Here is a 140,827-nt window from a genome sequence, read left to right as displayed (position 1 = left end):
ATATCATCTGTGCAATAAAATTATTGTAAGATACACACACACATACACATACACACACACATACACACATATAATTATTAGGTTGGGGGACTGTGAGGAAGCTATAACTGACAGTTCTGAGAGTTAATCTGTATTGATAAAATGAGGAATTCTGTTCAAAGAATGAGTCCTGGATAAACAGAACTCGCATTTCCTGTTCTATATGTCGGCTTTGGCTTCCATCATGGCAGGGTGAGTAGGCAAACAAAGTATTTGAAATGCTGACAATCTTTAGGGTGAGGAGGCATGGTAAAGAAGCAATCTTGTACATTTCTTGTAACAGTCTATAATCCTGATATTCCTAAATAAAAAGATATTGGGGTGATTTAAAGGCTGGTGGGGGGCTTTATATGCCCAATATTTAAGTTTTTCCTCCACCAGACAGGTAGCAATTACAATTCTCTCAGCATTTAAAGGTCACTGCTTAACCCAGATAGGAGCATCAGATTTACAAGTAACAGAGTCAACAGTGGACAGTGGCCCCTAGGATAAATTTTGATACCTTAGGCTATGTCTGTCATGTATGATTTCTGGAATAAAGGGCCCAATTATGCCTTGAGCTTGTTTACTCACGTTTCTTTAAGTTTAAAACCCATATAAGAGACAAAGGAGTAATAATCATCTTAAGTACTTGGTAAATCTTTTCCTGAAATATAAGAAACAATCGTGCTTATGTCTAGCAAGCCGATATTTTTCCCCTGTATTTTAAGTATTTAGTTGGTTTGGAATCCTGAATCCAGAAGGCCATATCATTGGAATTCACACCAGTAGCTCCCTTAGGCTCTGCCCTGCATGAATCTGAATTGTTTTTGTAGAGGGTTGTACAATAATCTTAATTTCTTTAGTAAAGTCAGGATCAACCTTTACTGGGACAATTTTTATACCTTGTACAGCAGAGGAGCTACAGCCAATATTAGCCCCAGTGTCCCTTCTGGGGAGGTCCAGACTCGTATATTAAGACATAAAAGTCCATTCCTAAAGCTTATATATCTCAGACCTCAATAAAAACTTTATCCACAGATCTAACTTAAGTATACCTCTTCAGTATCTCTAGGTTATTACTGAGATTCATATATCATTAATAGCATATCTAGATGTTTATGTGTTACAATGATCTATCCTAATAACTGGCAATTCATATATCATGTTATTTTTTTTAACTTTCTTAAACATTCTCTATATCTAAACCTTTATATCCCTATAAAAACTTTATATCCAAAAGCATCTATGTATTAAACTTGTCAGGAGAAATAAGTGATTGATTATTAGAAATAGCCAATGTAAAGTGAATTTCTTTTAATAAAGGAATGGTAAAGGGTCATTTTGAAATCTGTTAGGTGAGCTATCTTTTACTTGAAATTGGATAGTAAGGCAAATTGTCTTTAAATCTGGTAAATGGAAATATAATCTAAATTACCTCAAAGCATAGTTTGGACAAAACCCTGGCAATGAGGGGTATGGCAGTTTTGTCCAAAGCGTAAACTTTTTAAATGCTAGGGGGCTAAGTAATGAATTGATTATATGAAATTTAGCATACATAGTATGTATATAAGTATAATTTTGTATACATTAGAGGATTTGATCATTTATGATGATCAAGTTTTAATTTGTATCCTGAAAATTATCTCTAATAGCTTATAGCTTAAGTACAACTTATCCTTAACAGTTTACAGTTTAGGTCGGCCAATCAATCAATAAGTTTTATTTCTTAATTATCTTTAATTAAAGTAAACTTATTCTTAACAATTTATAAGTTAGTTGCCCTTATAAGCTTAGAACTTTGGTTTTATACCTGTCAGTTTAGCCTTAAAAATATTAAGTTTGTACTGAATTTTTTTTTTTAATATAGAAACAGGAACTCTTATTCAAAAATATAGTATATGAGGAGAGTAACAATTTAATAAATCCTTTAAGGTGTATCATGAAATGAGATAAGCACAGTAAATTTACAGGCCAAAACTAAAACAAAGGAGGAGGAATTTTTTATTTTTTTATTTTTTATTTTTGTAGCAGTTGCAGCCTGTTTGTCCAGTCTGTATCAAGCCGGATAGCCACGCCACCGGGAATGGCAAGGTGAGGAGAAGGGTGGAGCCCAAGTGAGCTGAGATGCAGATAGCAGATAGTTAGGTTCAGAGAGAAGAAGGCAGATGTTTAGGATTCCGACCCCCAAACATCTTCAGGGGTCTGATGAATCCATACAGGTCGTAGTAGGGCGTCCCCTAACCAGGACCTGTTTTTTTGAAATGGGTTAACTGAAGTTCTTGTACTTGGCCAAGATTTTTGTAAATTACCAAGAACTTAATAGTCAACCCAGAAAAAGGAAAGAGAGAGAAAGAGACACTTTTTTAGGAGAGCTGGGAGTTGCCATTGGTTTTTAAATCGGCACTGGCTGTGAGGCTTGCACAGTTATTTAAATGAAGGCTGCTGGATCAAGCTTGTAGTTAACAATTAGAAGTTTACAGCTCAAGTTCGCCTTTGGATTTCAATTAATTTTAGCAAGAAAGGCTGTTTGTAGCAGGACGCTGCTACTACTATGGAGAACATAGTGAACTTTATTAGCTCTGGTTTATGCTCTCAGGAGGTCTGGTAGTGTGAGAATATTGTGTTACCTCCTTGTAAGACCCTGAATAAAGTAATGGCAGGTTTCTCCTTAAAAGGGAGGGGTTAAAATCTCTGACGCTTATCATACTCTGATGGTAAATTAATTTAATAAGGTTGGCAGCTTTTAGGGGTCTCCTAAATCTTTCCATACATTTTTTAGGAGGCCTTATGGGATTAAGATAGTCTGTTGTTTCCTTATTTAAGCTTATAAACTGACTGGAGCGGACTGAAGTGCCTTTTGTCTTAAGCCTGTGTCCTGTAACTTCTATCAGAAGCTGTTTCTCTTCAGACTCATTCTGACTATTTGCGGGGGGGGGGGGGGTCATAGCTACTCACCGCTCCAACAGGGGGGGCCGGTGTCCCCGGGATCTGCAGCATCCTTCGGTGAGGGCTGGTTATAGGTGATACTTCGGAGGTCTCCAAAATCGTACCTCCCGGAGAGTTGAACCTCTAACTGGGCAGCTCTCTGTGAAGCGATACCTCTATCCCTGGATATGCTTCAGTACCTACTTCTATCAGTCCCCTGAGTACCTAAACAGTTAAGTCTGTTCGTGGCGCCAGGTAACGAGGACTATGGGGGTCCAGCCCCTCGATAGTCCCCTCCCAGGGTCCGCAGAAGGCTCTATCAACCAGCAGAGAATCTTTAGGGTCGGTAAATCAGTCTACGCACTCAGAGTTCTTTGATCCATTTGCTTTAATTCCTCTGGCATAACATCCTTTATACACAGCTTCAGTTCTGTTCTCATGTCTAGCTCCTTTCTTGCCTGATTTCTCTCTATATTTATCTACTGTCCCCTTCTATGTTCTATCTTAATTCCTTCATATAGTTCTGCCCCTTCTAGGTTCTCATCTATCTAGTTCTTTCCCCTATCAGCTCCTCTCCTGTCTCCTCCTCTCTCATCTGGCTCTTCCTCATCTTGTTCTTCCCCATCTGGCTCTTCCTCATCTTCCATCTTGTTCCTCTAGTCCTCTCTTTTAGCTCTTCAATCTAGTTCTTCCCCATCTCAGCTTGTTCCTCTCAAGTTCTTACCCATCTCGTTCTTCCATTCTCTTCTCTCTTCTCCCCTCCTGTCCTCTGCTTTACAGTTATATATCTCCCCAAAATCACGATCCTCCCCTCCACCCAGGACACTCAGCCTGAACTTCCTCAGGCAGTGATTGTCCGCTATCAAGATCAAATGGAGGGTTGATAAGAATTACAAAGAGGGGCACTAGTTGTTAATTACCATTTGTGACCCAAAGGGGAAGTGACTAATGAATTAACTAAATGCTAAATATGGGTAACATCTAAGAAGAGGGATCTTACGTGCACAACTATAACCTTAAATGTGTTTGGTAAAGGATGTTAAAAATCTATAAGTTGCTAGGTCAATGGGAGAAAATAAAACTGTCTTATTTTTTCCTGTGGCTCCTATCTGTTCAAGCTGTCTGCCGTTTACTGCAGGGTGGGGGAAAGTGTGCTCAGTCTCTAGGCAACCTGTGTACAGCTAGATGCCTCTGGTGATACAGGGAGGTTTGAACTGGGAGTTCTGGCTGAGCATAGCTGTTAGCACAGAAGTTTATCTAAATATTCCTAGAAGTGGTTAGGTAAGTAGTTAGAGGTCTATAAAGTTAGTAAGGCTGTAAGAAAGAAGGGCCTAAGCTAAATTGTGTAAAACTATTACTTAGTGTCCACCTGGCCTAGGCGGCGTCCTCTTGTGAATTTACTGTAAGTCAGGAGACTTGTACGTGGGCTGCTATCACTTGTTAGTCTTTGGAAGTTGGGCGCCCCCCTGGGTGGTGTTTCCTGTAGTCCTTGAAAGTGGCTAAGGGAGATAACTGGTTCCAGAGAAAGCCTTTCCTGAGGCTGTTCTCCAAATACCTGGAATGTGTATGTCCAGAGAGTGATCAGTCTACACTGTTAGTCCTTCTTAGGGGAAAGTCAATTGGGAAAACTATGAAGGCACACATGATTTTCATAACAGAATACAGCTGATATATAACAAGCCAAGTAACACCAAAAACTCCTTGGGATTTGGCTTCCTCTGGAGGAATTCCCTGATCCCTCCAGGTAGTGACTTTGCCATAACCAGCTGAGTTCTTATGATATATTTCTGCCGCCCGCAAGATATATCACCTCAATTGCTTTTGGTAAAAGAATTTAATCACAGCAACAGAGAAAATTTTTAGAACAAAAATAGCTACCCTTAAAAAGAGGCTGTTGCTGTAAGAATCTGAGAAAAATGTATTTTGGAGATATGCAGTAGATATACAGGACTTTGAACATCAAAAGCCATTGTAAACTCTACACAGATCTTTTTTTTAAATTTATTTATTTTATTTTATTTTACAATACCATTCAGTTCTTCATATCAGCCACGGATTCCCTTGTTCTCCCCACTGCCGCCCTCCTCCCCTTCCCCCCAGGCCATCCCCCCTCCATTCCCAACTCCTCCAGGGCAAAGCCTCCTCTGAGGACTGAGATCGACCTGGCAGACTCAGTTCAGGCAGGTCCAGTCCCCTCCTCCCAGGCCGAGCCAAGTGACCCTGCATAAGCCCCAGGTTTCAAACAGCCAACTCATGCAATGAGCACAGGACCTAGTCCCACTGCCTGGATGCCTCCCAAACAGATCAAGCCAATCAACTGTCTCACCTATTCAGAGGGCCTGATCCAGTTGGGGGCGGCTCAGCCATTGGTTCATAGTTCATGTGTTTCCATTCGTTTGGCTATTTGTCCCTGTATACACAGATCTAAATGGGCCATTCCAAGAAGATCTGGAAAATGAGTGTTGAGAGTAATTTACACAGTGGAGGTCATGGTCATGAGAATACAGTGGGAAATAAACTCCACACAAAAACCATGCTGGAGGTCATATCCTTTGAATGAGAATGGCCCTCATATGTTTAGACATTAGAATGCTTGCTCCTCATTTAGTGGATTGATTGAGAAACATTAAGGGATATGGAATAGGTGGAGGAAGTGTGTCATTGGGAATGGACTCTTGTTTGCTGCCCACTGCCTTCAGATCAGGATGTAAACTCTTAGATCCATGCTTTCCTACTGCCATCTTTCCTACAGTGATGATAATGGACTTGAAAGAATAAAACGAGAAAGGTGAAGTGGGTACTTTTGATGGGTCCTGCCACAGTGTGCCTGCCACTAAGCACACACACCACAAGCAACAAAGTTGGTGCAAGGGGTTTATTGAGGAGGATGAGAGTGAATGTGTGCAGGGCCATGTCAGAGTGGGGACATGAGAGAGGCAGACAGACAGACAAGAGGAAGAAAGAAGAGGAAGAAAAGAAGCATGAGAGGCAAGAGAAACAAGAGACAAAACAGGTGAGAGGAGGCAAAGAGGAAAGAGAATGAGCTGTGCCTGGTGGGCACTTTTTAGGGGTGCATGTATCACATCCTGATGGTGGAAAGGCCCTGGCAGTAGGTGATGACGTAGCTTATCTACTTTGACAGCGGAAGCAGGCTGCTGCTGCAGTGGACACTAACAGGACTAATCCTCTGAGAAGTGTAAGCAACCTCTCAGTTAAAAGCCTCCTGTTTTAAGTGTTGATTTGACAATGTTCCCCTCACAGCAGTAAACCAGTAACTTAGCCAGGCCACTTGTATATTATCCTGGCAAAGAAATCTGTCTGTATTCTGCCCAAGTACCGAGAAACTGAGGCAGAATTAAAAAGTAATGACTTCTTTGACAAAACACTGAGTCGGTGATACAGTTAGTACTTATGATTCATGCAGGTCTATAGTGAAAAAGAGCAACAAGTAAGGCAAAAAGAAATGAAACCTGAAGTTTGGAGAGAAAAACAAGTCATTTTAGAAGGAAAGAGAAAAGGAGGACAACCCCTTTTGTTTCTGGGCCCATTCAGTAGGATATGGCATTGCAGGAGAAATGCCTGCTAACATTTGTTCAGAGAGACACACAAACAGATCAACAGTGTTGAGTATACATCAGAGAAACAGTATCAGCAATTACTAACTTGATGAAAGGGCAGACAAGCTGGATATGGTGGCTCATGCCTTTTAATGAGAACTCAGCTTTAGTTGACAGTCACATACTAAAACAGAGCCAGTAATTTTCAAGGTTAATGACATTAAAGAGAAGACACCTGTCCTTCACTGTAAGCATAGGAAAGGTGTCCTAAGAATAAGACTCACTCAGCTAAGTCTTCAAGTTATGGAAGCAAAAGGGAAGCCAATTTGTAGGTACAAAAATCACCTTCCTACAACACATGTTGTTGCTCTGTCCCAAGTTGGACAATTCCATTCATAGCCAGATCCCCATATGGTTGTATCATCTGAATGATACTTTTTCTATTAAAAAGAAAGAAGCAAATTTAAATGTCATGGATTCCTCCTGTATGGTCTCAGTTCTACACTGATGCAGACATCTATGTTTGAGAGTGAGAACCCCATCGAGGAGATCCTGAGAATGCATTGCATGAAGCTGTGAGGATGAAGCCTGGGTTGCATTTTGAGACACAAGATGTTGAGATGCCAAATTGTGAGGTATTTTTCATGGAGAGCTATATATCACAAGCAGAACAAGCCAAAGGGAGAGATAGATGTGTGAGAAGTTGCAGGCATGGAGCTTTTTAAGCCTTTTGAAACTGAAGCTCTAGGTGTCTGAAACAGAGCTGCAGGAATTGGTGTTAGCCCTGCTGGGTTAGAGTTTTTCTTTGGTTGAAATCTTCCTCACTGTGTCTGCTGCCCTCACCAGTGGAAGGGAATGTATATTGTGTGCTGTTGTGTGTTGGGAAGACAGAGTTGGTTTGTTGATCATGTGAGACACTGCAATCATGAGAGCACTGCACTACCCTAACTAATGATACTATTCATAATAACCTAACTAAAGTGCCATTTCAAAGAATGGGGGGAAAAAATGAACATTTAACCTCCAGATGTCTTAATTCTACAGAGACAGTGCCTGATGATGGATGGGCTCATCTTAACAGGGAGCTGGGTTAACATTGAACAGAAGGTCACCGTGTGGTCTGCTGCCAATTTGACTTGTGTGTTTGAAGATACCAGTGATTGTTAGAGCCTTTTGTACATGGATCACTTTAATAGTATCCTAATTCATATGAGTTTTTTTTTTCATATAATTGAAGAAAACTGGAAGATCTCAGAGCTTTACCACACTGATCCCTTTTATAACATTTTCCTTTGTGGTGAGTCACACTACATTTGCAAAACGAACCAGAACAAATAGAAGAATTTACAATCTTTTTGTATTTAAAGGTCTTTTCTGTAGGGTGAGTTTGTTGATGTGTTTCCAATGAGATTTGAAAAGCAATTATTTATAAACTTATATCACATTCAGAAAGGTTATTCAAAGTTGGGACTACTACATGTCTTCTAATTGTTCTTGGTAAGAGAGAGATACATTGCTTCTTTCCATATCATTTATGCAATCATAGCATGTTTCCACAGTGATTTATAGTATACCATTACAGAAAGATTAACAAAAGTTTCCATATTGCATTCCTAAACTGTATTTTTGTTCCTCATAGAGATGTGGTATAGATATTCTGGTTTTTCCTCAACAACCTTCTTAATTCTCATAAATTGTCTCTATCACAAAATTCTGGTTACTCACCACAAGTTACACTAGATTTACAAGGCAGTATTTGGTCATTAGAAGATTTTGAACATATACTTAACTCCCAATGCACATGTATGCCTTTTCCGATACCTGAGTGGTATGGAACTAAACATATTAACAGTTTTATAGTTTAGTTCTCATGAGGCTATGATTAAAATGGTGATATCTGTTAAGGCATTATTTGATTGTCTTATTTCTGAGAGGAATGCCTTGCAAACAGAGATCTGTAAATGTAACCAACCATCTTATTAAATAAGAAACACAGAACCAATGCAAAGAAGAAAGCCAAGAGATCATAGCTAAGAACCTTACCCTGCAGCTAGCCTCTTCAGCCAAGAGACCTCTCCGAAAGAGACCTACTTCCTGTCTGTTTGTCTTTATATAGACTTTCTGTTCTGCCTTCTCATTGGTTGTAAAACCAACCACATGACTGCCTCTTCACTGTCTGTTGTACAGCCCTCCAGGTCTTCTATGGTATTATTAAAGGCGTGTGTCTCCAATACTGGCTGTATCCTTGAACACACAGAGATCTACCTAGCTCTGCCTACCAAGTGCTGGGATTAAAGGCATGCACCACCAACGCCCAGCTTTTGCTGTGGCTCTAATAGCTCTGACCCCCAGGCAACTTTATTTATTAACATACAAATAAAATCACATTTCAGTACAAATAAAATACCGCCATATTGATCATCTACTTAATATTGAGATACACAGTGATGTGAGAATTCAGGTAATCATCAATACACTGAAAGCTGTGCTCATTTACACTGTTGCTTTTCCATAAAATTTCCAGGGCAAATTAAAATTTTTTACATGGAATTCAAGGCCAGCCAGGTCTACCAAGCAAGTTCCAGGACAACCAGGACTTTTACACAGAGAAACCCTGTCTTGAAAAACCAATTAAAAAATTCTTCTTTGGGATATTTGTATTATCTTTCATCATAAAAATTATCTTCCATGTCTTCTAGATAAATGTTCTTTAATATTGTGGTCTTCCCATTTGTACCCTAATACCAGAAAATGTCTGATTTATTATTGGAAACTATGCAAAATTTAAATTTCTTTATCCGGTTTTGTGGTGATATTTTATTTGTGCTCTAACAAATAAAGCTTGCCTGAAGAGCAGAGGAAAAAGCCAGCCATTATATTAAACATAGAGACCAGGCAGTAGTAGCACATACCTTTAATCCTAGCATTCAGGAGGCAGATCTTCATCCAGATCTCTGTGAGTTCAAGGCCATACTGAAACAGAGCCAGGTATGGTGGCACACATCTTTAAACCCAGCCCTAGTTAACCTACAAGTCTGGAGGTCTATACAGACAGACAGAATGTAATAGAGCTGGGCAGAAAGAGGAAGTGATGTGGCTGGGTGGAGAGAGGAAGTGAGATGGCAGGGCACAGAAATGTATACAGGTGTGAGTATATAGGAAGTAGCTCACTCTTGGGCTGAGGATTTCCTAGCAGTAAGAACATGGCTGGCTTCTTTCTGTTTCTCTGATTTTTCAGCTTTCACTCCAATATCTGGCTCTAGGTGTTTTTTGTTTTTTGTTTTGTTTGTTTGTTTTTTTACTAATAAGATTATTTAGCAATTCATGTTACACAGTTTACCTAAAAATCATGCCTGACTCATTCACCACATTCTTCCCTTTTATTGACTGAAATTACAGAAGAGCATGAAAAACCAAGACACTGTTGTCCCCTTATTTTAAATGTTGAAGGAAAATCCACAGTCTTACCTGTAGGGATGAGGTTTGGGTAGGTCTCCAGCATAACATCTCTGTGGAGACTCTACTAAGAAGGATCCAGTAAAGCCCACTCCTCCCGAGCGAAGTTGATAAGCACATCATCATAGGTGATAATATAACCACCAAGTCAGTTTAGAAGGAAATTGAAAAGGAGGTTCTCATGTGTCATTTCTTGGCCATTTGAATAGAACTTCCCTTTCCAAGAGAAATGACTATTAACACACATAGAGAGAGACAAGCAAACAAGTCAACATACTAAGTACATGTCAGAAAAACTATGAACAATACTAACTACAAAGAAAAATGAGCAAGCTTTGTGTATTGTCTAATACCTTTTTTTTTTTTTTTTTGGTTTTTCGAGACAGGGTTCTCTGTGTAGCTTTGCGCCTTTCCTGGAACTCACTTGGTAGCCCAGGCTGGCCTCGAACTCACAGAGATTTGCCTGCCTCTGCCTCCCGAGTGCTGGGATTAAAGGCGTGCGCCACCATTGCCCGGCTGTCTAATACCTTTAATCCTAGCACTCAGTAAGCAAAGGTAGGTGTTGGAGTCCAGCCTGGTCTATGAAGTGAGTCAGGATAGCCAGACTTACATATTTGGACCCTGTGCCCCCCTCAAAAAGATAACCAGCTAAAGAAACAAAAAAACAGGGTCTCACTGAAGTTCTGACAAAGAGATATACATTCATTCCATTTCTGTATTCAGCTCCCAGAAGCCTGAAGTGTCACAGTTTAAACTACAATTAATAAGATCTCACTAAAAGGAATGCATGTTAAATGCATTAGACATGCACAAATGAAAATATAATCATTGTTAGTAGATTAAAAAAACAGGGCATGAGAGATGACTCAGTAGTTAAGAACACCTGCTGATATTGTAGAGGAAACAGATTCACTTGCCAGAATTACATAGCTCACAACTGTCCATAACTTCAAGTTCAGGGGTTCTGAGACCCTCATCTGACTACTAGGAGAACCAGGCTCACATGTGGTACATATCCATGCATGCAGGCAAAATGCTCATATTTATTTAAAAAATTCAAAGTATATGCAACAAGTAGAAAGAATGTCACCCACAATCTAATGACACAGGATCCTCAGGCATTATTAATGTCATGAATATATGCCATCCAAAGAGAAAAAAAATAATATCCTCTGCCAAACTTTAAAAGTCAAGATATTGTTGAAGCTTGGCACAACAGCACATGCTTGGCATGTACAAAAACCTACATTCCAGGTCCACCATCCAATAACATAAAAATAAAAAACCTGGGTGTGTTGGCACAAACATTTTTTTTAAGTAAGAGAAACAACCAGCCACAGAGTAAGAAACAAAGAATGGTGGTGTACAGGAATAGAAAAGGGAAATGAGAGGCAAAAGGTAGTGGGATCATTTAAGTTAAGGAAAAATTAAAGAAACAAGCCAGGATAAGGTCAGGAGTTTATAATTAAGAGTAAGCCTCCATGTGTGATTTATTTGGGAGCTGGGTGGACACCCTGTTGGTTAAGTGGTGCGCAGCTCCTGGCTGGCCGCCGCCTGTGGTGGCCTTGCCAGTGGAGCAGAGTGCTGATAGGAAGAATCACAGCCATGGTTACCTTTTTAGAGCTTTATTGGGAGAGAAGAGAGAGAGAGAGAGAGAGAGAGAGAGAGAGAGAGAGAGAGAGAGAGAGAGAGAGAGAGAGAGAGAGACGGAAGGAGGAGAGAGTGGAAAGAAAGGAGAGGGACACACAGAGGGCCTCCTCCTTCTCTTACTACTTCTTTTTTCTCAAATTCTCCTTCTATTGACACTCTCTGCTTTCCAGCCCCACCTATGCTTTCTCCTGCCTTGCTCTTTATTAGACCATAAGGTGTTTTAGATAGGCACAGTAACACAGCTTTAAACAAATGCAGCAAAAACAAAAGTAGCACACCTTAAAATAATATTCTAATACATTTTCCCCTTTTTGTCTAAATAAAAGGAAGTGTTTTAACTTTAACATAGTAAAACTATTCACAAAACAGTTATCAAGTAAGAATTAATTTATAATATTTAGTCCATTTACATCTTGCAAATTCAGAGAAAGCACTCCACCATTCATCCATCTTAGTGACTCCAAAGTTTTCTACATAATTTACTTCCTATCTTAAATAAGGAAAACTGCAACTATAACTAGTCTTCAACTCCATCAAAGACCCCATAAGGATATAATATTATTTGAAGAAATAAAAAGTACATTGTAAACAACTTCAAAAAACTCTATAAATGACAGAGATATCTGACTGCTTGGACAATTACTCAAAGTTCCTCTGCAATGTTGCAGCATCCATATACAGCCTACAGGCCTAATATCTGACAAACTGTTCTGTGAAATAGGAACCCTGAAGGACCATCCTGCATTGTTTTGGCAAAGTTGATGAACTTTCCTGTGGTAGGTCATGCATATCCAGTCTGGACAGCACATTGTCAGCAGTCAAAGGCAAGAACAGTTTCTTTGCCCAGTGGCTAACCTTGCCATAATGAAAGCAAACTCTATGAGTTTCTTCAATGCCCATTTATTTCTGAATTAAATTGGCATTGCCAGGAGCAGAAGGGTCTTATTGTCATGAAAAGCCTTAATACTTAACAAAATACTTTAAATGCCATATTCAGTAGGTCTTTGAAAGATTTGAAGACCATCTATCTATCTAAAATATACCAATTTAACCTGGAAAACATATCTAATGTTACTACAAGTTTAATTATTATGCATTAACTACTAACCTCATTTCTTATTTATACCTTGCATTTTTAAATGAACTGCATATTCACAATACCTAAAACAAGAGTAGAAATATACATACAATATGTTGTAACAAAAATAACCTTAAATTTTATCAATATATAAAAATCCCCCAAACAAGAACAAATTACATACAGTGTAATGGGATTAACTTTAAATTTATATCAATATATCAAATCCATGCCAATGTAAAATATTTGAGATTAATAGTTGTCTTATTATCCTAATTTTTATTTTCCCCTAAACTATAACAAATATCCATAACCCACCAAATAACGAACAACTATTCATACTCCCTAACTCTTGGGAATGTGGGCATAGATTTTTCCATACTGCTTCCTGCTGTCTGTGGATGAAGTATGTTTAGGGTCCCAGAGAGAAAATTTGAGATAATGGCCAAGTCTTGGGAAGACCAGCAAAAATCTTTGCTGATAGATATCACCTGTCAAGATTCAGGAGGTCTCCCTTGATCAAACCTGATCCATATTAACACTGAAGGAATCCACAGCCCCTCATCTCCTGTGGGAATAAAACTACAAAGCATTTTTGATTTCCATTTGACAAATACATTTTTGACTTCGTTTTTACAGTTAAGGAATTCCTAATGTATCCTGATTGGTTCAAGTTTTTAGTCCTGTTCACAACCCCACATCTCTCAGGAGCTACTGTTTGCTTGTCAGCATTCAGAAATTCAAAATCAACACAACACTGCATGGAGTCCAGACTCACTGTGTATTGTCTATTTCCATCCCTGTGTATTTCCATCTCACGTGGCTTATTCTTTTTTATATTACTTTATTTCTCTCTCTCTCTCTCTCTCTCTCTCTCTCTCTCTCTCTGGGGGGGGGTTCAAGACAGAGTTTCTCTGTGTATGTAGCTTTGCACCTTTCCTGGAACTCACTCTGTAGCCCAGGCTGGCCTTGAACTCACAAAGATCTGCCTGCCTCTGCCTCCTGGGTGCTGGGATTAAAGGCGTGTGCCACCACCACACAGCTATTTCTCTCTTTAAAGACATTATTTTTTGACTATTTTTTTCTATGACTATATGCTTTTCTTAAGCCTATACACATTGTTAAATACACTGTAACCTATTTATAGGTTTTTCCATCTGCATCTATATTATTGCATATCTTTTAGCCTTTTTGACCATGTGAGCAAACCTATTAGCTGCTAAGCAGCATGGACTTCTGACTGCAGTTTTGTCAGCTGGCTCTGCCCACTTCTTAGGCATGAAAGCCAGGCCCAAAGTTTAGAGCCCATTCAGAGGTTCATGACCAAGAACTCCATTAAACATTCCTAGAGCTCTAAAATACCTATACTTGCACAGCGGCAGGTGTTTTTTACTTAGTTTTTTGTTTCTGCTTAAATGTACTAAGTGCTCAAGGCCTCACTCTCCCACAGAAACTATTGAAGGTGACATATCTGCTCTTTTTTCCCCCAAAGCTTTCTTAGTCCCTATGGAAATAAGGCCCACGTTGGAATGCCAAAATATTGTTGGTTTGCCAAAAAAATCGTTGGGTTTCTCTTTTGGGGGGCCCACTATCCAGCTCCCAAATAAATCACACATGGAGGCTTATTCTTTTTTTTTTCATTTTTCTTTAATAAGAAATTTTCTACTCACTCTACATACCACCCAAAGATTCCACCTCCTCCCTCCTCCCACCCCCCAGCCCTCTCTCCCAAGCCACTCTACATCCCCACATCCCCCAAATCAAGGTCTCCCATGGGGAGTCAGCAGAGCCAGGCACACTGAGGCTAGGCAGGTCCAAGCCCCTTCCCACTGCACCAAGGCGTTGTAAGGTGTCATACCACAGGCACCGGATTCCCAAAAGCCTGCCCAGGCACCAGGGACAGATCGCAATCACACTGCCTGGGTGCCCCCCAAACAGTTCGAGCCAAACAACTGTCTTCTGTATCTAGATGGCCTAGTCCAGTCCCATGGGGACTCCACAGCCATTAGTCTACAGTTCATGGGCTTCCACCAGTGTGGGCCGGTCATCTCTGCACATCTTCCCATCATGATCTTGATATCCCCTACCTGCAGAATACCTCCTCTCTCTCATCGATTGGATTCCCGGAGCTCAGCCTGGTGCCTGGCTGTGGATCTCTGCATCTGGGAGGCTTATTCTTAATTATAAATGCCCCAGCCTTAGCTTGGCTTAGTTTCTTGCCAATTTTTCTTATCTTTAAATTATCCCATATGTTTTTTGCCTCTGGGTTTTTGCTTTTCTTACTTCTGGCTTGATGTGTAGCTGGATGGCTGGGCCCTGGAGTCCTCTTCCTTCTCTGGCTAATTCTTTTTCCCCCTCAGATTTCTCCTTTTCTTTCTACTCCCTGCCTGACAGCCCCACCTATCCTCTTTCTTGCCTTGCTATTGGCTATTCAGCTCTTTACTAGACCATCAGGTGTTTTAGACAGGCACAGTAACACAGCTTTACAGACTTAAACAAATGCAACATAAACAAAAGTAACACACCTTAAAATAATATTCTACTATGCTAAACAATGGACGAAGTACACTTAATTCCAGATTCCAAAGGGACCAATGGACCCAGGATACACCTCTCAGACCACAGACCCAGCCAATCCTTCAATCCCTTAACAATCACATCACTGCCTCCCACTCCCCCTATGAGAGTTCTCAACAGTGTCCAGCCAGGCAGCTTCATGGACCTCCTACTGTGAACTTGCTCAGGAGTGACCAACTCCTAAAATGAACCTGCCTTTTACTTTTTAATTTGGCTCAAGTAGATTTCTTGCAGCAGTAGGCAGATAAGCCATTCAATTGGTGTGGAAGACTACAGGTGAAGTTACCCCATGCTAGGCAGGCTGGGTTCCAGGGCCAATCCTCCTCTCCTTTGTTCATCTCTGGCTTTCTACCTGATCAGATCTACTGGTAAGCTGTCCTTTCTGGCTAGCTGCAGGCTTCTGGTGCCTATTTGGTGTTTTTATGACAAGATTGCAGCTGTACCAGAAAAAGCCCACATTGAAACAAAGGCAGTCTTGTTCAGAAGGGTCTTGGTGCCTTGAGCAATGCCTCCTCCATAAGTCTTCTCCGCCTATTAATCTGACCTCAGGGTACCACAGATGATGCTCTGAGCTAACCTTGGTTTTATACTGTAGCTTTCAAGAATGGGGTAGCTTTGGGAGATGCATGACTCCAATTTAAAACCCAATCCTCAGTCACTCCCAGGGTATCTGCTGTGATATTTGTCCAAATTGGGACTTTCCCAGGCCATATGCTGAAGCCACTGGTTTCTCTTGTTTCTGTGATGTGGCTACAGTATACCTTGGATGAGTCCAAGAGGCCACTATTGTGCCCAAAGTCCAGATCCCCAAAAGATCACCAAGAGACTGAATCTGACACAAAAACAAAGTCTTTAATATGAGTTAATTCAGGCCTCTGTCCAACTGCTGCAGCAGCAGAGCTGGAGAGACCTCAAGCCCCATGGTGCAAGGGTTTTTACAGTGGCTGGATGGTGGGGGGAGGGAGCGCCTTGGGGAATTCCAAGACTGCCCATTTACAGACCTGGGATTGGCTCAAGACCTGGTTAGGGGTACCTGGACTGTGCTGATTGGCTCTCTTAGGTCTAGAGAATTGCAACATTGTAGCTTCAGCACTTGGAGTTGTCTATCTGCTTCTGACTGCCCCTCCACAATGGGTGAGGTATTCCTGGCTCCTGGTAGGCCCTTCCCTGTGGGGTGAGTTGTTCTGATTGGCCCTTTCTATGGGGTTGGTGTTATATAGGGCAAAAGGTTAGAGGCAGGCAGTCACTGCCTCTGATTGGGCCTTGTGTGGGGTGAAGAGTTCATGACTCTCTCTGTAACTAGGGCAAAAGGTCAGAGGCCATCAGGAGGTCAGGAGTTTGGCCTTCCTGCTCAGGCCTTTCTGCTATGCCTGCAATTCTGCTGAGACCTAGGTCTCTCACCACCAGATGGCACCCTTGACTTGAACATCCTTCATGATTTAGAACTTTTTTTTGCAAATTTTCTATTTTGTACTTGCAAGTGAGCTATGCTCCCTTAGGTACATGGATTCTGGTATTTACATCCTGGTCCCTTCCTCTGAAGCCAGTGCTCCATGGCTTAGGTTCTGCTGGCCAGGGTCAAGGAGCCTCAGTTGTGCTTTCATTTGGAGGGACTGACCCTGAGCCTCAGCCCTAACTGAGCCTTCTGAATCTCCTTGGCCTCTGCCAGTCCTGTCCCCTTCTCTGGCTTTTCTCTTACTTTGTCCACTCAACACACCCTGTCCCCACTGGCAGCCCTAAACCCCTTTATTCACCACTTCCAGCTTCTACACAGAAACCCAAGGCCTCACCTACTCCCTGCCCCTGACTCCTTCTCTTCTTCCATCACCAATATCTCTACCCTCTGACCAAAACCTCACTATGTGCCAGCCTTCACACCAGCACCTAGACTCTTCTCTTCCTGGTCACTCACAGTAGTCCACATCTCCAGGGGCCTCCCACACAGGATCCCAACAGAACCGTGCTCACCTCCCTCCCTTCCAGGCGGTGGTTAGAGTCAAAGGTGTCTTCTGGATTCATTTTCCCTTCTCCCTCCAGTATCTTGCTAACATGGAACAATGGTTGGGCTCTTTCTCCACTATTCCCTGTGCCTACATAGCAGAGTTCCATCACCTACTCACATCTATGACTTAACCTAGCATGATCTCTGAGTTATTCTCTCCCCACTCTTACACTTGAGAAGCCTGAGAGAGTCCAGGCAATGGCCAGAGAGTATGCAGAGTGGAGCCATTTGACAGATCCTACCCTGGCTGGGACTACCAGCAGGGACAGGAGGTCCACCTGAGGAGGGATGTTATGATTTGTTGCCTCCTGAAAGGCATGGAGACAATTTCTAAGAAGTTAGTAAACTTTGATAGACTCTCCAAGGTTACCCAGCAAATGCATGAGAACCCAGAAGTTTTTCTTTACAGATTACCAAGAGGCCATGACTCTGTACACCTAACTTGATCCAACCTCACAAACAGGAGCTGCACTACTGGCCTCTCATTATATTTCCCAATCAGCTCCAGACATATGAATCAAACTCAAAAATTTGAGTACAGTCCCAAAACCATACTTAGGAACTGGTGAAGGTGGCCTTCAAAGTCTTTAATGCCTGAGACACAGTGACCAGTCTTCCCCACAGGTTCTGGAGTGATAGAACCTTACCCACCTTACCCAAGCCCCAGTTGTGACCCTAAGGCCAACAACATCCCTGCAAATGGGTCAGGGGAGATTTCCCAGACTATCCCTAGGGCAAAGTCAGTTCCACTGGGAGCCTGCTTCTGATATGGAAAGGAAGACCACTGGTCCATGCCCACTAATGAAGCCATGCCATCTCAGCCTGTGACCTGGCCACTGGAAATCAGAGTGTTCCAATGGGAGCTTGATCCCTGTGCCATGCCACAGAGGCCCAGCCTCACCATCGGGGGCATTTCAAACTCAGGCCATTGAGCTTCTCAGTTTGGCAGAAGACTGATGGCACCCAACTTCAGAGACCCCCTTTACCCTATTCAAGCCTAAGGTGATGCTCCAATTAACAGGTAAGTCCACCATCTCCCTATTGGGCAGAGGGGCTACCTTTCCAGACCTCACCTGCACTATGGCTCTACAGTCCCTTCACTAGTCTCAAATACAGCGGTTCAGATACAGTTCATATTAGATTTTAAAATACCAAAACTGTAACTCAGTACAGTGGATATCATTTTGTCATGATGTTAGTATTATATAATGAATTTTTATAAAGTGTTTCAACATGATAATTGACACAAATAACATGTTTACCAATGAACTGTGATGTTGATCAAGTAAAAAAAATAATAGCTGGATATTCACACAGTAACAATCACAAAGAAAACATGCTTACCACAATTTCCTTTTTTTTTTTTTTTTTTTGTAAACTCTTCCCAAATTGATGTTTTCATTAGATGAAGAAATATCAGTGAGGTTACACTAGAATTATTGGTGCAAATGGGGACAGAAGGATTTAAAACCTGTACATTTAAAACCTTGAAGGAAGTTAAGAGATTCACAGCTCTGGTCTTTGGGTGAATTCTTTGGCTTCAGGTTTAATAGTCCTAGCACATGTGGGGAGGGGAGCTGCTGTGGGATATCTTTGTGTATGCTGTGAATATGTGTTGCTCCCATTGGCTAATAAATAAAGGTGACTTGGCCTGTGGCAAGAAAACTTACAGCCAGGCAAGAAATCCAAGCAGAGATACAGAGAAAGGGAGGGTGGAGTTGAAATGCCAGCCTGCTGCCAAAGGAGCAACAAGATGCCAGCAGACTGGTAATGCCACCGCCACGTGGCAACATATAGATTAATAGGAATGGGTTAATTTAAGATGAAAGAGCTAGCTAGCCAGAAGCCTGAACCACACTGAAGCCATGCAGTTTGCAACTAATATAAGCCTCTGAGTGATTATTTTATAAGTAGCTGAGGGACCGCGGGTGGGAGATATTCATCCTAACCGCAGGGCCGGGGAGGACCAGAGATATTTCCATCTACAGGCAGCTCCTGGATGGCCTTGTTGATATCAAGATAATTTATGTAGTCACTTGGTCTCACTGACAGGAAGGTAGAATTTTGAAAGTCACTCATTCTGATGGTATATCAGTTCTCATTTCCTATGTAGAAAAAATACTAAATATAGATTAATGATAAGAGTGATGAGTGATCAAATAGACCTTTCAGTGAGCATAAGAACACATTAAAATGAGTTGCATGTTTCATCTGGCTCCTGGAGTCCTCAGAGAGGAATCTTTAGTAAAGCAGGTATCTAAGTACAGGCTTTAAATTTCAGAGGATAAAATTTGAACATGTTGCCTAGTTACAAATCATGTAGAGATGTGCAAGAGCCTTATAGTTCTAGACTAATGATTTCAGCCATGTGCCTTCCATATGTCAAAGAGTTATGAACAAAGAAAATATATTAATTTCTTGTTGACTATTATCATTTCAATAATTTAACAACATACGTTAAAATGGCTGTGATCAGTATTTTCTCCAACAAGATTTCTGACAGACTTACAGAGATAGCTCATTTCCCATTGTAAGTTCTGAAGCCAGGCTTCTCAAGTGGAGTGGAGTGGTTTTCTTTACGCTTTTCTTCCACTGTTTTCCACAAGACAACTATCAGGGAAAAGTCACAGGATACTAGAAACACAGAAGCCCCTGCAAAGCCACATTAACAAGACAGAAGACCATGCACTCTCTTGTCTCCATTTACATGCATAATACTTGGTTTATTGTTTCGTGCTTTTAGTCACTTCCTATACAAAGAATTTTCAAAGATCCTGTACTGTCAAAATGGCTTTCCTTTTTTACAGGAAGTCTCCTTTCCTCGTTTCTCATTAATCACTGATGAAACTGGGAAGCTCTTGCTTTTCTCTTCCTTGTAGAACAGATGCTATGCATTTGGGACAAAAACTACAGCACCGATGTAGGGTTTTTCCTACAGAAATGATTGGGGTCCAGGAAGCTCAGAAACATCTACAGATGATACAGAAACATCTACAAGGGCACCAGGATAACATTTAATGAAAACATAAGAACTCAAGTGTATTTGCATTGAGAAAGGAGCCTGTGCTCTTTGGTGTTATGTCAGCCTAATAGAACCCAGAATCATTTGGGAAGAAAAATTCTCAATTGAAAAAATGCCTTATTATTGTCTGATCTGAAGGTAAATCTGTGGTTCAATTTCTAAATAGTGATTATCTTTGACCTGCATGGCTTGGGTCCTGGGAATTTCTCTAGGAGTTGTGAGGGAATGAAGAAAATACTAACCCAGAGATATACATACAGTATAGCTAGGGAATTTTCTAACCCTCCACAACTCAGACCCTCAGCATATTTATTAGGTACACCACAAGTGTAGGGGTTAGCTCATCTCCCAGGAGGTCTCTGAAGATGACCACTTTCAAGCTGTAAACACCCAGGAGGAGGAAGCTGCAGCTGATTGTCTTGCATACCCTGGTCAATAAACACTCAGACAAAGACTCCCAACGAAAGCTGTGCTATTTCTCTGGAGCCTGGTCCATGTAAGGAGACAGATTTGCTGATTATCCCATGTGTCCAAGTCTTTGAAATCTTCAACATGGTCATGGCTTTGTCATAAAACACATTCATCCCAGAATCCTCTAATTCACTAATTCAGGGAATCCTCTGTGCCCTACAGTAATTAACGTGGGAGGCCCCATCCAATGTCGATGGTACCTCTTCTACACTGATGGTCCTTGACACTATAAGAAAGAAGATGGAGCAAAGTAATGTAGACCAAGACAAGTAAACAACAATTCTGCATGGCTTCTGCATCAGCTCCTGCCTCCAGGTCCCCAGCATGTTTGAGTTCTTGCTCTGACTTTCTCAGAAGTGCACTCTTCTTCTCCATTCTTCTCCAAGTACATTTGGTCATGGTGTTTTTATCACAGCCATATAGAACCTAACCGAAACAGAGCCACCATGATTGACAGATTATAAGGAAATCTCAAGCTAGACATGGTGCACAAAGCTGTTCTGAGTCTTGATGTCAAGATAAAAATTTTATAAAATTAATACACATATTAAAATAAAATAAATATAGTTCTAGTTTCTGTCTGCTCTTTCCATGTGTATGTCGTGGGTACTATTTCTATTTTTAGACTGACCAGATATTGTTGCATGCAGAGATCTTAAGGTGTGCAGTTATCCACAGCCAGATGGAGAATAAGTGTTTGCAGGGTCCATAACTACAATTGGTATATCTATAAGGCAATTTCTATATCTAAAGTTAGTCACCTTTCTGGGAGAGTAAGAAGAAAGCTTGTAAAAGCCAGAGAACCCACACCTTTTCTAGGAGGTCCTGTCTTCAGTATATGAGAGGAAGGCTGCACCTGAAATTTCAACAATATAATTGCCCCAATGAGACTTAAAAATTACAGCACCAATTGAACTGCCACTATGGATGGGTAAATCTCACAAAACTCCACACTTAGATGAAGAGCTAAAGACAGTCAATGGCTACTCAGAGGGAGAATCAGTCTCCCCCAGGGATAAGATAATTAATGGTTTGTTTTATCCTGTCCCAATTGTTCATCTTTAAACACACATTTTTAAATGTGTTTTTTTCTCCCTGCCCTTCACACACACACACACACACACACACACACACACACACACACACACACCAACCCTCCCCCCCCCCAAAAAAAAACCCAACCAAACACAAAAACAAGATTAATTTTTAGAGGTCATGAAATTAAAGAGGAGTGAAGAGGATGTGGGAAGGGATGAAGAGGCCAGATGAAGGGATGGGAATTATGTAAATACAATATTCATGTATGAAATTCTCAAATAGATGTAAATTCAAGAAGATTTTATCATATACTTGGATGAGGGTCAAGACTCACTAACTAGTATAAATATTTTTTAAATGTGTGAAAGAATATTTCATATGATATTTACATTTGAGGGTATTAAAGCTTAAGAGAAACAATGAAAACTTTAACAGTTTTGGGTTACATTTTTTTAACTCAATCAATGCCTCCTTAGGTTTCTCAGATGCTTACTCAGGAGTGGGCATGGCACTTCTTCCTGCCTAGAAGAAAACCACAGTTGATAATCTTCCTCAGCATTCTGGAAAACAGAAGAACCAAAAGTCATAATGTACCTTCCCCAGTACACACTTTAAGTACACATTTTCTTTCCTCTTCCACATCTCTAAAACTGGAAAGTCTGAGGCAGGCAAAAGTAATTCTGTTCTGTGTAAGAGGAGGCTGCCGTTAAAATTAACAGTGGTGAGTTCAGTGGTCCCTGTTCTCTGTGAGAATCTTCAGATTCCTGCCTTTTCATTTCTGGTAGAACAGATTTGTCAATGCAAACTGTATTCTTTTTACTACATTTTTGTGACACTGGGAATAAGAAATCACTCCATGCCATTTACAAGCAAGAAATTGTCCCTGTCACCCATGTCCCTAGAGGCCTTGGAGAAAATTGAGCTTTGCTATAATGTGTTCCTGTGCAGACAACTTATTACCCCAGTGCCACGTGCCCACCATGTCTATGATGACTGAGCAAAGCTAAATTTAAAAGCCTTGGAACATCAGCAACCTGAGTAAAGGAGATGAAAACTAGGGAGTCCTTGTGGGGGAACTAGAACATGAAATCAGCATTTCACCTTCATTCTGAGAATCCCTGTCCTCCAAAGAGAAAGGACAAGTTCTAACTTTTGTAATAACCCAGAAGAAAAAACACAAGATACAAAACATATTTACACTGGGATCCATTTAAAACAACCAAATATAAGTTATGTAGTAGCTATTGAATTGTGTCAGAGCCCCACATGAGGTACCAAAGGAAATGCATTAAGTAGAGTTATGGCTTATTAATAATTTGTTTACTTTTGATTCCTGATAAAAATAATTACCTTTATATGCAGAGTGAAGTCCCATTCATGATATTATGATAGTAAATGACTGTACTCCTACACATACATGTATACACACACACTAAAATTAAAATGAATGGCCTATATTTAAGGTCATTTTCAAAATGTGTTTCCCTCTTTACCAGTAATTTCAGGCATCATCTATTAGATCCTTGATACAGGTATTCAGAGGACACAGCTCTAGTGATATAGTCTAGATGAAATTGTATATCAAACCTATCATTCTGTAATTATTAATTTGAAACCTTGTTATTAAGAAATAAATCAGTATCAAAAATGTCTACATGACAAAGAAGATATAGAAAAAGTGGCACCAAAGATATCTAATGTAAAATTGTATTGACAACTTTACACCATGTTCATTGTGTGTATACATATATTTACAAACAATTCATACAATTCATGTATACATGCATTTCATATCTCTCTCTCTCTCTCTCTCTCTCTCTCTCTCTCTCTCTCTCTCTCACACACACACACACACACACACACACAGGGTTTATTGTGCTCTAGCAGTACAAATGCACTTCACATGCTGCTCATTGATTCAACATAAAGGTTGGAGAAGCCATCCTAAAAAGAGAAGAAACTGAAAACATTGGTGCTAAAATCAGGAACAAGACAAGTCCATTAATATCACTTCTCAATGTAATTCTTGCGATTTCAGCTAGAGCAATAAAACAAGGGAAGGAGATGAAACAGAAACAAATGATAAAGGAAGAGGTCAACATATATTTCCATATGAAAAGTTTCTATATATAAAAACATAGCATGCAAAAACAAAACACCTCCTAGAGCAGATAAATATTCAGAAAAAGTAGCAGGATACAAAATTAAAACACAACTATCAGCATTCTTCTTCCATGCAAATGACAAAAAAATAAATCAAGAAGACAATTCTATTCTCAGTAGTCTAATAAAATAAAACAACAACAAAAACCCTTGAAATTGATTTGATCAAAGAAATAACCGGTTTGTGCAATGAAAACATTAACACATTGAAAAAAGTAATTGAAGATACCAGCATATGAAAAGACCTCCCATGCTCATAGATTGGCAAGATTAATGTGAAAATGGCCAACAAAAAATTTAAAAGTAATTAATTATTTTTGAGTTTCATATGGAAATACAAATGACTGAAGATATCCAGAACAAAAGTAAATATTAATCATCATTAAAACAACTACATGCTGGGGGTATTATTACAAAAGATCTCAAGTTATGCTGCAGTGCAATAATAAATACAAAAACTGATCTGGGAGAAAAACAGTCACCCACAGAATAGAATTAATGTCTTCATACAAATCCATATTGCTACAGCCACCTGATTTTTGACAAAGAAGGCAACCATTCACATTGAAGAAGATACAGCATCTTCAATAAATAGTGCAGTACAAACTTAATCACTACATGTAGAAAAATGAAATTTGATCATTGTCTCTTGAACTACACAAAACTCTCTGGTATCCTGGATCTTATATAGGAGGAAATTAGAAATACATGCAAACTCATTAGCACAGGAAAATACTTTCTGAACAGAAAGCCAGTAGTGCAGACATAAAAACCAACAAGTAATAATTGGATTCTCATGAAACTAAGAAGTTTCTGTACAGCAAAAAGATACCATCATTTGACCAAAGATACAGCCTACAGAATGGGAAAATATCTTTTCCAGTTCTTATACAGTGAGTGTCTAGAATACATAAAGAACTTTTTAAAAAAGATCAAAAAAGTAAATGACCTATATAAAAATAATCCTCAAAACATGTTATACAAAAAAAACTACTTTTTAAAATTTTAACATCATTTGCCACCTGAACAATAAAAATTAATTGTATTTTAAGTTTTCATCCTGCCCTAATCAAGATGGATAAGATAAAAACTCAAATGATGACAAATGCTGATGAAAATGTTGGAAAGGTGGAACACTTATTCACTCCTCGTGGGAATGCAAATCTGTACAACCACTATGGAAATTGGTGTGCCAGTTGCTCAAAAAGAAAGAAATAAACCTACCACATGGTTCAACTATACTATTCTTTGATAAACACATGGACTCTCAACCTACTTTACAGATACCCCTGATCATTAATGGTCATCTGTGCTCTCCTCTTCATAGAAAAAACATCTATATGTTCATCAAATGATGAATTGATGAGGAAGGGTGTGTATATATTCTCAGCAGAATATTACACAACCATGGGGAATAAAAATTTGATCTTCACAGATAAATGCAATGAGTAGGAAACAAGCACTTATACATTTTAAACTTTGTTAAGATATGAATGGTCATATAGAGTACTAACTAATTATAGAAAAAAAGGCTTCAATTAGCTGCATATATATGTCTTTGTGTTCGAGTCTCTTATCAGTTTTCTGCAGGAAATCACGGCCAGGCCTAACATCAACTGAAGTCTCCGGAAAGAAGATGGGGCCCCACAACAACAACAACAACAATTCCACGTGGACAATAATAATATCATTGAACTGACAAACATCATCTATAGATCAGCTTTGAACTACAAGGTGCTCAGAGCAATTTTGAGATGACTAGCTGAGATGATCCAGTCTCAAAGACTACTTGAATAAGGACTTGAGATAAACCCTGAACTTTGGCTTTATACATAGACTGGATAATAATGAAGGATATAGTTATCTTTCCTAGAATTTGACAATTAACCTAAAAATTGTTCTTTCAGGATAAAGATAACTTCGCCCATACCCAGCAGGAAGCAATTTTAAGAATATGACACCCACATTGCCAAAGAAGTGGTGTGGGGCGGGTGGTTTTTTGGTTCTTTTAATGGGGTTTGGGTCTGGGATAATTTTCATTATTTAGGGGGGTAGGTTACAAGTTGTCAAGGGTTAGGAAAAAGGCTAAGCAAAGGAGATTAGATTTAAGGTTCTTGTTTTAAAAAAAAGAAAGAAAGAAAGAAAGAAAGAAAGAAAGAAAGAAAGAAAGAAAGAAAGAAAGAAAGAAAGAAAGAAAGAAAAGAAAAGAAAAAGACAATTACTAGTTTTAAATACTTTACATTATTACCAACTATTAGGATATAAAGAAATGAAAGTTAGTAGTTAGACATTACAATAGAAATTGTAGTCATATTAGATATGTTTTAAAAATTGAGCAGATGTATTTTAGACAGGTCATCTTCAAACCCTTCAGAGATCTACAGAATATGGCATTTAAAATGTTTTAATAACTTAGAAATTTTTCTTTTTTGAGACATGTCGGCTCCTGGCAGTACCAATCTACTTCAGAGAAAATATGGGCATTGAAGAAACTGCATATGGAGTTAATTTTCATTGTGGCAAAAGTTAGCCACTGGACAACAAAGTATCCTCGTATCAACAGGACAAAATGGACAGACAGAACACGAAACAAAGGACTACCGATTCCTGCCAAAACAAGTGTGGTTATGGCTTTATCAGACGGCATCTTCTGAGGCCAGGACAATATGGCACCATCCCTGAAGTGGCCTTCACAATCTGGAAAAGGTACAGTGCCCTTTTCTTTGAAGGCAGCTGAACAGGCAATGGGCCAATGGCTTCTGTTGTGCAATGGAACAGCAACTGAAAGCTCACGCCTTTAATAGAGGGATGTGGAGAAGGGGATGCTTAGATGAAGCCATATATACACAGCCAAGAAGAATGGACAGCTGAATTCAAAAACCATCAACAATTTCCAGAATTTAAAATCCTGAATCATGACATGACACTAGTGGAATTCAGGTGTTTCTGGTACATGGACTGCTCTCACCCAATGTGAGGTTGAACTGTTGACCTTGTGTACAACCTACTTCACAAATGAGTCTGTCAGATACGATAAGCCTATAGGCTGAAGATGATGCCCCAACACTGCAGAGAAACCTCAGGTGACTGTCCAGGCAGCTGGCTGTTTCTGTCAACTCACAAAATTTTTGGAAGTTGCTTTTGTGCACTTCCTGTTTTTATTTTTGTTAGCTAATATTATTTCCTTCTTAGGTCTCTGAGGGAGTTGAAGATTAGTTAGTTATAGTTGAAGATTAATTAGGATAGAAAGTGAATTAGATACATTTTGAACTTACTAAAATAGGATAGATAAGGGAATTATTTTCTCTGATTTGTCAAATACAAATGGACTAGACATCGTTTAGGTATTTGTTACTTGTATATATTGTACATAGTTATTGTACTTTTGTATATAGTTTTTCTTTTGTTAGTTATAATCTTTTGCCTTTTTTCTTTTTATTAAAATAGAAAAGGGGAAATATGGTGATATTTTATTTGTACTGAAATGTGATTTTAATTTTATGTTAATAAATAAAGTTGCCCTGGGGTCAGAGCTATTAGAGCCATAGCAAGAGCGTGGTGGTTAGAAGAGCTAGGTAGATTTCTGTGTGTTCAGGGATACAGCCAGTATTGGAGACATACGCCTTTAAGACCTGGAGGGCGGTACTTACAGGCAGTGATGAGGCAGTCATGTGGTTGGGTTTACAACCAATGAGAAGGCAGAACAGAAAGAATATTTAAACATGGACAAACAGGAAGTAGCTCTCTCTCGGGGAAGCTAGGAGCACTGCAGGAGGTAAGATTTTATCTCTGAGCTCTGACCTCTCGGCTTTCTCTTTTACATTGGCTCTGTGTTTCTTATTTTAATAATACGATTGGTTACATCTACAGAAGGGTGTGTATATATTCTCAGCAGAATATTACACAACCATGGGGAATAAAAATTTGATCTTCACAGATAAATGCAATGAGTAGGAAACAAGCACTTTAAGGTAACCCAGACTCAGACAGACAAAACCCACACATTTTCTCTTCTCTGTGAATGTTAAGACTCTTTACACCAGGTAGTGGTGGCACATACCTTTAATTTCAGCACTTGGGAGGCAGAGGCAGGCATATCTATGTGAGTTTAAGGTTAGCCAGGTCTACAGATCTAGTCCCAGGACAGTCAGGGCTACACAAAGACATTCTTTCTCAAAAACCAAAATAATAAACAAAGACTCTTCAGATATGTGTGTTTAATTAGAATGACCACTAGAGATCAATAAATTACTAATTGGTAATATGGAGGCATGGTCTAGGGAAGAGATATAGAATATGCTAGTACATTGGGTTATGGGGGAACAATGTATGCAGCAGGAAGGGTTAAGTGGGTGGGAAGCTGAAGGTAAGGCAGACAAGGAAGTATGGGAAAGGACAAATAACACTAAAGTCTATCCAAAAAAGTCACGAAAAGCCACTTGTGCAGAACATTCATGCATACTAGGTCTTGAATGATTGTTTAAAAGGACATAATTGAGTCCTATAGTAGTTGGATTGCAGAAGCCCCTCTCCATCCCTTTCATTTCAGTCTGGATAGACTACACTTAGTCCTGCTGGAGCCTGCATTCAGGAGCTGTTCCCTCCACATAACCTCCATGCCCTGAGGATTTCACCTTTGGTACTGGTATAAAAGTAGACATGTTGACTGATGGACTTAGAGTTAATATCCAGGCATAAGTCAACACACCTACATTCTCATGATTTTTCCAAAAAAAAAAAAAAAAGCCAAAAACACACAATGAAAAAAAAAAAAAAGAGATAACCTTCAGCAAATGGTACTAGGCCAACCAAACAGAATCATATACATCATCCTGCCAAAAACTAAACTCCAAAATGAGAGCACATTCCCTGGGTCTGATAGAAGAAATGTGAATATTACACTGAATTATAGGACAAAAGTAATTCTCAGTAGCATCCAGCTATGAACTCTGCAATCTAAAACTGTGACTTTCCTGGAAGTTATACTGGTGAAATAGGGTATATATGATGGAGTTTTTGATTGATTTTAATGCTTACTCCAGGAAATGGTACCCATAAATGACACTGATAAAGTAACCAGGATCTGAGAGTAGATAAATCATAGGCCTTTAGGAAAACTGACTACTAGTATTCTGTTACAAGAACATAAAATGACTCCTAATGACATATTGCTATACCTTACATAAACACATCAGTCAACCTTCATCAGAAATGCTTCTTCTTTCAGTTTATTGTAAGAAGAAAGAGATACCCAACTGGAAAATGTGCAGAAAGTGAGACACTTTGGAGCACTTAGTTCTAAATGGATGTCTTCATCAAACCCCTCCCCACTTCATGGCTCAGGGATTTATAGAGATTAGGAGTCAGAAAGAGGTGACAGATGATTCAGAAACAGTGTCTTCCATACATAACAGGGATGATGAACACACAGATAGTGACAGCAGGTTGAAGCAAGATGGTGTTTCAGCACTGAGAATGGGAAATAGACGGAAACTTCCATCCATTACCACAAAGCTGTCTACTATTACACCAGTTGCCAAAGGGAAGAACAGTTTCCTCCAATGGAATGTTACCAGGTGTATCAACCACACGCCAGGGCAGGCCCCATTCCAGGGAGTAATTGGCCACCACAGAACAAAATCAACAGAAATGTTGTGGACTTCTTGTTTTATTTTACTTTGTTTTGGCATTTTGCCTTAATGGCCTTTTTTTAAAAATTTTTGTTCATGTAGTGAAGTGTGTATCTGTTTCAAGTGGAGAGATTGTTGCTTGGTTTTTTATTTGTTTGTTTATTTATTTGTAAGAGAGAAGGGGAGAGAAAAAATCTAAAGCTGGGTATGTAGGGAGAATCTGGAAGAAACAGGGGGGGGGGAAACATGATCAAATGTTATGAAAAATGATATGATGTTGCATTGATAGAGAAGGGGATGGATCTGGGAAGAGTTGGGGAGGTAAATTTTCAATCATATGCTAAAATACTTGAAATTCTCAAAGATATAAAGACAAAAAAGGCCAACAGACTAGGATATTGCTTAGCAGAAAATGTCATTCTTTCATAACGAATGAAAGAAGTAAAATATGGACAGTTACAAGATATCTTTAAAGCAAAGTACACCACTCTTTTTTTGTGCTGAGCAACTGTAATATAAAAAGTAAGAGCATTAAAGTAAACAAAATATTAATTGTTAGATTTTAAGAGTAATTATCATGATGAAAATATTAGTGTCTAGTAGTAACAAAAAGATATAAAAGATATGGGTAAAGATATAAAAAAAATCTCCTCATATTAAGGCTTCTGTCAGAACCTCTCCTTTACTGATGGCCTTACAGTGGTGGCAAGAAACAGTATGATCCAAGCTGTCTAATTTCAAGCATGTAAAGGCAACATCTTTAAGCTTCAGTTTCCCCATAGTTAAAGGGGTAACTGTTTCAAACCAGTCTCACTGGTTAAGTATATTTTCAAATACAAAAATACATTATTTGCATTAAATTAAATCATACTTCAAGAATTTAAAATATGGATGGAACACTTGACTGAGAAATAATATATTTTAGAGAAATACCAGATACATTATTTTACTGCTTTGGTGTATTGCAGAAAAAAACTATTTTGTTAAATAGTTTATGGAATATTCATTCTTTACATATTAATTCTCTATTAAGATCAATTTACATGCTCTATTCCTGACCACCTATAGACAACTTCATTATGAAGTTTATACTGATAGTAAAAGTGTTTTGAGGATAAACTTGTCCCTATCTTTCTTAAAAGTGAGTTAAGCCGGGCGGTGGTGGCGCACGCCTTTAACCCCAGCACTCGGGAGGCAGAGGCAGGCGGATCTTTGTGAGTTCGAGGCCAGCCTGGGCTACCAAGTGAGTTCCAGGAAAGGCGCAAAGCTACACAGAGAAACCCTGTCTCGAAAAAACAAAACAAAAAAAAAAAGTGAGTTAAATTACATATAGCCTATAATTAATTGATCAAGAGTGACAATATTTGTTCATTCACAAGAGTGGCCACTAACATGATTATGCCAAGAACATTTTCCTTATCGTAAATGATACCTAAACCAGATCACAACTCTCATACTTTTTCTCCTACAGTCTACTCCAGATTTCTTTTAGACATTCAATAGCTGAATACTTAGTTTCTTTCCTCTTTTTGGAAGTTGTGAACCATGTTGTGAGTTAATTTTATTCACAGGATTTTGTGTGGTTGTGGAATATCATTTTCATGGGTCTACAGACTAGAGCTGTTAAATCAAATGGAAATTCTGTTTAACTTTCTATGGAACCACCAGGTTTCTTTTTTCCCAAAGTCTATCCAAATTTTTGTTTGTATTACTTGCTGTGGATATCGCTCTATATAAATAAAACACTGATGGCCAGTGACCAGGCAGGAAGTATAGACGGGACAAAGAGAGAGGAGAATTGGGGAAACAGGAAGAATGAGGGAGAGACACTGCAGCCACTGCCAGGACAAGCAGCATGAAAAGACGCCTGTAAGCCACCAGCCATGTGGCAAGGTAGAGATTAATAGAAATGGGTTAATTTAAGATATAAGAACAGTTAGCAAGAAGCCTGCCACGGCCATATAATTTATAAGTAATATAAGCATCTGAGTGATTATTTTATACAGGGATTGTGGGACTGCGGGGCTTGGTGGAACCTGGAGAGACGCTCTCCAGCAACAATTACTAGCTGTCCCCCCACTTCACATCAGAGTTTTAGTGTAGATCTTTTTCATCTGATGTGTAGCCCATACCTACAACTCTCGAAATGCACACGCGCATGGATACTACTTGTAATTACACCAAGTTATGTAAATAAAATAATATCAAATATGAAATAAACTAGGTGATAGGCATGATTACAAATATCTAGTATTCAGCCATTTGTCTACACAACACAATCTAGCTTATAGAAAGATAATGTCCACAATTTGAGAAAATACCATTCAGTTCTACATAATAGCCACAGATTCCCTTGTTCTCTCCCTTCCTGCCCCCTCCCCTTTTCCCCAGCCCACCCACCCCCATTCCCAACTCCTCCAGGGCAAAGCCTCCCTCGAGGACTGAGATCAACCTGGTAGACTCAGTCCAGGCAGGTCCAGTCCCCTCCTCCCAGACTGAGCCAAGCGTCTCTGCATAAGCCCCAGGTTTCAAACGGCTAACTCATGCAATGAGCACAGGACCTGGTACCACTGCCTAGATGCCTCCCATACAGATCAAGCCAATCAACTGTCTCACCCATTCAGAGGGCCTGATCCAGTTGGGGGCCCCTCAGCCTTTGGTTCATAGTTCATGTGTTTCCATTCATTTGGCTATTTGTCCCTGTGGTTTATCCAACTTTGGTTTCAACAATTCTAAAATTCTTGGGACTCTCTCTCAAATATCCAAATATGTTCGATGTAAACTGCTCATATTAGTAGGCAAAATGGAAAAAGAATCAGGACTAGAAAATACTGGATGATTCTGGTAGGGAAAAGAGATACACAGAGAATGGTACAGACATGAATGTCTTGCTAAAAAGCTCTGTAAATAGTTTCTTCAAGCCAGCAACTGAAGCAGCACTTCATAAGGTTCTGAAACACAGAGGTATGCATGCTAACTGACTGAACTCTGATGAGGGCTGAGGTCTGAGCAGAGGAGTCAGGGTGAGTAAAGGGGGGCATGGAGTGCACAGGATGAAATGCTCTTGTGGAAACTAGTGCACGTGCTGCTGTGTGGTTGTTCAGAGCAGCAGGTTAGGCCACAAGATACCTTTGAGTACAACAGGTTTTCTAGAGAGCTTCCCAGTACACAGAGATAATCCATATTTTCATGCTGACCTGAGAATGTGATCCTGAAAAATCACATATGCCCCACAAGTCTTCTAATTCTGATAGTGTAATGACACCAGTCTTCCAAGTTGTCTATAGATACTAAGACTGAAAACCTGCTACACGGACACTCAAGAATAACATATTTTAATGTGTAATTATCTTTTTATAATAACAAAACAATGTTGATCTGGGAGTATAAATGAAACTTTTAAAAACTATAACTTGCCTACTCTATAATATAAAAAATCAGGTAGTTTCAATATACAGATAACATCAGATTGTTGTTAGAATAAGAAGGTGCCAAGGAGGACAAATTCCCGTTCATTTGATTTCTTTCCACAGTACATTAAGACTCTTCTCACCTCTGACACAAGGAGGTTGAGATCCTGACTGACAAATCTAGAATACATATGTATCTTAGGATGGACTCCAGTACTATCAACTATTGATGTTTTAGGGTAGATACTAGGCAAGCAAGTGGCAAAACATCAGGTTAGCGAGAGACCCGGCAGTGTATTTGTAACCAGATATAACTGATTTCTACCCTTAAAAGGTTCTAGTAAAAAGAATTTCTGTCTACATTTTCCATTAGTGCTGGACAATATGAAGTTGACTGTGTACTTCCACAGCCAACTCATGTCAGCACAAGACTAAGCTATGGGTCTTACAGAAAGGAAGCCAAAAAATTCTTCATGGGCCATCCCAGGAGAATGGATTTCCTGGCCCAACTGGGGCCTATAAAGTTGGTGACCAGACACTCACCGTCCACATAGCAATCAGAGGATGATGTATTTTATCTTAAAGGTTATCCTATACCTAAAATGAGAGTTACAGATCTATTCGTTTGCTTTTTAATCAACAAAGCAGAGGGGCTAATAGAAAAACCTAATTTTTCCTGCCCCAGAGAAAGCAGGACTCACCCATCTCTATCTCCACTGATGCAGCTTAGCTAATGAACAAATGCACCTTAACAAAGCATAGGCAGAAGGAAGCTTACCTAGGGGCAGTCCTGAATATACCTTTTCCATATTTGCAAACATCTCTGGTCTGTATATTCAGAATGTTGAATGCTAAGTACAGATTATACTGTGTATTTGATACAGTGCTTTGAAATTTTACTCTTCAAAAAATTACTCTTATAAAGATAGGAAAACCTCATTTTTTTAAAAAAAAAACTTTTTTCAATAAAATATGTTCTTAAAAAACTGCCGTACGTAAATTGTGTAAAAACCAAGGGCTTATATTCTATACTTAAGTACTTAATGGGCACTTGCCACTTATGAAGAACCTTTGAAAATATTTAGTCTTCAATTAACATTACCTGGTCTCTGTTTACCCCACTTTATAGATCAGGCAGTGTCATAATGGCTAATATCCCAAAATAGCAAAGAGAGGGTTGGCACTGGGCAGTCTAATAGCCAAGCACAGATCAGAACTGTGGGGCCTCTCTGGCTCATCATCTGTGTCCTAAAGCTTCTGTTTGGGAGCACCACTCAGGAAAGTAACTCTCATTTATGTAGCCTTGTCTCCCTTTTCTTCCTGGGACCACCAGCATTTCAAATGACATTGCATGCTTACATTAGAAGTGAGGTGATAAATTATATAAATGTGTTGCCGATAAAGCTACAGCTACCTTGGAAATACATAAAATGTACAATAATATGGCTTTATACTCAAACATTTTCTCATAGGATGCCTAATGTGTTTCTTTCTCTTAATAACCAGATCTACCTGGCTATGACAATAACTATCTAAAGTGGTGGGATTAATGACATGAGCCACCAATTATAGATGACTTGGTAAATTCTTGATTGGTTTTCTACAGGGGCAAAACACAGAATAAGACCTCAACAAATTGTTGAATGAATAAAGAATAAAAATATATGTTAGTACAGAAGGGTAAAAATCCATTTGATTTGTTCTACCTTAAGAACTAGAGATAATACAATCTTTGATAATCAGTGTAATATGAAGTAAATACATTCTGACTATTAGTTACAACCAAGGAGTCTCTGTACAAATGGGGATGGTACTTCTTACTGCTACAGCCTCTCCTAATTCCACTGGTCCATGGGACATCACCTATTGAATATTTATCTCCCAGCGATGACTTTCTCATTGACACTTTCCACTGCAGTAGAGAGGCTTTTCTTAGTACAGGCCAAACACTAAGAGAACAGATAGTCAATAGTCAACAAAATACAAAAGTTGAGGAGTTACATGAAATTAACCATTTCTTGTAGCAGGGCTCCACTGAATAACAGTTTTAAAAGATACTTTATGGATAAGGACATTTAGGAAGTTGTACTAAGAACTGACTCAAGAATCAGAATTTGAAGAATAATATAGCGTGGAGGAAAAAGAATCAGCAAACATATTGAGAGAAGAGAAATGTCCATATTACAAGTAGTGTACAATAGCTGTGTCAAAAACTACAGCAAGGCCAAGTTACAGCATTTCTGTAACTCTTCAGAAATGGCCAATGGAGTAGCAACATATAAGTCATTGAGAATACTAAGCCAAAGAGAAACAATATCTGAAGAATGATAGGAATACTAGTGTAAAAGACCATAAAATGCAATATTTTCATCAAAGATTCCAAATCCCTGATTCCTCCAAATGATATATGTCAGGTGGGACAGATACCATGCAGATGTCACTGACATCATGATCCTGAAGCCCATCAGCTCCATTCTCATCCCCTAAGATACTATAAGCTATATTGACCTACCCAGCTAGAAGTCAGTCAACTGCCACTCTAGGGAGAGTCAGATTTGAAGAACAATAGGGATTCAACCAGCATTTGTTGTCTAAAGTGGAATGGAATGCATTGGAAGAAATACAGCTTTCTCTGAGGAAACCATGGTTCTCAGGTGACCATCCTCTGCAATAATCAAATTCAAACTCTGAATGAGCCAAGAACCAGACCCTTCTGAGTCTCCAAGGAAGAATGCAGGCCTATTACATTCTTTTTTTTTTAAGAGCTGAGGACTGAACCCAGGGCCTTGCACTTTCTAGGCAAGCGTTCTACCACTGAGCTAAATCCCCAACCAATTTTTTTTTAATTTTATAAATAATTTAATTTTACACATCAGCCACAGATTCCCCTGTCCTTCCTCACCCCCTCCCCACAATCCAACCCCCATTCCTACCTCCTCCAGGGCAAGTACTCCCCTGGGGATTCAGCTCAGCCTGGTAGATTCAGTACAGGCAGGTCCAGTCCCCTCCTCCCTTCACCTGGGCTGAGCAGAGTGTCTCTGCATAGGGCCCAGGCTCCAAACAACCAGCTCATGCACTAAGGATGGGTCCCGGTCCCACTGCCTGGGGGCCTCCCAAACAGTTCAAGCTAATCGACTGTCTCACTTATCTAGAGGGTCTGATCCAATTGGGAGCTCCTCAGCTATTGGTTCATAGTTCATGTGTTTCTATTAGTTTGGCTATTTGTCCCTGTGCTTTTTCCAATCATGGTCTCAACATCTCTCTCTCACACAACCCCTTCTTTCTCTCACCAATTGGACTCCCAGAGCTCCATCTGGGGCCTGGCTGTGGACCTCTGCATCTGCTTCCATCAGTCATTGGATGAGAGTTCTATCATGACAGTTAGGGTGTCCAGCCATCCAATCACCAGAGTAGGTCAGTTTGGGCTTTCTCTTGACCATTGCCAGTTGTCTATTGCACAGGTATCTTTGTGGATTTCTGGGGACCTCTCTAGCACTTTGCTTCTTCCTATTCCCATGGGGTCTTCATTTATCATGGTATCTCTTTCCTTGTTTTCCCTCTCTGTTCTTGATCCAGCTGGGATCTCCCACTCCCCTAGGCTCTCTTTCCCTCAACCCTTGCCCTTCATTACCCCTGCTCACGACCAGTTTGCTCATGTAGATCTCATCCATTTCTCTGTCAATGGACGATCCCTGTGTCTTTCTTAGGGTCCTCTTTACTAGGTAGCCTCCCTGGAGTTGTGAATAGCAGTCTAGTCATCCTTTGCTTTATATCTAGTATCCACCAATGAGTGAGTACATACCATGTTTGTCTTTCCGAGTCTTAGTTACCTCACTCAGGATGATTTTTTTCTAGATCCATCCATTTGCCTGTAAACCTCATGATGTCATTGTTTTTCTTTTTTCTTTTTTGGTGATGCATGCCTTTTTTATTTACTTATTTTTTGAATGCTGAATGCCGTTTATTGAAGGAGGGAGGAGGTCTTAAATACAGGCTTACAGCACAATGGGAGAACCCCAGAGGGCAGAAGTTCACTACCCATGTTTTACAATCTTGCATCTAAGCTGTTAACGCCCAATATGCAGGATACACAGACAAGGAACTTTCCTTAAGCATTCAGGAGGGTGGAACCCAGCAGTGAATTAGCATAGGGAGGACATCAAGGTCAAGATCAGCAAACAAGGCAACAGTTACCCAAAACAGGGGCCATGGCCCTACAGGTCCCCCCTTTTACTAAAAAAAATGAGCTTATGACTTAGGTTGTGTGGGATGTCAGCAGATCACCTTACCAATCATAGAGACACCTGCTCAGGCCACACAGGTGCTCTGTCTTAGGTTGGTGAGCACCCCCCAGGCATTTCCCATCTCGGAATACTCATTATCATACAGGCTCAATTGTGTATGAGCTGCAGAGTTAACTGCTGCCAAAGATCTCAAAGTGGTGCTGGGCTGGCAATCTGTGTGTTCCACACAGAAAAGACCAACAGAAGTCCTAACCCACCCATAGCCAGGAGGCTAAAGGCAACTGAGCCATTCTCTTCCTTAACCAACCTTACTGAAAATTGGGGTCCTTGTAAGATGGTATCCCAAAAGCAAATGGAACTTCAGTTTATAAATTTATAGCTTTCAAAGCCAATTGAAATGTATATAACTATTGAATTAAATTTATCATGCCCAATAGAATGAAAGATTAACTAACTGTAGTAGCTACTTTTGCTCCCAGGGTCTCCACTGTGCTAGCTGTAGTAACCAATTATGAAATGGCAATCCCAGAAACAGTAGCAGTGGTGGCTGCCACTGCTATAACAGCAACAATAATGATTTCCACAGTGGTTGTACAAGTTTGCATTCCCACCAACAGTGGAGGAGTGTTCCCTTTGCTCCATATCCTCTCCAACATTGACTGTCATTAGTTTTTTTGATCAAAGCCATTCTGACAGGCGTAAGGTGGTATATCAGAGTCATTTTGATTTGCATTTCTCTGATGATTAAGGATGCTGAGCATTTCTGCAAATGTCTTTCAGCCATTTGTGATTCTTCTGCTGAGAATTCTCTGTTAAGCTCTGTAGCCCATTTTTTAATTGGATTGTTCAGTATTTTGATGTCTAGTTTCTTGAGTTCTTTATATACTGTCGAGATCAATTCTCTGTCAGATGTGGGGTTGGTGAAGATCTTTTCCCATTCTGTAGGCTGTCTTTTTGTCTTATTGACCATGTCTTTTGCCCTACAAAAGCTTCTCAGTTTCAAGTGGTCCCATTTACTAATTGTTGTGGTCAGTGTCTATGCTGTTGGTGTTATATTTAGGAAGTGATATCCGGTGTCAATGCGTTCAAGAGTACTTCCTACTTTCTCTTCTATTAAGTTTAGTGTAACTGGATTCATGTTGAGGTCTTTGAACCACGTGGACTTGAGTTTTGTGCATGGTGACAGATATGGATCTATTTGTAATCTTTTATATATTGACATCCAGCTATGCCAGCAGCATTGTTGAAGATACTTTCTTTTTTCCATTGTATAGTTTTGGCTTCTTTGTCAAAAATCATGTGTTCATATGTGTGTGGATTAATGTCAGGGTCTTCAATTTGATTCCATTGGTCCATATGTCCATATGTTTTTATAACAGTGCCAAGCTGTTTTTATTACTATAGCTCTATAGTAGAGCTTGACGTCAGGGATGGTGATGCCTCCAGAGGTTGCTTTATCATACAGGATTCTTTTAGCTATCCTGAGTCTTTTGTTTTTCCATATAAAGTTGAGTATTTTTCTTTCCAAGTCTGTGAAGAATTGTGTTGGTATTTTGATGGGGATTGCATTGAATCTGTAGATTGCTTTTGGTAAGATTGCCATTTTTACTATGTTAATCCTACCTATCCATAAGCATGAGAAATCCTTCCATTTTCTGATATCTTCTTCAATTTCTTTAGAAATTTAAAGTTCTTATCAAAAAGGTCCTTCACTTGTTAGTTAGTGTTATCCCAAGGTATTTTATATCATTTGTGGCTATTGTATTTCTCTGTTAAGTTTCAATTTGGCAGATCCGTCCAGTGGTGAGAGTGGGGTGTTGAAGTCTCCCACTATTAATGTGTGGGATTTTATATGTGATTTAAGCTTTAGTAATATTTCTTTTACATATGTGGGTGCCCTTGTGTTTGGGGTGTAAATGTTCAGTATTGAAACTTCATCTTGGTGGCTCTTTCCTGTGATTAGTATGTAATGCCTTTCTTGATCTCTTTTGATTGATTTTAGTTTGAAGTCTATTTTGCTGGATATTAGGATGGCTACACCTGCTTGCTTCTTAAGACCATTTGATTAGAAAGACTTTTCCCAGCCTTTTATTCTTAGGTAGTATCTATCTTTGAATTTGAGGTGTGTTTCTTGTATGCAGCAGAAAGATGGGTCCTGCTTTCATATCCATTCTGTTAGTCTGTGTCTTTTTATAGGTGAATTAAGTCCATTGATATTAAGGGATATTAATGACCAGTGATTGTTCATTCCTGTTATCTTTTCGTGGTAGTGTGTAGTGGGTAGCCATCCCAGCTTGGTTCTGGAAGTTCCAACCCCCATTGAGACTCTGGCAACTGTCACGCCTACGAGGCGGGGCGAGGGGAGGCGCCTGGGGACCGGAGAGTTGGATGGGCCAGCGCTCGCTCTGGGCGCTCTCTCGGTGCCGGAACGCTGACTGGTGCAGATTGACTGTGCAGAGCTCCGGAGAACACCGCTAGACTGCATTACACCTTCCCCAGACCCTGCGACCTACCCAATACTTAATTTGTGAGTTACGCCATTTAATAAATATCCTTTTAACTACGTGGAGTGGCCAAAATAATTTCTCCAATAGTAGTGTGTGTGTACTTCTCTTCTTTGGGGTTTACTGCTGTGGTGTTATCTATTGCCTGTGTTTTTTAGGGTATATCTGACTTCCTTAGGTGTAATTTTCCTTCTAGTGCTTTCTGTAGGGCTGAGTTTGTGGATAAGTATTGTTTAAATCTTGTTTGATCTTGGAATGTCTTGTTCACTGCGTCTATGATGATTAAAAGTTTTGCTGGGTATATTAGTTTAGGCTGGCATCCATGGTCTCTTAGCATCTGCATTACATCTGTCTGGGTCCTTCTGGCTTTCAAAGTCTCCATTGAGAAACCGGGTGTTATTCTGATGGGTTTGCCTTTATAAGTCACTTGGCCTTTTTCCTTTGCTGCTCTTAATATTCTTTCTTTATTCTTTATGTTTAGTTGTTTAATTATTATGTGGTGAGGGGACTTTTTGGGGGGTCTAGTCTGTTTGGTGTTCTATAGGCTTCTTGTATCTTCAAAGGCATTTCCTTCTTTAAGTTGGGAAAGTTTTCTTCTATGATGTTGTTGAATATATTTTCTGTGCCTTTGAGTTGGTATTCTTCTCCTTCCTCTATCCCTATTATTCTTAGGTTTGGTCTTCTCATGGTGTCCCAGATTTCTTGTACATTTTGTGTTATAATTTTTTTTGGAATTGGTATTTTCTTTGACTGACGAATCCATTTCCTCTATTGTATCCTCTACACCAGAGATCCTCTCTTCTATTTCTTGTATTCGGTTGATTATGTTTGCATCCATGTTTCCTGTTTGTTTACTCAGATTTTCTATTTCCAGCATTCCCTCTAAGTCTTCTTCATTGTTTCCATTTCCCTTTTTCATGTCTTGAACTGTTTCCCTCACCTGTTTCATTGCATTTTCATGGTTTTCTTTAAGGTATTTATTGTTTTTTCCACTTTTTTATTTGTCTTTTCCTTTAGTTCTTTATAGATTTCTTCCCATTTTTTTTGTTTGACTTTTTCTCATTTTCTTTATTGATTTCATCCACTTTTGTGTTTATCTTTTCCTCAATTTCATTTTATTTTTTCTTGAAAGGCCTCTAGTATCTTTGTGATGCTATTCTTAAGGATGCTTTCTTCTGCGTCTTCCACCTTGTGATGTTCAGGTCCTGCTGTTGGAGGACTAGGTTCTGGTGATGCTGTATTGCTGTTTATGTTGTTGTATGTACTTCTGCTTTGATGTCTGCCCATCTCCTCGTCTAATAGGTATAAGAGGTGCCTGTTTCTGAGCGAGTTGCTGTTGTTCCACTCTGTTTGTTGTGTCTGTGTCTGAGGGGGCCCTTCTGGGTCTAATCTTAGCTCTTGGTTTGATTGGAGCAGGCAGCATCCGTGTCTCAGAGAGCTGCTCTTGGGTCAACCCAAGCTAGTTGATTATGTGACTCACAGATTTGTTCTTGGTCTTATCAGGGCTCTTGGTCCAGTCAGCTGACAGATTCAGCATTTCAGGAAGCCTCTCTTGGTCCAATGAGAGGTGGTAGATTTTACTTCTCAGAAAGCCACTCTTGGTCTAATCAGGGCTGGCAGATTCCCTGTCTCCTGAGTTTACTCTTGTTCCAATTACAGCTCTTTGTCCAATGAGAGCACTCTCTTTCTCTGGGCCAGATGGAAGCTCTGGGCTGGATAGGAGCTGGGGGCTAGTCTTCAAGTCGCAGGAAGTGGCAGATGGGTATGGAGGCATGGTATATAGATTGCAGGATCAACTGGTGGGTCTTGGAGAAGGGGAACCTTTCTATGGGAGCCCTGCCTGCTGGCCGGCAACTGGGGCCAAGTTGGACAGGTCTTCCCTGGAAGGGCTGGGGCCCAGGGATGGGACCTAGGGGCAGGCCTCCCTAGGTATGGACCCAGTTACTCACCTCTGAGCCAGATGGGAGCTCTGCAGCCCTATCATATTCTTGATCAACCTGTTCCACCCTGAGTATAGGAACTCTGAAGTCCACCTGCCCTTACTGCCTACGGAATTGAAGCTTATCAGTGTGGTTTTCAGTGATTAAGATTTTAACAGTTGCTACACATGTATTTTATAGCACTTGGAGGGGGAGCTATTGCTGCTGCATCAAATGCCAAAAATGTGGAACAAGCAGAAAACAGATTTTTGAAAAAGTTGAAGACTTTTAAAGAACAAAGTTTGTCTTAATTTGAGCAAATTGGTACCCACATGCAGAATTTTGTAGAATAAAGCTCAGCCATTGAGCACTGTGAAGAGATTATTGGATCATTAAATTGAAGCATTATTTCCTTAGAGTGTGTAAGAATCATCATAAGTTCATATGGGCGGCAGTAATAATTGTAAAGATACTGTGTATAATCAATCTTAGGAACACATAATTAAGGCTCGTGGAAGAGATTCTACATATTTTGTATCTTTGGTAACTGATATATCCATATTAGAATTGTGCCTCTGACTATGCAGAACACATAGTTTTAAAATTATGAAATTACATATTTAGTGAAAACAATAGTATTCTGTACATAACATTCTTATATTAAAAGTCATTGTAAGTAGTTCTAAGAGGCAAGTTCATACCACTAATTGTCTACACAAAAACATGGAGATATCTAATAATACTAACTTAATAACTCTACTAAAAGCTTAGAACAAAAGGAAAAAATCACATGCAAAGAGGGGATGTACAAATATAAACTCAAGGCAGAAATCAAGAAAATAGAAAAACAGCATTAAAGAATAAATTAAATGAAGAGTTAATTCTTTGAGAAAATCAAATAAGATTACCCAACTCCTGTAGGTGTAAAGTTTCTGTCCCACCAGCAACTCACAAATTATTGACATGGAGACTTATATTAATTATAAATGCTCAGCCAGTAGCTCATGCTTATTACTAATGAACTCTTACACATAATGAACCCATAATTCTTATCTATATTTAGCCATGTGGCTTGGTACCTTTCTTCAGTACAGCATTCTCATTTTGCTTCTTCTGCATCTGGCTGGTGACTCCTGACTCTGCCATTTCTCTTCCCAGCATTCTTAGTTTTGTTGCCCCACCTATACTTCCTGCCTGGCTACTGGCCAATCAGTGTTTTATTAAACCAATTTGAGTGACAAATCTTTACAGTGTACAAGAGGATTATTCCACGGCAAACCCCTATCCAAATTAACTAAGGCAGAGAGAGAACATCAAAATTAAGAAAAATAAATATGAAAAGGGGGATATGACAGTAGACACTGAGGAAATCCAAAGCATCATAAGGACATACCTTAAAAACCTGTACTCCATCAAATTGGAAAATCTGGAAGAAATGGATAATTTTCTCTACATATACATACAACTTGACAAAGTTAAATCAAGACCAGATAAGTAATTTAAACAGATTATTGCTCATAGTGAATTAGAAGAAGTCTTTAAAAGTCTCCCAACCAAAATAACCCAGGTCCAGATGGTTTTAGCACAGAATTCTACCAGAACCTTTTTAGAGTTAAGAACAATAATCCCCAAATTATTCCACAAAATATAAACTGAAGGAACATTGCTCAATTTATTTTATGAACTTATACTTACCCTGATACCCAAGCAACATAAAGACCCAACAAAGAAAGAGAATTACAAAACAATTTCCCTTATGAACATACTTGCAAATATACTCAATATTTTTTTCAATATTTGCAAACTGAATCTAGAACACATAAAAAAGATCATCCCCCCAATATCAAGTAGGGTTTATCCTAAAGATGCAGAAATGTTTCTACATATGTACACTGATAAATATAATCCTCTATATAAACAAACCAAAAGACAAAAGCCACATGATACAGTTAGTATCCAATTATGACTTGGTACCTACTATTTTTGTTTTTCTGAGTTTGTGTTACCTCACTCAGGATCATTTTTTTTCTTCTTCCATCCATTTGCCTGAGATTTTCATTTTTCTTACCAGCTGTATATCCTCCATAGTGTAAACATACCACATTTTAAAAATCTATTCTTCTGTTGAGAGACATCTAGGATGCTTCCAATTTCTGGCTATTATGAAGAGAGCCACAATGAACATGATTGGGCTAGTGTCTCTTTGGTAAGATGAAGCATTCTTTGGGTATATGCTCAAGAGTGATACAGCTGAATCTTGTAGTATATCAATTTCCATCTTCCTGAGGAAGCAGCACACTGATTTCCACAGTAGCTATACAACATTTTACTCACACTAGGAATGTATGGGTATTCCACTAACTCCACTGATATCTTTGCCAGTATGACCTGTCACTTGTTTTATAATTCTTAGCAACTCTGACAGGTATAAGGTGAAATCTCAAAGTAATTTTGATTTGCATTTCACTGTTGTTTGAGTTTCCTCTATTGACAATCTCCTCTTTAGATCTGTATCCCATATTTTAATTAGTATATTTATTTTCATGATAACTGACCAAAATCTGTAAAACCACAGATGCTAAATATAGATTAAGTGGCCAGGGGAAATCAATGTCAAGGCAAAGAGAAATAGTTATGGATGGATGGGGTGGGGGTTCTAACTGGAGAATCAGGTGGAGAAGGGTGAGACAGGGTGACATGGAGGGGATGTGGGGAAAGTCAGCTGAATTTGAGGGGTAATATTGAAGCTGAACACAGTAGCTGCTTTCTAAAATATACGTACTAATGAAGGCTATCTAAATGCAATTGACAGTTAATGGGGGCAGCAGATCCCCAACTGAACATATCTTGTCACCAAAGGAAGCTTCCAGTACCATGATCAGGTTGCATCTAAGTTGTTCAAAGGATTCACATGTTCCCTTTGGAATACCTAAGTAACCCATGGGTTACTCTCCACAAACTGATCACAAGGTCCCATTGCTGAGGAAAACACCTAAACAACTCATTGAATATAGAGAAGTGTAGCTGATGTCTACATCGAGTCTTCAGCAATATGTTGTAGCATCTTTGTTACACTCTACCAAAAGAGAAATATAAACACCAAGATAGCTACAAACCTTTATATCTACAATAGTGTCCTGCCAGCAATGGTGGCACAAAGTTAGTGGGAGAAAGCAACCAGTATTTGATTGGACTTAACACCCATTCTGTATGATGTAATCCATAAGCAACACAGTTGGGTGAACAAGACCTGATACTAGATAGCCAGGGACCAAAAGAGAAAATCCAGTACTGCTGTTCTATTAAAATAACATAACAATAAATTGTTTACTAATGAAATCTGCTATATTAGTATATCAATGCCTTGCCCAGCTTCCACCAGAGAAGCTTCCCCCTGGAACAATGGGAATAAATAAAGACCCACATCCAGACATTATACAGAGAGTGAGAGACCTTGAACCACTCAGCCCTAAGAGAGAGGACTCCATCAAAACCCTCCCTTCAGGGTTCAGGAAACCTTTCAGAAGAGGAGGCAGAAAGACTGTAAGAGCCAGAAGCATAGAGGATAAGAAAAAAAAGGCTTTCTAAATCAACATGATCAATGCACATATGAGCTCACAGAGAATGAGGCTGCATGCACAGGACCTGCACTGGTTTGTACTATGGCCTTTGCATATATATTATGACTTCCAGTTTAGTGTTTCATGGAATTCCTGAATGCACAAACAAGTGGGTCTCTGGTTCTTATGCCTTCTCTTAGCCATTTTCCTACCGTTTGTTTGTGGGCTTGCTTGCTTTTCAATTATAATGATTATTTTTTCTTTTTATCTTATTATATTTTGTGGTGTAGCAGTCTCCTAGGGGAGTGATGAAAGTCATGAAGCAAGCATAGCTATGTTACAAAGTTCCAAAGCTGAGCCACATGCTGCAACCGTTGACCTGATGCCCTTTATTGTAATTTGAATCTCTGTGTGTTACACTCTTGGGGGCTAATAGCATAATGACTCAGCCGTCCCATTGATTGATTGTTTGTCTCAGTGTCTGCGCTACTGGTGTTATATTTAGGAAGTGATCTCCTATGCCAATGCATTCAAGACTACTTCCTACTTTCTCTTCTAGCAGGTTTAGAGTAGCTGGATTTATGTTGAGGTCTTTGATCCACTTGGACTTAAGTTTTGTGCACGGTGACAGATATGGATCTATTTGCAGCCTTCTACACGTTGATATCCAGTTATGCCAGCACCATTTGTTGAAGATGCTTTCTTTTTTCCATTGTACACTTTTGGCTTCTTTGTCAAAAATTATATGTCCATAGGTATGTGGGTTAATGTCAGGGTCTTCAATTCGATTCCATTGGTCCACATGTCAGTTTTTATGCCAATACCAAGCTGTTTTTAATTACTGTAGCTCTATAGTAGAGCTTGAAGTCAGGGATTGTGATGCCTCCAGAAGTTGTTTTATTGTACAGGTTTCTTTTAGCTATCCTGGGTTTTTTGTTTTTCCATATGAAGTTGAGTATTATTCTTTCCAGGTCTGTGAAGAATTGTGTTGGTATTTTGATGGGGATTGCAATGAATCTGTAAATTGCTTTTGGTAAGATTGCCATTTTTACTATGTTAACCCTGCCTATCCATGAGCATGGGAGATCTTTCCATTTTCTGACATCTTCAATTTCTTTTTTCAGGGACTTAAAGTTCTTGTCATATAGGTCCTTCACTTGCTTGGTTAGTGTTACCCCAAGGTATTTTATGTCATTTTTGGCTATTGTAAAGGGTGATGTATCTATAATTGTCTTCTCAGCTTCTTTGTCCATTGTATATAGGAGGGCTACTGATGTTTTTGAGTTGATCTTGTATCCTGCTATGTTGCTGAAGGTGTTTAAAAGCTTTATCAATTCCTGGGTGGAATCTTTGGGGTCACTCAAGTATACTATCATGTCATCTGCAAATAGTGAAAGATTGACTTCTTCCTTTCCAATTTGTATCCCCTTAATCTCCTTATGTTGTCTTATTGCTCTGGCTAGAACTTCAAGTACTATATTGAATAAGTATGGGGAGAGTGGACAGCCTTGCCTCATTCCTGATTTTAGTGGAATTGCTTTGAGTTTCTCTCCATTTAATTTGATGTTGGCTGTTGGTTTGCTATATATTGCCTTTATTATGTTTAGGTATGTTCCCCGTATTCCTGATCGCTCCAAGACTTTTATCATGAAGGGGTGTTGGATTTTGTCAAATGCCTTTCTGCATCTAGTGAGATGATCATGTGGTTTTTTTTCTTTGAGTTTGTTTATATGGTGTATTACGTTGATGGACTTTCGTATGTTGAACCACCCTTGCATCCCTGGGATGAAGCCTACTTGATCATGGTGGATAATTGTTCTGATGCGTTCTTGGAGTCTGTTTGCCAATATTTTATTGAGTATTTTTGCATCAATGTTCATGAGGGAGATTGGTCTGTAGTTCTCTTTCTTTGTTGTATCCTTGTTTGGTTTAGGAATCAGGGTAATTGTAGCCTCATAGAAGGAGTTTGGTAATGTTCCTTCTGTTTCTATTATGTGGAACAATTTAGAGAGTATTGGTATTAACTCTTCTTTGAAGATCTGGTAGAATTCTGCGCAGAAGCTTTTGTAGAGCAAAGGATACAGTCAACAAGGCAAAGCGACAGCCTACAGAATGGGAAAAGATCTTCACCAACCCCACAACTGACAGAGGACTGATATCCAGAATATATAAGGAACTCAAGAAATTAGACATCAAAACGACCAACAGTCCAATTGAGAAATGGGCTTTAGAACTAAACAGAGAATTCTCAACAGAGGAAACCCAAATGGCTGAAAGACACTTAAGGAATTGCTCAACATCCCTAATCATCAGGGAAATGCAAATCAAAACAACTCTGAGATACTACCTTACGCCTGTCAGAGTAGCTAAGATCAAAAACACTGAAGACACTTTATTCTGGAGAGGTTGTGGAACTAGGGGAACTCTCCTCCACTGCTGGTGGGAATGCAAGCTTGTACAACCACTTTGGAAATCAATATGGTGCTTTCTTAGAAAATTGGGAATCAATCTCCCCCAAGATCCAGCTATACCATTCCTGGGTATATACCCAAGAAATGCTCAATCATACCACAAGAGCACTTGCTCAGCTATGTTCATATCAGCATTGTTTGTAATAGCCAAACCCTGGAAATAACCTAGATGCCCTTCAACTGAAGAATGGATAAATAAATTGTGGCACATATACACAATGGAATACTACTCAGCAGAGAAAAACAATGACATCATACGGTTTGCAGACAAATGGATGGATCTAGAAAAAATCATCCTGAGTGAGGTGACCCAGACTCAGAAAGACAAATATGGTATGTACTCACTCATAGGAAGATGCTAGATGTGGAACAAGGATGACTGGACTGCTACTCACAGCACCACTGAGACTACCTGGAAAACGGGACCCCAAAAAAGACACGGAGAAATGGATGAGATCTACATGAACAGCCTGGTCATGAGTGGGAACAATGAAGGGCAACGGTCGAGGGAAAGAGAGTGGGAGTTCCTAGCTGGATCAAGAAAAGAGAGGGAGAACAAGGAATAGGAGACCATGGTAAATGAAGACCACATGAGAAGGGGAGGAAGCAGAGAGCTAGGGAGGCCCAAGGAGATCCACAAAGATACTCCCACAAAAGACTGCTGGCAATGGTCGAGAGACGGCAGGAACTGACCTACTCTGGTGATGGGATGGCCAGACACCCTGTTAGTTGTGCCATAAACCCCATCCAAGGAAGGTCTGAGGAATCTGGATGCAGACATCCACGGCTGGGCCCCTGGTAGAGCACTGGGAGTCTAATTAGTGAGAAAGAAGAGGGTTTATATGAGCAAGAATTGTTGAAGCCAAGGTTGGATAAAGCACAGGGACAAATAACCAAATGAATGGAAGCACAGGATCTATGAACCAAAGGCTGAGGGGCCCCCAACTGATCAGGCCCCCTGAACGGGTGAGACAGTCATTTGGCTTGATCTGTTTGGGAGGCAGCTGTGTGTTGGTGCCGGGTCCTGGGCTCGTTGCATGAGTTGGCTGTTTGAATCCTGGGACCTATGCAGGGACGCTTGGCTCGGTCTGGGAGGGGGGGACTGGACCTGGCTGGACTGAGTCTACCAGGTCGATCCCGGTCCTCGGGGGAGACCTTGATCTGGAGGAGGTGGGAATGGGGGGTAGGGTGGGGGGAGGGGGAAGGGGGGCGAGAGTGGGAGAACAGGGGAATCTGTGGCTATTATGTTGAACTGAATGATGTTGTAAAATAAATTTACTAAAAAATAAAAATAAAAATAAATGACTCAGCTGTGTCTTTTCTGAGATGATTGTTTCTGTATCCCCCGAGGCAGTCCTGAGTGTACTACCCCCTGCTTTCAGAGAAGAAACCTTAGTTGACCCTACTTGGGAGTCTTCTTTGTGTCTTGGAGACTGTTATCTGCCCCTATGCAGTCAGGAACTAAATAGAACCATATGAATTCAGAAAAGGCTGACAAGGCTCATCAGGATTGGAGAATTGGCAGCACAGACCTCCTTTTACAGTATACTTAGAATGTCTTAGGCACATAACCTATAAGATGGAAGACCATGCATATTAAGCTTCTGAAAGGAATTCAGCAATAAGAGCTAGAATGACTAGGAAATGTAACAGCATATATAGGTGGTGTAAGAATGACACAGAATATAAGAAGTGAAAGATATTAGGATTTGTCCTTCCTAAAAAGATTTCTTTACATCAAGTAGTTGTGGTATTACTTAATTTAGAAACAAAAGAATTCTTTTATGTGGTATTGTATTCCCTCAAATATTGTGCATGCTAATAAACTTATCTGGAGTCAGAGACAGAGCAACCACAATATTAAACATAAAGGATAGGCACGCCTTTAATCCTAGCATTTCAGAGGCAGAAATCCATGTGTTCAAGGATACAGGCAGGCATGGTGAGTCATCACGCCTTTAATCCCAGAAAGCAAGCCTTTAATCCCAGGGAGTGGTGGTAGAAAGCAGAAAGGTATATAAGGCATGAGGACCAGAAACTAGAAGCATTTGGTCTGGTTAAGCATTTGGCTGGTTAAGCTTTTAGGTTTTGAGCAGTACAGTTCAGCTGAGAGCCATTGGGATGAGGACACAGAGGCTTCCAGTCTGAGGAAACAAGACCAGCTGAGAAGTTGGCCAGGTGAGGTTAGCTGTGGCTTATTCTGTCTCTCTGGCCATCCAGTATTTCACCCCAATAACTGGCCCCAGGTTTGATTTTATTAATAAGAACTTTTAAGAATCCTGCTATACTTTTACTCACAAATTCCTATAAGATTATAAATATAAATATAAAAATTGAAATAACAGCTACAATGGTTCCTAAGCCTAAGTGGCTTAGTCTAATTTGCAAGTAATATGATTCACCATTAAAAGTTAAAAAAAATACTGTTCAAAAGATGGTGATTCACTTGGATTGACCCAAATATTATCTAAAGTATCTTGAAACCACAAACTGATGCCAGCTTTAGAACAAGCTGCTATATTATGCTTGCTTAAGCTGAAACAATCTGTGGAATTCTGGGAACAGCGATATGAAGTTGATAAAATCTATTCTATCTGTACTTAGCCCATAACCCTGGGCATACTAGAGAAGTATTCCCCAGACAAAATGTTGTGATCTGTATCTCTTTAGAAATAATGAATCTGTATAAATAAGGAAAATTTCTGATTGCTATTCAGTCAGTTTGCAAAGTCTTCCCATCTGGGTGTCTGACTCAACCTTCCCTTCCCTTGATCCCTACATCCTCTCTGGAACCCTTTCACTATTGGGGCTGGCCCCCGGCAATTTTTTTTTTATTAATATCCCTTAGACACTTCCTTCTTTTCTAATGAGAAATGAGAGAGGATAGATTGGAATGGAAGGCAAGGTGTGAAAGAACCGGAAGGAGTAGAGAAAGGGGAAACCATAATCAAGACATACTATATGAGAAAAACAATTTATTTTCAATAAAAGGTTAAAACAGAGAAATCAGAAAAAACATAATGATGTAAAATATTAAGGATACTACAAGATGGGGACACTAGGAACCTAACACAATAACATGGGTCCCAGTGTTACTTTCATGTGAATAATGATCATCACATTACTTAAAGAAAAACATTAGCTTAATTGTTATTGGGGAAAAAAACAAATGTTTTATTTAAAAAAAAAAAACAGAAATAATTACAAAAGTATTTAGGTCCCTTTCTACAAGTAAAGCAAGACAAAACCTGCCTTTCTTTGTGACAGCATGAAAATGAGCAACTTCTTTTATTTATTTTTTTTTAAGGTTTACTTATTATGTACACAGTGTTCTGTCTGCAGGCTAGAAGAGGGCACCAGATCTCATTACAGATGGTTGTGAGGCACCATGTGGTTGCTGGGAATTGAACTCATGACATCTGGAAGAGCAGCTAGTGCTCTTAACCATTGAGCCATCTCTCCAGCCTGGGAAATGAGCAACTTCTAATGTATAGTATATATGACCAGACTCCTTTTCACAATTACTTAAACATTTCTGTCTGTGTAAATGCTACTAAAGTAAAATAAATTCAACAATGCAAGAAAAGAGGCTGAAACTAAGAAAAGGCTTCAATTAGGTTCATATTCAATGATTACAAATGTCACTAAAATTAAGGAATGAAAAGGTACATTCACACAAATTTGAAGAGGATTAATTACTAGAGATCCCATTAATCTATGCAGTATAGCTACCTATACAGTATGTTTGTATATACACACCCATATGTGTGTGTACATACATACTTAGCTAATTTTCTACACTGCATTCTTCAAGAAAGGCTCAGCAAGGACTTAAACAAAAATGACAAGAAGGGATAAAAAAAGTAGTTGTCCCCCAAACTGAAAAATTTAGGGAGGTATGTGAACAAGTAGTCCCAATTTATTTACATACTAGCATAAAAATTCCAGTGAGTGAGAATTCTTGGGAAAGTCATTCCTGTCATAAGCATTGTTCAAATTTTGAGAAATAGGTGCAGAAGAACAGCAAATAATTTTGGAAGGATCAAAAGATTCTGAAAAACAGGAGAGTTTGTAGGACTTTGGATGAAATGTGACCACTATCCAGTAATGATCTGTGGTCAAAACAGTTAAAACAACATGACTGAGCAGGGCATAAAACCTCAATATAACTCCAAAAGCCATTTTAAGATACAGAGGTTTTCCTACCATGTGGTTCAGAACATATCTCCCCTGACAATTTAGAGTCTCCTTTCTTTAGAGAACAGCACTTAACATTATTATCCTAAGTAGCTTTTCATGAAGCTAGAGCTGTAGTGTTATAATTAGTTCACACAATCTGGAAGAATCAAGATAGGACATCTCCTGAGACCATCAGCCTATCCTAAGGATCAAAAGTAGATATTAGAGAATACCTTTTCAGCAGAGCCTGGAATGAAGGGCGTTTCAGTGGACTTGAAATTCTCTTTTTCCTCCATGGCACTAAACACCAAAGATAGCTACAGCAGTTGGCAGACTAACTACTGAAGTCTGAGGAGTCTGCAGTAGTGACGGTGACTGACCACTGTGACGTCAGAGTTCTGAGGATTATGACGTAACTGACAAAATTATATGTGCTTTTCCCTCATTTTTTTTTTAAATCAAGATACAATTTTAGATTCAAAAATAGTTTCAGGGCTGAAGAGAGATACTGTGATGACACAAATTTGTACAATAGAAATATTATCATCCATTCATATCAAAAGTAACCTGTATCCCCAAACCCTAGTGTGCTATGATAACTATATATAAAATAATTTCCCAGTGCTCATTGCTGTAAAGTTTAGAAGGATAAGAGTCATCTATCAATTTGCCCTCTAGTCACTGTAACCTTGATTATGTTGTATCAAATCAAATGTCATCATGTCAGGGACATGAATGAGACAGCATGTGGTGAGACATGAGCCAAACAGTGAAGACAGGCTTACTGTTATTCTCTGTTAATTATGCTCATGTATCTACTAGAAAGGTCACACTAAATCCTCTTAATCCCTTCAGAGGACAGCACTTGCAATTACAGGGTAGCATCCTTGTGGGTCCTATTTCTTAGAAAATGCCACCCTCTCTCAACATTGCCACATTATTATTGCTTATACACAAGTATATACATATAAATTATATATGCTTTACATTTGTATATAAATATATCTAGTTACACACACACACACACACACACACACACACACACACACACACACACACAATAGTTCTTGCTGACCCTGTTTTCATTGTTTGTGTGTCTATGGTTTCAAGGCCGGCCACTCTGCACTGGAAAACCAACACAGGAGTTAGATCCTGGGGAAATGCTAATTTTCCTTTTCCCAGCAATCATTAGTTTTCTGTACTTCCTTTTCTAGACACGTGACCCTGTGAAATATTTTCTCTTTACTGTTAACATGTCCCTTGACAGTGCCATTGTTCTGGTCTTGTTTATGAAGCCATTTCTAGGACAGTTTCACAGCAGACTTCCTGTGCTTTGGCTCTTACAGTTGTCCCAATCCCTCTTCTGTGATGTCCCCTGAACCAAAGATGCGGGAGTTACATATAGATCTATTTACTGGAACTGGGTTTCCTATGATTTAGTGATAGCTAGAGTTTCCAATTGTGGCTTTCTATGCTGGCCTCCATTTTCTGTAAAGAGTGGCTTCTTGGAATGGGAGGGGGTGGTATCTACACTTACCTGTGGGTATAAGGACAAAATTTTGAACTCAGTAAGGGATTATGATGGTCTAGCAAACTAGTGGTAATAGATAGTTTTCCAAGGTCCATAACCTCACTAGCCTCAAGAAGCTGGCTAAGATTCTAGTACCAGTTTATGATTTCCCTACCCTTGAGTTAGACAGAAGTCTAGTTAGACAATTATGGGGAGCCATTGAGTGAGTGCCACTTCTCACAACTTTATATGATCTTATCTGGCTGGTAGTTGCCATGGTCCATATGTGCTGTAGTTAGACAGGACTGCATATCTGCTTCCCTCCTTTGGAAATTTGTATGGTATTCTCTGTAACCATCGGAGCTAGGACACAGGAAGTGGCTTTCAGGTTAGATTCAGCTCAAATCTTCTGAGTCCTGTGTCCATAGTGTGTAGCATCCTCAGTAATATGGGCTCATCATCAAGCCCTGAGAGGAAACTGCCAACAAGGTCAATAAACTGCATTGCTTGGGGAGTCATTTAGATTGCCCTGACCAATGATTTGAAGGACAGTTCTCATGCCTGGCCCTGGTTTTACAATAACAACAGTTGGCTTCTCGTGTTGACCATCATTTTTGTAGCTCTCAAGCCATTAACCATTATCCATTTCTGTGGTGGTTTCTTTTCAAAAACACAGTATATTGAGGAGCATAAGCTGTATTTGGGCTTTTGGAAATTCTTTTCCAACAATCATAATTGGAGTTTCACTTAATGACTCATATTACTGCATATTATTTGGATGTTAACTCATAGAGTACCAAGTATACATCATGTCTCTGGAACATATCTTTATATATTTCCTTTTAAGTATTTCATCACTGAAGGACTTGCGGCAGGCTCCAATCGGATGATATTGCAAATAACAGTTGTTAAAATCATTTGTGTACACTGAGGAACCCAGGCCATTGCCTAGACCCCTGCCTTGGCTATTCAGCAGCTGCTGCAGACAAGACCCAGCAGATTGTAGGCCCCTGACTCAACAGGATGAGCCCTTGAGCCCCTGACCCTGAATTCAGCCCTAGTTACTAAGAAAACCCCACCAGATGTCCCCATATGTTAAAGAACCAATCAGAAGTTAAACTAGCAGGCTCTTTGAGGTGCTTTTCTAATAAAGATGGAATGCATAATCACAGCAACTACCACAAGAGATAGCAACTTCCCTGCAGCTATAACTAACCAATTAGCCAAGGACAGGTACCTTCAGCTTGGAGGTACACCAATCCTGAGTCTGTTCCTATGTAGTCTGTAGACCCCTAGACTTTCCTACTTTACCCCCAATAAATACACTGCCCCACTGCTACCCGGGGTCTCCCATGCTCCACCACTGTATCAGATGGACGAGAGACCTGGGTCTGAACTCACAATTAAAAGACTCTTTGACATTGCATCAGATCTAGTTTTTGGTGGTCTGGACTTTGGGGGTCTGGACTTTGTGCCCAACCTTTAGAGGTCCCACCAGGATTTCCAAAGTCCACCAAGACCGCCATCCCTTGACTCTTAAGGCGCCAACTCTCAGAACAAGCAGGTATCTTTCTAATTTGCCCGGGAAAGCTCTGCTTTCTGTTTCGGGCCGTTGGAGCTCTTTCTGTATAGACTGTTTAAGATCTAGGTAGACACACAGATCACAGGCTGGGAGACCAGGGGATGCCCGAGAATCCTGCTGGTGGGTCTGGAGACTCTTCGGAGGGGGTTGGATCCCCATAGTTCTTCTGCAGAGACAGAGTGGGTCACAACACAAGTCATTTGTCCAGTGTCTCATTTTCAGATCTGTGCACAGTTGTCTGTTTTGTTTGCCATTTTGTGTGTGTGTGTGTGTGTTTTGTTGTGTTTGTTCCTCTGTTTTGGTGGTTTGAACATCCTAGGATCATAGACCAAGCCTCTAGTCATCCCACTCCACTAAGCCTGTTTCCTGGTACTTTTAAGGACTTCAGGACATTGGGTGTCACGCTGAATTGGACAATTTAAAGTTGGGGCACCTGAGAAACCTTGTGAGCTAGAATGGCCTGCCTTTAACAGTAGGTGGCCACAAGAGGGCACTTTTGACCAATCTATTATTGGAAAACCAAGGAGGTCATCCACAAAAGACCAGGACACCCTGACCATATTCCTTACATTTCTGTGTGGGAAAACCTGGTCTATTACCACCCCCCCCCCCACACACACACACACACTGGTTTAAGCCTCTAGTCCTGACTCAACTGCCACAAAAGTCACAGGTTCTATGCTAAAGGAAAAGGGTGTGCCCAAGAAAGCTACCCCTTCTGCCCTGAACCCTCCCTCCCCATCTTGCAAGAGAGGACAGAGGAAGACCTCCTCCTCTCACCCCTACCATAACCCTCACCTTCCCCTCAAAACCCTCAACAGGTACCCCCTGACCTTCAGGAAGAAGCCAAAGTGGTGGCCAGCCCCCCATACACTTGTGGATGCATTCCCTATTGAAGCTACTGGACACCAGCCACACTCTACCACCTTGCCCCTCCAGGCAATAGGGCCACAGGATGAACAGGGGAATGTGATCTATCAGTACTGGCCATTTGCTATGATTGACTTGTATATTTGTAAAAAACCAGAACCCTCCCTTCTCTGGTAACCCAAAAGGACGCATTAACCTATTAGATTGCATTATTTTTACTCATCAGCCTTTCGGGGATGACTCTTAGCAGTTATTGCAGATTTTGTTCACAAAGGAAGAGAAAGAATGGATTGTGGTGGAAGCCTGAAATTTGGTCCTGGGTCCTGATGGCTGCTCCACCACTAACCAAGCCCTCATTAATGCAGCCTTCCTGTTGACCAGGCCTGAATAAAATGTCAATATACCTGAAGGTAGGAAAAGCCAAAAACATCTACCCTCAGGCTCTAATGGGGGGGGGGGCTCAAGGCTGCTGCATGGTGACCCACCAATTTGACCAAATTAATAACATTTTCAGGAACCAACTGAGTCTCCAGTGGCCATTTTAGAGCAGCTGAAGGAGGCATTCAGAGCCTACTCTGCAATAGATCTGGAGGCAGCTGGTAACAAATCAGCTGTGATCGTAGCCTTTATTAATCAGGCCACCCCAGACATTAAAAAGAAGCTACCAAAGATAGATGGTTTAGCAGGAAAGTCTTTGTCTGAACTTCTAGAAGTAGTAGCTAAGGTGTATAACAAGAGAGAAACTTCAGAGGAAAGATGGGCTAGGTTAAGGATTGAAGCAAATGAACAGGGAAACAGGATGAAGGCTGCAGAAAATGACAAGCAGAGACATGCCATGGCAATTGCAGAGGATAGGCAGACACATGACATGGCTTACCTAGTCCTGGTGGCCATGGTTTCAGATCCAGAGAAGTGAACGCAGCTGCGGTGCCTGACTGGAAACCAATGTAAGTCTTCCTGCTGTGAGGACAGACCCCCCTCTGCAGAAAGACCAATTTGCCTCTTGTAAAGAGATAGCCCATTGGGCAAGAGAATGCCCCCAAAAAGAGGGACATAAAAAGCCACCTTCCCAGACAGGCGGTGGTGGCGCATGCCTTTAATCCCAGCACTAGGGAGGCAGTGGCATTTGGATCTCTGTGAGTTCAAGGCCAGCCTAGTCTACAAAGCGAGTTCCAGGAAAGGCACAAAGCTACACAGAGAAACCCTGTCTCAAAAAAAAAAAAAAAAAAAAAAAGTCACCTCCCAAGGTGTTGGTGACAAAAGACAGAGAAGAGAGGTACAGTTAGAAGATGAATATAGACTCCATGAATAGCCCTCCCCACCCTAAGAATTGGGTCCTTGGCTAACACAATACCCTGAGACATTTGTGGAGATGGGGGTGGGGGCTGGACTGGCTTAACACTGACCCCCCCATCTTGGTAGAATTAAAACCAGGAGCCACTCCAATGAGGGTCTGTCAATACCCCATGTCAGCAGAAGCACAGATGGGAATAACCACCCACATCTGTTGCCTACTTGACCAAGGGATTTTAAAGCCTTATCAGTCATTCTGGAACAGCCCCTTATTCCAAGTCAAGAAGACAAACTCTGATGACTACTGCCCTGTCCAAGACTTGAGAGTGGTTAATAAATGGGTCATTGACATTCACCCCACAGTCCCAAATCCATATATTCTTCTGAGCTCATTGTCACATAGCTTACAATGTGCTAGATTTTAAAGATGCTTTCTTCAGCCCACCGCTGGCCCCTCAGAGACAGGCCCACTTCACTTTTAAAGGCAGCAGGACTATCTCAAGTATGAAACCAGCCTGGTCTACACAGATAAATTCCAGGAAAGCCATACAGCAAAACTAGCTCAAAAATATAAATCAATTCATTAATTAAAAAATTAAAAACAAGGTAAATATAATTTAGTAAAAACATTTTTTTTAGGCTTTTTGATGAAAGGAAAAGCATTCTCTTATAGGCAGTCTCCAAACCATCCACAAAGAAAGCTGGGATACAAGATGGGATACAAGAAACAAAAAAGTCTTAAGAACTAAGTCATCTAGTACTCGCTTCGGCAGCACATATACTAAAATTGGAACGATACAGAGAAAATTAACATGGTCCCTGTGCAAGGATGATATGCAAATTTGTGAAGTGTTCCATATTTTTACACTGTTGGTGGGAATGCAAACTTGTACAGTCACTTTGGAAATCAGTATGGTGGTTTCTCAGAATATTGGGACTCAATTAAGAAAATGTGGTATATATACACAATGGAGTACTACTCAGCAGAAAAAAACAATGACATTTATGAGGTTTGCAGGCAAATGAATGGAACTAGAAAATACCATCCTGAGTGAGGTAACCCAGACTCAGAAAGACAAACATGATATGTACTCACTCATAAGTGGATACTAGATTTATAGCAAAGGATAACCAGACTGCAACCCACAGCTCCAGGGAGGCTAGCTAATAAGGAGGACCCTAGGAAAGACACAGGGATCACCCAATGACAGAGACATGAATGAGATCTACATGAGCAAATTGGGGGTAAGGGAGGATAATGGAGGGCAAGAGTCTGGGGAAAGAGAGCTTAGGGGAGTGGGAGGTTCTAGCTGGATCAGGAACAGAGTGGGAGAACAAGGAAAGAGATACCATGATAAATGAAGACACCATGGGAATAGGAAGAAGCAGAGTGCTAGGGAGGTCCCCAGGAATCCACAATAATGACTCCACCATATACTACTGGCAGTGGTCGAGAGGGTGCCTGAGCTGACCTACTCTGGTGATAGGATGGCTGAACACCCTAATTGTCATCATAGAACCCTCATCCAGTGACTGATGGGAGCAGATGCAGAGATCCATGGCCAGGACGCAGGCAGAGCTCCAGGAGTCCAATCAACGAGAGAGAGAAGGGATTCTATGAGCAAGAGATATCAAGACCATGATTGGAAAAAGTACAGAGACAACTAGCCAAACTAGTGGAAACACATGAACTGTGGACCAATAGCTGAGGAGCCCCCATTATACTGGACTAGGCCCTCTGGATAAGTGAGACAGTTGTTTAGCTTGAACTGTTTAGGGGGCCCCCAGGCAGTGGGACTGGGACCTGTCCCTAGTGCATAAGGCGGCTTTTTGGAGCCCAGTACCTATGGTGAGACACTTTGTACAGCCTTTGTGCAGGGAGGAGGGGCTTGGACCTGCATCAACTGAATGTACCAGACTCTGCTGAATCACCATGGGAGACCTTGCCTTGGAGGAGGTAGGAATCATGGGGGGGGGTGCGGGGGTTGTGGAGGGAAGGCTGGGGGTGGGAGGAGGGAGAACAGGGGAATCTGTGGTTGATATGTAAAGTGAATAGAAAATGTATTAATAAAAAAAGAAAAAAAACCTAAGTCATCTAACTGCACAATTATCCTACTGTGAGAAAACCCACAGAAGAAGTAAGAACTAATACAAAATATTTATTAAGAAAAGGGCTTGATCTATTTACTAAAATCATACCAAAGAAAAATACTTTCAAACATCAAACAGGTATTTCTAAGGAAGGGAGCAGCTCAGTTGTAGAGCAACTACCTAGCATGAACCCTGCCTGGGTTTCACTTCCAATTCGAAAATAATGTAGTATAATGAGGAATCTAAGATATGCAAAAAATATCATTATTGGAAAAGCAAATAAGCTCTAAAAAGAAGCTGAGTAACAATGATGATTTAGAACCAATTTGTGTATACATGGGCCAAAAAAGAAACAGAATTCATACAGATCTGAATGAAAAACAAAATTATTCTTCAATTCTGAATCAAAACCTATGCAGTATGAATAAAGGAACATTGTTATATTTTACATGTTTAAATCATAAGCTGGTCAGTGGCCTGTGTGGGGGTAAGAGCATCAAGACAAGGCCTTCCTCAGGTGAATATGGAATTCAAAGCCACCCTTGCCTACTAAAGACCAGGTCTCAAAATAAGCAAGTTTGGCCTCAAATATTTAGCCCACATATATTATTCTACCTTTTCAAAGCACAACAACATTTAGTGGTCATATAAAAAAGATCTCAGCCAGGTGTGGTGGCACATATTTTAATCCCAGGGCTCTGGAGTGAGAGGCAAGCAGATCTCTGAGCTTGAAGTCTGTCTGCTGTACTCAGCAACTCCAGGTCCACCAAGGATACATATTGACACTGTTTCAATGAACCTAAAACCAAGGCTAGGCTTGCTGGTGTAGGCCTTCCTTCCCAGCATTTGGGAGGCAGAGACAGGAGGATCTGTCTATGAGTTCAAGGTCAGCCTGGTCTACATAGCAAATTCCAGGATAGTCAGGGCAATATAGAAAGAACATGAACACACACACACACACACACACACACACACAAACCTTCAATAGCAGTATTAGTATTTAAAGAACCCTTAGGATATGTGCAGTGAATAAAGTTACACAGAACTGGATTTTTTGTTCAATTTTTTTATTGTAATTTGTATGACATAACAGTATGTTCTGAAAAGTTCTGACCTCATAGAACTAGTCTGTTCTGGTATCCATAAAATATGCATACTATTTTGCATAATTGCAAAATATGATACTTGGAATAATTTGGTTACTATGAGGAGATCATGAAGAAATTGTTTTTTCATTTAATATTACTGATTTAAAAGAATCATTTTGAATTTTATCAATAGAAGAGAAAAACATTTTTTGTTTTGGTTTGGGGTTTTTTTTTTTGCACATTCTTTCTATGTAGCCCTCACTATCCTGTAACTTGCTATGTAGATCATGGTGGCCTTGAACTCAGACAGATCCTCCTGGCTCTGCCTCCCAAGTGCTGGGAAGGAAGGCTTACACCAGCAAGCCTGGCCTTGGTTTTAGGTTCATTGAAATAGTGTCAATATGTATCCTTGGTGGACCTGGAGTTGCTGAGTACAGCAGACAGACTTCAAGCTCAGAGATCTGCTTGCCTCTCACTCCAGAGCCCTGAGATTAAAGTATGTGCCACCACACCTGGATGAGATCCTTTTTATATGACCGCTAGATGTTGTTGTGCTTTGAAAAAGTAGAATAATATATGTGGGCTAAAAGTTTCAGGCCAAACTTGCTTATTTTGAGACCTGGTCTTTAGTAGGCCAGGGTGGCCTTGAATTCCACACTCACCTAAGAATGGCCTTGTCTTGACGTTCTTACCCCCACACAGGCCACTCACCAGTTCATCATTTAAACATGTAATAGACAGCAATGTTGTTCCTTTGTTCACACTGCATAGGTTTTGATGCAGAGTTGAAGAATAATTTTGTTTTTTCATTCAGATCTGTATGATTTCTGTTTGCCTTTTGTCCTTTTTGACCCATGTCTACAAGAATTAGTTCTAAATCATCATTATTACTTAGCTTTTCTTTTTTAAAACCCATTTGCTTTTCGAACAATGATATTTTTGTATATCTTAGATTCCCCATTATTCTAGATAATTTTCATGTTGGGAGTGAAACCTAGTTAGAGTTCATGCTAGGTAGTTGCTCTACTACTGAGCTGCTCCCTTCCTGAAATACTTGTTTGATGTTTGAATGTATTTTTCATTGGTATGATTTTAGTAAATAGATCAAGACTTTTTGTTAATAAATATATTAATTTTTACTTCTTTAGTGGGTTTTCTCACAGTAGGATAATTGTGCCTTTAGATAGATGACTTAGCTCTAAAGGCATATATTTTATCATGTATCCCATCTTTGAATCAAGACTCAAGGTTTTCTTGATGGTTTGGAGACTGCATGTAAGAGAGTGGTTTTTTTTTTCTTTTGTCACAAATCCTAAAAAATATTTTCACTAAATTACATTTACCCTGTTTTTAATTTTTTAATTAATGGATTAATTGATATTTTTGAGCAAGTTTTGCTCGATGGCTTTCCTGGAATTTATCTATCTAGATCAGGCTGGTCTCACACTTGGGGTAATCCTGTTGCTTTCCAAGAGCTGGGAATACAGATTTTTGCCCTGTGAAATTATCACAACCCATGAAGAGTCAGGTTCCAGGCTTCAGAAAGGGCTCCAAGGGAAAGTCCACAGTATAGCACAAACTAAGACTTGTTTATCTCAGAGGTTTTTTGTTTGTTTGTTTGGTTGGTTGGTTTTGGTTTTGGTTTTTCAAGACAGGGTTTCTCTGTGTAGCTTTGCGCCTTTCCTGGAACTCACTTGGTAGCCCAGGCTGGCCTCAAACTCACAGAGTTCTGCCTGGCTCTGGCTCCTGAGTGCTGGGATGAAAGGCGTGTGCCACCACCGCCCGGCTATCTCAGAGGTTTTAGGGAAGGGAAAAACTAACACATATTATTGATGGTTTCTTTTCTGTATTTTTTCATGTTGTTCTTATCATGCTGTTCTCTCTCATGTTGTTCTTTCTCACTGATCTGTCCTCTTATGTCTTATTACAATTTTATATATGCCAACAAACTTTTTCAGGCAATAAGAGTCATAAAACATTCACATTCCAAAGGTAAAGATTGTGTGTAACTTCTAATTATTCAAGAACACCTGCAGCCCTCATTTGGTGCTACAAATTATTTTCTGTAGCCTTGACTAGTTAGAATATATTTTCACAAATTGAGGTCAGGAAAAGGTGCAAGGACTCATTTGCCAGCTAGCAATAATTGAGCTGCTTTGTTTTTATGACCTAGCCAGTTAGTACAGCAGTATGTCCTTGTGAACTTAAGGATTGGGAATGTTTATCTAAAAAAAACATTAGCAAGGCACCTGGTCTAATCTAAAACTACTTTGAAGTTTTATAACAGCTAACAGTGTACAGCTATCTTGGCAGCTAGGGAAATTCAATTGTTTTCCTATGTCAACCTTAGCTGTGATCTAAAGCAGCTTTTTAGTGGAACTCAATGGTCCCTGACTATGTCAGAATTATACAGCATCTTCCTGACAATCCACAGATATAAATATGCCCAGTAGATCAAGATGTATTCATGAGATAGACACACTATAATAAAAGTAGTGGAGGACTCCCCATACCATATACATTGTAGCAGCAAGCATCCAGGTACACTACAGAAGCAAAATACATTCTGGAAGCTGTATTCTTACAAGCCTCACTTGAAGGAGACATACCCATGAGAGAATTTCTATTCTGCTGAGCAGGCATCTGAACTTTAATTGCTACCTGCTGTTGCTCTGAGATGGCCATGGCCACCTGCATAAAATATCATTTATCTTCAAGTTATTTTCTCCCCTAAGACCAGCAGCAGGTCATGTCAGGTCAGTCATTGTAGCTTGAAGTGCTTATAGTTGGGCAAGACTGATGATTGCTTGTCTCTTCCTTACATAGCATGTTCCAGCACTACGAAAGCAAGTCAGTGGGATGAAGCTTTAGTATCTTTACCAGTTTGATTTTTGCCATGCTTTATGACTTAAGCATATGGTGGCTTCAGCAATAGGGTCTTATCATCAAGTTCTTGAGGATAACCAACTTTCTCAGACTGGAAGCCTCTGAGTCCAAAATGAATCTCAGCTGAACTGCTGCTAAAAGCCTAAAAGTTTAACCAGGCTCTAGTTCCTGGTCCTCACGCCTTATATACCTTTCTGCATCCTGCCATCATTTCCCGGCATTAAAGGAGTGTGTCACCTTTTTTTTTTTTTTTTTGGAAATGGTTGCACCAGTTTGCATTCCCTCAAGACTTGAAATGGAGTTCTTTTTCCTCATATCAATGACAGCATGTGTCATTTTTTTGTTTTTTCACCTTAGGCATTCTGCAGGGGAGAGATGAAATTAGAGAGAAGTTGTAAGTTGCATTTCCTCAATAGCTAAGTATGTTAAACACTCTTAATTGTTTGTCAGCTATTTGTATTTTATTTTCTGAGAATTTACTATTTAGCTCTATGTCCTATGATTAATATTCAAAATATAAACACTTAAAAACTCTTTTCCTTCCCCATTCCAATCACTTCATGTCCCCCTACTTACTCCATCTCAAATTGATTGTCTCTTGTTTTTTGTTAATATTATTGCATTTATAGTTATATGTCCATGCACATAAATATTTAACTGTAAGCTGCTGAGTCCATCTGGTATTTCATGTACTTACATGATTTCAGGGCAGACCACTTTGGATAACCAATTAGGAGGCTCATGCTTGGGAAAGAATAATCCTCCATCTCTCAATAGTCAATAGTCTCCGGTAGTACTTAGTCTAGGGAGAGATTCTCATTAGATCCCTTCCTCCCACATTATATTAGTATGCCTACTGAACATGTTTTCTCCATCACCTGAGATCTTACAGATCTTTCAGGGCTCAGGATCTGTCTAGCCTGTTGGCTGTGGATTTGGGTTCCCAGCTCCTGTATGATACCTCTTCTGGAGAGTCAGCTCTCCTCTTCCAGGGCCCTGTGGTTTCAGTTGATGGCTGTCCTGCTGTCTCCACCGGCCTTGATCTTAGAGCAGCTCTCCAGTTTAACAGACAAGCATTCCCCATTCTGTCAATTTCCTCAGGGCTGAAGTCACCACAGGATTCTCATGTCCTCAGGTCCTCTGACTTAGGCTAAAACAGTATCTGGAAGGGCATTTCTTGGGAGGAGGGTGGTGTGTCTGTGAGCATGTTGTGTGGATGTTTCTGTGAGAGACTTGCCTAGAGGTGTACCTGAAGATTGCTGTGCTTGAGGAGATGAGTGGAAAAATTTCCCTGGATTTGCATCAGGGAATGGGTGTATTTAGAAGTTGATAGGCAGGCTTGGCTCAGCAAGGCAGGAAGGTGGGGCTGCACAAGCTCATAGGCCCTGCTCACCACCCCAGCTCTTGTCTTGCCTATCTGTGAATATCTGTGGAGGAGAGGAAGGTATTCCAAGAGCATAACCCTGCCTGATCCCTTGCATCCCTGGAACTAGTCCCTGGAGATCCACAGGACCTGAGTCTTGCTGAGCAAAAAGTCAACCAAGTCTATGATGAAACCCAGAGAGGTGGAGGTCATACTGCTTCTGCTGTAGCATTTAGGAGTGGTGGGATCCTGGGAACAGCCCAGGGACAGCTGACCATAGCCATACAGGTGAACCTCTGATACAGGGAAAGTGAGGCACGTATCTATCTGCCCTTCAACTTTTTAAGGACCTTCTCACCACCAGGTTGCCTTCTGATTCCTTAGCCTGTAAGCGACTCTCTAGACCCTTCTTTGAGCCCAAGTGCCTTCCAAATACTTTCTGGTGCCCATCTGCTTTACAAAGCTTTCCATGGGCTTCTACTGCCTTGTGAGCCTTTAGAAATTGATAGAGTCAGGCCTGAGAGATGACTTTGCCATTAAAGGCTAGGCTTACTACCAAAAACATAAGAAGTTGCTTGTGTTTTGAATGTTCCTGGGGCAATCTGGCTAATCCTTAAAAGTGAGCTCCTTGATAAAACTGGAAAGTTTTTAGGTAGACAAACTCGTAACAGTTGTTTTGAGGCATTTGCTATTTTGTATTTTAAAAACTAGTTATATTGGCTATTATTAGAATTATAGAGGTTGTTAATATTATAAATTGTTCCTGTTTCTAATAGAAATAGGAACAGGTTTTGGTCTCTTGGTAAGAATTGTGGTACTTGCAGTCAGAATGGTAAAGACCCACTAATCAACAGACAACAAATGTTGGAGAGGAAGTGGGGAAAAGAGAAATGTCATGAACAAGAAGGAGGATGTGCATAGTTAGTATAACAAATGTTATACTTTATTATGCTGATGGTCATCACACAAGGTTCACAGTCTAAATTTCTAACTATGGTCTTAAGCCCATTTCCCCAGGTCTGCTCACTTGTGCAATGTATTTTAGCTGAAGGTTAGGTCCAGTGACAGAAGTCTCTGATTGGAGGTCAGGATCCTGGGGGAGACTCTCCAGCCACAGTGCAGATCAAGTTGGCATATCTCCAGATGTGGAGAGCAGTGCATTACTCTTGGTTTCTGCCTATATACTGTCCAGTGGGCCTCATGGTATTCTAGGACTGTTATCTTGAGTGATTGATGTGATTGAATTCTGGTTATCAAGTGAAGCCTTAGTTGTAGTGGGGTTCCTGACTAAGCTATTTTTACATGTCTAAAGGATATGTATTTTTTTTTTACTATGCTCATAACAATAAGGCTTCTGATTCACAAATATTTGGCCATGAATAACAAATAATACACAAGGATGCCTTGGAATTAATAATGGTATGGCTTTTTCTTGGGCAAATGATAAAATGCAAAACATAATAGTTTACCCTGTACAAGTTATTGGAAGCAGAGCTTTTAAAACAGGAATCTCAGGAAACATAACCAGTATTAAAGAAGTGCCTTATTAGTCAGTATTAAAGAAGTATCATTAGATAGTGCTGAGCAACAAGAATCAAACAAAAGAAAGCTGAATAGAAACTGTGTATAAGATAATGTAATAAATAGTACTTCCTACTTCCTAGGTACAATCTGTTAAACTGAACCTTAGAGAAAAGATAGTCAGTCTTCAGATAATACATGGCATCACTACTATAACCATGCTTTTGGTTTTTAATGGGTGAATGTAGGCAATACAAAGATACAGCAAATATATAACAAAACATCATCAAATAGATGTGTACAGCATCCAGTACAGCACAACTAAAAAAATCCCTCTTAAAACTATGATGATCTAGCTTAGTATAGAGAGATCTTTGTATAGAGAGTTTGCCCTGTTCTCTCGATGGATACACATCTGTAGTGGGCAGCTGTTCCAGCTTTGACCTTAAAACCTTGCCCCTAGAGTGACTGCAGGTAACTGCCACACCTGCCTATGACCTGCCCCTGGTGCGTGGCCGAGAGGTAGCTCCTTAAGACTCGAGGTGCATATGTGCTTGGCCTCTTTTGGATATCTTGTGGTCCTGGAATTTGGATGGGAGACCAAGCCTGAGTTCTCCACTGGCTGGTACCTCATTTCTCCTGGATCCTGTAACCAATCCCTATTGGCTGTAAGTTATCTCAGAAATAAACCTCTCTTAATTACCAGATAATTTACATGGGATTGCCTCACTAAATACAGCAATATACATCCAATTAGCTGTTTTTACCACAGACATGTGACCACTATACATAAAAGCTGAACAAACAATTACATCCTAGCATCTTATTCTGTAAATGGCCTGGTTTACATACTACTGTTTGGGGTGTTTTAGAGGCAGTCCCCCCATACACACCCCAGTTAAATTTTACTTTGTATGACTTACTATATCCTAAGCATTGCTAAATCCTTTATATCACCAATTCTACTCTTCTACATCATAGCTTAGTAGTGGAGTGCTACCCAGTACATGAGATGCCATTTGTAATCTCCACAATATTAACTCCAAGTGGATCTTACACATAAATGTCAAATTCAAAGTGCAGAACTTCTGGAAGATGCTTGAGAAACCCCTGAGTTTTGCAACCTGCCTAAGCCTTGGGCGATTTCTCTAAGGCCCTGAGAGGGGGAGAAAAGAATTCCTTCTCTAAAACTATGAATATGCTTGGGAGAGCTGGTAAAGGTCTGGGACCAGGGCTTTTGGGAAGGGGTTACTTCAGATCCTGAGAACCATCTCTTTCCACACCTGGGGCTGTGGTAATCGGTCCTAGCCACTGTGGACTTGGTTTATAATATTCTAGAGATATCCTGTGCTCCTCTTGTGCAATATTGTCAGATTAGCCTGCTTCTAAAATTGTATACTTTTTTAAAAAACTGAACGCATTGGTTTATATTAACTAGAGACTTGCTGTGGAATTTGGCGCAAATCTCCAGCCAATCTGGGATAGGTTTGGGCTTCAGGTGGAAGAAGCCAGGGCCGGGAACCACTGTACTGTTTCCCTTCAGCTTACCCGGTCCTGTCACTCAGGCCTCATTAGCCAATCAGGGCCTCCAGCAAACCCGCCCGTCAGATGGAAGGGTTCTTCTGACGCCAGGGTTCTGGCTCAGTTTCTCTGCAGAGAAAACCGGAAGTTGGCTCCTGTGTTGTACCTTGGGTTCTGCTGTGGATAGAGCAGCGGTGACATGGTAACCGAGGAGCTTCTGTTCCCAGAGCAGGAGGAGTGGCCGGCCATGGTGAGCGAGGGGATGCTTTCCGCGGACTGGGAGGAGCGGCCGGCTGAGCCGGAGCCGGGTGGTGGGTCCTCCCTGGGCTGGGTGGGAGCCAACAGCCAGACGCAGATTGGCGTGCTCCTGGCTGGTCCTGTGTGTCCTGCGAGTCCCACGTGTTCCTTCCTGGTCCTGCGTGTTCTACTTGATCCTTGCAACCCCTTTGGCTGGGGCGGCAGTCTCTGAATAACTTCAGGCTGTGGGCTGTGTTTGTGCAGAGCATGGGAACAGGACTTACAAATATGTTTGTTGTTGATGTCACTATGAAATGCTGGGGCCTATAGTGCTCGTATTTTCACTATGGAAGGCAGATTTGCCAAACGTGGAGAGCCCCGGTCTCTCTAGTATCTTTCTGAAGTTCTGCACTTTTAACGTTTAGGTTTAGGATTTGTCTGTAGTTAATTTTGTGGAGCTGGTAGAGGACATCTCCTGTGTAGAGTAGCACTCCACTGCTAAACTGTGGTGGTGATAGAATTGACGGTATAAGGACTTACCTATTTTTAGGAGACATTCAGTCACAAAGTAAAATTAAGCTAAGAGAGGGCTGTCTCCCAGATATCCCTAAGATAAGTAGTACTTTTACTGATGTACCCAGAGTTCCCTAAAGACCATCAAGAGACCAAATTCCATGCAAAAGCAGAGTCTTGTTATTCTTGCTAGTTAACTAGGGCCTCTCCATTCACCTGATGCAGCAGCAGAGCAGGAGAGACCCTGAGTAGCAATGGGGCAGTTTTTATTGGGTAAAGCAAGAGGGGTGTTGGGGTCTACAGACTACTGAGGAACAGACTCAGGATTGATGACCTTCCCATCCAGAGTTGCTGTCCTTGGGTAACTTGCAGCTGCAGGAACTACTAGCTCTTTCAGCAGTTGCTGTGGTAACTCCATTCTTTCTTTATCATGAGTCCACTAGCTGTAACTTTTAATTGGCTTTTTCTACTATATGGGGGCATCTGAAGGGGTTTTCCTGTAACTAGAGGTAGACCCAAGGTTGGGGGCTCAAGGGCACATTGTGCTGTTCCAGGGGCCTACATCCTCTTGGGTCTTTTCTGAAGCCTGTCATGGCTGCAGAATAGCCAAGGCAAGGGTCTAGGTAGGGGACTGGGTTCCTTACTTACCATGCCTTTTAGGGATTAGTATAATAAGATTAGATGTGTTTCCTCCAGAATTAACTAGCCACATTCCTATAATAAAGAAGACAACCCTGATTTACAACCAGCCAAAGGGGTCCTATTCCCTGCCCCCTGACACCCCCAATAAAAAACAGGTCTCTAACCTGCTCTAACAGGGTCATAATCAACATTAAGTCCTGGTGTGCCATTAAGGATATATTAAGTCTAGAACAGCGCTGCATCTCCAGTCTTTTTCAAAGGTGTTTTTGAACAAGGTCTCTGATGTAGATTGAGGTGGACTTGAACTTATCCCCACAGGGCATTCCCCTTGCTATTGTCCTGACTAAACAATAGGAATACTTGTATTGCAGATCTGTAGCACCACAGAGTTCTAAAGTAACCACTTTGAGTCACATGGTGGACTGTCCATTGCAGTAACAGGAAAGGATTTGTGTGTGGAGCATGGCATCTCCCTTCAGACCAGAAGAGGAGGAATAGCGTCCTGTGTACACTGCATGGGGAAACAGAGTAGGCAATAGCTAGATCATGGGCTGGAGTTTAAGGAAGTGAGCTGCAGAGGTCTCCATCATAAAAAAGGACCCGCTGGGCAGGGGGAGTGACTTTCTGTGTAATTTAACTCCTGGTATTATTCCTTCCATGTGAATGAAGATAGGCAGAATTGGTGGGTGTACAATTTAGGGAGGGTAACTTGAAGTACTGAGTCTTCAGTTTCCAGTTAGGGAATTCTCCTGTGCAGATATGTGCATTCCTGGTTAGCACAGTTAAGTCAGCTCAGATGTTTGAGACACAGGCCATTGGCTTTAACTCCATGTGTCAGCTTATAGCACCCAGCAGCTGCCACTTTACATGGGAAAGTCATGCAGTGTCTTATGAATGGCATTCTCTCTAGCAGGGAAGTGCCTACTCTGTTGCAAAGTCAATACTGCTAAGTGTTCTTCCAGTTGTTTCTAACATTTTAAAAAGTCAATTAGTGGTATCATTTTTTAAATTTCACTTTCTTTAAATGCATTACAGCTCTAATTTCCATTTGTTTCTGTTTTCCAATGTTACCCAGCCATTAATATTTCATTCAATTTTTTCTTAGGTACTGTTTATTTATTTATATCAGTTTATAGAGCAGTCATTTTCAACCTGAGGGATCAAGGCTCCCTTTAACAGGAGTGGTCTAAGACCATCGGAATATGCAGATATTTTTATTACAATTCATAACAGTAGGGAAATTTTAGTCAAGAAGTAGCAGTGAAAATAATTTTATAGTTTGGGGGTCACCACCTCATAAGAGCCTGTATTAAAGTATGACATCATTAGGAAGGTTGGGAACCACTGGTTTAGACCAATGTCTCCTGTAGCTCAGGCTTGCCTCACACTACGTAATTGAGAATTGCTTTGAACACCACATCCTGCCTCTGCTGCCCAGTGCTGGGAAGACAGTCCTGCAAATCCTTCCACTCTGGGCCTTGACTGGTCAGTGAGATGGAAAATAGACCAGTGAATGAGTACCCTCAACCTCTCTAGATTTCATTGTGAAATTACAGATGAAGTGGGCCCTGTGTAAGAGTTGAGTTCACTGACCCACAGGAAAGCAGGTGTAGTCACAGCACAGAAAGGGATGGCAAGAAGGAGGTGAAAGCTTTCCTGCTGTGACAGTTGACAGACAGTAGCAATGAGTAGTGAGGTCATCGATTTTAGACATTCCATAAATGTCCTGACTGGTCATTGAGTGTCCACATGTTCATGCTGACACCCAAATAAAGTGGAGTAAGAAGTCACCAAAGCCAGACATGGTGTCCCAACCCTCTGATCACAAAATTTAGTAGGCAGAATTAGAGGCTGGAATTTGAGAGTTTCAACAATGTGAAAGGATTGAGTGTGCAATGGGGTATGGAGTCAGGTTCCCAGAAGCAGACAAGAGTATGTTGGGCCCAAGAAACTCTCCCTAGACTATAGCATGCCCATGGGCCTCTGGACAATCTCAGACCTAAGGCTCAAGGTGTCTTCTTCCATGATGCATGTGCACCCCAAGGTCTGAGCTGTGGAGATGTGAGTCCCAGTTGCCTTGAAATCCAATGCACAACATTTCTATAGTTGCGTGGTCTTAGGATGTGAGGGTAGGGGATGGGGAGAAGACTTTGCCAGGCTGCTGATTGGACGGGGTTAATATCTTTCTGCCCCTTCCCTGCTCACTTTCTAAAACCAGCAAGCCAAGGTGGTTTCAGGAACAAACAGTAACTACAAGGCTTAGAATAGCACTTCCCAGGCTCCATCAAAGCACCATCTCCAGGAGTCAGGACTAGATGGCCCAGACAGGAGAGACTCCAGGGAGCTGGGACTGGGACTCAGAGAACTTCCAGCACCTCCAATGCCCTGGGGACACTCAGGTCCTCTCCTGTCCTTTTCCATCTCCTTCATGTCTCCTCCTATCTACTGGGTATATTTTTCCCCTTTGTATCTCCTCAAATTCAGTAAGCTCTCAGGTAATAGAATCAACATACAGTAGACTCAAGGAATAGATACTACTCTTGTTTTCTATCTGGGCAGAGCCCAGACAGTTTGGTTATTTGCTGGGATTCTTCTGCCTCGGTATCTTACCTGCCAATCCAAGACTGAAGGGCTCATGAAGAGCTGATGACACTGTAACAGATATGAAACACCTGCAGAAAGGCCCTGAGAGGTCAATGAGTACAGTGGACACCTGAAGGGGAGGTAGGTTCTTGGACTGTAGGATGACCAAGGAGAGCTGCAGTTGTGGAGTAGAACTGGGATGGTAGGCAAGCTGCGTGTGCTAGGGATGGCAGAGCCTGAAACATGGAGCTTCCGCAGTCTCTGAGAGCCCAGGATATCATTAGAGTCTCAGAACTTATACAGTGTGACACAGGAAGCTGTTAGGTTTTGATTTCCTTAAATGTGATTGATTTGCTATTCTCCTGTTCTCTGCTTTTTGAAAACAGTGGGCTGTTACTCATTTTTTTTCAAAGAATATATATTTATGAGACTGTAGACTTACTAAATTTTGGAATTTTTAAACACTATGGGATTTAAGAAGGTAAGAATGTTTTACATTATTATTAGCATGATACTTCAGGTACCATGGATGGAAAGATCTTGTTTGATTGGAATGTATCATAAAATTATGAATCAGACGAATGTTTTCCCCCTAAGGTACCTTGAGTCAGATCATTTTATCAGTTTAATAGAAATGAGAATACTCCACTGCCCTGTTTGGTGCTCAAAATGAAAAGATCCTGGATATGAATTCATGGACATCTGCGAGGCCTCTTACTGAAACACACTTTCACCATACAGGTTTGATTCCTCTTCTGTGTCACTAATGTACATTTCCTTACTGCTCTCTATTACACTGTCGTCAGCCCTGCAACCATACACAACCAACAAAAACAGACTCAGCAGGTTACCTTCATGAATTTCAGCATACTTACTCATACATACTTGACAAGGAAGAATTTGGAGGGGAAACACTGGAAAAGGGATGGAGTGAAGAGAGAACAAGGGGAAAGTGATGCTGTATCTTTTAATTAAAATGTATAGGAATAAAATGTAAATAATAAAAGGGACTAGAGAGATTACTCAGTAGATAAGATCACTGGATGTTGTTACAGAGGACCCAGGTTCCATTCCCAGAACTCACATGGTATTTACTGTAACTCCAGTCCCAGGCATATCCTGCTCTCTTCTGGCCTCTGTAGGTACTGTACAAAGACACATGCAGGCAAAATACCCATATAACTAAATTTTTTAAAAAGTTATAAAAAGGAAAAAATTGAAATTCTGTACAGCGATGTCACAGCCCTGAGACAGAAAGTAGCCAGGGCTAGTGAAAATGAACTCCTTCTGATCGCCATGGAAGCAGCTGTCATGTTTTTCTGAGTCAGCCTGCTCAGAGGCAAAAGAAACCTTGTTCTGAGGTTACAATATCTCAGCAGAGCCATCCAAATAAGAGCAGTGACCACCGTGCTGATGGGTGACTTTTCCTTTGTGTTTTCTGTATTTATATTCTCTCTCCATTGTTAGTGTGAGAATAGCAGAGCTGTATATGAATGTGTGCAGATTCCCCAAGTAAAATCCCCATGTGTCTGTTGCTTAGGGAAAGCATTGCTTTGTAAATGACTCCCATGTTCTCCTTGCCTCCTGCAGGTAAGAAATCTCAGGTCCTCTGTCTTGGCTCTTGTGTTGACTATTCTTGGTAGACAAAATGACTACCTCTGGAATTAACTAGTACACAAAGAATTGGGTAAAGGTAACAAAAGCCTTTAGGGACCTGCTTTAAAGAGTTTTCTCTCAGAATCCAAAGGAGACTCTACAACCAGCAGAGGAAAACTAGATTAAAGGATAGAGGAATGAATCTACTCATACCATGTGTCCATGTGTCCATATTGTTCTAAGTAAGTGTCATCTCTACAGTGAGGATACCAGCTTATAAAATTTACAAACAGTAATTTTTGGCAATGCAATGCAAGGCTCGAATTTCTCAGGATCATAGAAAAAGGTGATAGAATTCACACAGAGCAATAACTGTCAGGTTTCATTGATGGCACAAGGTGGGAGTGGCTAATGATTGTTTTCTGGTGAGGTCAACTAAGGATTAAGTCAATAGAGGGAATCTAAGAGAGCAATGCATGTGTTCAAACTACATTCCTAAGTATGGCTCGATTTAAAGTTAAAAGTCTATTAATAGTGAAAGTCATGAATAAGGTAAAACTGTCTTTTCTCCTGGCTCTGCTTCCAAAGGCTCTCTGGAGCTGTTTTTCCAATGGTCTGAGTAAGCTTTCTTGGTTACTAGGCAATCTGCATAATCAGTAGAGGAAGACCTGCAGCTTTTGGTCTGCTGTAGCACTTTTGCTATAATCAGTTGCTTAAAAGGAACTTCTTAGATCTAAGGATTACATCTATTACTTAAAGTTGCATAACAAAGATAGGATTAAGCTTAATTTGCACAAGAAACAAAACCTGGCACCTTCCAGTCCCTCAAGCCATGGTGGCCAGGTCCTAGAGGATCAGTGGGAAGGTTTACTCTTCTCTAGTAACTAGCAAATGGCTGATTACCTTTTCCACTACATCTCAGGGTAAACACAAGCAATAAATCTCTAAGCTAAAATCATGTGTTAATAAACTGAGGTGAAAGTAAGTATAAGGAGTTAAGGATTTAAGGTTAGTGAGGTTGGCTTGGGATAATTTTTCTTACCTGCAGGCAACATAAACTGGGGCACATTTCTATCTATCTGTATCTATCTAACTATCAACAATGTGGTAATGTTTGAGAATGTCTCAAATTTTTGCCTGCATGACTGTTTTCACACATAGCTAGGGGACATTGTGAATATACCCCAAAAGCATAGGGGAAATTGTGCCCAATAAATGATCAATCACAGTGCTGGAAGCTTTTGTGAAATGAACCCCAAGGTAGTAACAGATGAGAAAGCTATAAGAAATTCACTGCAGGAAACAGCCAAAACATTGAAAAGGCAATAATTTCAAAATGCCTTGTATTTGGGCTCAACTCCTGTACCAGAACCCCTGGTTCTAATGAGTTGCCTTGTCAATGATAGCTGAGTCCCTACTTCATATTTCTGTGGTTTTATTCTTTTTTTTTTTTTTTTTTTTTTTGATTTTTCAAGACAGTGTTTCTTTATGTAGTTTTGGAGCCTGTCCTGGATTTTGCTCTGTAGACCAGGCTGGCCTTGAACTCACAGAGATCCTCCTGGCTCTGCCTCCCGAGTGCTGGGATTAAAGGCATGCCCCACCACTGCCCTGCTGAGAGATTATTAAAGGTTTGAAATGGGAAGACCCTTGATCAATCTGGATCTTTAAGGTGTTATGATCCATTTTTATCTTGGCCAGACCTTCTAGTGGCAGCCTATATATTTATATAAAGAATATTGAAAAAGGAAGCTCTTTGTCTTTGCCTGATTGTCATGGCTTTGCCTAGGAAGGTCATTCATTTACTCTCTTTAGAGCCCAGTTCTTAGGAATTCTGGTGTATACTAAAGACCATCCAAGATGTCCAGCCTCATGGATTGAAGAAATACTGAATTCTTGACCTTTCCATTGGTAGACAGCCAATGCTGGACTAGCTGAATCACAGACTGTGAGACATTCTAATAAATTCACTTTCTACCTACATAGGGAGATTTATTCTATCAGTCCTGTTCAAGCAGAGAACCTCACTAATACTGTTGTTTTTTTTCCCACCCGCCCAGAGGAAGATGTTGTAGCTAACAGTAGTGCTCATAAAGGCATCCTTCCTTGTTCCATTTCTCTCTAAGAATTCAACTTGTTGTGAAGACTACACTTCATATTGCTGTTAAATTGTCAAGAGATTGAAATGAATTTCAGGAATAAAACTACTAAAGCAATGGAACCACCATCCAGCCTTCTGATGGAAGAAAGATCTATCTTGTCTGTGATCTGATTCCTGGTTTTCTCTCCTGGTTCTCTAACGTCCCTGTGGCAACCAGGTAAAAAGTACCTGAGTTCATCAGACCTCAGTGTGAAGCCATAAAACAGACATTTCATTTTGTGTCCTAAATCTCTCTGTAATTGTTAATACTCTGGGCATCCTTCAACCTGGTGGAGAGGGGAATCACTCCCCTCCACATTGTGTAATGGGCTGTGCAAGCTAGTCACGTGGTGTCCAGGAGGAAGAAGGGGAAATGCCTGTGGAGTGCAGGAATATAGCAAGGTCAGCTATTTGAGCCAGGGGCCAGTGCTGTTGTAATGGAAATCTCTGCAGATCTGGAAAAGGTCTGGGTCTTGGTTGGAAGGCAGGGCCAGGAACCACTCACTGTACAGAATCTTTAAGCACACTGTTACCCTAAGGAAGGTGCTCTTATCACTCAGGCCTCAGTAGCCAATCAGGCCCTCCAGTCTGACCTACCAGTCAGAACAGTGCAGGGGCCCTTCCAGGGCTAGGCTGCAGGCTTGTCTTTGTAACAGAGTGTATACCAGTGGTTTTGTGTGCTGCCTGTGCTGTTGGAAGGAGCTGAAGGGAGAGCATGGGTGACCTGGGAAGTCAGGACATAGTGAGCAACAGGCTGCTGTCCCTAGGTCAGGAGGAGCAAATGGTGAGCCTCAGGAGCCAGTGTGGCGGTCCTCTCTGGGGTTGGGTGGGAACCTGTAGCCAGATTCCCTGTCCTGTGAGGTCCCATGTGGTCCTTGCAACTCCCTGGGCAGGACTCTGAATAACGTTGCTCTGTGGGCTACCTCTGCTCAGAGCATTGGGAACAGGGAGTTATGTGTAGAAATGAACATCTTTGTAGTCAAGGCTAACAGGCCTTTGATGCATCCATGGAAGGCAGGCAGCCAAATTCAGAGAGGCCTACTTTTTCCAGTATCTTCTAGAAGTTTTGCACTTTGGAATTAATATTTAGATGATAAATCCATTTGCAGATAATTTTGTAGAGATTATAAATGGCATCTCTTGTGTTGAATAGCACTCCACGAATAAACTGTGATGGAGAATAGTAGAATTGGTGATATAAAGGATTTACCAATCCTTAGGAGATAGTAAGCCATAGAGAGTAGAAGTTAGCTAAGGGAGGGCTCCCTCTAAAATACCACAAAGGTAGATATATGCTAACCAGGTCTTTTAGAGATTAGGATGCTAGGATACACATTTGTTCACGAGAATTGCCCAGAAATTTGCCTCCAAATCATGACAGAGGAGACACCCTTAAGCTACACCCAGCCTCTAAAACCTTCCTTATTCAAAGAGCAGGCCTCTAACAAGCTGCTCTAGAGGGCACTACAGGGTCACAACCAACCTTAAGGCCTGGTGTGTAATTAGCGTCTTAATTTTTGCTTGAGAAAAGCATGGTTCTGACAGATGGACAAGGTGACATCTATTTGAAAAGGAAAACACTATTGTGTTGAATGATGGCCCGATCAATAAGACTTTTCCTCTAGGCCCTCACACAGAGAGAAGGAAGGTGCTTCATAGAGCCAGAAAAGGCCTGGAGTCTAGGACTTGGGAGCTTTCTCTAAGGACCTCATATATTGAGAATAAAATAGAGCTCCTTCTTTAAAACCAGGAATATGCTAGGGAGAGCTGGTAATGATCTGGGGCCAGGGCCTTTGTGGAGGGGTTGCTTCAGATCCTGAGAATACAACTCTTATTACCACAGGGCACTATGGTTATCAATCCCAGGGCCACTGTGTGCTTAGCCAGTAATGTTTCTGAGATACTCTGTGTTCTCCTTATGCAGCAGTGTGTGAAATGCCTCCTCCTGAGTTTGCACCATTGTGTGGTAGCTTCTGTTGACTTCGTAGAAGTCTCTCATTTTCTTCCATTTCCCACTGGAAGATGCTATTCTCCTTAAGAAGTTTACTTGGCGTGAGGCATAGCTCGTGCAAGACATCCCCACCTCAGCCTTTATTTTATTTTTTGCCTTTTACTTTTCTTACCCTTCTCATCCCCTGATACCTCTACCTCAGCACCCTGTCACTGAAGAATGACCTGCTGTTTCTGGTTAGTGTTGTACTTAATAAGTCTGGGACTATCTTTGCTGTGTGAGTCTCCCATCTGCCTAAGTGGCTAGACTTGCAATCTCCCGATCCTATTTAAATTGTTCAGAGTGTAATTGGAGCCTGAACCTAAAAGAAACTTAAGGATGACAGAACATGTGGAATGTAAAATCTGTTCCAGGCTGGCTCCTCTTTGAGCATTAGCCAGAGATGGATGCATGCTATCATTAGAGAAATTTTTCTTTATTAATCTCTTAAGTGTATGGAAGGCATATTAATTTTTGAACAGCTGCACCTCCAGCTATTTAGAACAATATTTCTGAGAGAACTGTCTTATGTTGACTCAGGTGGCCTTGATCCCAGTCTGTTGGTCCCCAGGGAAATGACCTTGGTGTCCATGATTGAACATTATAAACTCTTAAATGACTCTACCACCTCAGAGTTTTAAAATTCCCCATTTGTGTCATGTAGTTGACTATCCATTGCAGTCACAGGAAAAGGATTTGCATGTGGAGCATGACTTCTGCCTTCAGAGGAGAATAGGAGGAATAGTTTATTGTGTGCACTTTAGGGGGAAACAGGGTAGACAAACAGCTGCTGGAGTCACCATTATGAAAAAGGACTTCAGGGTGAGTGATTTTGTAACTTTTTAGCATATTTTAATCCATATCATGAACACAGACCAGATTGTTGGGTGTACAATTTGAGAAAGTTAGTTTGAGCCAATGAATATCAAATTTCCAATTAGATGACTGTCCTTTGCAGATATGTGCAGTCCTGCTTGACAGAGTTAAGTCAGCTCAGAGGACTGAGAAACAGACCATTGCCTGTAACTCTGTGTCAGGTTACAGATCTCAGCAGCCAACATGTGCACATGGGCAAGAGCAACCAGTCTCTTATTAATTGCATTTCCTCAGCTAGCCATGATCCTACTCTTTTTTTTTTTTATGTCAGCGTAGCTAAGTTTTTACCTTAAAAATAAATTACTTTTATCATGCTAAAAAGACACTCAGTATTACTTTTTAAATTTCCTTTTCTTTAAATGCATTTCTTTTCTGATCCCTATTTGTTTCTATTCTCCAATGTTTCTCGATCATTAATAGTTTCATTCCTGTTTTTGAAAGTGCTGTTGATTATTTAGTTATATGTAGAGTGATGTCTCCTGTAGGCTGGCCTCATGCTATGTAAGTGAGAATTGCTTGGAACACCTAATCCTTCCTCTGCTGCACCTTACTGGTAAGTTAGTCCTGCAACTCTTCCAGACTGTCTTGACTGGTCAGTGAGAGGGAATAATAGACCAGTGAATGAGTGTCCTCCAATCTCTCTGGCTTTTACTGGGGACATAGAAATGAAGAGGGACCTGGGCAGGAATGGAATTCACTGACCAATTTTGAAGCTGTTGTAGTGACAGTACAGAAAGGGAGGGGCAGGAAGGAGGGTGAAACATTTCCTGCTTTGGCAGTAGTTAAGATTAACCATGTGGTAGGTAATCAATTTCAGATGCTCCAGTAATATCCTGACTTGCATTTTTTGGGGTCCACAGTCCAGGGCAATCAAGAATCTGGATAAAGGACTGACCTTATCATGAAACCAAATTATTGTAGTTATCCTGGATCAAACAAAATAGAAGAGCTGGGTAAAATAATGAGGCTCTGCCTAACAGGACTATTATTTCCCTGGTTTAAGGTGTTAAACCTGAGGGAAGAGGCAGGAGTAATCATTGGTGTGCTCTCATACAAATCTGTAGTTTCTGCAGCACATGGCCCTAAATCCTGCTTCAACTTTTCTAAATAGTTCTTTGAAAGTATAACTACATCATGTCCAGTCTCCTTCCTGCCTGCAAGCCCTACTACCATTGTCCCTCATTGTTTTCTAATTTCTGGCCTGTTTTTGCTTTAAAAATAGTTAAATAATAGCAACAGTTGCTTTTTGAATGTGACCTATGTTTGACTGTACGAGTTCCCAGCTTAGAAACTAAGGGTTGACTGCATTGTAAATTGAGTGTGTAATAGATTTTTCATACAAAACACTCCATGCCTTGGAAGAAGAATCCATCTGGGAGACTGGGAGAATTTCTAATAAAGTACGAGGGACCTGTCTCCTGGGGAGGAAGTGCAGAGCAGGGAAGGCCTGTGCTGTCTGAGTCACTTGACCCAGTAGTGGAAGGTACTAATGTCCTGAGGCCCAGTGGGGTGGCCTAGGCTAATGTGGGACCCTAGGAAGGTTTAGTAATTTGGAGTGCCAGTAGAAGGTAGGTGTAGAGAGCTGTGAGGGAGACCTGAAGCCATGTCATCGTGAGTGTGGGGTCAGTGTCTTCACTGTCACAGAGCAGGAACAGTTCTTCCGAGGCACAGAGGTTTCTAAGTTGTGTGTGGTTTTGAGTGGGTGGATAGGGCAGATTCCACATCTTGTGACGTAATCCACATGGCAGGAAATTGACATTTAATTATTCTCTTACAGTGTTTTCTGTGTAGGCATCAATGGGACTAGGTTTGCTTGAAACCAGAGGAGGACATTATAGTTTGCAGAGCCATAGCAAGAGATCACCTCCATTTGCAGAGAGAACTCTGGAGCATGGGACCTCTCTGTTTTGAAGAAATAGCAGTAGCTAGAGGGTTAGAAACATAACAGATTAATGGTCACTTGGAGTCAGTTTTGTGGAAGTTGTGATGTCTGTGTCTATTTACTTTCTATACACATAGAATCATAGGTAGCTGGGTAATATTTGTCAAGATCACATTTTTCCTGGCTGAGTTTCCTTTGGTCTTTTGATTAAAAGTGGAGTATATTTTTTCTGTTTTGTTCTTGGCTTTTTCTCCCTATCTGATTTATTCTTTCATAAATATCGTACACATTCTTGATTGGCATAGCTTTGTGTTAATTTAGAAGTCACATTGTGTCAGTGTGTGTACTATCTTTTCATAATCCTATTGAGCATTCTGTGCTGTGAGATGTCTTTCTGTATGCTTGAATATGTGTTGCTCCCATTGGGTAATAAATAAAACTACATTGGCTTATGGCAGGAGCCAGGTGGGAAAATCCAAGAGAGACAGGAGAGGAGAAAGGAGAGTGGGGAAGATGCCAAACCGCCATCCTAGGAGCAACATGGAATGGGATGCAGGTAAAGCCATGGGAGATCTGGTAATGCATAGATCTATAGTTATGGGAGGAGTCAAGCTATAAGAACTAGCTAGCAAGAGGCCTGCCTTAGGCCATATAGGTAGTAATTAATATTAAGCCTCTGAGTGATTATTTTATAAGCAACTGTGGAACTGTGGAGCTGGGTGGGACAGGAAAAACTTGTGGCTAAAATTCTGAGTTTTTACACTTTGCATGTAGCTTTGGAATTAAATATCATGTTATAAAATTTTGGGAACACTCTTCAGATTGAATTCAATTCATGCTGCAAATTTACCAGATCCAACATCGTAATATTGATGCATAATGTTCCCAAGTATCATTTATTTACTTCTTTATATTATTTAGGTTTTGTTGTTATTGTTGTTAAATTATGAAATGTAGACAAATTTCAAAATGGTCTTATTAAATAAAAAACACGGAGCCAAATATAGGGGTGAAAGCCTTAGGGAGATCAGGGAAACAGGGAAAGCCACCAGCCAACCTTACCTCACCAACTCTGCAGCTTCCAAATGCGAGTTAGTTCCTGTCTACCCACGCACATATGCCTTGCTGTTCTGCCATCTGATTTGCACTCTGCTAGCTACATCACTTCCTCTTCCTGCCCAGCCCTGTCTCTTCCTGTCTGTATGTACAGACCTCCAGAAATCCATGGTTAACTAGTTTTGAATTTAAGGCATGTGCTACCACACCTGGCTCTGTTTCCAGTGTGGCCTTGAACACAGAGATCCTACCTGCCAAGTGACAGGATTAAAGGCATGTGCTAACACTGCATGACTTCTTTGTTTACTTATAATGGCTGTTCCCATTCCTCTGATCTCTAGGCAAGCCTTATTTATTAAAGCACAAGTAAAATATCACCACATTTCAGCACAATGAAAGACTTTTAGTTTCTTGGATTAAAACGTACTAAAGGGCTTAGCAGGTGACTTAGCACATATTCTTCTTGGGGGTTTCCTGAGTTCATATACCAACACTCTAGTTGGAAGACCTCCAACCACTTGTTACTCCATATACTGGATATCTGACCCCCACTTCTCTCCTCTGTCACCTGTACACACTGAAATCATTTCCTCTCCCACACAAACATACACATAAAAATGGGAATAAACTTGTTTTTGAAAGTGTTTGTGACGTACAAAGCAATTAGAGCAAAACAAGTTTTGGGTTTTTTTAGGTGTATAATACACATCACACTGTTTCTTTAAAAATGTGTTATCTTGCATTTGGTTTTAATAAGATTTCTTTGCTTACTCTGATGTTTACTTATATGCAATCATCCATCATATTATTCATAATAGCCAGGAACTTCTATGTCTGTAAGAGATTGTGTTGATTGATGATTGATGTGGGAAGGCTCTTCCACTGAGGTTGCAGTATCCCTAATCAAGTGGGCCTGAGATGGTTGAGAGGGCTAGCTAAGCATGAGACAGTGACCAAGCAAGAGAGAAAGGCAGTAAACAGTTTCCCTGTGCTTTTTGCCTTCAATTGTTTGCTTAAATTTCTACCCTAAGCTCTCAAAATGATGGACTGTGATCTGGCAATAACAGCCAAATAAACCTGTTCATTACCTGAGATGGTTTTGGTTAGAGAATTTAATCACAGCAAAAAACAAGCAAGTTAGAACAAAATGTGGTATATCAGAAGTAATTTTGTTAATGCAAAGGACCTTGGATTGATGACTATTGGAGGAATGTTGTAGATATTTGGACCTTGGTTGGCCAAATCCATAGAAAGCTGCACACATAGCTTAACTGGCTATTCTTGTAGGATTGGGAAGATGGGATCATTGAGAGCAATGCATACAGTGGAGCTTGAGGTCATAGGAATTCAGGGGGAATTGGACTCCATGAAAAATTTAGCTAGAGGTCATTTGTATAATATTTTGGCCCAAAATTGTTCTTACTTTCTCCATTCCATTAGAAATTGAGTAAGTCATAAATAAAAAGTAGTGAGCTGATTCCTTAGACAATATATTGATTCTGTTGCTTGCTTATTACTGAAGACTCATTCAGGTTCTACACTGAAAAACAAGTGGGGCAGAAAGAAATGAAAAGTCTGTGTTTTGTAGAGAAAAACGGCACTATGTAGTTTCAAATGACAGTCCAGTGGTGAAGCCAGCAGGTACTTTCAAGAAGACTGTTACTTTTAAAGAGAACTCCCTTGTTCTCTACAGTAGAAGCCTATCACTGTGTTCTAAGTGTAAGACTCCATCAGCTAAACCTTCATTTTATGGATGGATTGAGCAAAGTGATTTGTACTCCCAGGAGCAACTTTATATAGAGCCTGCTGTAACTCTGGTTGAAGCATGGCAGGGTCCATCACAACTTAAAAGGCAAATTTGGGCAGCATCACCCATGTTGTACTGGTTCTGGAAATAGGAAAGATGCACAATTTAAAGGTCTTAGATTCTTTCTCTGTGGTATCAGTTTAGCACTGTTGCACCCATCTATGTTTGGCAGAGTCAGAAACTCTGTGAGGAGGCTATGAGTGTTCATTGCATAAAGTTGTGAAGATGAAGCTGGGTTGCACTTTGAGACCATGGGATGTGGTGATATTTTAATTGTGCTGAAATGTGATTTTATTTGTATGTTAATAAATAAAGTTTGCCTGGAGATCAGAGGTCATAAGCGAGCCAGGAGCAGAATTCAGGTGGTGTAGCCCATGCCCTTAATCTGATCGCATAGCAGGCAGAGTCTGTGTGGTCAAGGACACAGCCAAGTGTGGTGACCCGAACCTTTAATCCCAGTACCAACCATAGAGACCTGGAGGTCTGTATAGACAGGCAGTGATGAGGAAGTCATGTGGTTGGGTTTAAAGCCAATGAGAAGGCAGAACAAAAAGGCAATAAAAAGACAAGTCACACAGGAAGAAGGTCTCTCTCTCTGGGGAAGTGACGGTGGGCAGGTGGTAAGATAAGGTGGTCTTGGCTCTTCGCTAGTGCTCTGATCTCTTGGGCTTTTAACTGTGTATTTGGCTCTGTGTTTCTTATTTAATAAGACTGTTTAGAATTTTGTCTACAATAGGTTGTTGAAATACCCAAGCTATAGGACATCTGCCATGGGGTTCTGCATACATGGAGCAGAAGTAGCAATGGAGAGACATGTATGAAAAGTTTCAGGGTTAAAGCTATCTAAGCCCTTTGAGAATAAAGCCCTATGTATCTTAGAGCTACAGGATTTGGTTTTTTGCCCTGCTGAGTTTTAGTCTTGCCTTGGTCCAATCTTACCTCTCTATACCTATATTCCTCTGTTTTCTTTTTTAAAATATTCTTTTTTAAAATATTTTCTTCTCTCACACAATACATCCCAAGTGCAGTTTTCCCTTCCCCCACCCCCGCTCCTTCCTATTCTCCTCTCCCCTAGATCCCCTCCTCTTCCATATCTCTTCAGTAAAGGGAAGATCGCCTATGGACTATCAACCAAACATGACACAACATGTTACAATAAGACTAGGCAGAAACCCTCATATCAAGGCTGGATGAGGCAACCCAGTAGGAGGAAAAGTTCCCAAGATCAGGAATAGTGTTAGGGGGTACTGGAAGTATGGAGGAGGTCCATGGGTAGGCGTCCTACATGCATATTGGATGGCTGGTATGGCTTCTGGTCCAAAAGGGAGTCTTTGCCTGAGTCTGTCTATGTGTTCTTCTGGCTTATATGGCCTGTACTTGAACAGAGGATGTCCAAGTTGGTGGTGGCTGGAGGGTTGGTGGGGGATTGTGTCTATGAGAACAAAAAGAATTAGGAAGTTCCATGGGCTGGTGTCCTACCTGTTCCTCTGGCTTGTGTGGCCTGCACATGAGCATGGGCTGACTACCTGAGTTTTGTACTGGAACCTGTCCACATTCCTCTTTCTGAATGAGAATATATCCTGTGCCATTGCATGTTGCAAAGGTTTAATTGGTTTCTTGATTTTAGAATATTTTACGTTCAAGAGATTGGCTGATGAGCCTGGAATGTAGGTTTTTGTACATGTCAAGCATATGCTGTTTTGCTGAGCTTCACCCACATCTTGAATTTTAAATCTGGCAGAGTATATCATTCTTTTTCTAGAATGGCAGTAATCATGACATTAAAACTGCCTGAGCCTTCTGAATCATTCAATTACAGGTGTGTGTGGAAAGTACCATAAACACCTGTGAGTTCTTTCTACCTCTTTTGTTCAATTTATTTTTATAGGTGAGATAGGGTCTTACTAATACTTAACTCTATCCTGAAATTCATTGAATAGGCCAGGCTGTCATGCAACTCAATCAAATACACCTGCCTTTGCCTTGTGACTGCTGCAATTAAAGGCATGAGCCAATACACACAGCTTGCCCATAATTTTTGTAGTTAGTGATTATTCATTCAATTTCTCTGATGTGTACTCTGATCTCTTGCCTCTCCATGTCTCTTAATAGGCCTTTCTCATGCAAGGCTATGTCCTAGACCAAGTGTGAAGAAATGACAGTGGTGAACCTCATTGTTCACTTTTTTTTCTAAAATTAATTGATTAGAATTTCTGTTGTTGAATAAGTGTGGTAGGCCCCAGAATTATATGAATATATTGTCAAAGAAGTATACATTAGCATGCTGTCAGTATCACACTCTGTTGTACACATGTATGGGGTATTTTAGACTGCAGTGACCTATGATGATGTGCATATCGACTTCACTTGGGAGGAGTGGATTTTGCTGGATCCTTCTCAGAAGAATCTCTACAAAAATGTGATGCTGGAGACCTACAGGAACCTCACTGCTATAGGTAAGATTGAATTTTCCATCACACTTTAAAATAATGAGAAAACAGTTTCTTAGTTATTGATATACTTCTGTAATTTTGATTGAGAAAGAAGAAGACGAATGAGGTGGATAAATCTGGCATGGTTCTAAGGTTCATTGAAGATAGTAACTTAAATTTTGCACAATTTCCCATATAATATCATTCATTTTCTGGTGCTGTATTTTAGGCTACAGTTGGGAAGACTATAATATTGAAGAACATTGTCAAAGTTCTGGAGGACATGCAAGGTAATTTCATGTGCAAGCTGATACAAATGTACCTATGGAGAAATTGTAATGTGTCCTGGAAATTTAAAACAAATGTAACAGTGTAAATAAGCACAATTTAAAGTGTACTGAGGCTTGTTATATTCTCACAAAACCAACTATCTCAATGTCACATAACTGACATGTGTTTGCAAGGCATTGCTTTAAAAACACAGGAAAACAATGCCTTATTTGATATCCCCATTTGAATTGCAGCTCCATGATAGCTATGCTATAGAATCACCAATCTGTTCAATTTCATGTCACTCAGATATTACATAAAGAATTCATGTTGGATAGGTGAGATGTATATATCCAATACCGTCTAGTAAGCAAATAATTCAGAGTAAACTAGTGCTACTCTTTTACTTGTTGTGACTTTTCTAAGTTTGGTGAAAGGGATAGTTTATGGGAGTCAAGAAGTTTTTGTGGAGAATCCTTAATCCCTATACCACATGTTTGTGAGGAACAGAAAGTCAAGCTGTGTGAATGCAGTGTAGAAACATTTTATTTATTAGCTTTCCTTTATCAATATATCATATGTCACTCTGGATACAAGCCATGAGAGCAGGGGTATATGAAAGGGAGCAATATAACTCACACACAACAATTAGAAGATATATAGTAGTCACTTTGAGTAGAATTTTTGAATGTGATACAAGTTTAAAATTAATTGCTTTTCCAAGTTCATTGGGAATACATCAACAAACTCATAGGCAGAAAAGCCCTATGAGCATTGGAATATATAAATATGTCTGTTTGTCCTGATTCACTTTGCAAATGTAGTATGACTCACACTATTGGAATATTTATGAATGCAATCAGTATGTTAAAGCTCTGAGTTCTTCTAGTTCTCTTCAAATATGTCAAGAATCTCATATAGAAAAATGATGTTACAAATGGGGACCCTCTAATAAAGGTTCTTACCATTACAGATACCATCCAAGACACAAAACATTCCTAAATATTGGAGAACACTATGAGTGTATACTTTAAGATCTCATTTGTCTTAAAGATTAGAAAAATTGTAAAATTAATTCATGCAGATAGAAATATTCATCAGTGTATTAAATGTGAGAAAGCTTTTACTTGTGCCAATTATCTTTACAGGTTCAAAAAATGTCATACTGGAAAGAAACCCTGTGAATTTAGTCAATGTGCAAAAGCTTTTTCATATCATAGTCATCTTCGGAAGCATGAAAATATTTATACTGGAGAGAAACCCCATGATTGTATTCAGTATGGTGAAGCTGTTGCACACAACAGTATTCTCCAAATACTTAAAGGAACATGTGCTGGAATGAAAACCAATGAAAGTAATCAGTATGGTAAAGCCTTCACAAGTCATGGTCATCATCAAATACATAAAAGAACACATAATGGAGAGAAAACATATGAATGTAATCAATGTGGTAAAGCCTTTAAATATGCCAGTAATCTCAGAGTACATAAAATAGCACATTCTGGAGAAAAACCCTACAAATGTAATCAATGTGATAAAGCTTTTTCACAACATAGTAATCTTCAAATTCATGGAAGAACACATTCTGGAGAGAAAGCCTACAAATGTAATCAATGTACTACAGACTTTGGATGTGCCAGTAATCTCCAAATATATGAAAGAACACATACTGGCAAGAAACCCTACAAGTGTAATCAATGTGATAAAGCCTATTCAGAACTCAAAACTCTCAGAATACATAAAAGGATACATTCTGGAGAGAAACCCTACAAATGTAATCAATGTGATAAAGCCTTTTCACAACATAGATATCTCCGAATACATAAAAGGACACATTCTGGAGAGAAACCCTACAAATGTAGTCAATGTGATAAAGCCTTTTATCAACACAGTCATCTCCAAAGGCATGAAAGAACACATACTGGAGAGAAACCCTACAAATGTAATCAATGTGGTAAAGCCTTTTCACAATACAGTAATCTTCAAATGCATGAAAGAACACATACTGGAGAGAAACCCTACAAATGTAAGCAGTGTGATAAAGACTTTGCATGTGCCAATAATCTCCAAATACATGAAAGAACACACACTGGAGAGAAACCCTACAAATGTAATCAATGTGATAAAGCCTTTGCATATGCCAGTAATCTCAGAGTACATGAAAGAGCACATACTGGAGAGAAACCCTACAAATGTAATCAATGTGATAAAGCCTTTTCTCGACACAATCATCTCCAAAAACATGAAAGAACACATACTGGAGAGAAACCCTACAAATAGAATCAATGCGATAAAGCCTTTTCATGATAATGTAATCTCCAAATACATAAAAGAACTCATACTAGTGAGAAACCCTTCAAATATAATCAATGTGATAAAGCCTTTTATGAAACAATCATCTTCAAATACATAAAAGAACACATTTTGGAGATAAAACCCATGAATATAATCAATGTGGTAAAGCCTTTACATGAATCAGCAGTCTGAAGTCATGAGAAAAAAATTCATACTGCAGAGAAACCCTATAAAAGTAGTGGGTGTGGCAAAGTTTTGCATTTCATATTAGTCTTTATACAAGAGTAAAACTTTTAGTGTATAATTGGTCTCTTAAAGCTTTTTCAATTTACAATAGTCTTTAAGGGCCCGAGAAAACTAATACTCAAGGAAATCTACCATAAAGATTTTGGAAGATCTTTACCCAACAGACTTACATTCAGTTACACAAGTTTATTCTGGACAAAATACCTGACAAGTGTCACCTATCTGTTCAAGCATTATGATGTCCCTCTTTATTTTGTTTGCACCATCAAACTCAAATGATGAGGTAGCACTTTTCTATTCTACATTTCTCTTCAATTACATAAAATAAGGCATCCAGGTTTAACACTTAATGGGTGTGTATTAGTGCCTTTTCTGTTGCTGTGATAAAACATTATGTCAAAGTAAGTCAACTTACTAAAAGTTGGCCCTTGGTTCCAGAGGGATCCAGGATCACCATGAAAGTGGCATGGCAACAAGTGTCAAACATGGCAGCTATAGAAGAAGATATCTATGAACTCACACCTTCCACCTGTGGCATGAATGTGAAAGTGGGAACTGGAAATGGTGTGTGGATGTGAACTCACATGCTCACTCCCAGGGAGGTACTTTCTCCAGCAGGGTGAGCATTACATATATCTTCCCAAATGATACCATCAACTAAGAAGGATTGATTTCTCTGACTTCAAGCCTATGTGCTTGCTTTTTGTTACATGAACCAGTTCATGATGAAGAAAAACTCTGTAAGTAAGCCTTTTAATGCCTCAACAACTGAGTTACAGGAATAAATGCTTACAAGAGAAAAATGTTCTTGAGTGAAAATCTGATTATTTAAAGTTTTTTTTTTTTAATTTTAGTTATGTGGTATCAGTGTGTCTTTGTGTGGGTATGTGCATGCTGATTCCCCAAAAGTTTAGATCGTTGAATTTCCTTTTAGCAGGAATTACAGGAAGTTGTCAAAAAGCCAACCTTTGTCCTGGGAATGACCTTCTCTTAACTGCTTGCCTATGTCTCTCACCCTGTACACATGTTTAAGCCTTCATATATGATCTTGATGTCAGAAAATAGGAAATAATTCATACCTCTATGTAGATGTAACTGTCTTTTTAAATAAGAAACACAGAGCCAATTGTAAAGTTAAAAGCCAAAGAGGTCAGAGTAAAAGCTAAGAGCTAAAAACCTGTCCTCCTCAGCAAGAGACCTACTTTCTGTGTGTTTGTCCCTTTTATTGACTTTCTAGTCTGCCTACTCATTGGTTTAAAACCCAAACACATGACCTCCTCATCACTGCCCATCTATACAGACCTGCAGGTCTTCTATGGTTGGTATTGAGATTAAAGGCATGTGTCTCCATGCTGGCTGTATCCTTGAACACACAGAGATATGCCTAGCTCTGCCTCCCAAGTGCTGGGATTAAAGGCATGCATCACACTGCCCAGCTTCTGCTATGGCTTGCTATTAGCTCTGACCCCCAGCCATCTTTATTTATTAACATACAAATAAAATCACATTTCAGTACAAATAAAATATCACCATACCTCTATTTGGGTAAACAATTTGGTAAGGACTTTGGAAACATCACAGTTGTCTTCAGTTTCAAGAAAAGATCTTGTTTCATCTCTTTTCCATCATAACCTTGAAGGAAGTAAATTATTTACCATGTTCACTCCAGATGGATTGTGGAGATGACTGCATTGTGGTTTCTGTTTGGCAACATTTGAGGTAGATACTACAGTGTGCTATATGTGTGGCAAATCCATTTAGTGAAGTGTATTTTGTGGTTCTTATATTCTTTCTTTGACTTCTGTTCATCTTCTGTTGTGTTTTCACTTAGTAATAGGTATTTTTCTGCTACAATGTATAGAATGGGATGCCCATCATCTAAGTGGTCTATTGTTTATTTAAATATCAGGCAGTGTGTGATCATACTATTCAAGTAAGGGTGTCTATGAAAAGGTGGTGAGTTTTCCTGGTTTTTTTTTTCATATTTTCACAAATTCCTTTGAAATTTATTTTTCAGTGTCAGTAATGAGCCAGGGATACGTTTAAACTCTTGATGCTTATGTGTCACCCTCTTGAGTACAAGTCCAAGGGTAGATAATGTACCCCAATGTATGATGTTTTATTAGCATGTTTTAACAATGTTAATGTTAAAATTCTTAATAGAAGCGAATACAAAAAACATTAAATACCTCATATGTATCCAAAGCTGCATTTTCGTATACCTGGTAGAGATGTAATAAAGTAGGATAATCAGCAATCAGCTGTATATTTAAAAACATACTTGATCACTATGGATATGTATATAGTATTTGAAGTTCTATGTGTGTTCATGTCCCCATTAGTTATCCATTTAACACTTCATCTTGAAATGCTACATTCTAAGGAAATTATCCAGAGATGCCAGATAATGTAATGGCAATGAAATTTGTTTAAAAAAATTCTTGTGTGTGTGTGTGTGTGTGTGTGTGTGTGTGTGTGTGTGTGTTATGATTACAGTTTTATGAGCCATGACACATATCGGAGACTGGAAGACAACTTTGTGAGGACTCCTTTTTTTCCTTATTCATATGATGATCAAGATGAGGTTGTCAATCTCACTTAGCACAGCCATTTCCCACTGAGGCACATCTCTGATTCTTAAATAAGATTTGTTGAAACATAAATTGTTTTTCTATGTTTTCTAAATTAAAATATTGTTTTCTTTTCAAATTGTAAACATACTTTCATCAAAGGATAGTGGAAAACAGGACAATTTGAATAAGAAATCTTATTTGCAAATGAAAATAATATACCCATATCACTTTCTTTTGGAATGTATTAGTTTATTCTGAGGACTAAACATTTTTTCATAACACTTTCTCAGAACCACAAATGAATGCCACAGAATTATCTCAGTTGGTAAAGTGAGTTGCTGCTTAGCGTGATGACCTAAATTCAATCTCTAAGAAACCCATAATACTCCTAGAAATTTTTCTTTTATTCTTCACTTGGGTTGTGGCATATGCACTCTCGTACATCAGCACATACATGAATAATTTTTAAACCCAATTATGTGCCATTGAGTTCATGTGTAGCCAAACAGCACTATGGATTTCATCTCTAAAACTCACATAGAAGAAGTAGATAATAGACACCTTTAAAAGTTGTCCTCTCGTTGCCATATACACAACATGGCTCAGGTAAAAATATAAACATAGTTAAGCATTTTTAATTGGGTGAAATTAACAAAGCAAAGAAAATAACCCTATTATTGAGAACATATTAAATGATTTGCCAGTTTAAATTATTACTATAAAACTTCAAAAAGTATTGCCTTTTACCAAAACATCCCTGGTTCCTTGTAAACTCTTATTTTGTCCTTTAATTCTCTGATTCAAAGATAGGCCATGTAAAAACGTATCTCAGCTTGGCTTAGAGGTGCATCCCTATAACCCCAGCACTTGGGAGACAGTGGCAGGCCAATTTCTCTGAATTTGAGGTCAGGTTGATCCACATAATGAGTTCCAGGGCAGCCATGGCTGTCTTAAAAGAATACAAAAAACATATTTAAAATTATGGAAAATTTTCCAATATACTCGGACTGAAATCCTTTGACAACCATCTAGCAGGGACTTTCATCATGTTCAAGTGATAGGAGACAGAAGGAGTAATGGAGCATTTTCATCTTCTGCATTATAATGCCATATTGGGGAGCTGAAGAGTTTGCTCAGTAGTATTGCTCCTGTTGAGTACCCATATTTGGTTCCTAGCACCTACATCAGATAGCTCAGAAGTACCTGTAATTCCAGTTCCAGGAAATCTGATGCCTCATCTGGCCTCTTAGGACACCAGATATGCAAATAGTGAAAAGACAGATATAATTGGGATCCCAGGTTGTTAAAAAGGGTTTCTTCGTGTATATATTATTTTTAAAAGAATTTAAAGTAATTTAGGTGTATGAGTTTTGCCTCTGTGTATACATGCTGGAGTTTAAGCTTCCTTTAAGGAAAGAAAAGGAACTTGGAGGCATGAAGACTAACTTGTCTGAATGGCATCATACTCTGTTTCCTTAATGTCTTCAAAAGCTTCAATTAGTGTCCCTGAGTGATGGTGACTCCAGATGAAATCCAGATTACCAGAAGATCCTGAGACTTAAACAGAAGTCACTATAAATGCAATCAGGCATTTACAAAGAGATTATGGGTGAACTGTTAGGGATGGAGTTTTGAATGTGAGAGCCAGAGGATCAAGTTGGCAGAGGGCAATGATCAGGGTCTACCCAAGGACAAGCTGGCTCCTCCTGTGCTCTCTGTATCTACCCAGCTGTGGTGGGTTAGCCACCTCCAGGTCTTCCACTCTTTTCTTATTCTTGGCAACTACAGTGTAGCTGCCACTGACAGTACCCTGCATCCCCCCATGTGGTGGTCCCCAGCCTGTCATCTTATCCCTCTCACCTGTCTGCCTGACGATAGTTAGGATATTCTAAAGAGACATTTATGTTTCCCTTTGGCTAACAATTAGATAAACAGTGAACTGAATTAAATTCAAATTTCTCTTACAATAACATTCTGGGGAAAAAAAACAGAGTCCATATTGCACCCTACCTGAACAATACCTTGCAGGAGACAGAGAAGCTAAGAATGAGGGAGACTTTAAAGGATGGGTAGAAATTCATTGTATGGTTTGGTTAGGTTTCTTGCTTGTGTAATGCCTCTTGTTTTCTATCAAAACAGGATGACAAGAATAGTTAACTTCTATCTTCATCACTGTTCCAATTTGGTCATACTGAATACATACCATGTTTCTGATTTTCAGGATAAATTTGCTTTTTTTTTTGTCTTTTTTATAGTCGTTTAAAAAAATTTTAAAGAACAGTCTCCCTTTGACTCCCTTGCTGGCCTGGAACTCACTAAATAGACTAGGTTCTTCTAAAACATCAAAGAGATTTATCCATCTTGTCTGCAGACCACCTGTATTATAGCACATCACAGTGAACTAATTTGGCTCTTTTAATTCACTTATTGAGGATGAGTAACTGAGCCTGGCTGATTAAGTGGAGGTAGGACACAGGCTCTGGTCCTAACTCCTGTAAAAGAAGAAGGGTCCCATCATCCCTCCTGTCTTACAGTCCCTTGTCTTCCAATTGTGAACAGTACTGTCTTTCTTTATCATTGACTCTTATATAACTTATCAAAGGACCTGGGCAGAATTCTGTCCTTATACTACAGATAGTGAAACCCAGGCTCACAGAGATAAGTGGTTCTTGGATATGGTTAAGTGTAACTGTTCATCATCCTTGCACCCCATCTAATGACTCACTAAATGAAAAGAAGCCACTTAAGCCAGGCATGGTGGCACAAGACTATAATCATACCACTTAGAAAGTGGAGGCAGGAGATTCATGATTTAAATTTACCCAAGTTGAGAGTGGTCATTGGGGTATGGTGGGAAACCCACTAAGTGAAGGGAGACCAGGATTGGCCCAGGCCAATGTCCATAGTCTTTCCTGAAGCTCTAGAATTTCAGGGAGTGTGGCATCAGCATGTGGTAACTCTGGGTCTCAGGATGTCTTCTGTCCCCTCATCAGGGCATCCTTTTCTCAGCAGCTTGAGAAGAAAGTTTAGGAGCCCTGGAATGTTGGAGTCTCACTCCTCTTTATGCTAAGCAGACAGCATTTGTACCAAGTAGATAATGTTTCTATATATGTTCATGGGCCTGGCAAGGACAGAAATAGCCACAGCAGCCCATTGTCTATGATGGTTATTCATCTGCCTCTTCCCCAACCACAGGCCTAGTCACAGTGACAGGGGAAGGTGTTGCAGGTCCAAGTGAACTGAGGAGCCCTCGCTCACATGGTGATGAACAGGCCTTGCTTACCTGGGACAGACCCTGAGATTTCCACCTTTTTCTAGTCTATATTCATTGTGTGTTTATGGATATCTCCATTTTGTTTTATGCCACAGTAATCCAGAAGTCACATGTCACTTACATTTTATGAAACCATTAGCAAAAAAGATTCCCAAGTTGTGACTGGCATGGCTCCTTCTATTTTGATGAGGTTCCTTTCTGCTCAAGGTTAGCTCAGCCCCATGGGAAGGTGAGCCCATTCCCCATCAGTTACAAGTCCCTGTAGGATACACCCATCTCAAGGGTTAAATGTGCACTGTCACACCATTTCCTTAAAAAAACCCACTTTAGTTAGTTTAGCATGAATATAGGAGGAGATGTTGCCTAGAGCCTAGACAAGTAGGCCCTAAATAGCAAAGGAATATAGGAAAAGGAGTCCATGGTCTTGGTCAGAGACAGTTGAGTTTATATATCTTTTATTGTAATTGTAACTGTGGAAGCCAAGCATTGTCATCCAGAGGTTTTAACCTTTCAGTCCCCAAACTCAAGGTGTTTCTTACCCCAGCTATCCCAGGTAAGTAAGCTGAGATCACCAGATGGATCTGTCACCCTCCGTATGGGCTAGAATTTAAAACGTTTGGAGAAAAACTTTTGGAAATGGAAAGAGTTCATCCTAATAAAATCTTGGTAACTTTTTGTGGCACTTTTATTCAAAATAGGATTGCCTCATGTCATCATCTAAGACCAACTTAACCACACCATAAAACTAGCTTTGTTCCTTCCACCAGACCTGATCTGAGGTTTCACAGATTCTCTCAGTGAACTGGGTGGGGAGGGATACAGTGAACAATGCCATGCATGCAGAGGAAAGATAGGGACTTAAACCCAAGTTTGAGGTCTCTCATTGTCTAATCTCCTTCATCAGGGTCGGGCAGATTATATTAAGGGAGCCTGTAGGTCAGCCTGAGAACTTGGCCCCCTTCTCCTTAAGGGAAATATTTTCTTTCTTCAGTTTGTCTCTTTCTGTCTCTCCTCTTCTTTAGAGCTCCTTTTACCTAGATTGTCTTCCCATCTTGGTTTACATTGTGCTTAGTGTCCATTTATGGAGATTGCTTGTACCCAAATTTCATGTCAAACACAAGTTTCAACCCTTGGATAACCAGACCACCGAAAGAGTAGTATTCTCTTCCCCATAGCACTTTTTACCTTTAGTCTGTATACAAATTGGTCATGTGTTCCCTGGTAATTTCCTTGTACCACTGTCACTGTAATATTCAGAGACTTCCATCCCTCGGGTTCTTTTGCTGAACTCCAGAGTCACCGGGCTGCTACAGAAGCTGTTGGGAAGCATTTATCATGTGTGGCCATCTGAAGTCGTTCCTTGGGTGAGCTATGTTCTTAGACTAACCTGTGAATTTCTAGAAATAAGTGTCTGGACAAGACAAACTTTTCTCCTGCTCAGGAGGGTGTGTTGGTGAAAGGGGATCTTACCTAGATAGGAACTGCACTTGATTTTATCCTAAGGAAAGTGCTGTCTGTATCTTTTCCCCAATATCTAGAGTGAGACTTCACAGTCTTGTTCATTACATGAGTATGAAGAAAGGAGGAATATGCACTGCTTCCTAGAATGGGGAGTCAGTCACTTCTTCAGGCCATGAAATTCCTATAATTTAGGCTTGGGGCCTGAAATAAACAATATTTTACTAAATGGAGGAAGTATAATGATTTGACTTCCATATTTTAAGCTCAATTTTCATAGTTTTTGATAGAAAAGATTCATATTTAATATTTCTCACAAGCATCAGTGTGGCTGCATTTGTTGATCCAAAGAGAAAATAGGGGAGTTGCAGAGGCACAGCAGACTTCTCTGACCTCCTCTATGTCCAGAGAAAGCTCAAGAGAATGGGGCGTACATGTTGGCAGGAAGATCACCAGCTGGAGGGCCAGTAACCTAACAGTTTAGGATCAATTTAAGTCAGTTTTGTAGGAGTTGAGAAGCCTTTGTGTACTTAATCTCTATACATATGTTCTTAGACTTCATTATGGTGGTATTTTATTTGTACTGAAATGTGATTTTATTTGTATGGTAATAAATAAAGTTGCTTGGGAGTCAGAGCTAATAGCGAGCCATAGCAGAGCTGAGCATTTGTGGCACATACCTTTAATCCCAGCACTTGGTATCAGAGCTAGGTAGATCTCTGTGTGGTCAAGGATACAGCCAACATTGGAGACACACGCCTTTAATCTTAATACCATAGAAGACCTGGAGGGCTGTACATACAGGCATTGATGAGGCAATCATGTTTACAACCAATGAGAAGGCAGAACAGAAAGACTATATAAAGACAAACACACAGGAAGTAGCTCTCTTTCGGACAGGTCTCTTGGCTTAAGAGGCTAGCTGCAGCCAGCGGTAAGGCTCTTAGCTCTGATTTCTTGGCTTTCTTCTTTGCATTGGTTCTGTTTCTTATTTAATAAGATGGCTGGTTACATCTACACTTCATATATTCCTATAGAATCATAGGAACTTGGGTAACATGTCTCAAGATCACAATTTTACTTGTTGAGCTTCCTTTGGTCCTTTGTTTGAAACTTCACCATAGTTTTATGCTTTTTTTCTTGACTTTTTCTCTCCATCACTTTTTTTTACAAATATATCATCCTTTTTTTCTAGTATTGTACTTTGTGTAGAATTCAAATTGTATCACAGTAATATTTCTTCATAATCCTACTGAGTATTCCACGTTTTTTTGCTTTCCATCCGTTCTTTTTTTGACAAATATATCATCTTTTTTTGTTATTGTTCTGGTATTGTACTTTGTGTAGAAGTCAAATTATGTCACAGTATTATTTCTTCATAGTCCTACTGAGCATTCCACTTTTTTTTTGCTTTCCATATAGGCTTAGAATCAGCTTTTCTTTTATAAATCATTAGTTTTTCTTCAGTGTGTTGAATTCATGTTGCAAATTGAACATACCTGGCATCATAATATTGATTCATCTTATTCACAATGATCATTGGCTATCTCACCATTTATTTAGTTCTTTTAATTTTTGATAATATGTGAAAGATTTAGTATATTGGATAAAAATTACTTTGAAGATATACAAGTGGCCCAGCACAGTCTTCTTTGGGATGACCTTTGATCGGATCCCAGTGCTTAAGTTGTGGGGCTCATAACTATCTGCAACTGCAGATCTAGGGAATCTGACACCTCTTCCTTCGGGTATCACTTACATATGCATGGAAGACATTCTCTCTCACACATAGAAACACACTTAAAAATAGGAATGGTTCATTTTTCCCAAAGCACTTATGGCTTGTAAAGTAATTTGAGTAAAACACATTGCTTTATGTGTTTAACAAAAATTACATAACTTTTCTTTAAAAAATTGATATCTTGCTTTTGGTTTTAAAAGGTATACATTATTGTTCTTCACTGTGCTACAGATGTACATTCAGTCATTAATCATTGCAAACATAAAATAATTTCTTACTGATCATAATAGGTATTATTTCCTTTACCATAAGAGAGTGAACCATTTTTTATTGGTTAAAAGTAATATCTCCAAAGGTGAAACATCAGTGTACTTCAAGCAAAATATTTCCAATTTGGAAGAACAGTCTCACAAACAGCATTTTCTGTTATTGGCAAAGCAGATTATTAGAGTATTTACAGTATGAGTCCTGGCCTATGATTTCTTTAATTATTATTAGTTGTGTGATATTTTGTTTGTTTTCTGACAAGGTTGCCTGGGGATGAGAGGGCAGAGTCAGTCACTAGTTAACCATAGAACCTGGGTGGTGTTGACTCACCACTTTAATCCCAGCACTTGAGAGGATCATAACTTTAATCCCAGTACTTGGGAGGCTCACTCTTTAATTCCAGCATTTAGGAAACTCATGCCTTTAATCCCAGCACTTGAGAGGTGGGGAGAGAAAGTGATAATGGGTGGAGACAGGATCTCAGCCCTTTCATTTGGAGGATCTAGAGAGGTAAAATGTCACTAGTGGCTGCTCCTCTGATCTTTAAGGTTATTACCCCAATATCTGACTCTTGGTTTTTATTGATAAGACTAATTAGGTTCACAATTCACCTGGTGTCCATCTTTTGAGGCATGAATTCATGGAAAGCCACTTGTCTAATCAAAAAGGAAGGTTTTAACTTTAACATAGTAAAATTACATATAATAGAACAGTTATCATGCAAGAATTACAGTTACAATATCTAGTCTAATCGTATTTGGCAAATTTTAAAGAAAATACTTGTCATCTGTCCTATATTTGTGAGTCTAAAGATTTATATCTAATTTATATTTTATCATAATCAAGGAAAATTGTAACTATAACTATTTAATCTTCAACTACATCAAAGACACCAGAAGGATATAAAAGTATCTAAGTAAACAGGAAGTGCAGTGTAAGCAACTTCCAAATTTCTGGAAATGGCAGAGACAGTTGGCTGCCTGGATAATTATACAATGTTCCTCTGCAATATTGGTACATTCATCTTCAGCCTACAGGCCTAGAATCTCAGGCTGACTTTTTAGTGAAACAGAAAATTTAAAGCATTATTGTGCCCATTTTGGCAAATTTGTCAGTCACTTCTTTGTGTCCTGTAGAATGTCTGGCAGTTTCTTCTGTGGAGCAGGAACCTCAAGGACTATCTCACCTTGCAAAGCGCAGTGGTCATCTTCTTATGGGTTCTGCACATCTAGTTTATACAACATACTCTCAAGCAGTCCAGGCAAGAGCAGTTTCTTGCCCAAATGGCTAACTTATGCCATAAAGAAAGCAAACTCCATATGGAGTTTCTTCGATGCCCATCATCCTCTGTTAAGTAAATCATTGCTGCCAGGAGCAGACATATCTCACTGTCTAGAAAAGTCAAGGTTTTCAAAACATTTTTAAATGCCATATTCTGTAAGTCTTTGAAGTGTTTGGAGATTACCAATCTAATTTAAAATATATCTGTATATAACTAAAAAACTTAACTAATATGACTATTAATTTGTATTTCTTTCTCTCTCTCTTTCTTTCCTTGGTTTTTGGTTTGAAGGTTTCTCTGTGTAGTTTCAGTGCCTATCCTGGATCTTGCGCTGTAAACCAGGCTGGCCTCAAAATCAGAGATCTGTGTGACTCTGCCTCCCAAGTGCTGGGATTAAAGGTGTGTGCCACCACCACCTGGCTAATTTGTATTCCTTAACTATACATTGCATTTTTAAATGAGTTGCATCAAAATAATACCTTAAGCAAGAGTAAAAAATATACAGTATTTTAAAATTGACTTTAAATTTGTAGCAATAAACCAAAATCTGTAGCAATGTGAAACACTTCAAACAAGTTGTTGCCTTTTAAATGTAGATTCACTAATTTACTCTTTGATCCTATCATATCTATATCCCCTTTTCTTCTTTAGAGATTGTATTTTCAATCAACCTTCTTTAAATAAAAATAAACATTTTAAACAATAATTTGGAAATTTGGGCATAGCTTCTCATAATACTTCCTGCTGAGTGGGGGTGCTGGCAATCTTATGGGGATCCTGAGAAAATTAAGAATTATAGTTAAATCTTAGTTGTAGTAGTCTGTGAGGATGCACCAACATTTCAAGGGGTCTTGATTGTTCAAACCATATTAGCCTGGAAGCAATCCATAGGTTCTCATCTTCTGTAGAAACAAAAGCAAATCCCTTTTTCCAAAGCAATATATCCTTAGACACAAATTTTGAAGTCAAGATACCTTTAAAATATACATATTGGTTTAACTTAGTAGCCATTACAATTAAATATCTCTGTCCAGTTAAAAATCCCAAAGACAATATAATCCAAACTTTCTGTGTAATTTCCATCATTACATGGCTTATTAAATATTTTATATATTATTTTAAAGACTTTATATTATTTTTATGACTATTGATATCCTTTCTCTTCTCTCTCTCAAGTCTACATATCTTTTTACATATATTGTAAACTGTTTATAAAATTTTTCCATCTGAATCTGACCTATTGTGTGTATCTGTAATCATTTTTTGACCATTGAGTTAAACTGAAGCATGGCTTGGACCAAAGCAGCAGCTCCAGCTGCTGCCTCCACCCACCTCAGCTTCCCAATATGGTGCAGGTACATTTACTAGCAGCTCTGGGAGTCATGGTTGCAGCTAGAGTTTTCCTGCCTTGCCCACAGTCAGGACAAATCTTTGTCACCTGCAAGTTTCACAGCCTCTCAGACCCAACCAAGTAAACACAGAGATTTATATTGCTAACAAAATGTTTGGCCGTGGCAGGCTTCTTGCTAACTGTCCTTATATCTTAAATTAATCCATTCCCACAAATCTATACCTTGCCATGTGGCTCGTGGCATACCGGTATCTTCACATGCTGCTTGTCCTGGTGGCGGCTGGCAGTGACTCCTTCTGCCTTCCTGTTCTTTCTTTTCTCCTCTCTGTTAGTCCAGCCTATACTTCCTGCCTAGCCACTGGCCAATCAGTGTTTTATTTATTGACCAATCAGAACAACATATTTGCCATACAGAACATCCCACAGCACATGGTCACCACCAACTCTGGGAACAGTGGGTCTATGCCTCCATCCAGCAGTGTGTAGCCCAGAAACCTTTTGTTTTCTGTACTAGCAAAAGCTATATCCACCATGCAGTATACTGCATGGCTTGGAGACACCTCTGTGTACCACAGCAGGAATCTGTCATACTGCAGTTCAAGCCTGCATGCTGCAGAGGTTCTGTATCATGGCTTGCCTGGGAGACACAACTAGGAAGCTGGCTTTTGTAACATTTTTTAATCTTTTTTTAAAGCTGTCTCAGGTTTTGGGTGGAAATTCTTGCTACCACGTTAGGCACCAATTACAGACAGAAGTTTCTCTGGTCCCACCCAGCCCCAGGGTTGGGAAGAATTTCTCCCATCCATTGTCCCACAGCCACTTATAAAATAATCACTCAGAGGCTTATGTTAATTGCAAAGTGTGTGGCCTATGTTTCAGGCTTCTGGCTAACTAGCTCTTTCATTTTAAATTATCCCATTCCTATTAATCAGTTTGTTACCACATGGCTGTGACATTACTGGTCTGCTGGTACCTTATTGCTCCTTTGGGGGCAGGCTGGCATCTCAACTCCACCCTTCCTTTCTCTGTATCTCTGCTTGGATTTCCTGCCTGCCTGTAAGCTTTATTGCCATAGGTCAAGTCACCTTTGTTTATTAGCCAATGGGAGCAACACATATCCACAGCATATACAAAGATATCCCACAGCAGCTCCCCTCCCCACATGTGTTAGGACTATTAATCCTGAAGCCAAAGAATTCACCCAAAGACCAGAGCTGTGAATCTCTTAACTTCCTTCAAGGTTTTAAATGTACAGGTTTTAAATCCTTCTGTTCCCATTTGCACCAATAATTCTAGTGTAACCTCATTGATATTTCTTCATCTAATGAAAACATATTATCAATTCGGGAAGAGTTTACAAAAGAAAAGAAATTGTGGTAAGCATGTTTTCTTTGTGATTGTTACTGTGTGAATATCCAGCTATTATTTTTTACTTGATCAACATCACAGTTTATTGGTAAACATGTTATTTGTGTCAATTATCAAATTGAAACACTTTATACAAATTCATTATATAATACTAACCTCATAACAAAATGCAATCCACTTTACTGAGTTACAGTTTTGGTATTTTAAAATCCTTTAAAATGAACTGTATCTGAACCACTATATTTGAGACTGGTGAAGGGACTGTAGAGACAGACTGCAGGTAAGGTCTGGAAAGGTAGCCCCTCTGCCCAATAGGGAGATGGTGAACTTACCTGTTAATTGGAGCATCACCCTAGGCTTGTATAGGGTAAAGGGGGTCTCTGAAATTGGGTGCCATCAGTCTTCTGCCAAACTGAGAAGCTCAATGGCCTGAGTTTGAAATGTCCGGGATGGTGAGGCTGGGCCTCTGTGGCATGGCACAGGGATCAAGCTCCCACTGGAGCACTCTGATTTCCAGTGGCCAGGTCACAGGCTGAGATGGCATGGCTTCATTAGTGGGCAGGGACCAGTGGTCTTCCTTTCCATATCAAAAGCAGGCTCCCAGTGGAACTGACTTTGCCCCAGGGGATAGAGACTGGGAAATCTCCCCTGGCCCATTTGCAGGGATGTTGTTGGCTTTAGGATCACAACTGGGGCTTGGGTGAGGTGGGTAAGGTTCTGCCACACCAGAGCCTGTGGGGAAGACTTGGTCACCATGTCTCAAGCCTTAAGGACCTTGGAGGCCACAATAACCAATTCTGAAGCAGGGTTTTGGGACCGTCCTCAAATTTTTGAGTTTTATTATGTCTGAAGCTGATTGGGAAATATAATAAGAGGCCAGTACTGCAGACCCTGCATGTGAGGTTGAGTCAAATTGGGTATACTGAGTCATGGCCTCTTGGTAATCTGTAAAGAAAAACTTTGGGTTCTCATGCATTTGCAAAGTTTACTAACTTCTTAAAATTGTCTCCATGCCTTTCAGGAGGCAGCAAATCATAACATCTCTCCTCAGGTAGCCCTTCTGTCCCTGCTGCTAGTCCCAGCCAGGGTAGGATCTGCCAAATGGCTCCACTCTGCATACTCTCTGGCCATTGCCTGGACTCTCTCAAGCTTTTCAAGCATAAGAGTGGAGGAGAGAATAACTCAGAGATCATGCCAGGTTAAGTCATACATTTGAGTAGGTGATGGAACTCTGTTATGTAGGCACAGGGAATAGTGGAGAAAGAGCCCAACCATTGTTCCATGTTATCAAGATATTGGAGGGAGAAGGGAAAATGAACCCAGAAGACACCTTTGACTCTAACCACCTCCTGGAGGAGAGGGAGGTGAGCAAGATTCTGTTGGGATCCTGTGTGGGAGGCCCCTGGAGAGGTGGACTATTGTGAGTGACCAGGAAGAAAAGAGTCTAGGTGCTGGTGTGAAGGGTGGCACATACGGAGGTTTTGGTCAGAGGGTAGAGATATTGGTGATGGAAGAGGAGAAGGAGTCAGGGGCAGGGAGTAGGTGAGGCCTTGGGTTTCCGTGTAGAAGCTGGAAGTGGTGAATAAAGGGGTTTAGGGCTGCCAGTGGGGACAGGGTGTGTTGAGTGGACAAAGTAAGAGAAAAGCCAGAGAAGGGGACAGGGCTGGCAGAGGCCAAGGAGATTCAGGAGGCTCAGTTAGGGCTGAAGGCTCAAGGTCAGTCCCTGCAAATGAAAGCACAACTGAGGTTCTTTGACCCTGACCAGAAGAACCTAAGCCATGGTATTGGTGAAATTATTAAGGCCACTCCACGTAGTTAAAAGGAAGATTTATTTAGTGGGTAACTTACAAATGAAGGGATAGGTAGGTCGCAGGGTCTGGGGAAGGTGCATCACAGTCCAGTGCTGTTCTCTCTTCGATCAACCTCCATCGTCAAGGGTCCAGGCACAGAGAGACCTGGCCAATCCCGATCTCGGGTTTCCAGGGTTCTCCCTTGGCCCTGCCTTGTAGGTGTGACAGTTGCTGAAGCCTCAATGGGGTTGGAACTTCCAGATTAAAGCTGGAATAGCTACCGACTACATCTCCCCCTTTTTGTCTAAATAAGAAGGTTCTAACCTAATAAAAGACTATATACAAAGGAATGGTTATCAAATATTATCCAGGAATAATGAGGGATAATGACACAGATAAGATGGAACTACAACCAATGTGAACATTATCAAGCGAGAAACACATAATAAAATCCAGAGAAATATAGAGCATAGGTAAATGGCATGTTACAAAAATCATTCCAAAAGGTGTCCTATCCTAAAGAACCTGAATCTAATACTTAATATGTTCTATCTAAGATATTCTATATATACTAAGTTGTAACTATTACTGCTAGTCTTCAATCCCATCAAAGACCTGAGAAGGAATATAATGGTACCTCAGAAATGGCAGAGGGAAAACTTCCTTTTTGAAAAAGAGAAAAAGGGGAAGTGCTGTGGATATTGCTCTGTATAAATAAACACTGATTGGCCAGTTGCCAGGCAGGAAGTATAGGTGGAACTAACAGAAAGGAGAAAAGAGGAGACAGGAAGGAAGAGGAGAGGCTGCCTGGAGCCGCTGCCAGGACAAGGAAGATGTAAAGTACCGGTAAGCCAAGAGCCACGTGGCAAAGATTAATAGAAATGGGCTAAATATAAGAGTAAGAGCTAGACAATGATAGGCCTGAGCTAATGGCCAAGCAGTTTAAATAATGTAAGAATCTGTGTGTTTATTTTATAAGTGGGCTTTGCGACTGGTGGAACTTGGCGGCGGGAGCTGGAGAGAAATTCTCCAGCAACACCATGGAGCACTGGCTTCAGAGGAAGGGGCCAGAACATAAATGCCAGGATCCATGTAGGTAAGGGAGCACAGCTCACTTGCAAGTACATAATAGAAAATTTGCAAAACATTCTAAATCATGAAGGATGTTCAAATCAAGGGTGCCATCTTATGGTGATATTTTATTTGTACTGATATGTGGTTTTATTTGTATGTTAATAAATAAAGTTGCCTGGGGGTCAGAGCTAATAGCAAGCCATAGCAGAGCTGGGCATTCGTGGCACATGCCTTTAATCCCAGCACTTGGTATCAGAGCTAGGTAGATCTCTGTGTGGTCAAGCATACAGCCAGCATTGGAGACACACGCCTTTAATCTCAATACCAACCATAGAAGACCTGGAGGTCTGTATAGATAGGCAATGACTAGGAGGTCATGTGTTTGGGTTTACAACCAATGAGAAGGCAGAACAGAAAGTCTAAATAAAGATAAACACACAGGAAGTAGGTCTCTCATGGCTGAAGAGGATTGCTGAAGCAGGAAGGGTAAGGCTCTTAGCTCTGACCTCTTGGGCTTTTATCTTTACATTTGCTCTGTGTTTCTTATTCAATAAGACGGTTGGTTACTTCTACACCATCTGGTGGCTGAGGGACCTAGGCCTCAGCAGAATTGTAGGCATAGCAGAAAGGCCTTAGCAAGAAGGCCCCTACTCCTGACCTCATGATGGCCTCTGACCTTTTGCCCTAGCTACAGAGAGAGCCATGAACTCTTCACACCACATCGAAGACCCAATCAGAGGCATTGACTGCCTGCCTCTAACCATTGTGCTAGCTAGCCCCACACACCATAGAAGGGGCCAATCAGAAACCATGGAAACTCACCACACAGAGAAGGGCCTACCAGGAGCCAGGAATACCTCACCCCATTGTGGAGGGACAGTCAGAAGCAGACAGACATCTCCAGGTGCTGAAGCTACAATGTTGCAATTCTCTAGACCTAAGAGAGCCAATCAGCACAGTCCAGGTACCCCTAACCAGGTCTTGAGCCAATCCCAGGTCTGTAACTGGGCAGTCTTGGAATTCCCCAAGGCACTCCCTCCCCCCACCATGCAGCCACTGTAAAAACCCTTGCACCATGGGGCTTGAGGTCTCTCCAGCTCTGCTGCTGCATCAGTTGGACAGAGGCCTGAGTTAACTCCTATTAAAGACTCTTTGTTTCTGTGTCAGATACAATCTCTTGGTGATCTTTTGGGGATCTGGACTTTGGGCACAACAGTGGCCTCTTGGACTCATCCAAGGTATACTGTAGCCACATCACAGAAACAAGAGAAACCAGTGGCTTCAGCATATGGCCTGGGAAAGTCCCAATTTGGACAAATATCACAGCAGACACCCTCAGAGTGACTGAGGTTTGGGTTTTAAATTGGAGTCATGCATCTCCCAAAGCTACCCCATTCTTGAAAGCTACAGTATAAAACCAAGGTTAGCTCAGAGCATCATCTGTGGTACCCTGAGGTCAGATTAATAGGTGGAGAAGACTTAGGGAGGAGGCATTGCTCAAAGCACCAAGACCCTTCTGAACAAGACTGCCTTTGTTTCAATGTGGGCTTTTTCTGGTACAGCTACAACTCTTGTCATAAAAGAACACCAAATAGGCACCAGGAGCCTGCAGCTAGCCAGAAAGGACAGCTTACCAGTAGATCTGATCAGGTAGAAAGCCAGGGATGAACAAAGGAGAGGAGGATTGGCCCTGGAACCCAGCCTGCCTAGCATGGGGTAACTTCACCTGTAGTCTTCCACACCAATTGAATGGCTTATCTGCCTACTGCTGCAAGAAATCTACTTGAGCCAAATTAAAAAGTAAAAGGCAGGTTCATTTTAGGAGTTGGTCACTCCTGAGCAAGTTCACAGTAGGAGGTCCATGAAGCTGCCTGGCTGGACACTGTTGAGAACTCTCATAGGGGGAGTGGGAGGCAGTGATGTGATTGTTAAGGGATTGAAGGATTGGCTGGGTCTGTGGTCTGAGTGGTGCATCCTAGGTACATTGGTCCCTTTGGAATCTGGAACTAAGTGTCTACTTCGCCCATTGTTTAGCATAGTAGAATATTATTTTAAGGTGTGTTACTTTTGTTTATGTTGCATTTGTTTAACTCTGTGAAGCTGTGTTACTGTGCCTGTCTAAAATACATGATGGTCTAGTAAAGAGCTGAATAGCCAATAGCAAGGCAAGAAAGAGGATAAGCAGGGCTAGCAGGCAGGGAGTAGAAAGAGAAGGAGAAATCTGAGGGGGAAAAGGAATTAGCCAGAGAAGGAAGAGGACTCCAGGGGCCAGACACCCACCTACCCAACAAGCCAGGAGTAAAAAAAGCAAAAACCCAGAGGCAAAAGATATATGGGATAATTTAAAGATAAGAAAAATTGGCAAGAAACTAAGCCAATCTAAGGCTGTGGCATTTATAATTAAGAAGAAGCCTCCATGTGTGAGTTATTTGGCAGCTCGGTGGTGGTCCCCCTAAAAGAAAAAAACCAACATTTTGGCCTTCCAACATGGGCCTTATTTCTGTAGAGAATGAGAAAGCTTTGGAAAAAAAGAGAAGATATGTCACCTTTAAGAGTTTCTGTGGGACAGTGAGCTCTTGAGCAGTTAGTACATTATGTAGAAACAAAAAAAAAAAACTAAGTGAAAAAAAAAAACCGTCCGCCACAGTACAAGTATCAGCATTTTAGAGCTCTAGGAAGCTTGAATACAGTTCAACCTCCTAACAGGCTGTGGGCTTTGGGCTTGACTTTCAGACCTGAGAAGTGGGCAGAGCCAGTTGTCAATGTTGCAGGCAAATGTCCTTGCTGCTTAGCAGTTCAAAGATTTGCACAGTCAAAAATGGATACAAGGTATGCAATAGCAGAAAAACCTCTAAACAGGTTACAGTGTATTTAACAATGGGCACTGGCTTAAGAAAAGAAAAAGTGTATAGTCATAGAAAAAGTAAATAGTTAAAAAATAAAGTCTTTAAAGAGAGAAGTAGAGTAATATAAAAAAGAATAAGCCACATGAGATGGAAACACACAGGGAGTCTGGACTCTGTGCAGAGTTGTGTTGATTTTGAATTTCTGATTGCTGACAAGCAAATAGTACCTGCTGAGAGATGTGGGGTTGTGAACAGGACTGAAAAATTGGACCAATCAGGATACATTAGGAATTCCTTAACTGTAAAAACGAAGTCAAAAATGTATTTGTCAAATGGAAATCAAAAATGCTTTGTAGTTTTATTCCCACAGGAGATGAGGGGCTGTGGATTCCTTCAGTGTTATATGGATCAAATTTGATCAAGGGAGACCTCCTGAATCTTGACAGGTGATATCTATCAGCAAAGATTTTTGCTGGTCTTCCCAAGACTTGACCATTATCTCAAATTTTCTCTCTGGGACCCTAAATATACTTTATCCACAGACAGCAGGAAGCAGTATGGAGAAATCTATGCCTATATTCCCAAGAGTTAGGGAGTGTGGGTAGTTGTTGGGCATTTGGTGGATTATGGATATTTGTTATAATTTGGGGGAATATAAGAATTAGGATAATAAGACAATTATTAATTAATCTCAGATATTATACATTGGCATGGAATTGATATACTGTTATAAATTTAAAGTTAATTTCATTATACTATAGGTATGTTTTTGTTCTTGTTTGGAGGATTTTTGAATATTGTTAAAAATTTAAGGTTATTTTTGTTACAACATATTGTATGTATGTTTCTACTGTTATTTTACGTATTGTGCTTATGCAGTTCATTTAAAATTCAGTGTATAAATAAGAAATGAGGTTAGTAGTTAATGCATAATAATTAAACTTTTAGTCATATTAGAATTGTTTTCCAGGTTAAATAGGTTCATTTTAGATAGATAGATGGTCTTCAAAGGTTTCAAAGACCTACTGAATATGGCATCCTTATGTTGACCAGCTATGGATCTGTGTGCTAAATCACTATCTACTACCAAAGAAGCAACTCTAATGGGGACTGAGATTGCACTAATCTATTACATAAGTCGTTAGGAGTTGATTTACTACTACACACACATACTACTAAAAAATAGTGATAGTTTTTTTTTTAAGGTCTTAACCTATCTAGCTAGAAGTTACTGGCCTTGATAATCGTGCCCGATATGTGTTCCATCTTGGGCAATGGACCTTAATACATTCAGAATGTAGTTGGTAACCACATGGAATTTGTACTGCTGTTATACCACTGGATAAATCTTGGCAGGACATTTATTTCTGTAGCTCATAGGGTTACAGTGAGATAAGGCTGATGATTACTTTTATTTTCTAGTAGTGTTTAATAGCATAATTGGAAGGGAAGTTTCAGGCCTTTACCAGGTTGACTTCTCCATTTCTGTGAGTCAAGCATATGTTATCTCCAATAATGGGAGTTTAGTGTCAACTTCTGGAGGGTAACCAATATCAATGTCAATAGCCTGTTAGGAATCTATGGCATCCACTGGCCAAAAACTCACAGATTATCCCAATTCTAGCACTATACTTATACTTGTTAGGCTATGGAGTCTAGAGTGAGTATCGTCACTTGTTAGTGGATAACTCCACGTATACTCCTTTTAAATATGTATGTGTACATGTATATATTTAGGCAGCTTCTACAAGAGTTGGCTTTCAGGCAGCTTTTAAAAATTAATGTTAGTTATCTTCCTAGTAGTCACTCCTCTATGCTGCCTTCTCACTCCCACATCATGTAAGTTCTTTTTCCATGATTCCTCTTTCCCCCTTTATATCCTTGTTTTCTATTTCCCATGACCTGAAAATTTCCCCATCTTCCCTTACTCGTTTTTTGGCTTCTAAGTCTATTGCATGGGAAACACACTTATTTAGAGCTTTGAGTAACTGACTTAGAATTGGTTCCCAGAGTTAGGTTACTACCTAGTACCTTGACTAGTGAGCTGGGTTTATTAAAGAAGTAACTCCAAGAAAAGATAAGTGACCAGGTAGACTAAGACAGAGTAGAAGAAGATGAAAGACTGATTCAAAAGACATGTCATTAGTAAGTACAGATAGTTGTTGATCAAATGATAAAAGTATCAGTACATGCCATTTTGACTAGATTTGGGAAAATTTTCAGTCAAAACTATAAATGGAACCTATGCATGTGCATGATCAATAAGGCCAGTTAAATCCTGTGTGAGGTGTTCATATAATCAAGTTCGTGTCCTATCTTTTTACCTCTTAGTGGGACTACATAAGATGGCAGAGTTTTTTGAAATAGGATCTTTGAGAAAAAAATTGCTTGATCAAAACATTCGAAAGAACAAAGATCTGTGTACTATTTACTGTGTGGTTACTGTCAAAATATTCTGTCACCATATTTTCTTTATCTCAAATAGAGGTAAAATACCAAAAAAAATTAGCCTTACTAAATGGTTTAAAAAAGATAGGTTACACAATGAATTTCTTGAATAATAAATTGAGTTTAGGAAAGTTTTCTTTGAAGTTACCATTTAGCATTATACAACCCCGGGGATATACAGCTATCAGTTCATAATTCACTGTCTAGAATGGAGATGAGATTCAGAACTTGAAGTCATACATCTTTAGTCCTTTCATCTTCAAATTCCTGATATTTCTTTGCTTGATATTACTTATTTAATTCTGTTCAAAAGTCTTTAGAATCTATTTCAATAAAGATTGAGGTAATGTAGTGTCTGAGTGGATATTTATACTAATATATTTTTCATTCAGTAGTGACAATGGAACAACCTTTTGAACCAAGGCCATTACATGTCACAGGATAAGGGCCAACTGCGGCATGGTTTCTGAGGCCCCATCTGGATCAGCACATTTAGATAGATGTCCATGGTACTTTTTTAAATTAATTTAGAGACTGGAATCCCTATACCTATATTTTACTTCCTTCTTCATTTATTGTTACAATTCCTTTTTTCTTATTGAAACATTGTCTGTTCATGTTACATAACAACTGACAGTGACCCTCTCCTCCCTCCTCCCACCCCCAAGCCTTCCCTCCCAATGCACTCCCCATTCCCATGATCTCCAAGGCAAGCACTCTCATGGGGATTCAGCAGAGCCTGGTACATTTGCTGAAGCAGATCCAAGCCCCTAAACCAAGACTGTGTAAGGTGTCCCAACATAGACAGGGATGGTCATGCAGCAGGGCCAAATCCTGATCCCACTCCAGGGGTCCCTTAAACAGGTCAAGCTAAACAACTCTCTCAGCTATGCAGAGTGCCTGGTCCAGTCCCATGGAGGCTCCACAGCCATTGGTCTGCAGTTCATGAGTTCCAACTACTTTAGATTGGTTGTCCTGTATATTTCCCATCATGATCTTGATGCCCCTTGTTCATAGAATGTCTCTTCTCTTCTTTGACTGGACTCCTAGAGCTCATGCTGGTACTTGTCTATAGATCTCTGCATCTTCTTCCATCAGTTACTAGATGGAGACTGTATGATGACACTTAGGTTATTCACCAATTTGTTTACCAGCATAGGCCACTTAAGGCACTCTCTTCACTATTGCTAGTTGTCTAAGGTGATGTCCTCCTTGTGGATTCCTGCAAACTTCCCTAGCACCCTGTTTCTTCCTATTCCCATAACATTTTCCTCTATCATGGAATCTTTTTCCTTGATCTCCCATTCTGTCCCTGTTCCAGCTTGACCATCCCATTCCCTTATGTTCTCATCTTCCATGACCTAACCTCCATTGCCTGCTCCCTAACCCCCATTTGCTCATGGAGATCTCATCTATTTCCCAGGGTTATCTATGCTTCCCTCTTAGGGTTGTCCTTCTTAGCTAGCTTCTTTGGAGCTGTGGTTTGTAGTCTGTTTATCCTTTGCTTTCATTCACTTATTCACTTATGAGTGAATACATACCATGTTTGTCCTTCTGGATCTGGGTTACCTCACTCAGGATAATATTTTCTAGTTCCAACCATTTGCCTACAAATTTCATGATATTCATTTTTTTTTTTACTGCTGAGTAGTACTCCATTATGCATATGTGCCACATTTTCTATATCAATTCTTTGATTGAGGGGGATCTGAGTTGTTTCCAGGTTCTGGCTATTATAAATAATGCTGCTATGAACATAGTTGAGCATGTGTCCTTGTGGTAGCTGGGTCTTGAGGCAGATTGATTCCAAATTGTCTGAGAAACAGCCATACTGATTTCCAAAGTGGCTGTACAAGTTTGCACTCCCACCAACAGTGGAGGAGTGTTCCCCTTGCTGCACTTCCTCTCCAGCATAAGCTGTCCGCAGTGCTTTTTTTTTTGTTGTTGTTGTTTTTGTTTTTTTGAGACAGGGTTTCTCTGTGTAGCTTTGCATCTTTCCTAGATCTCGTTCTGTAGACTAGGCTGGCCTCAAACTCAAAAAGATCTGCCTGCCTCTGCCTCCCAAGTGCTGGGATAAAAGACATGCACCAACACCACCTGGCTCTGCTGTGCTTTTGATCATAGCCATTCTGACATGTGTAGTATGATGGTATCTCAGAGTCATTCTGATTTGCATTTCCCTGATGACTAAGGATGGTGAGCAATTTCTCAAATGTCTTTTGGCCATTTGTTATTTTTCTGTTGAGAGTTCTCTGTTTAGCTCTGTAACCCATTTTTTTAATTGGATTGTTATGTTTTTTGATGTCTAGTTTCTTGAATTCTTTATATATATAGAAGATCAGACCTCTGTCAGATATGGGGTTGGTGAAGATATTTTAGCATTCTATATGCTGTCATTTTGTCTTATTGACTGTGTCCTTTGCCATACAAAAGCTTCTCAGTTTCAAGAGGTCCCATTTATTAATTATTTTTCTCAGTGTCTGTGCTGCTGGTGTTATATTTAAGAAATGGTCCCTGTGCCAATGCATTCAAGACTTCTTACTTTCTCCTCTATCAAGTTCGGTGTAAGTGGATTTATGTTGCAAACTTTGATTCACTTGGACTTGAATTTTGTGCATGTGATAGATATAGATCTATTTGCTGTCTTCTACATGTTGACATCCAGTTTTGCCAGCAACATTTGTTGAAGATGCTTTTATTTCATTTGACATTTTGGTTTCTTTGTCAAAAATTAAGTGTTCATATGTGTGCAGATTAATGTCAGGATCTTCAGTTTTATTCCATTGGTCCACAGGTTGATGTTTATGCCAATACCAAGCTGTTTTTATTACTATAGCTCTATAGTAGAGCTTAAGGTCAGGGATGGTGATGCCTCCAGAGATGGCTTTATTGTACAGAATTGCTTTAGCTATCCTGTTTTTTGTTGTTGTTGTTGTTGTTGTCGTTTTTTCCATAGAAAGTTGAGTATTGTTTTTCCATATCTGCGAAGAATTGTGTCAGGATTTTGATGGGGATTGCATTGAATCTGTAGATTGCTTTTGGTAAGATTGCCATTTTACTATGTTAATCCTAACTATCACAGAGCATGGGAGATCTTTCCATTTTCTGACATCTTAAATTTCTTTATTCAGAGACTTAAAGTTCTCATCACACAGGTCTTTCACTTGCTTAGTTAGAGTTACCTCAATGTATTTTATATTATTTGTGGCTATTATAAAGGGTGATGTTTCTCTGATTCCTTTCTCAACCCATTTATCATTTTTATATAGGAGGGATACTGATTTTTTTGAGTTAATCTTTTATTTTCCCACATTACTGAAAGTGTTTATCAGCTGTAGGAGTTCCCTGGTAGAATTTTTGGGGTCACTCATGTATACTATAATATCAACTTCAAATAGTGAAAGTTTGGCTTGTTCCTTTCCAATTTGTATCCCCTAGATATCCTTTTGCTGTCTTATTGCTCTAGCTGGAACTTTGACTACCATATTGAATAAATATGGGAAGAATGGAAAGCCTTGTATTGTTCCTGATTTTAGTGAAATCGCTATGAGTTTCTCTCCATTTAATTTGATGTTGGCTGTTGACTTGCTGTAAATTGTCTTTATTATGATTAGGCATGTTCCTTTTATTCCTGATCTCTCCAAGAACTTTATCATGAAGGAGTGTTTGATTTTGTCAAAGTCCTTTTCAGCATCTAATGAGATTATCATGTGTTTTTTTTTCTTTCATTTTTTTTATATGGTGTATTACATTGACAGATTTTCATATGTTGAACCATCCTTGCATCTCTGGGATGAAGTCAACTTCGTCATGGTGGATAATTTTTTTGATGTGTTCTTGTATTTAGTTTGTCAATATTTTATTGAATATTTTTGCATCCATGTTCATGAAGAAGATTGCTCTATAATTCTCTTTCTTTGTTGTATCTTTGTGTTGTTTATCAGTGTAACCTTAGCCTCATAAAATGTGTTTGGTACTGTTCCTTCTGTTTTTATTGTGTGGAACAATTTGAAGAGTATTATTATTAGCTCTTCTTTGAAAATCTGGTAGAATTCTGCATTGAATCCCTCTGGTCCTGGGTTTTTGTTGTTGTTGTTGTTGTTGTTGTTGTTTTTGATTGGGAGACTTTTAATGATTGATTCTTTGAATTTAGGGTTTATTGGATTATTTAAATTGCTTATTTGGTCTTGATTTAACTTTGGTATGTGCTACCTATCCAGAAAAATTTCCATTTCTTTAGATTATTCAATTTTGTGGAGTACAGGTTTTTGAAGTATGACCTGATGATTCTCTGGATTTCTCATTGTCTCTTGTTATGTCTCCCTTTTTATTTCTGATTTTGTTAATTGGGATGAATTTTTTCTGCTTTTTGCTTAATTTGGATAAGGTTCTTTTTTATTTTCTCACAGAACCATCTCTTTGTTGTCATTGATTCTTTGTATTGTTCTCTTTGTTTCTATTTTAATGACTTCAACCCTCAAATTGATTATTTCTTGGTGTCTATGCCTCCTGGGTGTCTCTTTGCTTCTGTTTGTTCTAGAACTTTCATGTGTGCTCTTACGGTGCTAGTGTGAGATTTCTCCAACTTCCTTATGGGACATTTAATGCTATGAATTTTCCTCATAGCAATGCTTTCATAGTGTCCCATAAGTTTGGGTATGTTGTACATTCATTTTCATTGAATTCTAGGAAGTCTTTAATTTCTTTCTTTTCTTCTTCCTTGATGCATTGGTGATTCAGTTGAGCTTTTTTCAGTTTCCATGACATTGTAGGCTTCCTGTAATTTTTGTTGTTGTTGAAATCTAACTTTAGGCCATTGTAGTCCAATAGATACAGGAGGTTATTCCAATTTTTTTGTATTTGTGACCAAGCATGTGGTTGATTTTAGAGAAGATTCCATGGGGTGCCGAGAAGAAGGTATATTCTTTTGTGTTAGGGTGGAATATTCTGTAAATATCTATTAAGTTCATTTGAGTCATAATATCTGGAAGTTTCCTTATTTCTCTGTTAAGTTTCTGTTCAGCAGACCAGTCTATTGACCAATACAGTGTTGAAATTTCCCACTACTATGTATGGGGTTTGATGTGTGATTTAAGGTTTAGTAATGTTCCTTTTATAAATGTGGGAGAGTTTGCAGTTGGGGCATAAATATTCAGAATTGAAACTTTATCTTGATGGATTTTTCCTGTGGTAAATATGCAATGTCCTTCTTGATCTCTTCTGATTTTTTTTAACTCGAAGTATATTTTGTTAGATATTAGGAAGAAAGACTTACCTCTTGGTCCACTTGGAGCTGGGGGAGTCTGTGTCTCAGGGAGCAGCTGAGATATCTTATTACAGTATTCTTCTGAAAGCTCTTTTTAAAAATACTGGAAGGAAATTTCATGGTGTCATTGCTTTTCTCTGCTGAGTAGTACTCCATTGTGTATATGTACCATATTTTCTTAATGCATTCTTCTCTTAAGGGGCATTTAGGTTGTTTCCAGGTTCTGAATATTATGAATAATGCTGCTATGAATTGAGCATGTGTCCTTGTGATATGATTGAGCATTCCTTGGGTATATGCCCAAGAGTGGTATACCTGGGTCTTGAGGAGGACTGATTCCCAATTTTCTGAGAAAGGACTACACTGATTTCCACAGTGACTGTACAAGTTTGCACCCCTACCAATAATGAAGGAGTGTTCCCCTTGCTCCACATCCTCTCCAACATAAACTGTCTGCAGTGTTTTTTTATCTTAGCCATTCTGACAGGTGTAAGATTGTATCTCAGAGTTGTTTTGATTTGCCTTTCCTTGATAACTAAGGATGCCGAGCCATTCCTTAAATGTTTTTTGGCCATTTGAAATTCTTCTTTTGAGAATTCTCTGTTTAGCTCTACAGCCCATTTCTTAATGGCTTCTTCTAGTCTCTTGAGTTCTTTATATATTTTGGAGATCAGCCCTTTGTCAGATATGGAGTTGGTGGAAATCTTCCATTCTGTAGGCTGTTGTCTTGTCTTATTTACTGTGTCCTTTGCCTTACAGAAGCTTCTCAGTTTCAGGAGGTCTCATGTACTAATTTTTGCTCGCAGTGTCTGTGGTACTGGTGTTGTATTTAGGAATTGGTCTCCTGTGCCAATGCATTCAAGACTAAGTCCTACTTTCTCTTCTATCAGATTCAGTGTAACTGCTTTTATATTGAGTTTTTTTTTTTTTACCTCCTTGATACAGTTTTGGATTCTTTGTCAAAAATCAGGTGTTCATTGGTATGTGGTTTAATGTCAGTGTCTTTAATTTGATTCTAGAACCTAGATGCCCCTTAAACAAAGAATGGATAAAGAAAATGTGGCATGTATAAATAATGGAGTATTACTCAGCAGAAAAAAAAGCAATGACATCATGAAATCTGCAGATAAATGGATGGAAATAGAAAATATCATCCTATGTAAGGTAACCCCGACTAAGAAGGACAAACATTGTATGTATTCACTCATAAGTGGATACTAGATATAAAGCAAAGGATAATCAGACAACAACCCACAACTCCAGAGAAGCTAGCCGACAAGGATCACCCAAAGAGGGACACATGGATTGCGCTGAGAATGGGAAATAGATGAGATCTCCATGAGTGAAGTAGGGGGGAGGGTTGGGAAATTGAAGGTAGGGGATGGGTGATGAGAACACAAGAGAATGGGATGGTTGAGCACATATGGAGTGGGAAAGCAATGGGATGGATACCATGATGTAGGGAGATATAATGGGGTGAGAGAGAAACCCAGTGCTAGAGACATTGCCAGGAATCCCCAAGGATGACCCCAGCTTGGACTACTAGAAGTAGTAGAGAGGGTGCCTGAATTGAACTGGCTTGCCCCAGTGATCAGATCAGTGAATTCTTTATCATCACAGAGCATTTATATAATGATTCATGGCGGCAGATGCAGAGATCAGCAGCCAAATACCAGGCAGAACTCTAAGAGTCCAGTCAGAGAGAGAGAGGAGGAATACTATGAGCAAGTGTATCAGAATCATAATGGGAAAACCCACAGAGACAACCAAAACCAAACTAGTGGGAACTCATGAAAGTTGGATCAAATGCTGTGGACTGGACTAGGCCTTCTGGATGGCAAGACAATTGTGTAGCTTGATTTTCATGGGACCCCCCTGGTGGTAGGATCAGAATCCATCCCTGGTGCATGAGGAGGCTTTCTGGAGCCCACTACTTATTATGGGATACATTATGAATCCTTAAGGTAGGGGGAAGTGTAGATGTAACCAACCATCTTATTAAAAAGAAACACAGAACCAATGCAAAGAAGAAAGCCAAGAGGTCAGAGCTCAGAGCCTAATCCTTGCCCTTTCTCCTGCGGTGGCCCTACCTCTCGTAACCAGAGCTACTTCCCATGTTAAAGTCTCATCACTGCCTTGTGCTACAGGGCCTGGCAGACCAGTATGGGATCAGATAAAAGTTATATATAAAGGATGACTCCTTTTCCTTTTTGTATCTTGTAATTGAATAAATAGTGAAATTAATTCTGAAGCATCATGGATAAAATTTGCACTCTCAATATGTAATACCACTCTTTCAGCATACTGAGAGTCAGTTACTATGTTGAGAGGTTCTGAAAAAACCATTAATACCAACAGAATAACATACAGTTCTAATTTTTGAACTGAATTAAAGGACTTTGAACCACTTTACTTAAATTTTCTGATTTGTAATCTGCCTTTCCTTGTTTGTTGGCATCTGTATAAAATGTACAAACTCCAGATATGGGTTTTTTTCTGCACAATTCGAGGCAAGATCCAATCAGCTCTCTTTATAAAATCAATTCTATCACTTTTGGGATATTTGCTGTTAATTTCTCCAAAAAAATTACTGCAAGCTTTTTGCCAAGGTTCACTTTCTATCCATAATTTTGCAATGTCCTCCTTAGTTAAAGGTACAACAATTTCTGCTGGGTCTATTCCTGCAAATCAACAAAGTCTCAATTTTTCCTTTCCAAATCAAGTCAGACATTTTTTCCACATAAGTTTTTAATTTTTTATTTGGTAAAAATATCCATTCCAATATAATATCTTCCCTCTGCATTAATATTCCTGTTGGGGAATTCCTAGAAGGTAAAATAACCAAAATGCAATCCAGCTTTGGATCAATGCAATCTACATGGCCTTCATGTACTGTCTTTTCTACCAAGGCCAATTGTTTCTCAGCTTCAGGTGATAAATTCTCTTGGACTATTTAAGTCCTCGTCACCTTCTAAGGTTTTGAACAAATTATTTAGTTCATCATTTTTTACCCCAACAATAGTTCTTAGATGAGAAATGTTTCCAAATAATCTTTGAAAGTCATTAAGATTCTGTAGTCAATCTCTCCTAATTTGCACCTTTTGGGGTGTAATTTTTTGTAGCTCTTTTTTATATTCTAAATAATTAATAAAATCTCCTCTTTGTATCTTTTCAGGAGCAATTTGTAATCCTCAGCAAGGCAAAATTTTCTTTACTTCTTCAAACATTCTTTCTAAAGTATCTGCATTTGAGTCAGCTAGTAAAATATCATCCATATAATGATAAATTATAGATTTAGGAAATTTATTACGTACCACTTCCAATGTCTGTTGTACAAAATATTGGCACAGAGTTGGGCTATTCAACATTCCCTGTGGGAGAACCCTCCATTGCAATCTTTTAACGGGTTGAGAATTATTATAAGTAGGCACTGTGAAAGCAAATCTTTCTCTGTCTTATTCTTGTAAGGGTATTGAAAAGAAACAGTCTTTTAAATCAGTAACTATGAGAGGCCATTCTTTTGGTTACAGAGTAGGCAAAGGAACTCCAAATTGTAGAGAACCCATTGGCTGAATTACTTTGTTAATTGCTCTAAGGTCTATTATACAGGAGAATTCCAAGGGCCGGTTGATTCTTCAATATGCTGAGCATTCAACTGTTCTTCTACCAGCTCTTCTAAAGCCTGGAGTTTCTCTGTTGTTAAAGACCATTGCTGAACCCATACAGGCTTGTCTGTTGACCATTTTAAAGGTAGAGCTGTTTGTGCTTTTGGAAGATTATCAGTTGTTGTGCCCTGTTATTGTATGACTTGAATGGCTGGTGATCACTCATTATAATAATATCTTCTAATATTTCTCTCAGAAACATGTACTAGTTTACGATTTGTTTCTGAAATTGGAGGGATGTTAATCTGAGTATTCCATTGTTGCAACAAGTATCGACCCCACAGATTCATAGCTATGTTAGCCATATATGGTTTGAATTTTTCTTTCCATCCTTCTGGACGTATATATTCGAGCCATCTTGCACTCTGTTTTACTTGAGATAATGTCCCAATTGCTAACAGTTGAAAGTTTACCTCCTGAAGAGGCCATGTTGGATGCCAAAATTCTGGTGCAATTATGTCAATGTCCACACCTGTGTCTAGACCACACAAGAAAACACCCTTTTTTATTGTTAGTTTTGGTCTTTGTTCATTAATAAAAGTTTGCCAAATTTTTTTCTTAATTTTTTTTCCCGAATTTCCTATTCTCTCTGTTTCATCATCTTGACCAATATGATTTATTTCAATAGGCATTTGGTTATTTAGTTGCTTTGAGTAGGGGTTTCCTCTACAACTTCAGAAAAGGTTTGAACTGGATTTACTGTGGGGGCCTGCCTGAGGCTCCTCTCGGAATTTCCCAAAGCCTGAAGCAAAGGATTACCCTGTCTGTCCCTTGTTGATCTACATTTGTTAGTCCAGTGTTTTCCATTGCCACATCTTCTGCATACTCCAGTGGGAGGGGCATTCTGTTGCCAGTGTTCCTTGAAGGAACATTATTTCTAGGAATGACCTGTTTACAGTCCCTTTTCAAATGTCCTTACTTTCCACAGCCAAAACACCTAACATTTCTCCATCCTTTTAAAATTGCTTGTCCTACCCACATATCATCATGGTCATGAGCCTCAACATTAACCGTGTCTCTAATCCAATCTTCCAAAGGTGCAGATCTTGCCTTTAATGGCCTGATTATTCTTTTGCATGATGCATTTGCATTCTCAAAGGCCAAAGATTCAATTAATATCTGACTAGCCTCTGAATTCGGGAACATTCTCTGTACTGCTGAAGTCAATCTTTGTATGAAATCTGTGAAAGATTCTTTTGGGCCCTGTATAACCTTTGTAAGTGACTCAGTTTTTTTTTCCTGGTTCCTCAACTCTGTCCCATGCATTCAAGGCTGCTGTTTGACATAGAATTAGGGTTTGGACATCATATAAACATTGTGTTTGTACTGAAGCATATTGGCCTTCTCCAACAAGCTGATCCTGGCAGACTTGTACTCTTTATCCCTCCATTGTTTTTCTATATTTTTAGTCTTATTCTTGAACCATATTTTCTGCTGGAGATTTTGTCCAGGTTCAAGAACAGCCTGTGCCAGATCCCGCCAGTCCTTGGGTAGAATCCTATTAAAGTTGACCAGGTGTCTAACATTTGCTTTACATATGGGGAGTGCATGCCATAAGATGCTTTTGGCTCCTTAAATCTTCATAAGTCTAACATTTCAATTGGAATCCAAGTATTTTGTTCATTCTCTTCACCAGGTAGCTGCTGTATGGCTACCAGATAAATTAAGGGTGATTGTGTGAAAACAGGCTTTCTTTCTGTAACCTTATGATCCAATTTTGAAACAACTTCACTGTTAATTTCTTTTGTCTGAATTTGAATTTCTCTATACTTCATTTTTACAGGTTTAACAGGTTTTTCTAAGACTGTTATAATGGGACTTAAATTGACTATCTTTTTAAATAGTAAAATGAGGATAAGGAAAGTAATAAACTGACTAATTTGATCAATATTAATCTTCTCATATAGTTGTTCCATTGTCAGAGTGCCTAAAATTTCAAACAAAGCCCAATTTTCAAAACAGGCTTGTACCCAAAATTGATTTTATTGATAATAAATATGAATATTTAATGAATAGAACACTAACTCTCCAGAGTGAAGTTGTGGCTACTCAGACACTATATAAGGAAAGAAGATTATCATTAATTGATAAGATAAGGTCCATGGAATCATGTGTTTTTGAAGAACATAAAAACTTTCATGATTCCACCCTTGCAAGAGAGGAGGTTCACTCCCTAGAACAGACCTTAGGTACTCACCTGCAAGTCTTGGAAGAAACTCTCAGTAAACATGACAAGTGACCTAATAAGCAGAAGGACATGACCATACAGGTTGTAACATCTAAAAATGGCTCTCATACAATGGCTTACCCTGTCTTCATCCATGAAAAGCCAGCAGATGATACACACTCTGGGCCATATGTGACTTATACATTACAGCCAATTTCAACAAGGGACTTAAAAAATATAAAGGAAACAATAGTTACATATGGGATACACTCCACATATATAAGACAGATGTTAAATTTGTGGTCTACCTCACATAGACTCATTCCAGATGACTGGCATCAGTTAATTTCAGCTGTTCTAGAATATAGCCAGCAGTTGCAGAGAAAAGGTGGTTGAGAGAAGAGGCAAGAAATTTAGAACAACAAGGTAAACTCAGAGGTTTTGTGATCTCTCAAGATCAAATACTTGGTGAGGGACAGGAATGTACACTGACAGGAATGTACAAGCCACTTATGGTGAGCATACAATATCCTTATGCCATACAGCAGCTCTAAATGCTTGGAAAAAATTCCAGAACCTGGAAAACCAACTGAGGTATACATAAAGATATTTCAGGGATCACACAAACTCTTCACTGATTTTTTACAAAGGCTGAACACAGCTATAACAAAAGCTGTGTCAGATAAAGATCAGATCAGCTCCTTTGGAAGAATGGATTCAGTATACTAATGGTATTGAGTCTCTTAACTACAGTAATGAGGCTTGGATAAATCTCAGAGGTGAAAGAAGGCCCTGTGGTACCAAATGTTTTAAATGTAGTACACCAGGTCATATAAGTAAAAAATGTACATGGGGTGCTCCTAGAGGTCATACTACTTGTAGAAAAAGCCTAAATAGGAGATCCCAACCTCCTGGATTATGTAGAAAATGTGGCAAAAGCCGACATTGGACCAGTGAGTGCATATCAAAAATAGATATACGAGGCAACCCTTTACTGGCAGGAAATGCCTCAGGGGGCATCTTGCAGACCCCCAAATCAAACGTGGTACAAACATTTCCACCAAATGTGGAATAAATTCTTCTCCATGACAACTGAATAAAGCAATGCCTAATGTAAAAACCGATACTGCAATGGATGATAAAACAGCTCTGATAGATGAATCACAATTTCCAAAGAATACAGTAAAACAAATATTTTGGCAGACTTCCATAAATGAACAAAGACCAAAGCTTAGAATTCAAATTAATGGCCTGGTTCTAGAGGGCATGGTAGACACAGGTGCAGATGTGACTATACTTACACCAAAATCATGGCATCTGAATTGGCCTCTTCAAGAGGTAGATGTCCAACTTTTACAGATTGGAACCCTATCTCAGATAAAGCAGAGTTCGAAATGGGTTGAATGCATAGGGCCAGAAAGACAGAGAGGAAGGCTGAAGCCATATGTAGCAAATGTAGCAGTAAATCTTTGGGGCTGAGATCTGTAACAACAGTGGAATACCCAGAATAAAATTCCTACACTCTCAGAAAAGGAATACAGATCAATGCATGTTTCTAGGAACAATATCATAACATGCTATAAAAAACAGTCACCAATCATTCAGGCTGTACACAAACAGAGCACAACTGCTGTTGAACTCTCAGAAGTACCAACTGCCTTACCTTTAAAATGGCTAACTAATAAACCTGTCTGGGTTCGACAATGGCCCTTGACAAAAGCTACAAGATTTAGAACAGCTGGCTCAAGAGCAGTTAAATGCTCAACAAAATAAGGAATCTACCAGCCCTTGGAATTCTCCTTTATTTGTTATTTTTTTTAAAAAAAAAAGTCTGGTAGTTGGAGAATGCTGACAGATCTGAGAGCTATTAATAAAGTAATTCAGCTGACGGGCTCCCTACAGACTGGCATGCCCTTGCCCACTCTGCTACCCAACGAATGGCCTATAATAGTTATTGACTTAAGGCCTAAAGAGATGGCTCAGTGGTTAAGAGCACTGACTGCTCTTCCAAAAAGTCCTGAGTTCAATTCCCAGCAACTACATGGTAGTTCACAACCATTTTGTAATGAGATCTGGTGCCCTCTTCTGGCCTACAGTGACACATGTAGGAAGAATACTGTATACATAATAAATAAATAAATAAATAAATAAATAAATAAATAAATAAATAAATCTTTTAAAAAAAGAATATTAAGAGGAACCTCGCCTGCTGGGTGGTGTTCGTGCATGCCTCTAATCCAAGTACTCAGGAGGCAGAGCCAGGTGCATCTCTGTGAGTTTGAGGCCAGCCTGGGCTACAGAGTGAGTTCTAGGAAAGGCACAAAGTTACAGAGAGAAACCCTGTCTCAGAAAAAAAAAACTTATTGACTTAAACGACTGTTTCTTTACCATACCCTTACAAGAAAATGAGAGAGAAAAATTTGCCTTCATAGTACCTAATTATAACAATTCCCAGCCAGTCAAGAGATATCAATGGAAGGTTCTCCTACAGGGAATGTTAAACAGCCCTACCTTGTACCAACACTTTGTGCAAAAACCATTGGAGATAATTCATGTAAAGTTTCCACAATCCATAATTTATCACTATATGGATGGTATGCTATTAGCTGATGCAAAGTTAGACATATTAGAAAGCATATTTGAAAAAGCAAAAAAAAGTTTTGCTTCGCTGGGGACTGCAAATTGCTCCTGAAAAAATAAAAAGAGGAAGGCTGGAGAGATGGCTCAGAGGTTAAGAGCACTGGCTGCTCTTCCAGAGGTCCTGAGTTCAATTCCCAGCAACCACATGGTGGCTCAAAACTATCTATAATGAGATCTGGTGCCCTCTTCTGGCCTGCAGACATACATGCAGGCAGAATATTGTATATATAATAAAGTAATAAAGCTTTAAAAAATACAAAGAGAAGATTCTATTAATTACTTAGGATATAAGACAGAGCTACAAAAAATTAGTCCCCAAAAGGTACAACTAAGGAGAGACTGATTGAAGACTCTTAATGATTTTCAAATGTTGTTTGGAAGCATTTCTAACTTACTGGGTATCATGGAAATACCCAAAGATGGACTACAAAATTTGGCTATTACTCTAGAAGGGGACAAAGAATTAAATAGTCCAAGAGAATTATCAGCTGAAGCTGAGAAGGAATTGGCTCTAGTAGAGAAGACAATTTGAGAAGCATATGTGGATCTTTTGGATTCAGAACTTAAATGCATTCTTGTCATAATAACATCCAGACATCCCCCCACAAGGATTTTGATGCAGAGGGAAGATATTATGTTGGAACAGATATTCCTACCATGTAAATCTATTAAGAAATTAAAGACTTATATAGAAAAGATCTCTGATTTGATTGAAAAAGGTAAATTAAGACTTCACCAGTTGACAGGATTGGGCCTCACAGAAATTGTAGTACATTTAACTAATGAGGAAATTTCATCACTATGGAAAGATAATAAATACTGGCAGGGATCCTACAGTAACTTTTTGGGAGATATTAATAACCATTATCCCAAAAGTAAGAGAATAGAATTCATAAAGAAGACTGAATGGGTCCTTCCTCACATTGTACAAAAACCAATTTCTGGAGTCTTCACACTCTATACAGATGCAAATAAATCAGGGAAAGCAGGATACAAATCAGGAGACATAAGTAAAGTGGTACACAGTGGTACAACTCTGTACAAAAGGCAGCACTGTATGCCATTCTTATGGTATTGATGGACTTCACAGAACCCCTCAATATGGTGACTGACTCTCAATATGCTGAGAGAGTTGTTTTACATATTGAAACTGCTGAATTTATTCTTGATAATACAGAATTAACTTTGTTATACATACAATTGCAGGAAATCATCAGAAAAAGGGAACATCATATATATATATATATATATATATATATATATATATATATATATATATATATCCCATACAGGTCTGCCAGGACTTCTAGCACAGGTAATTATGAGATTGATCAGTTTCTAATACGTAATGTGCTAGAAGACTGAGAATTTCATAAGAAACACCATGTAAATTGCAAAGGTTTGAAGAAGGATTTTTCCATCACTTGGCAACAAGCTAAGGATATTGTGGAAAAAAATGTTCTACTTGTTCCTTCTATAATCAAACTCCAATACCTGCAGGGAGCAATCCAAAATGTATACAAAGAAATAAAATTTGGAAGCTGGATGTGTTACATTTTGCAGACTTTGGAAGATTAAAATATGTACACCATACCATTGACACCTATTCAGGATTCAGTGGGTAACTCCTATGAGTTCTGAAAAGGCTGATTCTGTGATTACACACCTATTAGAAGTTATGGCCATCATGGGAATACCTATACAAATTAAGAAAGACAATACCCCAGCATATGTCTCCAATAAAATGAGACAGTTCTTTGCTTAGTACAATATAAAGCATGTTACAGGTATACCACACAATCCTACAGGCCAAGCAGTCATAGAAAGATCCAATCAAACTTTAAAGGATATGCTAAATAAATGGCAACAGGTAACAATGATTCCATGAAATAGATTGCATAGTGCTTTATTAACTTTGAGTTTTCTCAATGCTGATGAGAAAGGAGCAATAGCTGTGGAGAGACATTGGACAACAGACAAAACTCCTGAGCTAAACCATCTGGTTTATTTCAAAGATGTGTTGTCTTCAGAATGGAAACTTGGATATGTTCAAAGTTGGGAAAGGGATTTTGCTTTTGTTTCTGTAGAAGAAGAAAAGCTATGGATACCAACAAAATTAATGAAAATTTGATTCAAACGGGAGAAACCCCTTGATGAGGATAATTAAAAGCTCATCCACCAATGTGACATCTCTACAAGTTGTAAGAAAAATTTAACAATCAAAGGTTGGGGTAGGGTTCTGCTTTTGTCTTTTCAGGATAATGGAAATACCCATCTTCCTTTACAGCAGAAAGGAAAAATCTATTGGTACCAATCTACACAAGGTAAAAATCCCACTGTCTAACATCTATATCCCTATCAATCTAGAAAAGTTGTGGTTCCAATTCAATTATAAACCAAGCTGGCTTTGTAGATAGAATTGGCTCACTCCTTCTCTAAACCCAAGCATATTGCTAAAAGAAAAGGTTGAGAGATTCTTCAGTCTCATACCAGAATAATCCTCTGGTGTGGGTCAGGCAGAAATCATTAAAAAGGAACCATTGTCCTCAAGATTCTAATTCTCTCCATGCTTACTCTTGATTTCTCAGAATCCTTTCTTATATGTCATGTCATCTTTAAATCCAAACTTTCCATTTTGATAAAAAATAAGTTTTTCCAATAGCAATATCTGACATCTCCAGAAGGAAGATGGGGCCCCAACAACAACAAATCTACCCAATCCAGAATGATGCCATGGTAATAATCATCATATTACACTTCTTGCCAGAATTTCAAATAATCTTACTCTGAGACTTGCTGTGGAATCTACAGTCTAACTGAGATTTAACTATCTGAGCTCTCTTACAGTACCCAACAAAGATACCACCACCCCCTAAACAGCAGGAAGCAATTCTAAGAAAACAATACCTTTTCTCCCTAATGTTTCATATTTCTCAGGGTTATGGATAATGGTTATAGGGTTGGGGGTGGAAGAAAATATTAAACTCAGTATTCTCCTTAAGAAAAGAGAAAGTGTCTCAAAAAAGGGGGGAAAGAATAAATGGAATGGATAGGTATAAGATATTATGGTAGATTATTGTATATACTAGTAAACAAATTTAGTAGAATAGCAGCCTTAGATAATTTGCACTGTTATGGATTCTTATATGTTGATACAAATGTAAACTACTTTTATATTCCTGTTTAAGATAATTTGTATATTGATACAAATACAGAACTATATATTATAATGTACATATATTTCTACTCTTATTTGAAATATTTGTATATTAATACAAATGTAAATTTATATCTATCATATTGTATGTATGTTCTACTTCTGTTTAGGATATTCTGTATATTGATATATATATAAGATTGTTGTCATATTGCATATTACACTATACATTCCTGCCTCTGTTATAAATATCTTGTGTACTGTCAAAATTTTGAAGTCATTGTCCTTTACCATACATTTGCTTATAAACTGTTTACCTTGTTTACATGAAGCCTTAGTCCTTAGGTTATTTAGGTAGATAACACTTCTAGATTTATACTCACCTATGCTTGTCATATCTAGTTAGTTATTTAGGTTATCCAGATTTACAGATACATAGGTCAGGTGGACAGGTAGTCTTCAAACACTTCATAGACCTAGAGAATATGACATTTAAATAACTTAGAATTCTGTTGACATGAGACACAATTGCACCTGGCAGCAACAATTTGATACCAAGAGAACGTTGGGCTTCTGAGACATTTCTATTTGGAAGTTTGTCTTCTTGGCACAAAATGGCCTGTTGGGCAAAGTTGAGTCCTTGCCTCAACTGCTGACAATACAAGTGCTGTCCTTCTAGACAAATGGGACACAAGGAAAAGTGAATTCTGAACTCTGCCCAGACAGGGTAAGATGGTCTTTCAGAATTCTGCTTCTGAAAATGGTCTGTCAGATACTCTAGGCCTATAGCCAATTTGAATGCACCAACAATGCTGAGAAACAGGTGACTGTCCAGGCTGCCAGCTGTCTCTGTCTATTCTTGCAAGATTCCCAAAAGTTGCTTGCATCCATCTTCTATTTCTCAGTTAGCATTATATTCCTTCTCAGGTCTTTGATGGGATTGAAGACTAACAGTTATAGTTACTACTTAGTATATATAATATCTTAGATAGAACATATTAAGTATTAGATTTAGGTTCTTTAGGAAAGGACAACTTTTGGAATGATCTTTGTCACATACCATTTACCTATGCTCTAGACCTCTCTGGAATTTAGTATGTGTTTCTTGCATGATATTGTTCACGTTGGTTGTAGTTCCATCTTATCTAGGTCATCATCCCTCATTAATCCTGGACAATATTTGATAACCATTCCCTTGTATATAGTCTTGTATTAGGTTAAAACCTTCTTATTTAGACAAAAGGGGAAGATGTAGTAGGTAGCCATTCCAGCTTTGATCTGGAAATTCCAACCCCCATTGAGGGTTTGGTAATGGTAACGCCTACAAGGCAGGGCCAAGAGAGGACCCTGAAGACCCGAGATCCAGATGTGCCAGCTCTCTTGGTTTCTGGACTCTGGACGCTGGAAGTAGACCGAGCAGAGTTCTTCAGAGAATACTGCTGGACAGTGCTACACCTTTCCCAAACCCTATTACCTATTCTTCTACTTGTAAGTTACCCCACAAAATAAACCTCCCTTTTAACTATGTGAAGTGGCCTTAATAATTTCATCAATACCGAGATACCATCTTACACATGTCAGAATGGCTAAACTCAAAAACACTGAAGACAGCTTATGTTGGAGAGGATGTAGAGCAAGGGAAACACTCCTGCACTGTTGGTGGGAAGACAAACTTGTATAGCCACTTTGGAAATCAGTATGGCGGCTTCTCAGAAAACTGGGAATCAATCTTCCTCAAGACCCAGCTATACCACTCTTGGGCATATACCCAAGAAATGGTCAATCATACCAGAAAGACACATGCTAAACTATATTTATAGCAGGATTATTCATAATATCCCAAAGCTGGAAACAACGTAGATGCCCTTCAACTGAAGAATGGATTAAAAAAATGTGGTACATATACACAATGGAGTACTACTTAGCAGAGAAAAATAATGGCATCATGAAATGTACAGACAAATGGATAGAACTAGAAAATATCATCCCGAGTGAGGTAACACAGACTCAGAAGGACAAACATGGGATGTACTCACTCATAAGTGGATATTAGTTGTATAAAACAAAGTATAACCAGACTGGAATCCACAGCTCCAAGGAGGCTAACTAGCAGGGAGAACACTAGGAAGGACACATGGATGGCCCAGCAAAGATGAAATGGATGAGGTCTACATAGCAATCTGGAGGGTAATGGCAGGGAAGGAATGATTGATGAGAACATAAGGAAATGGGAGGCTTGGACTGAAACAGGGACAGAGTGGGAGAGCAAGGAAAGAGATACCATGATAAATGAAGACATCATGGGAATGGGGACAAACAGAGTGTTAGGGAAGTTCCCAAGAATCCACAAGGATGACCCCACCTTAGACTACTGGCAATAGTGGAGACAGTGCCTGAACTGTCCTACTCTGGTGATCAGATGGCTGAATACTCTGTCATTATAGAGCCTTTATCCAGTGACTGATGGAAACAGATACAGAGATCCATGGCTGGGTGCCAGGCCAAGCTCCAGGAATCCAGTTGATGAGAGAGAGGAGGGATTCTATAAGCAAGAAATATTGAGACCATGATTGGAAAAAGTACAGAGAGGTCCAGCCAAACTAGTGGACATGCATGAACTATGGACCAATAACTGAGGAGTCCCCATGAGCCTTCATTCAGTGACTGAAGCAGATACAGAGATCCATGGCTGTGCACCAGGTTGAGCTCCAGGAGTTCAATTGATAAGAGAGAGGAGGGATTCTATGAGCAAGGGACAATGAGATCATGATGGAAAAATGTACAGAGATGGCCAGCCAAACTAGTAAAAATGCATGAACTGTGGACCAATAGCTGTGGAGCTCCCATGCTACTGGACTAGGCCTTCTGGATGAGTAAGACAGTTCTTTAGCTTAAACTGTCTGTGGGGCCCCCAGGTGGTGGGATCAGGATCCATCCCTGGTGCATGAGCTGGCTTTTTGTAGCTCAGTGCCTATGTTGTGATACCTTTTGGAGCCTTGGTGAAGGAAGGAGGAGCTTAGACCTGCCTCAACTGAATGTATCAGGCTCTGCTGACTCCCCATGGGAAACCTTGTCTTGGAGGAGGTGGGAAGCTGAAATGAGTTGAGGGAGAAAGCTGCAGGTGGGAAGAGAGTGGAGGCGGGATCTTTGGTTGGTATGTAAAATGAATAAAAATTTCTTAATAATAAAAAAAATCCAACAAAAAATGCTTAACTGTGTTTGTGTTTTTACCTGTGACATGTTGTCTACGTTGCAATGAGAGGACAAGTTAAAAATGTCTATTATCTACTTCTCCTATGGGAGTTTTAGAGATGAAATCTATAGTGTTGTTTGGCTGCAAGTAAATTCAATGGCACTTATTTGTGTTTAAATATTATTCATGTATGTGCTGATGTGGGAGTGTGCATATACCACACTCCAAGTGAAGAAATGAAAAAAAAATTCTAGGAGTATTCTGGGTTTCTTCAAGATTGAATTCAGGTCATCAGGCTAAGCAGCAACTCAGTTTACCAACTGAAAAAATGAACCTCTGGCATTCATTTGTATTTCTGAAAAAGTGTTATAAAAATGTTTAGTCCTCAGAATAAACTAACACATTCCAAAAGAAGATGAAAGCAGTATATTGTTTTCATTTGCAAATAATATTTATTATGCAAACTGTCCTGTTTTCTGCTCTTCTTGGATAAAAGTATGTTTATCATCTGAAAAGAAGACAATATTTTAGTTATATAATGTTTCAACTAATCTTATTTGAGAATCAATGTTATGTCTCAGTGGGAAAAGTCTGTGTTATGTAAGACTGGCAATCTCTTCTTGATCTTCATATGAATAAGGAAAAAAAGGAGATCCTGCAAAGTTGTCTTCAGGCTACACTTATGTGTCATGGATCAAAAAAACATAATCATATCACACACACACACACACACACACACACACACACACACACACACACGTAAATGCATACACAGAGAACAGAACTTCTTTTTAAACAAATCTCATTGACATTACGTTATCTGGCATCTCTGGATAATTACCTTAGAACGCAGTACTGTGGTGGTAATCTAATTATACTGAAATGTGATTTTGATTGTATGTTAATAAATAAAGTTGCCCGGGGGTCAGAGCTATTAGAGCCATAGCAAGAGTGTGGCGGTGGTGGCACACGCCTTTAATCCCAGAAAGCCAGCCTTTAATCCCAGGGAGTGGTGGTAGAAAGCAAAAAGATATATAAGGCGTGAGGACCAGAAACTAGAAGCATTTGGCTGGTTAAGCTTTCAGGCTTTGGAGCAACACAGTTCAGCTGAGAGCTATTGGGATGAGGACACAGAAGCTTCCAGTCTGAGGAAACAGGACCAGCTGAGGAACTGGTGAGGTGAGATAGCTGTGGCTTGTTCTGTCTCTTTAAATAGACTAACAGACAGGAAATAGAGCCCTGATTCGGGAAGCTGGGACACCGCAGGCGGAAGGGTGAGATTTCAGCTCTGAGCTCTGACCTCTCGGCTTTCTCTTTTGCATTGTTTCTGTGTTTCTTATTTAATAAGACGGTTGGTTACATCTATACAGTACTTCAAGATGAAGTGTCAAATGGATAACTAATGGGGATATGAACACACATAGAACTTAAAATTACATATATATATATATATATATATATATATATATATATATATCCATAGCACATCAAGCTATGTTGTGAAATATACAGTTGATTGCTGATAATGCTACATAATTATATTTCTACCAGATATATGAAAATGCAGCTTTGAAAACATAGGCATTTAACTTTTTTAATATTTTCTTCTATTAATCATTTTAACATTAATATTATTAAAATATGCTAGTAAAATAGTATATGTCAGAGATACATTACCTATACTTGGACTTGTACTCAGGAGGAAGACACTTAAGGATCATGAGTTCAAATGTAATGATTAATTACTGACATTGAAGCCAGGCTGGAAAATAAACATCTCAAAGGAATTTGTAAAAATATGAAAAAACAGAACCAGGAAAAACAACTTACCACCCTTTCACAGATACCCTTCCTTGAAAAGTATGATCACACACTGCCTGATATTTAAATAAACAATGGATCACATAGATGATGGGCATCCCTTTCTATACATTGTAGCAGAAAAATACCTATTACTAAGTGAAAGCACAACAGAAGATGAACAGAAGTTAAAAAAAGAATATAAGAACCACAAAATGAATTTGCCACACATATAGAACACTTTAGTATCTAACTCAAATGTTTCAAAATAGAAACTACAATGCAGTGATCTCCACCATGTCTTACATGGTAAATAAATTACTTCCTTCAAGACTATGATGAAAAGGAGATGAAACAAGATTTCTTTCTTGAAACTGAAGACAACTATGATGTCTAAAGTCTTTACCAAATCATTTACCTGAATAGAGTATTTCTCTTGTATGAATTATTTCCTATTTTCTGACATCAAGATGATATATGAAGGCTTTAAAATACTTAGAGTAAGAGACATAGCCAAGAAGTTAAGAGAAGTTCATCCCCAGGATGAAGGTCAGGTTTTTGAAAACTTCCAGTAATTTCTGCTAAAATGAGATCCAATAGTCTAAAGAGGCTAAACTTCTTGGAAACCAGCGTGCACATACCCATAAAAAGACACACTGACATCACATAATTAAAACTAAAACAAATATTTAAACAATCAGATTTTCACTCAAGAATGTTTTTCTCTTAAAGCATTTATTTCTGTAACTCTGGTGTTGAAGCATCAAGGTTTACTTAGTTTTTCTTCATCATAAACTAGTTCATGTAACAGAAAGTAGGCATATGGGCTTACAGTAAGAAAAATCATTCTTTCTCAGTTGGCGGTAACATTTGGTGTGGAATCCCATTTTTAGGTTTCCTAGTGGCTTTACCCAGCAGGTCTGTATACAGAAAATGATTGGACCAAGGGCCTGAGTGCAGGTGTCTGAGATGGTCTGCACTGGGTTGTGCTGGGGGGAGGTCTTTTGCTCAACCCCTTGGCATTTCTATAAATACTCTAGAACAGAGACAGTCAGCGCTCCTTGGAATAGGTTCCAGGCCCTCTCGAGGTTATCCTGTATTTTCTATCTGTTTCTCCCCACTTGAAATCCTTCTATCTAATATTTTCTGCTGCTCCTACTCAAAAGCACTCTGGGGAAATGCAGGGGTGGTGGGTAGCCCTCACACAATGGCACCATGAACAGGGACTGAAGACAAAGGAAAATTAATAATAGTAGTAATAGATAGATGAAAGTTAGATAAATAGATAGATAGATAGATAGATAGATAGATAGATAGATAGATAGATAGATAGATAGATGGGGGGGTGAGAGTTCTTGGTGAAAGTCAGGAGTTAGGTCCTGCCAGTTGAATAGTGACAGTCTAGTGTTGAAGTAAAAGAGAAAAATTAAATAGGGCAAGGGGTTTTATCCTCAAGAGAAAAGAGAAACAGACTGGAATAATGTATGCTGCTGCTGCACAAAATCTCCTTTATCAATATTTCTATTTTTTTATGTCTTTCTCAATTTCTATCTATAAAAGGAGGGTAGAGTATACTAATATAGTGCAGGAAAAACTTAGAAGTGTAAAGTAGTATGGAAAAAAATTGCTTAGGATAAGTTAGGCAACTAGACAGAGAAACTAAGTCTTCAATCTTCTAACTTTGGGGGCCATGAATGCAAACTGGGGAAAAATTATCTTTGAGCTTTACCAGCAGAGAAAAGCTGTTCTTTGAGTTGATCAGGCAGAAAAAAGAATCCTACAGAAGCTTTTGGCCTGGGGACAGCTAAAATACTAAGTCCAAGTAGCAGGAGAAAGTAATTCTCCCTGAAGCAAAATACAGGGGAATAAGCAACAGTTAGAAGTTTTGAGAATGAACTTGATGGTCTTTCTATCTCTTGGGAAAAATCTTCATAAAATCTCTCTTAAAAGCCTTAATCTTTCTTTCTGAAACTAAAAGCTCTCTTAATCTCTCTCTAAAAAGCCTTTCAGAACTTTCTGAGTTTTCTTTCAGTAAAGGACAAAAAAATAAAATCACCTGGAGATATTAGTAATTCACCTGTGATTAGCTCTAAGAAAAAACAAAGACCTCTTGAGAAAAATGGGGCATGAAAATACTAAGCAAATATTCAAAGAATCACTTGTGGAAAGACTGAAAAATAAAGGGGTTAAGGTGGAACTACAAGTACAGAGGTTCTTAAAGTTTGTAGAGGAATTGTGGCCTTGGCTTTCTGATTGTGGGAAACTGGAGATTCCTGGGAGTGAATTGGAGTTGAAATGCAAAAATATTATGGAGAACATGGGCCAAAAAAGATTCCCATGAAAGCCTTTGGCCTGTGGGCATTAATTTGGGATAATTTAGATCCAAAAAATTTAGATCTAAAAAAATAGGAGGAATCTTTTCCTAAGGCTCTGAGGCAGAGACAAAACCCTCTGCTCTGCCAGCAGAACCAAAAAACCCTTGTCAACACCATGTAAACAAGGTCTTGTTTCTCTTGGCCATAAAGCTAAATTTAAGGAACAGAAGACTTGGGAGAAGACAAAGGAGGAACTGAAAAGCTTGAAAAGCCTAGTAATAACTTCTCTCACTCAAAAAAATAGAAACTCTTCAAGTCTCTCCACTTCCCTCTGTAGGGGTGCAATTAGACTCACCTGGGGAGGCATCTTTTAGAATGGAAAAGCAACCTGTAATTCACATAGTGCAGAGATCCTCTGAAGCAATTCGAACCCTCTCTGTCAACACTACATCTCCTCTTCAAGCTAGCCTTCAGGAAGTTGCTAGTAAGGGGGAAGAAATTCAAGGCATTCAAATGTTCCCTGTCTTGGAAGAGCAGGATAGCCAGGGTAATATTATAAGAAGGCATGTTCCAATTCCTTTCAAATAGTTTAAGTAGTTAAAAAAAAGCATGTAGACAATATGGCCCAACTGTTCTTTTCACAACAGCATTGTTAGAAAGCCTTGCTTTAGAAGTTTTGTCCCCAGGTAATTGAAAACAAATGGCTCAAGCATTTCTATCCAGCAGTGACTATCTGCTGTGGAAAAGTGAGTTTGCAGAATAGTGGCAGGCTATAGCTGAAATAAATTGGCCATCACCTTTGATATGCTTGCTGGGGAAGGCCCATATCGAGAGATGGGTCAACGGTTAAATTTTGATTTAGTGATGTATGCTCAGGTTAATCCTGCTGCCAAAAGAGCTTGGAATACACACCCATCATCAGGAAGACAACCTGAGGGCATGATGAGTTATTTCAAGATTTTGTTTCCAGATTAATGCAAATGGCAAGCAGGTTAATTACCAGTTAATCAGAAGCTGGGCTTTTACTTATAAAACAAGTTTCATATGAACACACCAATGTTCCATGCCAGCCCAAAATATGTATGCCCTCTTAGAAAGAAGGGAAACATTTCTGACTATATCCAACTTTGTTCTGTAATAGGGCTATCCTACAAACAGGGGGTAGTCATAGATGTAGCATTACAAGGAGAAATGTTTAGAGAAGTTCTGTACCAGCAAAGACATACTAATTCCAGACAAGGGAAAGATACTGGACCTCCTGGAAGTTGTTTAGGGTGTGGACAGATAGGACATTATATTAGAAGGTGCCCTGGCAAGAGTAGGGGCTTGGGATCAAATAGAGAGCCTGGGTTATGCCCAAGATGTAGAAGAGAGAAACATTAGACTAGTGAATGTATGTCAAGGGTAAATACCCAGAAGAGTCCATTTCAGGGAAAAGGACAGAGGGGCCCACCCCAGGCCCCAACAAGATAGACCTTGGGGTAATTCAGCAGTCAATCCTCTGGAAAAGAAATATATTCAAGACCTCTATAGAACAACACCAGGTAGTACTGGATTAGATCTCAGTTCTTCCATCTATACAGTTCTGACCCCTGAAATGGGAATGCAAGCCCTCCCTACAGGTGTTTATGGACCTTTGCCACAGGGCTCTGTGGGATTATTGTTGGGTAGAAGTTGTACTACCATGCAAGGAATTCTAGTTGCCCCTGGAGTGATTGATGCTGATTATATGGGAGGAATAAAGGTGATGACTCACTCACCCACAAGAATTTCAGTAATAAAGATCGGTCAGGGACTTGCATAGTTAATCTTACTTCCTCCAATACAAACAAAAAAATCCAATTAAAAGAGATAAGAGAGGAGAGGCTGGATTTGGTTTGTCAGATGCCTATTGGCTACAAGCCATAAAACCACAATGTGCAGAACTTATGTTAGTCACAAATGGTAAAAGTTTCTCAGGTCTTTTAGATATAGGCAAAGACTTCTCTGTTATATCTGCTGGTCAATGACCTGCTCTGTTACAAAAAATGGAGATTATTACACAGCTCCAAGGGATTGGCCAAACTCAGTGTCCTGAGAAGAGCAGTAATGAGCTCTCCTGGAGAGATGAAGAGAGTCATGAAGGGATTTTTCTGCCATACATTGTCCCTCAATCACCTGTAAATTTGTGGGGTTGAAATGCTTGGAGCCATATAGGAGTATATTTATATCGTACTGATACAACTATGAACAAAGAGTTCCTGACCAAAAGTTAGCAGAAATGTCAATTTTAATCCCTAAAGAAAAAATGAATAAGGAAGGTATGGAGCATTTTTAAGAAGGTAATTGAGCAGCCTGTACTCCATGCAGATCCTATAACTTGGAAATCTAATCAGCCTGTGTGGATAGATCATTCGCCTCTAACAGAAGAAAAAATACAGGCTGTCCAGGAGTTAGTACAGAAACAGCTGGATGGTGGTTGTATTGAACCTTCTAATTCTCTCTGGAATTCTTCTATTTTCCTGATCAAAAAAAGAAGTTAGGGAAATGGAGATTATTACAGGATTTGAGGAAAATTAATGAGACCATACAACCAATGGGAGCTTTGCAGCCTGAATTGCCTATCCCTACTGCCATACCAAAAAATATGGATAAAACTATTTTGGATTTAAAGGATTGTTTTTATACCATTCCTTTAGTTCTCCAGGACTGTCAAAGATTTGCATTTAGTGTTCCCTCAGTCAACTTTAAAGAACCCATGAAAAGATTCCATTGGAACGTTTTTGCCCCTGGGAATGGTTAATAGCCCAACAAAGTGTCAGAAATTTGTAGCTCAAGCTATCCAAAAAGTTAGAGAGCAAGTTCAGCTGGCTTATATTATTCGTTACACAGATGATATTTTGCTTGGGCATAAAGACAAGGAAATTTTGCTTGATGCCTTAGGACAGCTTCAGCACTGTCTTACTCATGCAGGGTTAATTATCACTCCAGAGAAAGTGCAAAGACAGTCACCTTTTCCATATCTACAACATGTATTATACCCTAAGGAAATAAAGCTTCAAAAATTGGAAACAAGAAAGGATGAGTTAAAAACTTTAAATGATTTTCAGAAATTATTGGGGGATATTCAATGGTTACACCCTTATTTAAAACTATTTGCTGGTGATTTGAAACCTTTAAGGGGTGTTTTAAAATGAGATATTCATCCTAATTCACCCAGAGAGTTAATTGAAGCAGGTAGGCAAGCTCTCTTGCAAGTTGAAAAGGCTATTCAAAACCAACAAGTACATTACATTAATTATGCCCTACCTCAGTATAAATATATTTTACCCACTAGACATGCTCCTACAGAAGCATTATGGAAAAACAATCCTCTCTTATGGTTACATCTTCCTGTTTCGCCAATCAAAGCATTGAATCTCTACTACGATTCTGTAGCTTGTTTGGCACAAAAAAGCAAAATTGAATTTAGACATTATTTTGGTAAAGAACCTATGGTAATTAGTGTTCTTTTACAAAGCAGCAAGTTGATTGGCCTTTTCAAAATAGTGATTCTTGGACAATTGCTTTTTCTGTTTTCATGCCAAATTGATAATCAGTTCCCATCTGATCCATTGTTGCAATTTATTCAAATGCATTCCTTTGTATTTCCTAAAATCACTATGAAAGACCCCATAGAAGATGCTATGCTAGGTTTTACTGATGGATCTTCTAATGGAAAGGCTGCTTATGTTATGAATGGAAAAAGTTATGTAGTACAAAAAACTCCAGATTCTGCACAGATAGTGGAATTAAAGGCAGTGAACATGACTTTTCAGGTTCTTGTAGACAGGTCATTTAACCTATATATAGGCAGTCAATATATTTATAGAGCTCTTCAAATCATAGGAATTATTCCCTATATTGGGACTAACAACAATCAAGTTAAAATGTTATTTCAACAAATTCAAGATGCTTTTCATAAAAGAAAGCTGCCATGCTTTGTGGGACATATTAGCACTCACTCCAGTCTTCTTGGTCCTTTAGCTGAGAGTAATGCAGTGGCTGATAAGTTAACAAGGATAGTAGAATTATCCCAAGTGAAATTGACTCAACAGTCACATACTCTTCATCATCAAAATAGCAAAACCCTATGAAAACAACTTGATCTTACCAAGGTAGCAGCTTGAAAAATAGTTAAATAATGGGTATGCCCAAAATATTTTCTTGTCCCTCACTTAGGGGTAAACCATCGAGGTCTTCTTCCTAATCATCTATGGCAAATGGATGTCACTCATATTGCAGAATTTGGCAAATTGAAATATGTATGTGACCATTGACACTTATTTAGGATTTTTAATGACTAGTGCACAATCTGGGGAAGCTACAAAGCATGTAATTACACACTGTTTGAAGTGCTTTTTGTATATGGGTATAACAAAAATTATTACGGCTGATAATGGCTCTGGATATAGTAGTAAAGCATTTCAACACTTTTGTACCCAATGGAAAATTGAACATAAAACAGGTATTCCTTATAATCCTCAAGGACAAGGTATTGTAGAAAGGGCTCATAGCAGTCTTAAAATACAGCTTCAAAAACTAAAAATAAAAAAGGAAGAAATTTACCCTCAATCACCACATAATGCATTAAATCGTGCTCTTTTCATTCTGAATTTTTTGAATATGGGTGTCTGTGAGCAGTCTGCCATGGATAGATTTTGGCACAGTGGTACCCAAGTGACCTTTGCTCAAGTGAAATGGAAGGATCCCTGCTCAGGATTATGGAAGGGACCTGATCCAGTGATAATATAAGGTCGAGGACATGTTTGTGTTTTTTCACAAGAGGAGAATGAAGCTTGGTGATTAATGGAGCATTTGGTAAGGAGCACAGAACTAAGGAAGGTCAGCTCCAATGACATTCCCATAGAGCAACTAGAATGAAAGTGACTGAATTAGTGTTTCAGAGGTTTTGTCACTGGTTAATGCAAAATGTAAGGAAATGGAGTTTGGAGCTATGCCACTTTTTGGCTTTATGGCTCCTTTGGCGAAATACTTTATATCGCCTAATAACTGTGTAAGATTTTTGCTAAGAGATTACAGCTGTTCAATATGGTCATTTCACCCTCAGCCTGAAGCAAAGCTTTTCAGTAGCGCAAACCAAAAGTACTGCTGTAACAGAAACATTTGTCTAAATTGAAGCACTTAGGGGAGCTATTATGAAGTGGGGTGAAGGGACAGCCTCTAGTTAAAAACCATTTACACTGAGAGCGCATCTCTGCTGGTTCCAGAATGGCTAAAAGAACTCAGCAACTTTGGGGTGTGGCTTCATCCAAGAATGTTACAGTCCCTTAGCAACAAGTATTACAACTCCATATCAACAACACTCACTAAATCCTAGTGTTGTATATCAAAGCTGACTATAAACTCTGAACTTTAGAAATGATTTGTGTACTTCCTGTTGTGTTAAGAGAGTCTTTCTCATAGTTCTATAGTATAAGTTTGGTAGAAATCTTTTAGGTGTTTGATAAGTTAGATATATGCTAATAGAAGTATAGAATGTCTTTAAGACATGTAGTAATAAGTAATAAAAAGTAAAGACATGTAGTATATTTGCTACAGTAGTCCTATAATAAGGTTGTATAAAGTAAAGATGCTAGTTGCAAATGTAAGTTTAAATAAGAATGTAAGGAGTAAATATATAAGTATATTTGCTAAGGAGTTTCTTTAAGAATATTAGCTTGTAAGAAGCATAAATGAGTATATGTTGATATGTTATATGTGAGTTTGTAAAAAAGTGTAAATTTTGAGTGTGAGTGTATGCTTAATGTATATAGAGAAAAGGTGTAAATGTTTGAATGTGAGTCTATGCTTAATATATCAAACTGGCAGTCTGAGCATTTTCAAAAGCTCCAGAAGCTGCTAAGATGCTAAGAATTGCAGAAAACAGAACCTGTATGACAGTCACAGACAGGCATCTGCAACTGAGACCCATTGGAAAATCAATGCAGCAAAGAAAACCCTGAGCTAGCGGCAAAAATGGCACAGTTTAAAATGTTACTGTAACTAAAGATGTCTTTGGCTTGAGAATGAAAGCTGCAGAGATGCTTGTTTGAACTAAAATTGTTAGCTGCAAAAAGTTTTTGGTTGTAAAACATTTCTTCATATATGGAAGGCTGGTACCATAATTTATTATTTAAATTTCGGTACTTAAGAAATAAACAGCCGGGCGGTGGTGGCGCACACCTTTAATCCCAGCACTCGGGAGGCAGAGGCAGGCGGATCTCTGTGAGTTCGAGGCCAGCTTGGGCTACCAAGTGAGTTCCAGGAAAGGCGCAAAGCTACACAGAGAAACCCTGTCTCGAAAAACAAAAAAAAAAACAAAAACAAAAAAAAAACAACAAAAAAAAAAGAAATAAACAAAAGTGATTTCCTTGCAATGGGATGACCTAGGAACTGTTTTCTGGAATGATTTGTGTTAAAAAAAAAAAAGTGAACTGTTTAAATGAAGAAATTTATTGTTTCCACCTAGGCTTGAGATGCAGTTTTTCATATGCATATATGCTTTATTAACTGTGGTGGTTAATGAAATGTTATGTGTTAAAAATGGAACTTTTAATGGAACAGTTCATGTAAAAATGGAATTACTAATGAAACTGGTGTTTTGTTTAAAGGGAAAAGTTTGGATTTTCTTCCAACTAGGTTCAAGAATTTGTTTAAAAAATTATAAAGAAAAGAGGGAGTAATCAGTGAATTAAGGTTGAGTGTATTGATAGTAATCCACTCTGGTTTGAAGTTAATGAAATATTTAAGTTTGATGTGAACACATCAGAAGTTTTTCCTATGTTCTCTTAGAAAGAAATGCAAATAGTTCTGTTAAAAGTTTGATTTGAGATGGAAGATTGACAGAATTGTAACTATGTATAGTGAAATTTGTTAACCTGTTGATGTTAATGATAAAACTAAGGGAATCTTTAAGTTTACAAATACATTAAGAGTTTTTGCTTTAGAAAAGGCTGGATGCAGCTAA

The 140,827-nt window shown here is 39.5% G+C and overlaps 1 protein-coding gene, 1 long non-coding RNA gene and 1 other non-coding gene across 4 annotated transcripts; 2 read left to right on the top strand and 1 right to left on the bottom strand.

The window, feature by feature from the left end:
- Window positions 1-22,224: 22,224 nt before the first annotated feature.
- On the bottom strand, window positions 22,225-52,247 carry LOC121830122 (uncharacterized). Its single transcript, XR_006073073.2, has 2 exons — window positions 52,111-52,247; window positions 22,225-22,357 (listed from the first exon to the last, which is right to left on the bottom strand). It is a non-coding gene; the product is annotated as an uncharacterized LOC121830122 (long non-coding RNA).
- Window positions 52,248-57,889: 5,642 nt separating this feature from the next.
- Window positions 57,890-57,996, top strand: LOC121830579 (U6 spliceosomal RNA). The gene has a single exon (XR_006073796.1). It is a non-coding gene; the product is annotated as a U6 spliceosomal RNA (small nuclear RNA).
- A 9,691-nt stretch (window positions 57,997-67,687) lies between these two features.
- LOC102916620 (uncharacterized) lies at window positions 67,688-92,575 on the top strand. 2 transcript variants are annotated; one of them, XM_076573839.1, is made up of 4 exons: window positions 67,688-67,852; window positions 85,251-85,377; window positions 85,583-85,643; window positions 86,772-92,575. In XM_076573839.1, exons 1-4 carry the CDS (start codon window positions 67,802-67,804, stop codon window positions 87,901-87,903), a joined length of 1,371 nt encoding a protein of 456 aa, XP_076429954.1. In that variant the 5' UTR covers window positions 67,688-67,801; the 3' UTR covers window positions 87,904-92,575. The 2 variants fall into 2 exon arrangements, with proteins under 2 accessions (XP_076429954.1, XP_076429953.1); XM_076573838.1 differs by lacking the exon at window positions 67,688-67,852 and adding an exon at window positions 76,894-80,614.
- The last annotated feature ends 48,252 nt before the right edge of the window (window positions 92,576-140,827 follow it).

Source organism: Peromyscus maniculatus, chromosome 6 (genome assembly GCF_049852395.1).
Source record: "Peromyscus maniculatus bairdii isolate BWxNUB_F1_BW_parent chromosome 6, HU_Pman_BW_mat_3.1, whole genome shotgun sequence".
Lineage (NCBI taxonomy): Eukaryota > Metazoa > Chordata > Mammalia > Rodentia > Cricetidae > Peromyscus > Peromyscus maniculatus.
This window is presented reverse-complemented; position numbering and strand designations above follow the sequence as displayed.

What these genes read in the sequence shown, in the direction of transcription:
- LOC102916620 (XM_076573838.1), top strand. Translation starts at nt 80,510, where the DNA reads ATGGCAGGAGCCAGGTGGGAAAATCCAAGAGAGACAGGAGAGGAGAAA. An exon ending in CAACATGGAATGGGATGCAG is followed by an intron (nt 80,615 to 85,250) that starts GTAAAGCCATGG and finishes GGGGTATTTTAG; the next exon opens with ACTGCAGTGACCTATGATGA. An exon ending in CAGGAACCTCACTGCTATAG is followed by an intron (nt 85,378 to 85,582) that starts GTAAGATTGAAT and finishes GCTGTATTTTAG; the next exon opens with GCTACAGTTGGGAAGACTAT.